Below are 144,179 nucleotides of genomic sequence, written 5' to 3' on the forward strand. Positions count from 1 at the left end.
ATAAAGGAGTGGTTCTACAGGTGGTGACCACAGATCACTTCTCAGTTCCTATGCTTCCTGGCTGATGTTTTGGTCACTTTTGAATGCTGGCGGTGCTTTCACTCTAGTGGTAGCATGAGACGGAGTCTACAACCCACACAAGTGGCTCAGGTAGTGCAGCTTATCCAGGATGGCACATCAATGCGAGCTGTGGCAAGAAGGTTTGCTGTGTCTGTCAGCGTAGTGTCCAGAGCATGGAGGCGCTACCAGGAGACAGGCCAGTACATCAGGAGACGTGGAGCAGGCCGTAGGAGGGCAACAACCCAGCAGCAGGACCGCTACCTCCGCCTTTGTGCAAGGAGGAACAGGAGGAGCACTGCCAGAGCCCTGCAAAATGACCTCCAGCAGGCCACAAATGTTCATGTGTCTGCTCAAACGGTAGGAAACAGACTCCATGAGGGTGATATGAGGGCCCGACGTCCACAGGTGGGGGTTGTGCTTACAGCCCAACACCATGCAGGACGTTTTGCATTTGCCAGAGAACACCAAGATTGGCATATTCGCCACTGGCGCCCTGTGCTCTTCACAGATGAAAGCAGGTTCACACTGAGCACATGTGACAGACGTGACAGAGTCTTGAGACGCCGTGGAGAACGTTCTGCTGCCTGCAACATCCTCCAGAATGACCGGTTTGGCATTGGGTCAGTAATGGTGTGGGGTGGCATTTCTTTGGAGGGCCGCACAGCCCTCCATGTGCTCGCCAGAGGTAGCCTGACTGCCATTAGGTACCGAGATGAGATCCTCAGACCCCTTGTGAGACCATATGCTGGTGCGGTTGGCCCTGGGTTCCTCCTAATGCAAGACAATGCTAGACCTCATGTGGCTGGAGTGTGTCAGCAGTTCCTGCAAGACAAAGGCATTGATGCTATGGACTGGCCCGCCCGTTCCCCAGACCTGAATCCAATTGAGCACATCTGGGACATCATGTCTCGCTCTATCCACCAACGTCACGCTGCACAACAGACTGTCCAGGAGTTGGCAGATGCTTTAGTCCAGGTCTGGGAGGAGATCCCTCAGGAGACCTTCCGCCACCTCATCAGGAGCATGCACAGGCGTTGTAGGGAGGTCATACAGGCCCGTGGAGGCCACACACACTACTGAGCCTCATTTTGACTTGTTTTAAGGACATTACATCAAAGTTGGATCAGCCTGTAGTGTGTTTTTCCACTTTCATTTTGAGTGTGACTCCAAATCCAGACCTCCATGGGTTGAAAAATTTGATTTCTATTTTTCATTTTTGTGTGATTTTGTTGTCAGCACATTCAACTATGCAAAGAACAAAGTATTTCAGAATAATATTTAATTAATTCAGATCTAGGATGTGTTATTTTTGTGTTCCCTTAATTTTTTTGAGCAGTGTATATATATATATATAGAAGGGCGTATGCATGTTCCGCGATCACTCAAAAACGCAACCATCGATTTCAACGAAACTAGGTATACACATCCCTGGCTACCTGGAAAGAAATCTTGTGGGGGGGGGGGTCACAGCTCTCTAGGACGTACCGTTCCTGAGATGGATGGATTTTTTGCAACTGTTGTGTTGCAACCGCAGCATGTCACATGTCACAGTGCAACACTATAGCCTATCATTATAAAAATTGTTGAGACAAAATGTCGCGCGACACGTCGTCATGTAGCCCTAGCATTAAAGGGGCAGAGCGCTGTGGAGGTCACTGTTAAAGGGGCGGGCACTGTGGAGGTCACTGTTAAAGAGGTGTTCACTGTGGAGGTCACTGTTAAGGGAGCAGGGTACTGTGAGGTCACTGTTAAGGCAGCGGGGTACTGTGGAAGTCACTGCTAAGGCAGCGGGGTGCTGTGAAACTCACGGTTAAAGGGGCGGGCTGCTGTGAAGGTCAAAGTTAAGGGGATGGGCTGCTGTGGAGGTCTCATTTTAAAGTGGAGGGGCACTGTGGGGGGGTCAGTGTTAAGGGATGGGGGACTGTGGAGTTAACTATTAAAGGGGCGGGGTGCTGTAAAGGTCACTGTTATGGGGGATACTGTCGATTTATTTGAACAACACACACAAACATTAAATGAAATAGATGAAATATACCCGTGCGAAGCTGGGTCCTCCTGCTAGTATTAAAAATATTTTAAAGGGGGTTATCCAACAGTAGAAATACCCCCCACAATACCTGGGCCCCTCCTATAGACGATACTTACCCGGTTCCCAGCACCAGGGCCGGCCTTTGGGGTGTGCGGGCTGTGCGGCCGCACAGGGCGCCATAGCAACAGGGGCGCCGGGCGGCCGACAGCTCGCAATGCAATATGCGGCAGGCGAGGCGGCACTTGTGTTCTCCCTCGGGGCGGGCCCCCCGCCCCCTCCATCTCCCCCTCCCCTGTATTTAGCAGGGGGCGCCCGGCGCCCGTTGCGGTTTAAAAAAAAAAAAGTTGCTTACCGTATATAAGTTCGGGCGGCCGGCGGCGCCCCTCATGCGGCGCCGCCTGAGCGGCTGAGGCTGAGCGCTTGCCGCTCTAAAGAATCCTGCTGTGTGCTGTTAATTTAGCGTGGCCGATCTCTGTTCGATCCGCGGTACAGGAGCTTTTGTTTCCTGTACCCGGCCGGACTGACAGGAAGTGCTCACTTAGTGTGCACTTCCTGTCAGTCCGGCCGGGTACAGGAAACAAATGCTCCTGTACCGCGGATCGAACAGAGCTCGGCCACGCTACACTAGAGGTGGAGGTGGGAGTAGAATGAGAGTGACAAGGGGGGAGGGGGGAGGAAATAATGAGAGTGACAAGGGGGGAGGGGGGGAGGAAATAATGAGAGTGACAAGGGGGGAGGGTGGAATAATGAGTGACAAGGGAGGGGGGGTGGAATAATGAGAGTGACAAGGGAGAGGGGGGGGGGAATAATGAGAGTGACAAGGGAGGGGGGGAATAATGAGAGTGACAAGGGAGGGGGGGTGGAATAATTAGAGTGACAAGGGAGAGGGGGGGGGAATAATGAGAGTGACAAGGGAGGGGGGTGGAATAATGAGAGTGACAAGGGAGGGGGGGTGGAATAATGAGAGTGACAAGGGAGGGGGGGGATAATGAGAGTGACAAGGGAGAGGGGGGGGGAATAATGAGAGTGACAAGGGAGAGGGGGGGGGAATAATGAGAGTGACAAGGGAGGGGGGGGGTGGAATAATGAGAGCGACAAGGGAGAGGGGGGGGAATAATAAGAGTGACAAGGGGGGGGGTGGAATAATGAGAGTGACAAGGGAGAGGGGGGGGGAATAATGAGAGTGACAAGAAAGGGGGGGTGGAATAATGAGAGTGACAAGGGAGGGGGGGGAAGAGAGTGACAAGGGAGGGAGGGAGGGGGGGAGAAGAGAGTGACAAGGGAGTCCCCAGAGCCAGACTGCAGCCAGAGTCCAGATCATCTTATTGTCCTGGTGGTAAGTAGACAATGCAATATGTTTATTATTTAATTGTTTAGTTATTAATACTACATTGGAAACAAATTTTCTCAGCTGGACACCGGTCACCAGCGGATAGGGTAGGGAAAAAGCACTGGCCCGTATGTAATTTTTCCCTTCCCTAACCGCTGGTGAGGCTCCCGGTGCATGCGCAGTGTCGGCCGGTGTTCAGCTGAGAACATCCATCCGATCACTGCGCCTGCGCATTGGCCCATAGTTTTTCCCTACCCTAACCGCCGGCGAGGCTCCTGGCGCTGTCACGGATGGTGTACAGGAAACAAGACAATGCAATATAATCAATGACTCACTGGATCCACAACTAAGGAACAAAAGGGAGAGCCCTGCATGGACCTGACAGACTCTCCCTGACTGCTCAGCCTATGCGAACACCCAAAAGGTGAATGGTCGCATATCCACGTACCTCGACTATCTAACACCTGAAGACCCTACAATAGTGAGGGGACACGACCACCGGCTCCCTACACAGACACGGAGGGAGACAGGGTCACCTGGATCCAGCAAACAGAAAATCACAAATACATATACAGCACTTATCTTGCAGACGACTGGGAACTAGGAACAGCAAGCACACACACTCCAGGAAGTTGTATAAGCCGCACACTACTGCATTATGGGGAGGAATTTAAAGGGAAGCAATCAGTCCAACTGCATGACAGCTGAGATAGGCTAACGAGATGAGGAACTGAAACCAAAATAAGGAAAACTCAAGGAGGAGGTTCTGAACGGTTTCTGTCAGAGCTTCTCAGCTGTCTGGTTGTGACAGTACCCCTCTCTCTACGAGTGGACTCCGGACACTCAGAGCCCACCTTCTCAGGATGGGACCTATGGAAAGCTCTGATGAGACGAGTGGCCTTAATGTCCGTCACTGGGACCCACATCCTCTCCTCAGGACCATAACCTTCCCAATGAACGAGGTACTGGAGAGAACCGCGGACAAGACGAGAATCCACAATCCTAGAGACCTGAAATTCAAGATTCCCATCAACCATAATCGGAGGAGGAGGCAAAGGCGAGGGTACAATGGGTTGAACATAAGGTTTCAATAAGGACTTATGAAAAACATTATGTATCTTCCAAGTCTGAGGAAGATCAAGACGGTAGGCAACAGGATTGATGACAGACAGGATCTTGTAAGGCCCAATAAACCTAGGACCCAACTTCCAGGAGGGAACCTTCAATTTGATATTCTTGGTAGACAACCACACAAGATCACCAACATTCAGGTCCGGACCAGGCACACGTCTCCTATCTGCCACACGCTTATATCTCTCACTCATGCTCTTTAGATTATCCTGAATCTTTTGCCAAATAGATGACAAAGACGAGGAGAATCTGTCCTCATCAGGTAAACCAGAAGACCCCTCTCCCGAGAAAGTCCCAAACTGCGGATAAAACCCATATGCACCAAAAAATGGTGACTTATCAGAGGACTCCTGACGACGGTTATTTAAAGCAAACTCAGCAAGGGACAAAAAAGAACACCAATCCTCCTGATTCTCCGCCACAAAACAGCGCAGATATGTCTCCAGATTCTGATTGACGCGCTCTGTCTGGCCATTCGACTGCGGGTGGAAAGCAGAAGAGAATGACAACCGAACCCCCAAGCGAGAACAGAAAGCCTTCCAGAATCTGGAAACAAACTGCGTGCCCCTATCCGAGACTATGTCTGAAGGAATACCATGCAATTTGACAATGTGGTCAATAAATGCCTGCGCCAGCGTCTTAGCATTGGGCAAACCAGGAAAAGGGATGAAATGCACCATTTTGCTAAAACGGTCCACCACCACCAGAATCACAGTCTTCCCCGAGGAATGAGGCAGGTCCGTTATAAAGTCCATGGACAGATGTGTCCAAGGATGGGAAGGAATGGGTAAGGGAAGGAGAGGACCTGATGGCCGTGAATGAGGGACTTTGGCACGAGCGCAAGTCTCGCAGGCTGCCACAAAACCCTCAACCGACTTACGAAGCGCAGGCCACCAGAATCTCCGAGCGATGAGATCCAGTGTGGCTCTTGCCCCCGGGTGCCCAGCAAGGACCGTATCGTGGTGTTCCTTAAAAATCTTGTGTCTCAAAGCGAGAGGCACAAACAACCTCCCAGGAGGACAAAGATCAGGAGCCTCTGACTGGGCTGCCTGCACCTCTGCCTCCAATTCAGGAAAAAGAGCAGAGACCACCACACCTTCAGCCAAAATGGGACACGGGTCTTCAAAATTCCCACCTCCCGGAAAACAACATGACAGGGCATCTGCCTTCACATTCTTAACCCCAGGGCGGAACGTGACAACAAAATTAAACCTTGAAAAGAACAAAGACCATCTGGCCTGTCTCGGGTTCAGACGCTTGGCTGACTCCAAGTAGGCCAGATTTTTATGGTCAGTAAACACGGTAATAGGGTGTCTGGCTCCCTCTAGCCAATGGCGCCATTCCTCAAAAGCCAACTTGATGGCCAACAATTCCCTATCTCCCACATCATAATTTCTCTCTGCGGAGGAGAGTTTCTTCGAGAAAAAGGCACACGGTTGCCATTTGGCAGGAGAGGAACCCTGAGACAAGACCGCACCCACCCCTGCCTCAGAAGCATCAACCTCAACTATGAAGGGTAAAGAAATATCAGGTTGTACCAGGATGGGAGCGGAAGCAAAACTCTCCTTGATATTAGAAAAGGCCTTACGCGCCTCTACCGACCAGGAAGAAAAATCTACCCCCTTTCTGGTCATATCAGTGAGTGGTTTAACAACAGAGGAATAATTCAAAATAAACTTCCTGTAATAATTGGCAAAGCCCAAAAAACGCATCAGCACCTTCTGATTCTCAGGAAGCTCCCACTCAAGCACAGCGCGGACCTTCTCGGGGTCCATGCGAAAACCAGAAGCGGAGAGAAGAAACCCCAGAAATTGAATTTCTGGAACCGCAAACACACATTTTTCCAGTTTCGCGTATAATTTATTCTCCCGCAGGATGAGCAAGACCTGACGTAGGTGTTCCTTATGAGTTTTGAAATCAGGAGAAAAAATCAAAATGTCATCCAAATACACTAATACAAATTTTCCCATTAAATGATAAAAAATGCTGTTCACGAAATGCTGAAAAACAGCTGGGGCATTCATCAAACCAAAAGGCATAACCAAATTCTCAAAATGGCCCTCAGGGGTATTAAAGGCCGTCTTCCATTCGTCTCCTTCTCTGACCCTGACCAGGTTGTATGCCCCTCTTAGATCTAATTTGGAAAATACTTTAGCCCCAACAACCTGGTTAAACAGGTCCGGGATCAGAGGAAGTGGATAAGGGTCACGAATAGTGATACTGTTCAGCTCCCTGAAATCCAGACAAGGTCTTAAAGAACCATCTTTTTTCTTAACAAAGAAAAAACCAGCGGCAACAGGTGACTTCGAGGGTCGTATGTGTCCTTTTCTCAGACTCTCAGAGATATAAGCACGCATAGCGACCCTCTCAGGTTGGGAAAGATTGTATAAACAAGATTTAGGCAGCTTGGCACCTGGGATGAGATTAATAGGGCAATCGTACTCCCTGTGCGGGGGCAAATCCTGAACTCCACTCTCAGATAAGACATCCGAAAATTCAGAGAGGAAAGGTGGTACAGTCTTAGTAGAAACCTCTGAAACAGATGTCGTGAGGCAATTCTCTCTGCAAAAGTCACTCCAACCATTTATTTGCCTCGCTTGCCAATCAATGGTGGGGTTATGTTTAGTGAGCCAGGGTAGCCCCAACACTAGAGGAGTAGGCAAACCGCTAAGGACGAAACATGACACATCCTCAACATGAGCATCACTCACAATTAAACGGATATTGTGAACTATGCCCTTTAATGATTTCTGAGAAAGTGGAGCGGAATCAATAGCAAAAACAGGAATATCCTTTCCCAAAGTGCATACCTGGAAACCATGAGTTATTGCAAATTGATTATCAATGAGATTGACAGCTGCTCCACTATCCACAAAAATCTCACAAAAAATGCTCTTGCTCTCTAGCGCCACCCTAGCAGGCAGGACAAAACGGGAACTACAAGCAAACGGAAAACCTTCAATTTCCGCCTCAACCCTGCCAATAGTAACAGACGGAACATTTTTAAAAGATTTTTTCCTTTTTGTTTCTTTTTTACTCCCAGAAAACTGCCTGTATCTCCTAGAGGGACAAACATTTGCCAAATGATTTATACCTCCACAACAAAAACAAACCCTCCCATGCGAGCTCAATCTTCAATTGTCAGAGGCAATCAACCCCAGCTGCATGGGCTCCTGCTCAGAAGGGGCTGACAGCGACTGAGACCCCTGCGCACAGAATAAGACCGCTGCACTGTCCCGGGACTGAGTATGACAGGAAGGAGAGATCTCTCCTCTCTCTCTAAGATGCCTATCAATACGAACGGACTGAGACATAGCAGAGTCCAAGGAGATAGGCCTCTCATGAAAGGAAAATGCATCTTTCAATCCCTCTGAAAGACCATGGCAAAATTGACTTCGGAGTGCAGCATCATTCCAACCAGTATCAGCTGCCCATCTCCGAAATTCTGAGCAGTATATCTCTGCGGATTGTTTACCCTGGCATAACAGACGTATTCTAGACTCAGCCAGAGCAATACGATCCAGATCATCATATATCTGACCCAGGGCTAAAAAGAATTCATCCACTGAACGGAGGGGCCGTGCCCCCTCCGGCAGCGAAAAGGCCCAGGACTGAGCGTTACCCCTGAGCAGCGATATAATGATCCCCACCCTCCGTTCCTCATCACCAGAGGAATGGGGAAGAAGGCGAAAATGGAGTTTGCAAGCCTCTCTAAAACGCACAAAATTCTCACTACCCCCGGAGAGCGTATCCGGGAGCGAGATCTTAGGCTCAGAACAAATTCCATGAACGCAAGCTGAACTGGTCACTTGAAACTGAGAAAAAGTCTTACGGAGATCAGCTACCTCCAATAAAAGACCCTGTAAGCGTTCAGCCAAAAGTGAAACCGGATCCATGCTTGAGACGGTTTTGGCGGCTTATAATGTCACGGATGGTGTACAGGAAACAAGACAATGCAATATAATCAATGACTCACTGGATCCACAACTAAGGAACAAAAGGGAGAGCCCTGCATGGACCTGACAGACTCTCCCTGACTGCTCAGCCTATGCGAACACCCCAAAGGTGAATGGTCGCATATCCACGTACCTCGACTATCTAACACCTGAAGACCCTACAATAGTGAGGGGACACGACCACCGGCTCCCTACACAGACACGGAGGGAGACAGGGTCACCTGGATCCAGCAAACAGAAAATCACAAATACATATACAGCACTTATCTTGCAGACGACTGGGAACTAGGAACAGCAAGCACACACACTCCAGGAAGTTGTATAAGCCGCACACTACTGCATTATGGGGAGGAATTTAAAGGGAAGCAATCAGTCCAACTGCATGACAGCTGAGATAGGCTAACGAGATGAGGAACTGAAACCAAAATAAGGAAAACTCAAGGAGGAGGTTCTGAACGGTTTCTGTCAGAGCTTCTCAGCTGTCTGGTTGTGACAGGCGCATGCGCACTCTGCTGTGAAATTTCCCTAACCTGTCGTTGTGCGCCTGTCGTTGTCTGGTGCGACCGGAAGTGACGAGGGTAGGGAAATCTCACGAAGTAGGGAAGTATAACATTACACCGGCATTTGGGGTGTGTGGGCTGGTAACTACTTGGTTGGATAGTCAGCCAGCCTATGCCATGATGCCAGCAACAAGCAGTGTTTTTTTTTTTTTTGGGGGGGCACCACAAGGTTAGCTCGCACAGGGCGCCTGAACACCTAAGGCCGGCCCTGCCCAGCACTTGAGTTAATCAAAACATCTGACGACGGGGACAGCAGCCAATAGCAGGCCGTGAATGTGACCAGCCTCCCAAACGTCACCTGAGAGATGAGCGAATCGAAGCTGACGAAGTGGAATTCGATCCGAATTTCAGGAAAAATTCAATTTGCACAGAAGCCGAATTTTCTCAAGCTTCGTGGTAACGAATCACATTTTTTTCCTAAAATGGCTGCTGGACGTTTAATAGAACAGGTTCTGTAGACATCTATGTGGAATCAGCTGACAACGATGTAAAAGGAGTGCGCTTCTTCTTGGCGCTAACATCGACCTGGAAGGCTGAGTTCACACTTGAGTTATTTGGTCAGTTTTGGCCCTGTGACTGCCCAAATAAGTGAAGTGTACAGTGATTCTAGAAGCGACACCTGTCATCTGCATGTCATACTGACTCACATTATTATTTCATTACCATAGCAGACTCCCTATGCGTGTTACTGCAAGGCACAGTGTTCTACACCACTATAAAGGCTCTCTGCAGCCAGGAAATATAATTTTTTTTAACTAAATTCGCTGCAAATATATGCAGATTGAACAGAATTTTTCCCCAAAAAATTGGCGAACCGGCGATTCGAATTTTTGAAAAATTCACTCATCTCTAGTCACCTGCAATGCAAGGGAGGCAGGTCACCATTGCGGCCTGCTATTGGCTTCTCCACCCGTCGTCGGATATTTTGATTGTTCTGGGCGACGGGGAGATGCACCGGCGGCCGTGCAGTGATCTGGAGGGATGCGGGTGCCGCGGACTGGTAAGTATCATCTATAGGAGGGGCCCGTGCATTGTGGGGGGTATTTCTACTATTGGATAACCCCTTTAACTGCTAATACTATTGAAATGATATTTTTCCTTTCAATAATATTAGAACCCCAATAGTAACATTTTATTATTATAACATTATTACTATTATAACTGTTAAGCTACCCTTATTATTATTCTGCATTTGGTATGAATAGGATCCATATATCTAAACTTGTGGATACAGGAGAAGGCAAAAAAGCCCTGGACACAATCAGCCAATCTGTGACTCAGGGAAACATAATAATAATTAATAACTTATTAACAGTCGTCTAATATTAGAGTACACATTTAATTACTACCACTAATTCACAATATGTATTAGTATTTAGTTTTTTGTCCTTTTTCACTGTTTTTATTGTATTATAACTATTTTATCACTGCACCTATTATAGGAATTATACTGTTACAATACTATAGTTACTTTTAAGCTCTAACTTTTAATACTGTACTATACCTACGGTGTTTATCCAGAAGAAGGAGAAAAACCCTGAATACATTAAGCCTATTTGTATCACAGGGTAAAAAACTCCTTCTTGACCCCGGAAAAAGCCGATCAGTCCTAAAAACCTGAATAAAACTAAATTATGGTATTAAAAGTCATCTAATATTAGTGTTGACATTTAATTACTGCTACAGTAATTCTAAATATTTATCAAGATTTAGATTTTTGTCTTTTTTTTTTTTTTACTATATTTATAACTATTCCACCACTGCAACTATTATAGCTATCATTAGAGATGACTGAAGTTATCAAAAATTCGATTCGGCTGCGTCACTGAAATTCACAAAGAAATTCGATCACGAATTACTTTGTTACGTATCACATTACACTGTATGTAGTGTGCAAAATGACCCGTCATTGAACCACTCAGATGCCATGTTCCTCGCTGATCGCGGCATCTGACATTAAAATTAAAGCCTTTCGGGGGTTAATCAGGGTTAAAAAAAATATAAAATACTCACTTTATCCATTTGCTCACAGAGAGGCTGTCACGGCCATTTTGATTGAAGAAACCACGCCTGGCTTGTGGAACCACAATCAGAGTAGAACCACAATCTGTCTCAATAACAATCCTCAATGATAAGCAATAAATGCGTTTATAAACTATGGCACCATCACTACGGGATTATTTCCCCCTATCTATTCATACTAAAGTTAACATATTCATAACTCAAACCACCTGTTCATGTAGCTAAATTCCAGCTTACACCAGGGTTGTGGAAGTTATATGTAACAATAATGTCAAAGAAAAATGCCATACCGAGTAGATACAGTATTAGTGGTCCCAGTGGTGTATCTTCGTTTTGTGCTGCCCTAGGCGAGACTAAACTCGGGCACCCCCTTATATGAATTTGACCCACCCCTTCCTGTCAAGACCACACCCCTTCCTCTGTAAACCACACCTCTTCCTCTTTAGGCTCCACCCTTTCCTGTTAGAGCTTTACATCTTCCTTTCTGTATTTAAAAGTGAATAACAAAGGCCAATATTTAGTGTTTTCTGTACCAAATGTTGCATCTATTATTTTAAGAGAATCTTTACATATAATAATATAAAGTGTAAATTCAACCACTTTACAAAGATCAGTCATCCAGGTCAACTATACTATATTGATCACAGACACTCAAATTGTTTGAATTAGCACGTGGTCAGTCCATATGAGCAGTAACAGCACCAAGGCTTCAACAGCTGTTACTGGACATGCATACACAATTTGTGTCATTCATACAAGACAATGCCACTGTACATATCAACACATCCAGTCCATTACATTACTTTAGCCATAGCACAGACTTTCACACACCATCTACTTACATAAATTAATTCATCCTGAAACTGACACGATGAGGTTTTTAATAACTTAGATAACTTTATGTTTCAAAAGGTGTTTATTGAGTTTAAGCATAGGTAGGTATGCATGTACATAAGTAAATAATAGAATAAAAACAAAATATAAACATTAACAATTCTTGGAGTAATGTATATTACATTGTACGTAATTTTATCATACTATGGTGTACAATAGGGGTTTTGACATAAGGAGAATGTATCAAAGTTCAGAGGCGTAATTCTGACAAGCATAGACAATAATATCAAAGAGAAATACTGTACTGTAAGTCTGGGGCAAGGGAGGAAGCTAGCCATGGTTCCCAAACCTTCTCGAAAGTGGTGAATGTGTCAGCTCGGATAGCTGAAAGTTTCTCAAAAACCATTATTCTATTGATCCTATCAACAACACACTGGAAGGAGAGTGAATCAGTTCGCCATTTGAAGGCTATATGGATTCTCGCCGCCAGTAATATATATTGGGAGAGTTTAAATCTCGCATAGGTCATCCAATGAGGTCTATCTCCCAGTATACATAGAGGTAATGTTAGTGGATAGTTACAATCTAGTACAGAAGAAATCAAACTTGCTATTTTGACCCAAAAGCTTTTAACCACAGGACAAGACCACCATGTATGAAGCATGGATCCCTCCTCATTACATCCTCTAAAACATAGGGGGGATACCTCAGGGTATATAGCATGAAGTCTCGTTGGCACCATATAAGTTCTATGTAGAACCTTTATGGAAGTTTCCGCCAGGGTAACCTGCCATGAACCTTTCGTGAGGGTTAACTTAGATAACTTTAATTAAATATATAAATATATTAAACTGAAATGCAACTTGTTGAATATAACAAATAAAACTGTAAACATTTCTGACTTAAGTGCAAACTGTTGAATATTAGACTATTAGATCTAAATCATACTTGGAAACTAAAGTGGCTTTCGCTGAACTCTCTGTGTGGCAAAGCTGTTGATGAGCTCTTCATAGTCCAAAGATTTTGTGAGTTCAGACTCTATTGCCAACACTGCCAGGGAGTTCAATCTTTCCTCTCCCATTCTGGATCGCAAGTAGTTCTTCACTCGCTTCAAAGTCGAGAAAGAACGCTCAGCTGAGCAGTTTGTTGCTGCAGTACACAAAAACATTCTGAGAGCAATGTCCACATTTAAATAAATACTTTGCAATCCTCTCTCTCTTATCATTTGGGACATCACCAGAACAGAGGTATCTTCTGCAGAAGAACTTATTAAGTATGAACGAAAGTGGAGGCACTCATCAACAAAACACTCCTGTTCCAAGTCTTTGCTGTAAGAAGAACAAAGGTTATTTGCATGCTGTGAAATTGCTGATGGCTCAGTTTTTGATAGATCAGTAATGAATTTTAACTTTCCAAAAAAAGAGTCATATGCCGTTTTTCTTCTCATAAGTTCAGCAACTAAGTTGTCACAAATAACATAAAAGGTGTTAATGCGAAAGTTTTCTTGGGCTACCTCTGCCTGTGTCTTGCTGGACCTTTCCTTGCTTGTACACCTTTCCTCTTAGCCTCATAATTCTTCACAACTGATTGTTCCATTGCAGCAGCTTCGAAAGTCGGGAATATGCCTTTGGTTTCTCGAACAAACTGGATCAGTGACTCATACAGCTCCCCTACAATTCCAACATCAATGCCAATGCTTTGGAGTTTTTTGCTAACTGCACCAATTCTATCCAGGATACTACCCCACAAACCACTCATAAGTGCAGTCTCCAGACGTATTTTATTCAGAAGACCTTCAGCTTCCTTGCATGTTCCTGGTGCCTCTGCGGTATTTTCCTTAATTTTTGTTAAGTCTTCGATGACTTGAGTCCAATTTCGATTTAAGCTTCGACAGGCATCTTCCCTGGCTGACCACCATGTGTCAGATAATCTCTTTACCGCTAGAGTGTTTGGCACAGATGATAAATGTTCTTGTAAAATCTCCCATCTGTGAGTGGAAGCAGTAATTGTAGGAGACCAAAGAATGAACAGGCTTCAGGACAACTTTCAGCAGCATGCTTCCCTACTAGAGCGTGCAGAGCATGGAATATACACAGCAAGTGGGTTTTTTTTCCAGAATTCTGGCTTGCAATCCTCTATAATGGCCAGACATATTGCTTTGTCATATGATTGACCACGACAGTTGGCAATATCAAGATCATATGACTTAAGAATGGTGAGGACCACTTGAGCCAGTTGTTCTGATTTATGTCCAGGATTTGGAATAAAACGTAGAAAGCGCTCAACCGGTAAGCCATCTTCCTTGACATACCTTAATATGAAGGCCAGCTGATCCGTGTGGGAGCTATCAGTGTTGAATCAACACTGATAGAGTAATATTTAGCAGCATTTGCCTCCTTAACTATCTGCTTTGTAACAGAATCTGCCATAAGCTGAATAAACTGCTCACAGGTAGTGAATGAGAGGTAAGATGTGACTCCTTTTCCTGCATTGCCGTAACGGGCAATGTGTTCTGCTATAAATGGGTCAAATTCTGACAGAAATTTGAACATCATCATATAGTTTCCGTTGTGTGTGGAACCAAAACGGTCATCTTTCCCTCTGAAAGCAAGTCCTCGAGTGCCAAGTGCCTTATAACTGCAGCAACAACTCCTTTTAAAACATTTCTCCAATATTGAATTTCATCAGAACGCTGCTTGGTAAGACTTTCATCAATTCTCCCCAGTGTACATGCTCTTGATTTTAAAGATAGAACGCAGGATTTGTGTTCAGCTGAACGCTCGTGTTCATTTAATCGAGCCGTGCCATTTTTACAGTCATTGAAGCCACTTTCTGCCAACTGGGATTTGCCACCAAACAAACGACATGGAGCACACAACACTACTCCTTTGCTTTTGGAGTAAACCAAATAGCTCCTTTTTTGTTTCTCTCCATTAAAGTTTTCTTTTTCAAAAAGGTGTTTAGTTAGCAACCTAAAATGGTCAGCATACAGCCTTCTCGACTGTGTAAAGTCTAGATTCTAATTTTGAATTATTCCATGTTTAGCCACATGGTCTCTGGTGCAATCATTTAAAACCCATTCAGCAGGGTCAGAGCTCACTCCTATTTGTACAACAGGATCATCAAATTCTACTGAACTCGAAGGACCTGATTCAGAAGTCTCAGTTTCTCAGGCAATACTAGTACTACTGGTAGATACTTGAAGTATCATAACTGCATGTAGCAAGATCAGTTTCACAGATGTCAGCAGTTAAATCTTCAACTACCTCCTCACCCTGCTCAGTATTAGAAGAAGCCACAGCTTTCGCGAAAAATATTTCAATTTTTCCTGTCTGTTCAGGCTCCCTGGCCTAATTTTTTAATTTTTTCGGTAACCTGCTCCACTTAGCCTTTTTTGCCCGTCACTCATGGCTGCTAAGAATAGTACCAATGCTGTGAAAATCAACCGACAGAGGATCAGTGAATATCAACCGACATAGCGTCAATAAAAAATTAACAGGCATAGCGTCAGTTAAAATCAACAGGCATAGCATTAGTGAAAAATCAACAGGCATAGCATCAATAAAAATCAACAGGCATAGCGTCAGTGAAAATCAACAGGCATAGCGTCATTGAAAATCAACAGACGTAGCTCGTGCTGCCCGGCTATAATGGAAGGAGACTCTGAAGGAGCATGCTGCTTCTCGTGGGAGGTCGGCTTGCTGTCTGCTGTCCATGGCAAAAGTCAGACATTAATCAAGAAGCAGGAACATAGCAGAGAGAGAGCTGCAAGTGTGAGGGGCAGGGCCGTCTTTAATATTGATTGAACCCTGGGCAAGAATTTACTTAGGCCCCCTGGATCCCGCCTTCCCACACAAAAATGTGCAGTGTCTGAGTATATATCAGCCTAGGAAAGCATTGGGAGGCTATTGCGCATGCGTGGCAAAACACTGCACTGCACCAATCAGCATCTCCTCAATGCATTTCTATGAGGAGTGTTCAGCGTGAATGCCAGTGCTGCACGTTGTGCAACACTGGACTAGGAAGCACCTCTGATGAGTGGCCACTAGAGGTATTCATAGACAGTAATGTAAATACTGCCTTTTTTCTGAAAAAGTAGTGTATACATTAAAAAGTCAGCAGAGACGTGATATAGACACCAGAACTACTACGTTTAGCTGTTGTGGTTCTGGTGATTATAGTGTACCTTGAATATAGAGAAGAAAAAGAATCATCACAAATGTATGTATGAAATAAACTAAAATGTCTATCATCTAAAAGTTATTTAAAAAAAATAAACTATGCACATTCCTAGTTTGACACAAATATTTTGTATTTTGCAGATGTATAAAAAATATATAAAAATCTGTAAAATACAAAGTATGTGTGTCAGAAGTTGCGCTTTTTAAATTTTTAGAATAATGATACAGGCAGCCATTTTATTTAATAAATTTGTGCTAATTTCTGTGTTGGTTGGGGGGGGGGGGTGAGGGGCAGTATTACACTATCTGTATATGTATAAAAAAAATATATAAAGATTGTGTAATACTGCCCCTCATCCCTCCTCCAACAGCACAGAAATTAGCACAAATACATTAAATAAAATGGCTGTATCATTATTCTAAAAATTAAAAAAGCACAACTTCTAACAAATGTATTTTACAGATTACTTTTTTTTTTTTTTTTAAACAATGTGCAGCTAGAGATAGTACAGTATTAACCCCTCCCTAATTCTCCCCCCTCTAACCACACAACGGGTCCCAACCCCCTTACCCCATAAAACAACTAAGTAATAGATTTTTTGTGAATTACTGTAATTTAAGTACTTACAGTTTTTGAAGACAGCAGGCTCAGGGATCAGTGCATTGGTGGCCGGGGCCTGGCCTCAGTGTTCACGGTGACCATGTGCAGGATCCGTTCTGCACTTGGAGGAGATAAGGCTCACCTTAGCGTTGCTGGCCCGTGACTCCACCTCCGTGTGACATCACGACGCGACGGACGCAAAAGGCAGGGGAGGTCGGGAGGAAGTCAGGAGGAGGAGGAAGTAAGTCTTTCAACTCCTTCACTATGCGGCGCCGGCGATGCCGCTTGCATAGTGAAGGATCGGATCGGACAAGGGGCAAAAAAAATATTTAGCATATTGTGTTACTATCACTAAGCAAACAAGGCATTTTGCCGCCCCATTGGCAAGTGCTGCCCTAGGCAAATGCCTTGTTTGCCTCGTGATAGATACACCCCTGAGTGGTCCTGCCCCAGTACCTCGATGCGCATTTCACGTATTATCGCTTCGTCAGGAGGAAGGGGCTAGACTTCAAGCTGCTCTTAAAAAGGGGAAGTTGGCCAATCCACATTGTATATTAAAGTCATGTGATAGTAACAGATTATACCTGGATCACAATGGTGGCGCATGGCCAATCCACCCATGCCACGTAATGGACTCTCCTCGCTTTAGCTGGTCCGCCCCGCTGACGAGGAAGGCACATGATCCCCGCCCATGTGCCCCCGTCATCGCGACGCTGGAAATAGCTCTCGCGCTGAGACTCCCGTGGCCATGTGACCAGCCATGCGCACTACAAACCAGGTATCCACTACTGGAAAGGGCAACTAACTTAATAGAGAATAATAATAGATAAGAAAGAGTATCCTTTTCTGTAAAATGACCTGGTGGGAACAATTAAAATACAATACTAATGTGATTACCGTCAAGTGACGCAACAACTAATACATGCTATATTCACCGTGCAAAAAAGTGCTTTGCATAAAAAATGTGACTGAATGGATGGGATATCATATTCAAATCCTAAAACAATTGTGAAAAAACTACTGCAAAAAATTGCCGACATTGTGAAAAATACTTAATAGAGCAATTACTAATAAAGTGCAATAGTGCTATAAATATACTACATCTAAAAACGTGAATTCATTTTTCGATGAAATGATTTAACGTTTTTAGATAATATATTATTTTTATAGCACTATTGCACTTTATTAGGAATTGCTTTATTAAGTGTGTCTGCAATTTATTGCAGTAGTTTTTTCACAATTGTTTTAGGATTTGAATATGATATCCCATCCATTCATCCATTTCTGGAGAGGTTCTGGCAGGATTGTCCAAATGTTTTTCTTCCCTCTCAAATACTGATTGACATAATGGCTAATGTTATGCTGCCTGGTCCTGCTTCTTCTTGTGTTGGCCTTAATTTGCATTCTTCTTTTGTTTAATTATCATTTTGGTCTTCTCTGTCACCTTTTTTCTTCTTTCATGCCTTCTTCATCCAGGTCTTTACACAGTTCTTCTACTAGCATAGCTCTTGCTTTCTGTTTCACTTCTTCCATGGATGGTTGAGGTTGCCTAGGCTGCTCAGACAAATCTTGTTAAATATGGTTGCTGAGCTCTTGGATTGGTGAGCATGAGGCGCTAAGAGGTCCAGAGATTAAAGGGAACCTGTCACCGGGATTTTGTGTATAGAGCTGAGGACTGGGGTGCTAGATGGCCTCTAGCACATCTGCAATACCCAGTCCCCATAGCTCTGTGTGCTTTTATTGTGTAAAAAAAACCTGATTTGATACATATGCAAATTAATCTGAGACGAGTCCTGTCCCTGACTCATCTCACGTACAGGACTCATCTCAGGTTAATTTGCATGTGTATAAAATCGTTTTTTTTACACAATAAAAGAACGCAGAGCTATGGGGACTGGGTATTGCGGATGTGCTAGCGTCCATCTAGCAACCCATGTCCTCAGCTCTATACACAAAATCCCGGTGACAGGTTCCCTTTAAGTTATTAGCATTTTTAGACATTCACATAAATCCTTGTATGGATATAACTCTTTAAAAAGACAGTAGAATAAGGAACATGCTCTCTAACCTGCATCTTGTAGAGGGGTGAAGGGAGAAGTTTTGCATAATAATCTAGTCTTCTCAGTTGTTCCTCCAGCGTGACGTAAACTGAAGAGAATACAACCATATAATGGCATCAGTTATATAAAAACCTTATAAAGCCTGACAACGCAGCAGTCAGAAGCAACCAGAGCAGCGCTGTCTCTGAACTGGTGGCAGATTAAATGGGTATCAGTTATTCCATTATTTTTCAGCATGCCCAACCTTTGTGGAAAAACAAAATATATAAATTGGACAAGCCCTTTAAGCAGTCTGTAGTGTTGATGGACTTTAGCGAAAATGCAATACATTTCATTTCTCTTCCTATAGACCAAGCTTAGGCTGTGTTCACACTGGTTCTGTGGGGTTCTGTCAAGCTAACTGGTATTTTGGATGGCCAGAAAACTATAGTCCCTAGTGCAAACCTGACAGAACCCATTAAAGCCAAGTTCAAGTACAGCCATAGAGCACAGTGTGAGAAATAATACCTGATCTAACGCTGGCCAAACGCTCCACATGGTCTCACTGCAGTCATCACTGAATATGACAAAATGTATCCAAATCCTATAAAACAATCAGCAGGAACAGCTCAGCAGAGGTTTTGGCCAGTTGGTTCAAATGACTTTAGCTAGGATGTACTGTTCACAGAAAAATTGGGAAACACTGGCCTATATACTCAGGGGCATAATGTCACGGCGGACGTGCACTTAGACTAACAGTTAAACCACCAACCAGGCTCTAGGCGAGAGGCAGGGCAGGGGAAGGGTCACCTCCTAACTTATCCCTGGCCTCTCTCCCTGCACTGCTCAGCCCACATGCATACCTTTGTGGTAGGTATGAAGTGTCCCCGTGCGTGGACTGAAACACCCTAAATTCCCTAAGATGGTGAAGAGGGGAAATAGGAGCAGCCTGCTCGCACAGAACCTGGATGGGGAAGGTGACACCAAACAATCAAACAAGAAACCACACTTATCTCTCTGCGCTGGAACAGACAACCTTCCTTTCCAGTTTCCAAGACCAAAGTGAATAATATAATCCGCTCAGAGCACTGGGGTGGAGTGCTATTTAAACACATAACCCCACCCAGTGCACCTGATGAGAGGCGGATCCAGCACGGCTCCAAAACAAACACTAAACTCGTGCTGCTATCCTGGCCGACCTCCGCACATCATCAGAGCGGGGCATGACACATGGACAAAGTTGGGAAACCTTATAGGATATTGACTGTAAGGCTAGTGTCAAATATGCGTTATAGTATCCAACAGGCTGTTCCTGGCAGAGTTTCCATTATCCGGTATAGCCAGAAAAAATAAAATTGAAAGACATGTTGCAAAAATCATATTGTTAGCGCAACTGATAAAACATTTATAGTCAGTAAACAGACACGTGTGAAGAACGGCTAAGGCTGTGTTCACATGATGTTTTTGTCCCATGTTTGACATATACACTTGACATATATGTTAAATGGATGCCTCAGACGGATGCCAGATAGTGTCATCCATCTCAATAAGGTTCTATTGGAAAAACAACACACAAAAAAAGTCTCCATATAACATATACCGTGTTTCTTTTGCTAGACTCTGCAGGATGGAAAGGTATAATGATAATGAACTGCAATCTCTTTGCATTCTTCCCCCCCACCATGCATATGTTAAAGGTGTGGCAAAAACATGATGTGAACAGCCCCTAATATGTGTCTGGTAATGAAAACCAAAATGACCCAGGTCCAAGTAATTGGTTCCCATCATTGGATTCATGTGACAAATGCATTATGATTTAAAGTTGGCCATACACAGTAGATAGATGTTAGTTGATGGTTGAACAGCAGTTGAACAGACGATCATCTGGTGAACGTTCCTTTCTCAGACACGGCCACATACATTTTAGTCCATATTAGTTGTTCATTCTGCCCATACACATTCAGTGAGACCAGACAATGGATGAAAGATCTTTTTGAGAACCTTCTTTCGAAGAAATATCTTTCGTTCATGATCGCTCTTTCGATGAACTAAAGATCTTTCATCTGGCTATCAGACAAAAATATTAAACATGGCCGACTTCTTTTCAAACAATAATGCTCATCGATTGGCTAAAAACGATAATTCGTTGTTGAATTTCAACCAATGAACGTTTATTTTGGTTGAAATTGTCCATTCTGATCCACTTTAGACTAATTTGCATGGCCACCTTAAGACCTCTTTTGAACTCAGAATCTGACAGAGTAGCTGAGTATATGGAAATTTGGATGTAGCTTTTAACTTTTGGTCTATTTACACCTCTTTCCCAAGTCTGGCTACATTCGCAAGTATTCCAGCTCTTCTGATGTTTAAGGATTACGACTATTTCACTGAAAACAAAAGGATTAGGCAGTTGAAATCCAACATGCCTGATGAGATTAGCTGAAATTTTCTGGTTTGGCCAACTATGTATCTAAAGTGTATGGACAGTTTAAGAGAAAGATGTAGAGTGCATTTGTTACAAAACTATACATTGCACACGTGGCAGCGCCATATGGGGAGTAAAAGTACAACATAAACAGAGCCATATTGAAAATAGTCAAACAGGGCGATAGTGGAAACAAATACCAGGACCTTTTAGAGCACAAATGACAGGGACGTACAGATAGTACATAAAAGAGAGAGCCATACATTACACAAATAACAAACCATAAAAAGTGCAATTAACCCTTTCAGTACCGGAGGTTTTTGCATTTTCATTTTTCTTCCCTATCTTACTCGAGCCATAACTTTTTTAAATTTCCGTTCATATAGCTGTATGAGGGCTTATTTTTTGCGGGACAAGTTGTACTTTTTAATGCCACCATTAATTATGGCATAAAATGTAGTGGGAAGCGGTAACAAAAAATCCAAGTGGGGTGGAATTGGAAAAAAACTGCAATTCCTCCACCGTTTTATTTTTTTCCCACGGCGTTTCGTTTGCGACAAAACTGTCCCATGCCCTTCATTCTCTGGGTCAGTACGATTACAACAATACCCCATATGTATAGGTTTTATATGTCTAAATAGTGTAAAAATCAATTTAAACTTTGATACTTTTTTTTTTACATCACCATATTCTAACCCCCATAACGTTTTTATACTTATGTCTTCTATCTTCATTCAGCAGGACCTGCGCTGACGTCACCGCGCTCACCACGTCATTACGTCATCAAAGGTCCTTTTGCAGGTCCTGAAAGATGAAGAAAGAAGACTATGCCGGCTGCGCGAACAAGAGGATGAGGTGAGTTAATTTTTATTTCTTTTTTTAACCCCTCAAGCAACATTTTAGTAAGCATTCTGTATTAAGAATGCTATTATTTTCCTTTATAATCATGTTATAAGGGAAAATAATAAAATGAATAGAACACATAACCCAAATCCGAACTTCAGTGAAGAAGTCTGGGTTCGGGTCTGGGTACCACGTTGCACTCGCGCGGAAAAAACTGAACATCGGAACGCAATTCCAGTCAAGTCTGATTGCAATTGCGTGCCTACTTGCGCAGTTTTCCCGCAATGCACACGCGACGCATCCGGAGCAAATCTGGGACTCCCGTGTGAAAGAGGCCTTAGACCTTTTGCCGCCCTTTCACCTGCACCTCACACAAATGCCATCGGTGGAAAGTGGCTAACTTTTCAGTTCTGTTACAGTAGAGAGAACAGTTTTTCAAAGCTGAACCCAAGAATCCTGGTAGGGTGAGAAAAATCTTGGCTGCTGATAAGCTTATACTTGGCTGACAGATAGCGATCTCTTCTCAAAGATCCTCCCAAATGCCCTTTTCTTTTTTTCTTTTTTTAAAGGCTTTATTTTTCCATTTTCACAGAAAAGTAAACAATACATTGAATAGGGGAACAACCCCCTCAACACAATGTAACCTCAAACATCACATTCAATTGACAGGCAAAATGATAGGATTACATATAGACGATGCAACTTCATTTATAGAGGACATTAACATAATTCACATCCATCATAAAACATATATGTTGTCATAAAGCAGAGTTATCTCATCAGAACCTGTCCCCATTCACACACCCATTCATAACGGCAGTGAGCTAGACCTCTCTTAACTCCTCCAGCCCAATTACACTGTAACCAAATTTGCACTCAACCAAATATCCTAAATCTTCTCTAATTTTTCCAGTACACCCCTAGCTTCATAAGTTAGCTTATATACTGAAAGCATAGCGTTAATAAGCTTATTCCAATGAGACAGTGTTGGTTTTTTAGGGGGCTTCCAATTCAGCAGGATTGACTTCCTCGCATAAAACATTAGTAACCTATGGAGAATTTTAGCATGTTTAGATGGAACAATATCGTTGACAAGACCCAACAGGCTAACCTCAGGTGTCACCACTGCTGGGAGCCCCAGACGAGCATTAAGATACCCATGCACCTCCTCCCAGAATCCAGAAATGACCGGACACTCCCATACCATGTGCAGAAAAGTCCCCTTGTCATTATTACACCTTGTACATACAGTAAATCTGAAGTAAATTTATGCATGCAAACCAATCTCACTGGGGTATAGTAGACTCTGTGTAACCATTTAGTCTGAATCAGCTGATCCCGTGCACAAATCACCGTCCCCTTCCAGGAGGCCGACAACTCTTTCTCATGATAATCTTCCGAAGTGGGAATATCAGCCTTCCACTTAAGAAAGGCCCTTGCCATCGGCGAGGGTCGGGAGGATAGAAGGAAACCGTAAAAAGATGACACCATTTTGGTATGGACTCCCCGTCTGGCAATTTTCTCTACTGCACTGTATTCTAGCCTCAAAGGGCCTGACCCAAACTGGGATTCGCAAGCATGTCTCAGTTGAAAAAATCTAAAGAGAGACGCTTGTGGTAAGTTGTATTCCGCCTGTAGGGCTGAGAACGTTTTTAAAAAAAAACCCTCGTAGACTTGAGTGAGATACTTAATTCCTCTCCGCGGCCAGAATTCAAAGTCAAGCAGAGTTCCGCCAGTTTGTGATTACCCCACAAAGGTATCACTGGGGATAGTATATTACTTTCCTCTCCATCCTCCTTCACCACCGCAAAGGCATTCTATGCATTGATCACCCCCACCATTAGTATAGTGAGATGCTTCACCGGATATTACCCTGCTCTATACACTAAGTTTGTTATAGCCTCATAAGAGCCCATGAGGGCCGCCTCCAATACCACCGCCGGGTTATAAGGGTCTGCCTTAATCCACCAGGCCGCATAGTTTAGTTGTGTCGCCACGTAATATAAATACATATCCGGAAGTGCCAGGCCACCTCTCTCATTCGTCGCTTTCAGAGTATCCCTAGCTATGCGGGGAATGGACTTATTCCATAAAAAGGGAGTTAGTAAGCGATCTAGGGTTTGAAAATGCGATTTCAGCAGAGGCAAGGGGGCCGCCCTATATATGTATAATAACTTAGGAAGAAGGATCATTTTAAATATATTGATGCGTCCTATTAGAGATAGCGGTAACATCTCCCAAGCTTTCAGTTTTTGCGAGATGTATTTAACTACCGGATCTACCGTATATTCAAAGCAACATATTGAGTGACATCATTATGTATCACTATCCCCAGGTACGTGAAGTTATTCACCTCCTGAAGTGATGACCTGGATGAAACACTCTGAGGGGGAAACTCATCAACCAAATACAGTACCGATTTGGCCCAATTGACCCGTAATCCCGAAAACGTTCCATACAGGTCCACAATTTCTAGCAAAGCATCCAGGGAATGGCCTACATCTCCTAAGTATATCAGCATGTCGTCTGCATAAAGCGAGATCTTTTCGGTTATACCTGCAACATCCCACCCTTGTATTCTATTATTACCTGCTATATACAGTTGCAAGAAAAAGTATGTGAACCCTTTGGAATTATATGGATTTCTGCACAAATTGGTCATAAAATGTGATCTGATCTTCATCTAAGTCACAACAATAGACAATCACAGTCTGCTTAAACTAATAACACAACGAATTAAATGTTACCATGTTTTTATTGAACACACCATGTAAGCATTCACAGTGTAGGTGGAAAAAGTATGTGAACCCTTGGATTTAATAACTAGTTGAACCTCCTTTGGCAGCAATAACTTCAAACAAACGTTTCCTGTAGTTGCAGATCAGACGTGCACAACGGTCAGGAGTAATTCTTGACCATTCCTCTTTACACAACTGTTTCAGTTCAGCAATATTCTTGGGATGTCTGGTGTGAATCGCTTTCTTGAGGTCATGCCACAGCATCTCAATCGGGTTGAGGTCAGTACTCTGACTGGGCCACTCCAGAAGGCGTATTTTCTTCTGTTTAAGCCATTCTGTTGTTGATTTACTTCTATGCTTTGGGTCGTTGTCCTGTTGCAACACCCATCTTCTGTTGAGCTTCAGCTGGTGGACAGATGGCCTTAAGTTCTTCTGCAAAATGTCTTGATGAACTTGGGAATTCATTTTTCCTTCGATGATAGCAATCCGTCCAGGCCCTGACGCAGCAAAGCAGCCCCAAACCATGATGCCCCCACCACCATACTTCACAGTTGGGATGAGGTTTTGATGTTGGTGTGCTGTGCATCTTTTTCTCCACACATAGTGTTTTGTGTTTCTTCCAAACAACTCAACTTTGGTTTCATCTGTCCACATAATATTTTGCCAGTACTGCTGTGAAACATCCAGGTGCTCTTGTGCAAACTGTAAACATGCAGCAGTGTTTTTTTGGACAGCATTGGCTTCCTCTGTGGTATTCCCCCATGAAATCCATTCTTGTTTAGTATTTTACATATCGTATTTTCGCTAACATGGATGTTAGAATCTGCCAGAGACTTTTGTAAGTCTTTAGCTGACATTTTAGGATTCTTCTTCACCTCATTGAGCAGTCTGCGCTGTTCTCTTGCAGTCATCTTTACAGGACGGCCACTCCTAGGGAGAGTAGCAGCAGTGCTGAACTTTCTCAATTTATAGACAATTTGTCTTACCGTGGACTAATGAACAGCAAGGCTTTTGGAGATACTTTTATAACCCTTTCCAGCTTTATGCAAGTCAGCAATTCTTAATCGTAGGTCTTCTGAGAGCTCTTTTGTGCAAGGCATCATTCACATCAGGCAATGCTTCTTGTGAAAAGCAAACCCAGAACTGGTGTGTGTTTTTTATAGGGCAGGGCAGCTGTAACCAACACCTCCAATCTCATCTCATCGATTGGACTCCAGTTGGCTGACACCTCACTCCAATTAGTTCTTGGAGATGTCATTAGTCTAGGGGTTCACATACTTTTTCCACCTGCACTGCGAATGTTTACATGGTGTGTTCAGTAAAAACATGGTAACATTTAATTCTTTGTGTGTTATTAGTTTAAGCAGACTGTGATTGTCTATTGTTGTGACTTAGATGAAGATCAGATCACATTTTATGACCAATTTGTGCAGAAATCCATATCCTTCCAAAGGGTTCACATACTTTTTCTTGCAACTGTACATCGATAGTGGTTCCATCACTAAAGCAAACAGAAGGAGTGACAGAGGACACCCCTGTCTGGTGCCTCTTTTCAGCGTGAACGACTTGGACAAATACCCATTGACTCTTACCCTAGCCGTCGGTTGTAAATATAGCAGATGTATCCACTGGAGGAAGTTTTCAGGAATCCCTATTTTTTTTAGGACTTCCCACATAAACCCCCACTCCACCGAATCAAAAGCCTTCTCGTTGTCCAGCGAGGCAATTGCTCTGTTACCAGCATTGTCATGCGTGATTTGTAAGTTTGTAAAAAGACATCTCAGATTTATCTCCGTCGTTTTCCCAGGCATGAAGCCGGATTGATCCATGCCCACTACAGATGAAATGACGGATGACAATCTGCTAGCTAGCACTTTAGCCAATAACTTAGCGTCTGAGTTTATCAACGATATGGGCCTATATGAGCCACATTGATCCGGAGGCTTCCCCGCTTTCTGTATGACCACTATAGTAGCTTCATGAAAGGATGCTGGCAGGGCCCCACCCTCCAGAGCATACATAAACAGTTTGCTGAGCCTCTGACTCACTTCCTCAATCTGAAAGTTGTACCACTCCACAGGGAAACCATCCGGACCAGGAGTCTTTCCTTTTGCCATCCTGAATCTCCTGTGGGACTATGGGGCTATCCAGTAATTGCTTCTCCGAATTTGCTAGCTTAGTCACAGGGATTGCATCCAGAAAAAGCGCTATTTCCTCTGCAGAGTTGGGAGCTTTAGAAGAATATAAGGAGGAGTAGTAACAAGCAAACTGATCACAAATCTCCTCTGGCACAGTGTAAAGTACACCCTGTTCGTCCCTAATGACTGGTACTACTGTTTGTGGGGCTTCTATTTTAGCTAGATACGCCAAAGTTCTCCCACTCCTATCCCCCTCAGCAAATATGCTCTGCTTCTGAACCAGGGGACGTTTCTGCGTGAATTCTGTCAAATACAGAGTGTATTGCCTTTGAGCTGCAAGCCAAAGTGATTGATGCTCCGGTGTGGGGTCATCTATATATACTCTTTCCGCAAGATCTAGCTTTCCCTCTAACTTCACCCGTGAGGAGAGCAGTTCCGCTCTATGTGTTGCTATTGCCGCTATTAGTACACCTCTTAAGACAGCCTTACTTGCGTCCCATACCACCAGTGGATTGGAGGAGCCCTCATTAACTTCCCAATATGCTGAGGTAGCTTCCTTACACGCCACCCCCACAGGAAGAGCAGCCAACCATTTCGGGTTCAACCGCCAAGTGGAGCGCGGCCTATCGCTTGGTACCGTAAGGATTATCTGCAGAGGGGCATGATCTGAGATACCCCTCGGCAGATACTCAGCAGCTTTTACCCACATAAGCCCCGCCTGATTTGTAAAGGCCAAATCAATACGGGACAATGAGGCCGAGTGACACGAGTATTGCTTGGTATTAGGGTGCAAATCCCTCCATATCTCTGTCAACAGATGTGCTTGCGCCCACTGTAATAGTGCGGGATTATGCCTGGGAGAAGGCCTACGTCTATCAAGAGTACTATCTAGCGTGGCATTAAAATCTCCCAGTATAAACAAGGGAGCCGCAGGAAGAATTACCACTCTAGCCATAATTTGGTCAACTACTTCCCTCTCAAATGGCGGGGGCACATAAATACCTACTATTAGGACCTCACAGCCTCTAATATTGGCCTGCAGGAGTACATATTTCCCCGCCGGATCAATGTGCACAGACATCAGCTGAAACGGAAGAGTCTTACTGACCAGTATAGAAACTCCTCTAGCGTAGTTAGAGTAGGTCGCATGATACACATATCCCACCCACGGTCTTCTAACCGCCAGCACCTTTTGGCCCCTAAGATGAGTTTCCGGAAAAATAAGAACATCCGGGTTAAATTTCTTAATGTAATTAAACACTAATGCTCTTTTGACTTTGTCATTCAGCCTCCGGACATTCCAGGAAATTAACTTGCATACAGCCATTGTTGGTCAAGAGATATAACCTTTCCTCCTCCGGCTCCTTCAGCGCCACTGCCCCATTCACACACACATTCCAACCTGTAATTAGAGTAGAACTTTCCCGATCTCTGTAGTTTAATATCTTCATTATGAAAGGCCTGGGAGCCGCTCCCGCTGGTAGTGGTCTCGTAGGAATCCTGTGGGCTCTCTCCACTACAAAACTAGATGACAGTTCAACCGGACATTATATAGTGCGAATCAAGTGCTCAGCATATGCCTCTGGAGCGGAACCTTCCACCCTTTCGGGTAGTCCCAGGATTCTGACATTATTTCTCCTATTACTGTTTTCAGCATCCTCTACTCTGGCGAGCAAGATCTTCACCTGTTGTTGCAGGTTTCTGGTTGTCTCCGACGTAGTATGAGCAGAGTCCTCCACATCTCCCAAACGACGTTCCACCTCTTTAGTGCGGTCTCTCATTTTATCCATATCATGGCGTAAACAATTAATGTCACTCTGTAAGTGATCAATCTTAGTTGTCAGAGCTGCCTGACATGCAGCAATGGCAGTCATTATCTTGTCAGTTTGAAGCTCAGCACTCGCAGCACCACTCTGGTTCAGATCCATCTCAGTCTGGCTCATGTTGTCTACCACTCCTTTCGCTGGTGTAGAACACACAGATGCCACAGTTTTGCGGCCCATAAGTGAGGATAATAAGCAACTTCTGGGGTCCGCAGTTGCAGGAGAGGGGATATATACTGTAACCCTTAAAACTTCAGATGAAGTATTGCAGCAGTCACTAGTGGCAATCACACCACAGAAGGGGGTATGGGCAACAATGTAGAGCGTCCTCACAGATGGACGACTGTTGCGGCTTCTCAGCCTGTTACAGAGCCCAATATGCTGGCTGGGCTCCAAGCCCTTCACTGCACCAGCCTCAACCAGTAATTATGTCGAGCCTCCTCTCCCTCGTACCTCTTCAGGGGTTAATTTCCGCCCCCCCTCCGTGTATGCCGCCACTTGCTATGCCGCGGTTCAGGGAGAGATATGTCTTCCCCCACAGGTGACTCTCCTGATCTGCAGCAGAAGCGTTTGCCTCCTGCCACCGCCGAGTGCCTCCGGCTCCAGCACCTGTGATTTACTCCACCGCTGGTAAGATGTCGGCTCCCCGTGTCAGCGCCGGCAGCTGCGCTTCTCAGGCTGCCCTCTCTCTTTCCAAGATGGCCACCCTCCGCACAAGGTAAGTGGCTGTCATCCTCCCCTCAGGACACTACACTTCGGGACCACCACCACACGGCCGGATTACCGCACCGGATTATTCTTCAGTGCCCCACACCTCTAATACACCCTTTCAGGGTTCTCCAAGGCCAGTTAAACTGCAGGATTCTGTCAGGATGGCAGGGGAGCTCAAGCAGCGAGCGTCTTCACTCCATGCCGGCAGACCACGCCCCCCCAAATGCCCTTTTCAGCTATATGCGGCACACGGTATATAGCAGTGATGGTGAAGCTTTAGAGACCGAGTGCCCAAATACTTTATCATTTATCTATAACAGCCTGCCTAAATTCAGTGCACTGCCTGTGCCGTTCATAGTGCGCACTGCGCTGATGAATGGCAGGAGAAGTCTAAGGATACATGCACACAACAGTGAAAAATTGCTGTGTGATGGCCGTCTAAGTAACGGCCATCACACGACCATTTTTAGCACCAGTGAAAGTCTATGGGGCTATTCACACGGCCAGTGAATAGCCTCCGTCCAAAAATAGGACATTTTCACAGACGGACCCTATTGAAATCAATGGGACAGTTTTTAACTTCCGATTGACAGGAGTGCACCTGTCTAACGGCCGTTAAAAACGGGTACACAGGCCATTTAGGGGTTAAAAAAACCCTCACCTCATCTCTTCATTGAGCAGGACCCGCCGAAGGATCTGCGTGGTGACGTAACCATGTGGGAGCGCGCAGGTCCCGTTCTGTAAAGAGAGAAGAGACTGCTGCAGCACAAGCAAGTGGATAAGGTGAGTTTTTTTTTTTTGGGACTCTATGGGGGCATTATAAACACACACTATGGGGGACATTATTTAAGATGGGGCCCTACATTGGGGGCATTATTAAAGCTAGGGGTGGTTAAAAACATTATATACACCGTGGGGGACATTTATTTAGCTGGGGACCTACATGGGGGACATTATTTTAGCTGGGGGCCCACCATCCTGTGGGTGTTCTCAGAAGGGTGGGTCTAGAAATAGCTGCCAATCAAATTCATCCACTTTTCATGTCCGTTTTTATGGGACATGAAAAACTGATCCAAAACGGACATTAAAAACGGACACACGGCCAGAAAATGGATGCACACACTGATGCAAAATGGCCATGAAAAACTGACAGTGTGTCCGTTTTTAACGGATGTTTTTTTTCACTGTCGTGTGCATGAGGCCTAGGGCAAATTGGTACACCAGAGACTTTATCCAGGGTGCGGGTGCCCACAGAGAGGCCATAGGTTCGCCACCACTGGTATATAGCATACCTCAAACCTAGTAGATGTTTAAGGGCCCTCTGTGCACCCACTAGTCCAGTCCAACATGAGCATCTTATATGAGCCCTTGTTTGAAATATATCATTTTTACAATTCTGGTGCTTTGACCTGACCAAAGAATAGTCCAGCCACATGAGGCGGACATGCTGCAGATCTTCCACAATGGAATTGCATTCAGAAATGCTGCAACTTATTAAAGTAGCAGCAAAGTGGATGAGAGTTGAAAAAAAAAACCTCCATGCTGATGAAAACTTCTGCAATGCTACCCATAAAAGGCTTGACCTGATTTTTTTAACCTTTGCAATGCTTAACTCATGCCGAGGATCCAGGGAAAAATCCACAGCGCAGTTCTGCATTCAAATGCATCCGGTGTAGATGTAGACTTATGGCTTGGCTACATGGTCACAGATGAAAGAGCGTAGTGTCTTCTTGTCTCTGCAGATTGAAGCGGACTGCGTTTGATCTATTATTTTCGAGTGTCGTATGATACATTATGTAAAAGATATGTAACGTGGTATGTCCAATACAGTTTGTCTAGAGATGTGTGACGTCAATGATTGTCCAGAATCACTGGTCACCCTGGCGTTTAGATTGCCACTTGAAATGAGTCTGGTATTACTGCCTGTACAGGATGAAGAGAAGAGGGCTGCTTAATATGTAAGGCAGAATGTTCATTAGTCGCTGAAGATAGGAAATGGAAACGGGTAAAGGACACGAGGGAAGTTCTGTAAGTCATAAATCTTCACTGTACACTGAAGAAAAGCTGACAGGAGTTTTCCAGTAGGTGGAAAGGACGTATACTCATGAATATTTGATAGCCGCACAGGAAGACTTTTTTCTAACCTAATGATTTTTTACTAAAGTTGCGTCTCTCAAACGGAGCTACAGAATACACGATGCAGCTGCTACTGAATGCATCACTAAGAAGCTAAGACTACTTACCTGCTGGTAAATGATATAGGGCCAGATGTATCATTACACTTACATCTCACTCCACTTTCACATATGTCCAAAGTCACTTTTGGCTAAGTCAGATTTATTAATGGTCTTTTATTACTGTGATAAATGTGGTTTGACGGTAGCAGTTTATCCTTCAGTCAGCGGCTTTACAAAAGTCGCATGTTCTATTAAAAAGTCGCATAAGATAAGCATGGTCCTCACTGGAGTGGACTTTTTAAATTGTCGCAATAGTAAATCTGTCTAGAGATTCATTTACATAAGAAAACTGACGAGCATAGCGCTGAGCCAATAAAAGTCGCAAATTTTTAGTTTTAGCGATTGCGCAAAAATTTGCAACTTTTTCACTCCATTATTTTGACTTGAGCTAATGATAAATCTGGCCCATGCGTATGTGACCATTTCATTAAAACGGGGATCACAGGACACCCATTCTCGTGATGGGCAGGGGCCCCAGTGGTCGGACCCGCCGATCAGATATTCTTTAAAGGATAACTGTCATGTTTTCATCCAAAAAAAAAATCAATTTTAGCATATGTTACTGCTGCAGCAGCATTATGCATAAAGCCATCTTTAGTTTCTTCACATACCACTGTTTTTCTTCAGTTTTTCTTAGTTACGGCTGATCACTTTTTATAAAAAAAAAATTGGGGAGCTGAAGTGACAAAAAATGGTGAATTGTGCATTTTAATTTTTTTTTTCCACTACGCCATTTGCCGTATGGGATTAATATTGTTATATTTTAATATTAAAGGCGTTCACATGTGGCGATGGCTATGATGTATTTTTTTTATTGGTTATGTACTTTTATTTTGATTTTGGGGAAATGGGGTGATTTGAACTTTTAAAAACTTTTTTTTAAAGTCACCCTAGGTGACTATAACTAGCAATCATTAGATTGCCCATTGTATTCTGTGATGGCTATATAGAAGAAACGTCCTGTGCATGGCTGGGGTCAGTGATTGGCTGCAGCGGTGACCTGTGCACGGAATGTTACTGTGGCAGCCAAGAAGATAATGTCAGCAGTGGGAGGACCAGAGCGCAGCACTTAAAGAAACAGGGAAGAAAACAGGTGAGTATCCATTAATTTGTAATTTTAGGCCTGAGTTTTGGTATAACTTTTTTTTTTATTCTGACACTCATAACTTTTTAATGTTTTAATCTACTGACCTGTGTACATAAGACTTTTTGATCACTTTTTATTCAATTCATTTGGGCAGGCAAGGTGACAAAAACGACAAATCTCTTATTATTGTTTTCTGTTTCGGCATTCACTGCGCAGGGAAAATATTTTTAGATTGTAATAGTTCAGGCATCCTCGAACGGGGTAACACCATTTATTTTTACTTTTTTATTGTTTATATGCATGTATTTTTATATATAGTATATACAGCACGCGCTCCTTGAGGCCTCTTTCACACGAGCAAGTTTTCCGTCGGGGTGGGATGTGTGAAGCAAACGCGTAGCATTCAGACTGAATCCTGACCCATTCATTTCAAAGAGTCTGTGCACATGGGCGTCGTTTTTCACGTATCATTTCTGCATTCGGGAAAAATAGCTGCATGTTTTAATATTCTGTGTTTTTCCCGCAGCTCTAGTTCCATAGAAGTGAATGAGGCATGCGGAATTTGGCACACCAGCACAGCGCCTGATTGAGGGCTTCAGTGCTTCACGTCTGTGTGCTGTCTGGATCAACCATGATGAAACACGGATACATTTGCGGTTTCGAAACAGTAAGAGTTTTTGCACCCGGAAAATGGACATGGATGTGTGACTATGGCGTAAATGATTGCAACATCCACTGCACACAGCATTGTTAAGACATTTCTGTCTGACAAGTGTAATGCAGTCAGGAAGAAGGTCTAAATTAGATACAGACGGGATTACAATGCTGAGGACACGTAAGCACATATCTGTTTGCACTGCATTGGATTGAGTGGTATTCTGTTACCATGGACAGCAGCCAGCCATGCAGAAACAGGCACAATGTTTCTCCTTCTCCTCATTACTTTTCAAAGACATTAACTTGACATTTGGCCTTGTTAAACATCCGTTGTCGTAACAATGATGAAAGCAACAGTAATTAATTTATTGCAAAACTGTGTTGATCACCGATGAGAACAGCATCAGTTCTGCCCTCTGATTAGTCAAGGACTTTATGGGACACAGCCTGTAACTTGAAGTTAACCCATTATCTGAATTGTGCTCCCCGTATCTACTACACAAAAAAGTACCAAAGTTTTATCTCGATTCTATTTTCTGATGGTTTCGTGGTTTGACACTTTGCAGAGGCTGAACTTCGAGTTCAAGTTGTATATGCAAAGTCTGTATACTGGTACTAAGTGACCATTGCAATTTTACAAAGCAAGTACAAGACAGTACTGAGATTTTAGTATTCCCTTACGTCCTACCAGCAGCACAGATGGGGTTAACTGCCCTCCGTGGACTGGTAGGACCGGCGGAATTTTTAATGAGCCCAAAGAATAACCAATAGAAGAACTCCAGCTCCCTTAAAGGTTGGGGTTCGCCCCCCAGCCCACCGTGTTTTTTTCTGTCCTTTGGACATTCGGCCTTTGGGCAGACAGTTCTTACTTCTGCCGGGCATGAGGACCCTCCCTAGGGGATTCTTCTTGCTATCTCCCTATCTGTGCTGCTGGTAGGACTTAAGAAAATCGTTAATTTCTAACGTTTTCCCTTAGTCCTAACAGCAGCACACAAATTTTCCCGCCCTAAAGTACTTTCTTGTTATAGACACGGTGGGCTGGGGGCGAACCCCTCTCTTTAAGGGAGCTGGAGTTCTTCTATTGGTTATTCTTTGGGCTCATTAAAAATTCCGCCGGTCCTACCAGTCCACGGGGGGCAGTTAACCCCATCTGTGCTGCTGTTAGGACTAAGGGAAAACAAATTATCATTAGAAATCAACGAGTGTGTATTTCCTCATTGACTTCTATAGTAAAAATACAAGCCAGGAAAACAAATGTATATCATGTCATTTTTATCACATAGAAGTGGAAAATGATATACAAGTAGCTACAACAGGAAAAAAAAGTGGTACCAGATACAGCAACAGAACATGCATGTGTTATTAAATGGGGAGGGCAAAACGACCCTTTTCATACTGCATGTCCTATAGAGAAAATGGTGTCGGAGAAGCAGATCCCACTCTAAGAGTCAGAGCTGCACATCCATTTATTGCAGCCATCAATATATGACTGGTGCAGTTTCCCTCTGAAATGGGTATGTTCTGATGAGACAACTCATTTAAAAGGGTTCTCCTGGAATGGTTTAAAATGGCCACCAGCACTGGCACTTGCATGTACTACATATTGGTGAGTTTTCCTGTCAGGCTGCTCAGCCATGATGGCATATTGTAGGTAAGATGACATCATTACCATCTATTGTAGAGCAGTGTAGTGAGGTCCCGCCACCTCACCTTTCTAGACAGTTCTGCAAGTGGTGGCAACCAGTCATGCTCACATTCTAGGACAGGTGGTTGCTGGCATCATTTTAAGGCCTTAAAGGGATTCTGTCACCAGGATTTACCCTACAGAGATATTCATATGTGCCCATCAGTCTCCTTGTTTTGTATTAAATGATCCCACTCTTACTGCTCTATGTGTCTTTTTTTCGTCAAAAAATCGATTTTATTGCTATGTAAATTACCTTGATAAGGAGCCCAAGGGGTTGTACCACGATCCGTTGGAGCCTGGCCGCGCCCATGGTTCCGGAGCCCAGCACCGCCTAACAGTTAATTTATTCACTGCACTTGCCCTGACGTCATTCCTTCCAAGCGCCGTAATCTCGCGCAGGCGCAGTGTACACAGTAGTCTGCGCCGGTGCGGACTACTGGCACAGGCTTCGTCGATCCAACTGCGCATGTCGCTCCCTGCGCATGTCGCTGGCACCGGAAAAGACCTTAGGATTCGGCGCAAATCGGTCAGAGGAGGAGGAACCTTCTGTCTGTAAGTAGTCCCACTTTTCTTCAAACTGTCAGCCCTTTTTGCCTTCTCAGTATTTAACAAGGTATATTATAATGACTTCTACACATTCAAGGGCAGCAATTATTGGTTCCATGGCATAAATATAAGCCATGAAGGGGGTTCAGTGAAAAAAACTACTGTGTACATTGCGCCTGCGCAAGATTACGGCGCTTGGAAGGAATGACGTCAGGGCAAGTGCAGTAAATAAATTAACTGTTAGGCGGTGCTGGGCTCTGGAATGATGGGCGCGGCCGGGCTCCAACGGATTGTGGTACAACCCCTTGGGCTCCTTATCAAGGTAATTTACATAGCAATAAAATCACTTTTTTGACGAATAAAAGACACATAGAGCAGTAAGAGTGGGATCATTTAATACAAAACAAGGAGACTGATGGGCACATATGAATATCTCTGTAGGGTAAATCCTGGTGACAGAATCCCTTTAAGTAGAATCATTGTTTCTGGGCAGCAGATCCCTTTTTACACAGACGATTTGCTCCCCAGAAATGATGACTTAGGTGTTCGCATCATTGATGTTTTCGCCACATGAATGAGCATTTGCTCATTCATTGGGTGATGGGCTGCACTGTTATATTGGCAGTTTATCAGCAATAAGCATTTGTATGAATGTTTGTTCAGTGCCCCAGACCTGTGGGTATCTGCAAGTTTATTGTATGTATTTATGTACCATAATATTGTTGTTATTTGGCAGCATCTACAAGTGAGGTTAACCACCCTGTTCCTCTCCTCTTGGTAGGTGTGGGATGGTCCTGCTTCTTGCCAGGAGAGGGAGTTCCTGTCCAGAGGCAGAGAGGAGTGGAAGAGAACTGCAGGTTCTCCAGAGAGATCAACTTGATTGTGCCTCAAGTACATCTTTGAAAAGACAGATAGCAGAGTGAACAGCTACAACCAGCATTAAAGACACTGCTGCGATGTGAGGGACTACAGCTAAGACACCTATCACCCAGAAAACTGCTAGGCCAGTACAATACAAGTGCTAAAGTCCATCTAATCAACCTGCCTCCATACTTCCTTACTGGTGCCTGAGAGTACACTGTGACAAAACATCTGATCAGGGGCACTACCACTCCCATCCTCTGCACTGGTTCCTCAGGGGCTTGTTGCATTAGTTCTGGATAACTGACATGTGTAAAGGGACCTGCATGTTGCTTGTAATGTCTTGCAGGTTTAAGGTCCTTTATGACAATCATTGACACTATGACACATTGAGACATCTTCCTATCCTCAGACCATTCCGCATTAGGAGATTAAATTCATATTCATATAATAGAAATGGTTCTTCATGCCCCCCCCCCCTTTATGGCAAGATTTAAAGGGGTTTTCCAAGATTTTGATAGTGATGACCTATCCTCAGGATAGCTTATCATTATCTGATCGGTGGGGGTCAGACACCTGGAACCACTGCCGATCAGCTGTTCGAGAAAGCAGTGGCACTTGCAGTAGTGCTGTGGCTTTCTTGCAGTTTTCCTTAGGCCATGTGAAATCACGTTCATCTGTCACGTGGCCTAGGCTCTCACAAGCGGCCCAAAAAGAATCAGTTCAGCCCTAATGCATTCTGAATGGATAAGGATCCGTTCAGAATGCATCAGTTTGGCTGCGTTGGTCTCCGATGCGTTTTTTAGGCGGTCACTAAAACGCAGCTTTTAGCTTTTTGGTGTCCGGCTGACTATGCGGAGCCAAACGGATCTGTCCTGACTTACAATGTAAGTCAATGGGGACGGATCCGTTTTTCACTGACACAATATGGTGTCAGTGAAAACGGATCCGTCCCCCATTGACTTCCAATGTAAGTCAAGACGGATCCGTTTTGACTTAGACTTTTTTTTGAATGAATAATGCAAATGGATCCGTTATGAACGGATACAAGTGTTTGCATTATCCGTGCGGATCCGTCTGTGCAGATACCAGACGGATCCGCACCAAACGCAGGTGTGAAAGTAGCGTTAGTCGATCAGCACTTGTTTTAAAGACCTTTAAACAGGAAGAGCAATTGTGCATGGGGGATGAATGAACGTTACTACTTTTTACATTATGTTGGCAGCACATCCACTGGGTGATTTTAATGTTATTATAACAGTTTTTAGGAATAACTATCCGTACGAACATCCATTCTCGATCTGTTCCAACAAATGCCAACTCTATGCTCTGAATAATTCCCTTATTTGTCTTTATTAACTATGATAATGTCCAACGTTCTGAGAGAACGGCACCTATTATTTTAGTAGTATCTTGTTATTTAAATGCCAAGGTTGGCAAGATGAAGTGATAGCTTGTGTCCAACAGGAAAGCTGATGGTATAATCACACTGTATCATTTAGTCTACAGATATGTATAGTGGTGAATGGTGACATTTCCATATCTGCTGAGCATGGAAAAAGTTTGGTCACCGATCAAATGGCAGTACTGAGAAAAATGATGATAGCTATCTATTGCAAATAGTTGGAGACAACGTGGCTATTGTGTGCACCGTGATTAGCCCCATTACTGCTTGTAAGACGTAAGCTCCTGCCAACACTTTTGGACATTTAGAGATTGGATGTTCATACAGGCATTTGTCCAAGAGGTACATTTTATATCTTTCTTTTACACCATGTGATCCAGGAAAAACACATTTCACTTGAAATCAATGCCTGCAGATGCAATAAGACACATCTTGGATTTCAACTCCGAACCTGTACAAGGCACCTGTAGAAAACTAGTCATACATGTGTAATGTAATGTAATTTGAAGTGTGAGCTGGATTTAAACCCTCTAAACTATAGGGGAAATCTGCAATATAGTTCAATACTATCTGTATTACCTTTCTGATCTCGGCGGCCTTTCGCTTGTATGGCTGCTGCCCCTATAATATGAGAACATGCACTGATTTTTATCATTTAAAGGGGGTTTCCCACTATACACTTTTATCAAACTGTGGGGATCATCATAATTAAAAAAAGCAAAAGGGTTCTAGTGCTCATCCGAGTAATCCGCTTCTTCTGCCAGCCATGCTCGGAAGACAAAAGGTTGACAGGTTGCCTGTGAACAAAAAACCTCATGTCTCCTCAGTATGTAACACAGTGGAAATAAAAAAAAGGCACAGTGATACTGCACAATATCATGAACTGCACCGTTGGCGCTGCTGCAGACCTCTCCACTTCTGGCGAGATACCATTAGACCCAGGAGGTCTATTCAAGTCTGCTCCTACTCTGCTATTCTGGTTATAAGGTTCTGATAGGATGTCACAGGTATCTGGAGTTGTGCTGACTGCTGGAGGGTATAAGGGGGAGGATCCATAGAGCGAATACAATGATCGAGGTGGTCTCACAGATGCTCAATAGGCTCCAAGTCTGGGGAATTAGGGTGCCAGAGTAGCACTTGGAAGTCTTAGGCCTCTTTCACACGGGCGTCATGGTTTTGGGCTGGATAAGATGCGGGTGCATCGCGGGAAAATGCGCGATTTTTCCGCTCGAGTGCAAAACATTTTAATGCGTTTTGCACGCGCGTGAGAAAAATCGCCATTTTTGGTACCCAGACCCGAACTTCTTCACAGAAGTTCGGGTTTGGGTTAGGTGTTGTGTAGATTGTATTATTTTCCCTTATAACATGGTTGTAAGGGAAAATAATAGCATTCTTCATACAGAATGCTTAGTAAAATAGGGCTGGAGGGGTTAAAAAAAATAAAAAAAATAATTTAACTCACCTTAATCCACTTGTTCGAGCAGCCCGGCTTCTCTTCCTTCTTCAGGACCAGGGTAAAGGACCTTTGAAGACATCACTGCGCTCATCACATGGTCCATCACCACGGTGCTAGATCATGTGACGGACCATGTGATGAGCACAGTGACATCACCACAGGTCCTTTTCCTACTGCACAGCAAAGATGAAGACAGAAGAGAAGCCGGGCTGCGCGAACAAGTGGATTAAGGCGAGTTAAATTATTATTTTTATTTTTTTTAACCCCTCCAGCCCTATTTTACTAAGCATTCTGTATTAAGAATGCTCTTATTTTCCCTTATAACCATGTTATAAGGGAAAATAATAATGATCGGGTCTCCATCCCGATCGTCTCCTAGCAACCGTGCGTGAAAATCGCACCGCATCCACACTTGCTTGCGGATGCTTGCGATTTTCACGCCGCCACAATCACTTCTATGGGGCTTGCGTTGCGTTAAAAAACGCACAAAGTAGAGCATGCTGCGATTTTCACGCAAAGCACAAGTGATGCGTGAAAATCACCGCTCATGTGCACAGCCCCATAGAAATGAATGGGTCCGGATTCAGTGCGGGTGCAATGCGTTCACCTCACGCATTGCACCCGCGTGGAAATCTCGCCCGTGTAAAAGAGGCCTTAGTCCTCCATGCAGATGTTGTCCTTGGTCATATTTGAACCTAGGACCCCAGCACTGTGAGGCACTAATACTAACCACAGAGCCTGTGTTCGCTACACATTTCTGTTTGTTTCATCACTGCTGCATCCACCATAGGATCCACATAGTAGCACAAGCCCCAGTAATAAATAACAATAAATATGATAAAAAATAATCAGGAGATGCCTAGGTAAGGCTAGTTTCACACTAGTGTTTTGAGATCCAGCAGGCTGTTCTGGCAGGGAACAGCCTTCCAGATCTCTCTGCATTCTGGCATTGCCGGAAGCAATTGCATCATCGTCTGGCCCCTTTCGCTAAAATGAGGATCGGCAGTGATCAGGATGCAACCCAGCAAATATGCAGAGAATCGGCTGGACAAATACCACGCAGCGGTTTTTGTCTGGTCCTTTTCTCGCTATGTTTGCCGGATTGTGGCCAGATCTCCGCCGGTCCCCATTATAGTGAATGGAGCTGGCGGGTGTCAGTTAATGTCCAGCAGTGACGGATCCGGACATCTCTGGCAGGCTGCTCCCTGCCGGAGATGCCTGACGCTAGTGTGAAACTAAGTCTACTTAGTGACTGAAGCTTCTAGAATCGGCTGGTACCGAAGGCTAGCTTACCACAGGGGACACCTTTACCAGACAGGGACCACTGAAACCAGACTTTCTTGGAGAATCTGGAGTCCACAGAAGTTCTAGTTTTATCAATTTCTTAAATATCTCTATTAACAAAGTTACTGTCACTGCATTATTCTTAAAAGAGACCTGTCAGAAGATATTGACTAGCTTTCTCTTTACTAGTGATGAGCGGCATGGGCAATATTCGAATTTGCAATATTTTGCAAATATTTGGGTGAATATTCGTCATAAATTCGCGAATTTGAGAATTCGCCATTATTTTCTTGATTGCGAAAATCGGCAATGTAATATGAGTGTATTGCGCGCGCAGTACAGGCGTAGGTCACTGTTGCTACATTTTCCAAGCTTCTAGAAGTTTCCTGAGACTGGAGAAAATGGTTGGCACGGCAGAACATTACTATAGCTTTATATACAGATAGCGTGCTCCAATATATTCGCGATTGTGCAAATCGGCAATTAATGATGCGCATATTTTGGCGCAATACGTGCAACGTCACATTTTAGCAGGTCTGACTACATATTACTGATTGGTGCATTATGTATTGTTGTGACATCACAGCACTAAGTCTGTAGCATGTATGTATGGACAGCAGAACCTATCACACTACCTAACACCCTGCACTGGAACCTATCAGCTACACTATATCAGGATCTAACCTACACGGACTATCTCCCACTAACTATCTGTATTATATATAAGCTATCTAACTATCTATCTAATGTAATGTAGTGTGGAAAGCACAGAGCACAGCAATGACACTGCTCTCTCTCTCAGAACTGCAGAAAATGGCTGCTGGGGAGGTTCTTATATAGTAAGGGGTAGGCAACTTTCCTATTGGTTGCTAGGGATGTTGCTAAGCTCAGACAAAGACATTGCAGCCTTCTCATTGGCCCACAAGCAAGAAGCAGGGAGGGATCATGGGTTCAGATGAAAACAAAATCTAGAATATTTGCGAATACGAATATATAGCACTATATTCTAAATCTTCGCAAATTCTCGAAGTGGCGATATTCGCGATTAAAATTAGCGATTCGAATATTGGCGCCCAACACTACTCTTTACAAAGAACTATGCAACGGCAGAGAAAACATAGTTGACAGCTGGGTACTGTGTCCACTGGGCGGTTCCTCTCTGGCTTCTCCAGGCCTAGCTCCCTATACAGAGTCAGCCTAGTTCTTTGTAATAAAGGAGCCTGTCGCTATTTCGTGCTGCCCATGTTTAGGGCAATGTTAATCCAGCCTATCGAAATACACTTTTTGATAGCTAAAACCACAAGACAGACTGTAGGTTCCCCTGAGACCCTCTGATCACCCTACTAGAAACCAGTGTAACCAGTGATCATGCTTGATATTTAACTAGGTAATCCAGTAAATAGGCTTCCTGACATATTGCCAAGTTTGACTGTTCTCAGAAGCAATGAATAATGTTTGCTTTAGATTGTCCCACGAAAAATATTCTACCTTTATCAAACCAGCGCCTGGATATGAATACTTTTGTAATAAACAATTTAGTATAGCATAGTCAGGCCTCTTGCACACGAAAGGTTTTTTTTCCATTCCATTTGCGGCCTGTTCATTTCAATGGTTCCGGAAAAAACAAAACGGAATGTACTCCGTATGCATTCCTTTTCCGTATATCCGTTGGGCTAAAAGATAGAACTTGTCCTATTATTGCCCGCAAATAACGATCAATGGCTCCATTCAAGTCAATGGGTCAGCAAAAAATACTGAACATTCCGTATTTTTTTGGGCGGATCCATGCCCACTTTGCACATGTGTTTACTGTTTACAAACATTACTGTACATTACAGTAATGATTACAAATTTTATGTTTCCGTTTGCGATCCGCAAACAACGGATCCCATACGGAAACCATACGGAGATTTTACGGAATGGAAACGGAAACAAAAAACTGAACAACGGATCTGTGAAAAACGGATCAAAATACAGAAAAAGACATATGGTCCTGTGCAAGAGGCCTCATTCGATAAAATGTATCTGTATAGCGCCACCTGCAGTTTGTTCTTTTCCAAATTTCTCTCAACTGTAACCAGCTATATCTACTGTTAGAAATTCAGACTGTTACAGGGAGAGAGCTGCGGCAGAAAGGACATGCCACTTAAGAAAGGATGCGCCCCCCCCTGAGAAAGGACACATCCCCTGGGCTACCAGCTTGAAATAAATCTTACAAAGCGCTTTCAGAGGTCTGGTTCCATGTGCTTGTTAGAGAGAGAATGTCATGTCCTATATTATTTCTGATTTTTAATTTTTTCCATTAATCATGAGATAACCCATTTAACAACAAACTATGCCCTATTGGCGTACTATTAAGCATGCAAGCAATTTCTCTTCATTATTCTTCAGACCTTAGAAATGACTAGGGCAGACATCTGTAAGTCCGAACGTATATCGTATATCTCACTGTACAGTATTTCAATGAAGGAGACTGCATGATGTGTTTAGTCCAGGGCCGTCTTTAATATTGATTGGACCCTGGGCAAAAATTTACTTGGGCCCCCTGGATCACACCTTAGCAGGCAATCACGCCCTCCACCACAACACACAAAAAATCCACACATCTGGTAGAGTACAGTGAATGACTGTAAATACTTCCAGTTCTGAAGACTCCAGCAGCTCAGGATCAGTGCTCTGGGCAGCTGGGCTCAGGCTGGAAGTGGGCACCGCTCTGCAGGAAGGAGACCGGGGCTCGGCTCACCCTAGTGTTACAGTGCACCCCAGCACCCCACAGTATGCAGTATAGCACGCTATAGTATACAGCAACCCACAGTATGCAGTATAGCACCCTATAGTATACAGCACCACACAGTATACAGTATAGCACCCCACACTATACAGTACCCCATAGTATATAGTAGAGCAGTATAGCAGCCCACAGTATACAGCACCCCACAGTATACAACACCTCACAGTATACAGTAGAGCAGTATAGCACCACAAACTATACACGATACAGCACCCCACACTATACAGCCCCCCACACTATACAGTACAGCAGTATAGCACTCCACAATATACAGCACCCACAGTATACAGCCCCCCACAGTATACAGTACAGCAGTATAGCACTCCACAATATACAGCACCCACAGTATACAGCCCCCCACAGTATGCAGTATAGCGCTCCACAATATACAGCACCCACAGTATACAGCCCTCCACACTATACAGTACAGCAGTATAGCACTCCACAATATACAGCACCCACAGTATACAGCCCCCCACAGTATACAGGCCCCCACTATACAGTAGTTTACAGTATATTAGCATAACAGCCCCTGTCACCTTTTTCTGATGTAATCTTCACACAAAAAAGCTCCACAGTTAAGGCAAACTTCTACAGCAACACTCCTGGTAGGACCTTGATGACCTCATAGCCATGTGACCAGTAATATTGCTAGGTTACTGGTCACATGGTGATGATGTCATCTAAGGTCCTAGAGAATTACAGCTCTCACAGTACGCTGCCTGGAGTGCCGGCAGGCATGGCAGCACCCCCTGTGTAGCTGACAGCCTGACACCCAGGGCAGTGGCTAGCAGGGCTCAAGAGGCAGCTGCCTTGGGCCCCCCAGAAGCAACTGGGCCCGGGGCAGATGCCCCTTTTGCCCCTTGTTAAAGACGGTCCTGTTTAGTCACATGCCCCTTCATTTGCAGCCGTCTTATGGACACTATCACAGTGTGGACTGGAGGAAGTGTGGCCAACTATTTTAAGTTGGGTGAGGATACAGTTCCTGGGTTCAAGGAACAGCAGTACCCATTCTGTACCTCTGATAAGGGTGATCCCACTCAGGAAACTAACTAGCTGACCCTGGGTGGTCCGTGCAGGTTGTAAGAAATGCTAACTTGCGTTCACCAGGTAGCTGCTGGCCCGTGTACAGGTGAAATAGATTTACTATCATGCCAAGCTCTTTCTGCACCATGCTGTACAACAGGTGAACACATCAGGGTACACCCTCTCCTACCTCTTTGCCTGGCTTCTGGAGCAGAGATTGTTACATTGTGTTTGAACCATCAACAGTTGAATATGACATTTAACATTATACCTGTTATGAGAGTCACATGTTGATAACATGAGTGTCTTCTCTAGTGAAAAGCAAAGTAGCACTGACAGAGCAGACTGCTTAGGCTACATTCACACTAGCGTTTCTATTTTCCAGTATTGAGATCCGTCATAGGGTCTCAATACCGGAAAAAAACGCTTCAGTTTTGTTCCCATTCATTGTCAATGGGAACAAAACATAACTAAACAGAACGGAATGCTCCAAAATGCATTCCATTCTGTTTGTTTGAGTTCCCGTACCGGAAAGCAAACCGCAGCATGCTGCGGTTTTCTTTCTGTCATGGGATGCGGAGCAAGACGGATCCGTCATGACCTACAATGCAAGTCAATGGGGACGGATCTGTTTAACTCTGACACTGTCTGACCCGATAGAAAACGGATCCGTCCTCCATTGACTTTCAATGGAGTTCATGACGGATCCGTCTTGGCAATGTTAAAGATAATACAACCAGATCCGTATATAACAGATGCAGATGGTTGTATTATCAGTAACGGAAGTGTGAAAGTACCTTAGGCAGCAAGTCTATTTTAAAGGGATGTGGCATCAGAAAATGAGCTATTTTTTAAATCAAAGGGCACATTTATTAAGACCGGCATTCTAGACGCCAGTCTTAGGAAGCCCTATACCTGGCGGTGGATCCACCGAAGATATCTACACAACTTTGGTGGATCCACCGCAGTTTCTAAATTATCTCAATGAGTCTGTGTACATGAACATTGTTTACCACTGACCATCTCAGAATTCAGGAAAAATTGCAGCATGTTCCATATTCTGGGTTTTTCACGCAGCTCTTGTTCCATAGAAGTGAATGGGGCTTGTATGAAAAATGGAAGGCATCCAGATGCAGTTGTTTTTCAATGATAGTTGCCAGGAGATGTAGATTGTATTCAGTTTTTCTTCATGCGTGTGAATAACGCAACAAAACTGATTGCATCCCCATGGGAAACAAATGAAGCATTGAACACAATAAAAGAAATAAAACTTATTTAACTTGTGTGCAAAACCATCAGTTTTTTCCTTAACAGATCCTGTCACAATCCATGTCATTCGTGTGAAAGAGGCCTTAGGGTCAATTTACCAGGGCTGATATAAAAGGCAAATATCAGGAACAAAGTGTTTGTTGCCGATCATTGCCTGCTCATTCAGCTGTATTTGTGTATGCAACAATCCAGGGCCGTTTCTTGGACCGGGCGGGCCGGGTGGCGCCCGGGGTGCTGTCAGAAGGAAGGGGGGGGCGGCATGGCACAGCAGGAGATAAGCGCAGGCACAATACTGGCACATAAGGGGGGCTGCTGCCGCAGACATAAGGGGGCTGCTGGCACATAAGGGGGACTACTGGCACATAAGGGGGGGCTACTGGCACATGATAGGGGGGCTACTGGCACATAAGGGGAAGGGGGACTACTGGCACATAAGGAAGGCTACTGGCACATAAGGGGGACTACTGGCACATAAGGGGGACTACTGGCACATAAGGGGGGCTACTGGCACATGATAGGAGGCTACTGGCACATAAGGGGGGCTACTGGCACTTGATAGGGGGGCTACTGGCACATGATAGGGGAGGCGACTGGCACATAAGGGGGCTACTGGCACATGATAGGGGGGCACTCTGGCTACTGGCACATGATGGTGGGGGGGCTCTTATTACTGGCACATGATTGGGGGGCATCTACGGGGGCTCTTATTACTGGTACATGATTAGGGGGCATCTATGGGGCACATCTTACTGGCACATGATTGGGGGCATCTATTGGGGCACTTATTACTGGCACATTATTGGGTGGCACTATAGGGGCATCTACTGAGGCTAAAAAGAAGGGGTATTTTATATGGGGTGCTCTGTATAAGGGCATTTTATACTGGGACACATTATAGTGGGTACTATGGAGAAGGGGGAGAGTAGCACTATGGGGTCATCTACGGGGGCACTGAGAAGGGGTATTTTATATTGGCACATTATGGGAACATTAGTTCAACTGGGGGCATTACAAGGGGGTATGTTTTGCACATTATAAGGAGAATTATTTCTACTGGGGGTGGGCATTATGGTGGGTTTTATTACTCCCTCATGGTATGACCCCCCTAGTGGCAGCACCAGCCTCTCCCTGCTCTGCTATCCCTCTGCCCCTTCCCCAAATCCTTATTATGAAATCTTTCTCATTAGGATAAAGCACAACATCAGCTCCACCGAGCCCCCGGCCAAGTGTTGAAGTGGCGTCCGAGATCCCCAAGGGCCAAGCCAAGTAACTGTAAGTTTTCATGTGGAGTATGTTTATGTTATACACATATAGCATACACTGTGCCACACAATATACAGTATACCTCTACACCAGAGGTGCACAACCTTTTTTGGTCTGGGGGCCGCATTGTCACATCGCTCTATTTCAAGGGGCCGCAAATAAAAAAATGTTGATCAGCGCTCATCTGCCTATTACACAAGCCAGTGCAAAGTGACTGGGGAGGAGTGATCACTGCCAGTCGTGCTGCAGATAATCGGACATCTTTCATCCTGATAAAATATGCAAATCAGCCGACAAATGAGCAATTCCTTGTTTATCGACTGATCAGCTGCACGATTATACTGGCCAGATATAAGCGCTCCTATGAACACTTGTTCCCAGTAATTGTCCCTAATATCGTGCTGCAGCATAGCCCCTGAAACCGAAGAGTTATACTTACCTGCTCCCCGCCTCTCCGGTTCTTCGAACTGCCCCCGCTGTTTACACCTGGCAGTGCATTGACATGGTCATACACCACTCCAGACAATGACTGGCTTAGGCGGTGATGTGGCCACAAGCAACGTGTCACTGCTGAAGCCAGTCATTGACTGGAGCCGTGCAAGTGACCATGGCCATGCACTGCCAGGTGTAAACAGAGCAGGAACCGGAAGATGGAGGCAGCGCAGAGGACCAGAGCGGAGTGGAGCAGGTAATTATGAATTTTCTATTTCAGAGGCCATGCTCCAGGCCTCATTTTTACCAGAAAAGTGATGACATTTCCTTCCATCCTGCCTCCTATTTATAAATCAGCGTTTTCCTTCACTGCAGAGGACGGAGCTTACTGGTTATCACATCTCCTGCCAATCCAGTTATAGGCGTCCTGCAGTAACCAGTAACCACATTACCTTGCTAGAGGGGAAGGCGCCTATTGGTTAACGCTTGAATGACCAGGCCCGAAAAGGCCTTAATGACCAGACACTTTTTTGTGATTTAGCACGCGTGGTGGTTCAAATGGTTGCAACTATCATATTTGTTGGACTACCAAGATAATTTTTGCAACAATTGTTATTTGGGGGAAACTATACAAAACGTTTTTAAAAAGTATATATTTTTTCAAACTATGGCTCCTTATTCTTTAAATGCAAACTGCAAACTGACACCAAAATAAATTATTATAATTAGTTCTCTATTTTGTGTATTTTGCGATATAATATGAAAAGTTTCACGTGAATGGGGCGGTAATGGTGACGGTTTTGATTGGTGTGGGTGTCTTTTCTTTTATGTATGATTTTTTTTTTTTTACTTAATATATTTATGCTACATAATATGTCCCCCAAGAGGTCATAAAAAGACCTTGGGGGACACTCACTTTTTTAAATTTTGCACTTTTTCATAAAAAGACTGTGGTGGGACAGTGAACACTCTTTTATTAAGCACTTTTTCCTTTTTATTTTATTTTTTAATTTATTTAGTTTTCAGATTTTTTTTGTCATTTTTTTACTTTTTTTTTAAATATATTTTTACCACATATTTTGTCCCCAAGAGGTCACTGAAAGACCTTTGGGAGACAATAAGTGACTTTTTTTTGTACTATTTCCACTGTAACTGGAGCATCCAAAGGAGCCCCAGTTACAGGGAAACCAGCCTGCTGCGGAGGCTTTGTACCAGGGCAGCGCTCCTCTGTTCCCGAGACACCCAGAGATCACGTGATCGCTGGGTCTACACTACAGAGCGCTCATAGAGGAGAAGGCAGAAGCGCTAATAAAGCGCTTCTGTCTTCTCCTCGGCTTCCCTGCTCTCACTAATAGCCGGGGACCCTTTTCGCTCCTGCTACAGTGCACGAGCAAAACCTGTGATCCATCCGCTGTGCGGCGCTCCGGGCAGAAACACAGCTGATTGCAGGATCAGCTGTGTTTCTGCCCAGCAGGGCGGGGGCCGCAAACCATGGCTCTGGGGGCCGCATGCGGCCCGCGGGCCGCAGGTTGTGCACCCCTGCTCTACACTGTGTAGGAGTTATACTGTTTATTGTACAGCATGGCACAGAGGTTATATTGTCCGGCATGGTGGAACCTCCATACATTTTATGTTCAGTATACAGTAATCCGCCTTGCCATCTATGCTTTGAATCTGGTTTTATATGTTACTTGGTTTTTGTACATTTACTTGCGTGTGCTAGTTGAGACCTGCTGTGATTGGGTTTTAGTTAGTTATTAAATGCTAACATGACAATTTTTTGGTTTTGCACATTATTGATGATTGTATTTCATGACTACTCTTTTAAGGGTATTGCCTTCCTTTATAGTGTAGTTCTCCTGTACCACTCTGCCTGCGACTTTTAGCCGTTTAAGCAGTAATTTACGATTTTCTTTTGCTCAAAATAAATCTTGTGTTAAGCATAAAAAAAAAATATATATATATACACTGCTCAAAAAAATAAAGGGAACACTTTAAAAACACATTGTAACTCCAAGTCAATCACACTTCTGTGAAATCAAACTGTCCACTTAGGAAGCAACACTGAGTGACAATCAATTTCACATGCTGTTGTGCAAATGGGATGGACAACAGGTGGAAATTATAGGCTATTAGCAAGACACCCCCAATAAAGGAGTGGTTCTGCAGGTGGTGACCACCTCAGTTCCAATGCTTCCTGGCTGATGTTTTGGTCACTTTTGAATGCTGGCGGTGCTTTCACTCTAGTGGTAGCATGAGACGGAGTCTACAACCCACACAAGTGGCTCAGGTAGTGCAGCTTATCCAGGATGGCACATCAATGCGAGCTGTGGCAAGAAGGTTTGCTGTGTCTGTCAGCGTAGTGTCCAGAGCATGGAGGCGCTACCAAGAGACAGGCCAGTACATCAGGAGACGTGGAGGAGGCCAACAACCCAGCAGCTGGACCGCTACCTCCGCCTTTGTGCAAGGAGGAACAGGAGGAGCACTGCCAGAGCCCTGCAAAATGACCTCCAGCAGGCCACAAATGTGCATGTGTCTGCTCAAACGGTCAGAAACAGACTCCATGAGGGCCCGACGTCCACAGGTGGGGGTTGTGCTTACAGCCCAACACCGTGCAGGACGTTTGGCATTTGCCAGAGAACACCAAGATTGGCAAATTCGCCACTGGCACCCTGTGCTCTTCACAGATGAAAGCAGGTTCACACTGAGCACATGTGACAGACGTGACAGAGTCTGGAGACTCCGTGGAGAACGTTCTGCTGCCTGCAACATCCTCCAGCATGACCGGTTTGGCATTGGGTCAGTAATGGTGTGGGGTGGCATTTCTTTGGAGGGCCGCACAGCCCTCCATGTGCTCGCCAGAGGTAGCTTGACTGCCATTAGGTACCGAGATGAGATCCTCAGACCCCTTGTGAGACCATATGCTGGTGTGGTTGGCCCTGGGTTCCTCCTAATGCAAGACAATGCTAGACCTCATGTGGCTGGAGTGTGTCAGCAGTTCCTGCAAGACGAAGGCATTGATGCTATGGACTGGCCCGCCTGTTCCCCAGACCTGAATCCAATTGAGCACATCTGGGACATCATGTCTCGCTCTATCCACCAACGTCATGTTGCACCACAGACTGTCCAGGAGTTGGCAGATGCTTTAGTCCAGGTCTGGGAGGAGATCCCTCAGGAGACCGTCCGCCACCTCATCAGGAGCATGCACAGGCGTTGTAGGGAGGTCATACAGGCACGTGGAGGCCACACACACTACTGAGCCTCATTTTGACTTGTTTTAAGGACATCAAAGTTGGATCAGCCTGTAGTGTTTTTTTCCACTTTAATTTTGAGTGTGACTCCAAATCCAGACCTCCATGGGTTGAAAAATTTGATTTCCATTTTTTTTATTTTTGTGTGATTTTGTTGTCAGCACATTCAACTATGTAAAGAACAAAGTATTTCAGAAGAATATTTAATTAACTCAGATCTAGGATGTGTTATTTTTGTGTTCCCTTTATTTTTTTGAGCAGTGTATATATATATATATATATATATATATATATATATATATGGTGAGACGGTTGCAAGTACTCTTCTGATATGATTACATCGAGCAGTTTTGATGGGGAGGGGGGGAGTTTTTTTGACACTCGCCCTGAGAGAAATTTTACCTAGAAACTGCACTGCAGCAATCATTCCCTCTGTATAAGGATGAGTGATCGCCACTATGATCATTCATTCCCATACATTTTTCTAGTTTGTTGGGTACACAGGGAAAGGAGCTGCCGAGTCACTGGGGAAGATTTACCAAAACTGGTGCAAAAGAAAACTGGCTCAGTTGCTCATAGCAACCAGTCCGGACCAGTCTTTTGTTTTCTACAGGAGGTCTGAAAAATGAAAGGTGGAATCCGATTGGTTGCTATGTTCAACTAAGCCAGTTTTCCTTTGCACCAGTTTTGATAGCCCCTCCCCCACCTATGATTTTCTATGTAATATCAAAAAAATTATCAGTTGCTTCTCAGGTTGTCGGTGACACATTTACATGAGCATGCAATAATTTGGCTATGTAAATGCCACCTTTTACATGGGCCGAGGATCAGGAGAATTATTGAGAATGCTTGTTCTCGATAATTTCGCCATGTAAAAGTGCTGTTGACCATCTGACGAACAAGCTAATGCGGCACCTGAAATCGCTTCTGGGCAGCAGGACTGTGTTACCAGGGTAGTGCTGCTGACAATGAATCTGTGTGGGGATGAAAGACTGCAGTTCATTCCCTAACATTGGAATGAGTTCAGGGGTTTTCTGGGCTGAAGATATTGATGACTTAGACCTCATCCACACGACCGTGGTTTGGGTCCGCATCCGAGCCGCGTTTTTGCGGTCGGATGCGGGCCCATTCACGTCATTGGGCCGCAAAAGATGTCCGCATCTGCAAGTCCGTTCCCCGATGCAAATAGAACATGTCCTATGCTTGTCCGTATCATGAACAAGGATAGGACTGCTCGATTGAGGGCTGGACGATCCGTTCCGCAAAATGCGCAATGCACCTGGCGGGTATCTGCAATTTGTGGACCGTAAAATGGACATGGTAGGGTGCATGAGACCTTATCCTCAGGATATGTCATTGATATCAGATCGGTGGGGATCTGACTCCTGACACCCCCGCAGGTGAAGATTTACTTGCATGCAGTGTAGTTGCAGTGCAGTGTAATTACAGCTTCCTCTCATTCATTTGAATGGGACAAACAGCTGTAATTACAGGTAAATACTGGAAAGGATGCAGTGCTCGCACACCACAGCGGCCCCTTCAAACAGCTGATCTGTGGGGGTGCCAAGAGTCAGACCCCTGCCGATCTGATATTGACTACCTTTAGGCTCCATTCACACGTCCGCAAAATGGGTCCGCATCCGTTCCGCAATTTTGCGGAACGGGTGTGGACCCATTCATTCTCTATGGGGACGGAATGGATGCGGACAGCACAGTGTGCTGTCCGCATCCGCATTTGCGGTGCGCAGCCCCGATTTTTGGTCCGCAGCTCCGCAAAAAGATAGAGCACGTCCTATTCTTGTCCGCAGCTTGCGGACAAGAATAGGCATTTAAATGGGGGTGCCGGGCTGGTGTGTTGCGGACCCGCAATTTGCGGGTCCGCAACACACCACGGACGTGTGAATGGAGCCTTAATGGGGTTGTCCAGCCTTTATTAAGTAATAACCTATCCTCAGGATTGGCCTCCTCTAGCTAATCAGCAGGGGTCCAAAACGACACTGATCAGAAGCCCCATCAGCCTCCTAGTGGAGGGAGCTGGTTACTACAGCACTGCTCCCACTGCAGTGGTAATCTCTGTCCACTACACAGGTCCAAAGAAAATAACTGGATGGAGACAGCAAGTCCCTTAGAACAAAACCTACAATGCAACAGCTCTCTGCAAACCAAATAAAGTACAAAAATGCATTATAATTGCTAATGCTATGCTTATAAATTAGAGATGCTTGGCAAACACATTTTGTACAAAATTATTTGAGCCCGTCTGCCACACGTCAAGGCGATCTCTGTAAGACGGGTTCCTAACACTAAATTCTACCTGTTATGTGCCATGACGGCTACCATGCAATTCAGGGAGCGGTGGCCATTTGGCACCAGGTAAGGTGTGGAGTGGGCCCGGCATGCATGTTGGTACCTGCATTCCTTGGATATAATGGAGGCCATTTTGGCACCAAAGATGATAAATATTTAAGTGGGCCCAGCATGCATGTGGAACCTACACTCCCTGAATTATATGGTAGCCGTCATGGCGCATAACAGGTAGAATTTTGTGTTAGGAACCCGTCTTACAGAGATCGCCTTGACGTGTGGCAGACGGGCTCAAATAATTTTGTACAAAATGTATTTGCCAAGCATCTCTAATTTATAAGCATAGCATTAGTAATTATAATGCATTTTTGCACTTTATTTGATTTGCAGAGTGCTGTTGCATTGTAGGTTTTGTTCTATGTTGTGTTTTCAGCCATAGCAACGTGCACCTGCGCACTGGGATGTGCTGACTGACCCCCTTGTACAGCAAGTCCCTTAGTATTGTTTTTTTCATTACAGGTGTGACTTTTGGGCTAAAAATCCTTTATCAAACATGTTTTAGGCTACTTTCACACTAGCATTAAAGTTTTCCGGTATTGAGGTCCGTCATAGGAGCTCAATACCGAAAAAAAAACGCTTCAGTTTTGTCCCCATTCATTGTCAATAGGGACAAAACTGAACTGAACAGAACGGAGTGCTCCAAAATGCATTCCGTTTAGTTGCGTTCCCAGACCGGAGAGCAAACCACAACATGCTGTATTTTGCTTTCCATCCAGGCATGCGGATGCAAGACGGATCCGCCTTTATCCCAATGCAAGTCAATGGGGACGGATCCGTTTTCTCTGCCACAATACAAAACGGATCCGTCCCCCATTGACTTTCAATGGAGTTCATGACGGATCCGTCTTGGCAATGTTAAAGATAATACAACCGGATCCGTTCATAACAGGTGCAGATTGTTGTATTATCAGTAACGGAAGCGTTTTTGCTGAACCCTGCCGGATCCAGTAAAAACACTAGTGTGAAAGTAGCCTTACTTTTTTCCACTACACAGCTTATCGGCCTGTAAAATTCTGGCACCAACAACAGCTGATTGGCATTGCAGGGTGTCGGACCCTGACAGCTAGCTCCTGAGAATAGGCCATCACTTAGTAAAAGCTGCACAACCTCTTTAAAGATTTTATGTGTTAGGGTGATCATTGGCACATTAAAATGGGGCAATTAAGGGTCCAGCAAAAAACGCTTCCGTTACTGATAATACAACCGTCTGCATCTGTTATTAACAGACCCGGTTGTATTATCTGTAACATTGCCAAGACGGATCCGTCATGAACTCCATTGAAAGTCAATAGAGGACGGATCCATTTTCTATTGTGGCCGTCTTGCTCCGCATTTCAGGACGGAAAGCAAACTGCAGCATGCTGCGGTTTGCTCTCCGGTATGAGAACGGAACACATTTTGGAGCACTCAGTTCTGTTCAGTTTTGTCCCCATTGACAATGAATGGGGACAAAACAGAAGCGTTTGTTTCTGGTATTGAGCCCCTATGATGGATCTCAATACCGGGAAACTTAAAGGGAACCTGTCACCCATAGCTCTGTGTGCTTTTATTGTGTTAAAAAAACGATTTTATAGATTTGTAAATGAACCTAAGATGAGTCCTGTCTCCTCCATGCTTCAGAGATGAGTCCAGCGTTCTCTGACTCTGGGCCCAGCCACACTCACTGTGAAGGAGCCCAGCACCGCCCCGCATCCTCCGATTCTCCTCCTTGCTCCCCGACGTCACAAAGCTAGAGAGCCATAATCTCGCAATGCACGAGCTAGCGCATGCGCAGTTCGCTACCTGAGGCTGATGCCAGCACAGGGAAGGAACACTATGCCAACACTGCGCATGTGCATCTCAAAATTACGGCGCTCTAGCTTTGTGGCGTTGGGGAGCAAGGAGATTCGGAGGATGCGGGGCGGTGCTGGGCTCCTTCACAGTGGGCGTGGCTGGGCTCCGGAAATGTTAGTAACAGCTCCTTGGGCTTCTTACTTGCCCCATTTACAAATATCTAAAATAGTTTTTTTACACAATAAAAGCACACAGAGCTATGGGGACTGGGTATTGCGGATGTGCTGGAGGCCATCTAGCAACCCATGTCCTCAGCTCTATACACACAATCCAAGTGACCGATTCCCTTTAAATGCTAGTGTGAAAGTAGCCTAAAGGGAACAAGTGTTCACATAAACATTTATGGTTCCCTCTCCTCAGCCCTGTAAAAGGGCCCGAAAGGAAGACTCTAGATGAGCGAGTTTCCGCTTATGAAATTCGTTCACACTTTAGGCTATGTTCACATCAGCGTTCAGCCTTTCCGTTCTCCTGCTCCGTTATAGGAGCAGGAGAACGGAAAGGACGGATTCGGCTCATAACTGAGCCGAGCGGAGCCTACGGACCTAATAGACCTCCATAGACTATAATGGGGTCCGTTAGGTTTCCGCTCAGAAGATGATTTTGGAGCGGAGACAAAAGTTGTGCATGCAGGACTTTTGTCTCCGCTCCAAAATCATCTTCTGAGCGGAAACCTAACGGACCCCATTATAGTCTATGGGGGTCTATTAGGTCCGTAGGCTCCGCTCAGTTATGAGCCGAATCCGTCCTTTCCGTTCTCCTGCTCCTATAACGGAGCAGGAGAACGGAAAGGCTGAACGCTGATGTGAACAAGGCCAAAGGTGAATTGCGTTATGGATTCCATTACCACGGACCATAACGCAATTCTATGACGGAATGCCTTTAGAGGCATTCCGTTATTCATTCCGTCATAATAGAAGTCTATGGGCTGCAAAACGGATCCGTCCCATTTCCGTTATGTGTGGAGAATCCATAACACAATTCACCTTTTACCAACAAACGAATTGTGAACGAATTTCTAAATCTGAAATTGGCTCATCTCTAGAAGCCTCATTCACACTGCCAGGATGCGGCTGTATTTCCGCTGACACGGACTGTAGGGTTCAATGATCTATGAAGGTGCCAGGACGCGGAAAGCCTCCCCCTACAGCAGCGCTCTTTCCGTCACCTACGTAAGCTTACGTGTAGTCACGTGGGATGCCGTCAGGTGACCGCAACAACTCCTCCATCACGTGACTGGAGTGGAGGGGAACATGGCGGTGGAAGACGAGCAGGAAGCTTTGCTCCCCGAGAGTGATGATGGCTCCTCCAGCAGTGTACCCCGGCGGCGGATGCCGGCCATCTGTGACCCCAGCAGGTTCGCTCACCGGATCGTGGTGCTGATGCTGATGTGTTTCCTGGGCTTCGGTGAGTGAGCAGCCTGCGGAAGTGTGTACTGCTGGAAGGCGCTGGGCTCAGTGCTTGTCCTAGGACTGACTTATGGACATATCATGTGTCTGCCAGCTGGAGCCCCGCTGACCCTGAGAATGGGGGGTGTCTGCCAGCTGGAGCCCCACTGATCCTGAGAATGGGGGGTGTCTGCCAGCTGGAGCCCCACTGATCCTGAGAATGGGGGTGTCTGCCAGCTGGAGCCCCACTGACCCTGAGAATGAGGGGTGTCTGCCAGCTGGAGCCCCGCTGACCCTGAGAATGGGGGTGTCTGCCAGCTGGAGCCCCACTGACCCTGAGAATGAGGGGTGTCTGCCAGCTGGAGCCCCGCTGACCCTGAGAATGGGGGTGTCTGCCAGCTGGAGCCCCACTGACCGTGAGAATGGGGGTGTCTGCCAGCTGGAGCCCCGCTGACCGTGAGAATGGGGGTGTCTGCCAGCTGGAGCCCCGCTGACCCTGAGAATGGGGGTGTCTGCCAGCTGGAGCCCCACTGACCCTGAGAATGAGGGGTGTCTGCCAGCTGGAGCCCCGCTGACCCTGAGAATGGGGGTGTCTGCCAGCTGGAGCCCCACTGACCCTGAGAATGAGGGGTGTCTGCCAGCTGGAGCCCCACTGACCGTGAGAATGGGGGTGTCTGCCAGCTGGAGCCCCGCTGACCGTGAGAATGGGGGTGTCTGCCAGCTGGAGCCCCGCTGACCCTGAGAATGGGGGTGTCTGCCAGCTGGAGCCCCGCTGACCCTGAGAATGGGGGTGTCTGCCAGCTGGAGCCCCGCTGACCGTGAGAATGGGGGTGTCTGCCAGCTGGAGCCCCGCTGACCCTGAGAATGGGGGTGTCTGCCAGCTGGAGCCCCGCTGACCCTGAGACTGGGGGTGTCTGCCAGCTGGAGCCCCGCTGACCCTGAGACTGGGGGTGTCTGCCAGCTGGAGCCCCGCTGACCCTGAGACTGGGGGTGTCTGCCAGCTGGAGCCCCGCTGACCCTGAGACTGGGGGTGTCTGCCAGCTGGAGCCCCGCTGACCCTGAGACTGGGGGTGTCTGCCAGCTGGAGCCCCGCTGACCCTGAGACTGGGGGTGTCTGCCAGCTGGAGCCCCGCTGACCCTGAGACTGGGGGTGTCTGCCAGCTGGAGCCCCGCTGACCCTGAGACTGGGGGTGTCTGCCAGCTGGAGCCCCGCTGACCCTGAGACTGGGGGTGTCTGCCAGCTGGAGCCCCGCTGACCCTGAGACTGGGGGTGTCTGCCAGCTGGAGCCCCGCTGACCCTGAGACTGGGGGTGTCTGCCAGCTGGAGCCCCGCTGACCCTGAGACTGGGGGTGTCTGCCAGCTGGAGCCCCGCTGACCCTGAGACTGGGGGTGTCTGCCAGCTGGAGCCCCGCTGACCCTGAGAATGGGGGTGTCTGCCAGCTGGAGCCCCGCTGACCCTGAGAATGGGGGTGTCTGCCAGCTGGAGCCCCGCTGACCCTGAGAATGGGGGTGTCTGCCAGGCCCTCACTGATCCTGAGAATGGGGGTGTTCCCAGCAGAGTGCAGTCACTTTCCATAACAGCCAGGCACTTGCTTATTACTGTAACCTCCGACATGCATGGCCACGTGGTCAGTGAGGGGCACTGCTGTCGTGCCCCCCACATCACACTTATATGGCACATCCAGTTTACAGCAACCAGTCCTGTTATTTGCTGCAGTGTGTCATGGAGTGTGATCAGGGTGCTCAGCGCGTTCTTCTCTTCTAACCACCGCCACAAACTCAATGTTAAGTGGTCTCCCCACAATGGACGTTTATCACCCATCTACAATAATGGCGGTATGTCTGATCGGACATTGATCTCTAGAATGGGGGTCCTAAGCCTCCTATTCCATCGCTGTGTGACTGTAGTGAGGAAGAGCTTGGTTGGAGCATCCAATGTCTATGGGCCCCACAGACGGCCCCACAGACACTGGATGTAGTGGCAGGGTGCGTATTAGAGCTCCTCTCACTGCACTGAAAGGGCCAGCCAGTGAACATGTCCTAATGCTTGGACCTGTCAATCAAAGTGCAGAGGGCTGTGTCATTCCAAGCTCCTTCAGTAGTGTAAATATGCGGCACACGGAATATTCTTTGCAATTTCAAGGTAATTTTATTTAGTGGTTTTCACAATAAAAGGTTCATGATCCAGTTTATAGGAAATTAAATGTTGCGTAACCAATATCCATATGTGAGCCGGACGTTTCGGTCCATAGGGACCTTCTTCAGCGGCTTGGAGTTTCTATGGTCAGAGATGAAGGGATCCAGATATCCTCAGCCACCCCCGCCCATCAGCTGGTTGAAGAGAAGGGGGCCCTCTTGCCAGCGCAGCCTTCCCTTCATTGTTTGCTCGCCGTCGATATCGCAGCGTCAAGCAGGTGTAATTACAGGAAGCGTCCCATTCACGTCTACGGGACAGCTTGTTTCCATTCATGCCTATAGGACGGCTTGTAACTACACCTGCTCTGTGATGTCGGCGACGGGCAGGTAAACAATGAAGAAAAGGCTGCTCGGCAGGGGTGCCGCGTGTCAGACCCCCACGATCAGGTATTGATGAGGTCAACAATATTAAAATCCTGGAAAAACCCTTTAATACACAGAAATAGACCCTAGTGGCTCGTGATTGGCTCCAAAGGCAGGGTTTGTCTCCTGGATCTTTGGGGCCCATTATGGTCTCAGAACCTGGGCTCTCTGGTGGGCTCTCTGGTGGGCTAGTCTGGCTGCTAGGATTTTCCCTGTCGGGAGCCACGGTAAATGGGAAGTCTGGCCGCTTTCTGGGTGTAGTCATTTGGTAATTTTATTTTTTTTACTTTCTGAAGAAATCTTTTTTTATTTAGCAGGATTTCCCAGGAGTTAGGAATGTCTTTATGTTCTCAGGGACATCAGACTGGATTACCCGGGAGCAAGCTGATGCAAGTTACTAATGCTGTTAGCGGGATTAGCCGCGTGCTTTCTTTATGGAGATGTACGCGTCACCCCAGAGTACTTTCAGGCCGCACACACTTTATTATAATTTTTTAGTTTGTTTTTACATATAATATGGTTTGTGTAATCCAGCTGCGTATCATCCGTGCATGTAGCTCATTGATGTTCCCCAATTATACACACTATAACTTAAACATATTTTTTATTAATTATCCATTAAAATATAGAAAAGTGAACCAAAAAATAGAGTAGAAATATAAACCCCTTCCCCCTTTTTATTAACCGGTGGTGTGCACGAGGCCTTATCTGTATATGGATGTTGCCTCTGGCAGTGTTTGCCTCGTCCAGAATGGATGTTCTGCTTTTACTGTTCTGTTCTGCTTTTACTGTTCTGCTCTAAGAGTTTTCTGTTTCTTTTCTTTAGGGAGTTACTTTTGCTATGACAACCCGGCGGCTCTGCAGACTCAGGTTCAGCTGGTAAGTGCTCGCTTTCTACAAGAGGGAAGTGAAACAAGTTGAGGACATGCTGGTTATCTTCTTCTCATTTGAGACGTCTTCTATGTGGCATTTGGAGCAAGTCCTGCTGACAGAACAGACATGCTTATTCGGGAGACTTCCTTCCCCCTGCGTGTTCTTAATTACCAGAAATTGAACCCAGATTTGGGGAAAAAAGGAATCGATTCCAAAACAAATCTTCTCAACTTGTTTCATTTCCCACTAAAGTGCGGTTCCAATGCTTTTTTGGGCAATTAGAGAGGAGCTGTCACCTCTCCTGACATAAATACAACAATCCTGCAGCCTGTGCGCCATTACTTTATTATTCCTGCTAGAAGTTAGGAATAAATTGCTGACAATTTGCAGTGAAGATCCAAATGGTGAAACCAATTAGTTACTGACATCATTGATTGGATAATGTCGACCTGTGCTGGGACCCCCCCCCCCCCCCCCCCCAAACTGGTACTTCATTGTTAATTCCCAGTAGGAATAATAAAGGGATGGCACATCATAGTCATAAGAATAGATGCTCCAGAACTGTTATTAAATGGGGAATGCAAGTAGTTACAAAAACAGACATGTCGGGAGAGGCGACAGGTCCTCTTTAACCCCTTCAGGGCAGTCGTTGTACTTGTATGGCAGATGCCTGGACTTTAAAGATGACACACAAGACAGATAACGAGATGTTTAACCCTTCAGATGCCGGGGTCAGTTTCGACATGGCATCTGAGAGATTTTTTTCCAGGAGCGCTGTGCTCCTGGGGTCCGAACGGCTTCCCCGTGCTGAGTTTGGTTGGTATGACCGCTTTGGGCCTTCTGAAGGCTCCGTGGCTTTTAATAGCACACTTCCTATGGCGCACAACATCATATGCAATATTAAATGGTGCCGTTAGAAAGTACAACCTGTCCCGCACAGCCTCATATGCTATATGAACAGGAGAATAAATATCAAGTTATGGCTCCAGGAAGGCAGGGATTTAAAAATGGAACCAAAAAGGAAAATTGCTGCGTCTCAAGGGGTTACAGAGGACCTGTCCCCGCGCCTGATGGGTCTGTGTTACTACTGAATTCTATTCCTCATGCATTAATGATTCCGCATCCTCTTTTCTTCTAACTCTATATTGTGTTGATCCTCTGCTATTGCTACTAGACGTTTCTGAATAGTATTCTACTGGGTGTTACCAAGTGAGTGTGTGCTCCTGCCCATCAGTGCTGCCAGTGTGAGACCGTAAAAGGGAAGCCATAACGCCCAGGAGCAATAGCTGGGGAACGGAACCACATAGAGCTTTATGTAAAGATGCTACAGTATCGTTATTCCATGGGCAATAAATCAACAGTTTGCTATATTTACCATGTTTGCTTTTACAATTTTTGAAATGTATTTTCTTTTCTTTCCGTAGGACATGAAGGTGAACACAGCGAATTTCATGCAGTTGTATGCCTTTTATTCCTGGCCCAATGTCGTACTTTGCTTCTTTGGAGGGTTTCTCATTGACCGAGTGTTTGGAATTCGGTATGTTATTTTTAAGAACTCTTACACAATGTTTCTTCTTTTCTTATTCTTTGGTATTGTACTTAAGGAGGTGAGGTTTAGCTTCTTAAATGGGATTTAGAAGCAATACATCGGAGTTAATACTTTATTCCATCCATCCTCAAGAAGCTACATGGTATGCATGTTTATGGTGACTGTAACTCCTATTCCTAGAGTGCACATTCATTTTAAAGGGGTTTTCTGGGAGTTTTTTTTTTACTGATGACCTATATTCTGGATAGTGCCACGTGTCTGATCGGTGGGGGTCTGACAAATGGGGACCCCGCTGATCAGCTGTTTCAGGAGGCATCGGCACGCGCAGTATCGTGCGGCCATCTTCAGCTTTCCCTAGACCAAGTGATGCCAAGTTCATTGGTCTAGGTCAGGGATGCTCAACCTGCGGCCCTCCCACCATGCCCTGCCATAGGCTAATAGCTGTAAGCTGTCCAGGCATGCTGGGAGTTGTAGTTTTGTAACATCTAGAGGGCCGCAGGTTGAGCATCTCTGGTCTATGTGCAGCCCAGCCCCATTGAGGTGAATGCAGCTGAGATGCAATACCAAAAACAGCTGCTGGTCAGTGTACAGCGCTGTGCTTGGTGAGCTGATAGAAGGCAGCGGCGTTACTGCAAGCACCGATGCCTTCTCAAACAGCTGATCTGTGGGGTTGCCGGGTGTCGGACCCCCACTGGTCAGATACTGATCTATCCTGAGGATACATCATCAGTATAAAAAAAAACTCTCGGAAAACCCCTTTAACTGACTCTTAGAAACACTCACAGATAGGTAATATTGAAGCATTATGGGGTCATTTATCAAACTGGTGTAAAGTAGAACTGGCTTAGTTGCCCATAGCAACCAGTCGGATTCATTTTGGACAGCTCCTTTGGAAAATGTAAGGAGGAATCTGATTGCTATGGGTAACTAAGCCAGTTCCACTTTACCCCAGTTTGATAAATGACCCCCTATATATTTAAATATGCAGAAATGATCATTTGAAATATTTTGTTTTCTATTTACAGGTTAGGAACTATTATATTCAGCCTGTTTGTCTGTGCAGGGCAGGTAAGTAGTAGTAGTAATAATAATAATAATAATGTTTTCCCTCACGGATCATGAGAACGGGAGTCCTGCATCCCCTATTTTGAATGATGTGTCAGTCACTCATGTACACTGCTGCTCCTTGCAGCCTCTATGGTACGCATAGCGATGGCTACACGCATATGGCTGATGTCGGTTCTTTAAATGTGTTCCCCAGGAATTAAAAAAATTAAGAAATTTCTGAAAATACTTAAATATTACGTTATTATAAATATATTGCCAAATACTTTTTATTAGTTATAATGGCTTGTTGTGTCTGGGGAGCAATCATAAGAAGAAATAAAATGGCCGCTGTCCTATTAGTACACACAAAACCTGTCCTAATCGCACATGATGACAAGTTACTTCACAGCACTAAGGTAAAGAGCTGCCTCTTCTCCTCTCTGCTCTACTTGTCAGGGATTATGATACGGAATACAGCTGATAAGATCTTCAGCTGAATCTCTGTAGGAATGGAGTTTATGAGGAGGTGAGCTTGTGACTAATGGGCAGCAGCACTTGTCTGCAGTCCTCTCTGTACTTCATGTCTCCTCATGAACTAAATTCCCCAGAGATTCAGCTGTATTCAGTATCATATGGATATGTAAAAAAATTTCTAGTATTAAAACACAAGAAAAACTATGAAAATGTGGTATTGCTGTAATCATATTGACCCAGAGCGTGAAGGTCACAGATCAGTTTTACCACAAAGGGAATGCCATAAAAACGAAACCCATAAAACTAAGTTGGAATCAAATTTTTATTTCCAATTCCACACCACTTGCCACTACATTGTTTGCAATATTACAGGGTTCCTTTAGAAAGTACGACTTTCTAATATAATCCCACATAAAACAATCCCTTATACGGCTATGTGAACAGAAAATGAAAATAGAGAATTGCTTCATCAGGCCAGAGTCAAACATGGCTCCATTGAAGAACATCACAAAAATCCAGACTCCGTATACCGTATAAGCATGAGCCTCTGTGCCGTATATGGTACACAGGATTTTCTACAATGCAGTTCGCTGCCATGTAACAGCTGGCTTCTGACCATGTACAGTCACGCCACGTGACATATGAGACAAATTATAATCTTAATATCCTTTATATTTAAGCAGTCAGAAAAGGATGCTCACTGTTTCTTTAAAAGGGTTCTGCAGTTTGTTTAAACTGATGATCTATCCTCTGGATAGATCATCAGCATCTGATCGATGGGGATCTGACATCTGGGACTCCCGCCGATCAGCTGTTTGAGAAGCCAGCGGCGCTCTAGCAGCGCCGCGGCCTTCTCGCTGTTTACTGCTGGCCCAGTGACGTCACGACTAGTATCACTGGCCTGGGCGGGGCTTAGCTCCGTTCACTTGAATGGAGCTTAGCCCCGCCCAGGCCAGTTAATACAAGTCGTGACGTCACTGGGCCAGCGGTAAACAGTGGGAAGCTAGAGCGCCGCTGCCTTCTCAAACAGCTGATCGGCGGGGGTCCCAGATGTCGGATCCCCATCGATCAGATGCTGATGATCTATCCAGAGGATAGATCATCAGTTTAAACAAACTGCAGAATCCCTTTAATACTGTATGTATACATCTTCATAGCACTTCTGAATTCTACCTTTCAGGTCATATTTGCGGCAGGTGCCCTCTTCAATGCTTTCTGGCTAATGGAAGCTGGTCGACTAGTATTTGGGTGAGCAGATATCAATTTCAAAATTGTGTGTTTTTAGCACAACCCATTGGGGCAGATTTATTGATGAACAGGTGTGGTTTAGTGTTAAAGGGTGTAGCTTACTGGAAAGGGGCATCTGTCCCCCCGATGTTGGACTGTTATCTGCAGTAATACATGAGTACTGCAGATAAGGACTCCAGATCACAATTTTTTATTTTCCTACCACTTTCAACACTCAACCGCTACACTGAATTACAGGACTGCTGTGCTATGCTAACACAATGGAGAGCACTCATGTGCGCATGCACAGCAGTCCTGACGGTGTGTTTCAGTACAGCTTAGAGCACTGATGGACACTGGGTAACCAGGGGCGGTAGGGAAATAAAACAATAGTGATCTGCAGTATGTTGTATTACTGTAGATAATGGTCTAATATCGGGGTGATAGATTCCCTTTAAGATGCTACAATGTGTGCCACAATTCCAAAGCAAAGTAAACTAACTAATAGGTGATATAGGTTCGCACTAGACCGTCTTGGGGCCCATGTGTTGTCAGCCTCCCATTGTTTATAAAGGAAGTAGGGCTCATCTCAGGCCATTTACATATAGGGTAGGCAGATTTTGGCAATGAATTACACAGTAAGGGGGCAACTGGCAAGGTCAATTTGAGGCTCACCAAGTAGATAATAAGTATAAGCAGAATTGGCTTTTGGTTGTGGGGAGTTAAAGTGGGTGACGGGTTCCCTTTAACAACTCCCGGACCACTCATTTAATGGGCTAATTGTCGTAATGGGACCCTACCTCTTTGAGTTAGATTTGAGAGCAGCGGACAGCAGCGGCCACGTGTTACACGGATTCACACTGCATTGCCGCTGCAGCATAAAAAGTGTTGTAAAGTAGGAACGGTTTAATGGTATAAATTCTAGTAATATGTTTTCTCCATCGTATGTTGGAATCGTAATGTAGTGGAATTTATTTCAGTTTTTTGAGTGAAAGGCATAAGAAGATACAAAAGAGAAGTGTCGATCTCTCCTGTATACTTCTTCTTAGTTTTGGATCCATACCTGGCTTTGGCTCACAATCTGCCTGTGTGATTCCAGCTGTACTATACCTGCACTGGGTAGAAGAAGAATATTCCTCTTTAGGCTCCATTCACACGTCCGCAAAATGGGTCCGCATCCGAGCCGCAATTCTGTGGAAAGGTTGCGGACCCATTCATTCTCTATGGGGACGGAATGGATGCGGACAGCACACAGTGTACTGTCCGCATTTGCGGTGCGCGGCCCCGATCTTTGGGTCCGCAGCTCCGCAAAAAGATAGAGCATGTCCTATTCTTGTCCGCAGCTTGCGGACAAGAATAGGCATTTCTATGGAGGTGCCGGGCTGGTGTGTTGCGGACCCGCAATTTGCGGGTCCGCAGCACACCACGGACGTGTGAATGCAGCCTTAGTATGAAAAGCTCCACAACTGTAGTGTTCACGTCCAATGTTTCTTTCAGGATTGGTGGGGAATCGCTTGCTGTTGCGCAGAATACATATGCTGTAAGCTGGTTCAAAGGAAAGGAGCTGAACCTGGTGTTCGGATTGCAGCTCAGCATGGCCCGAGTGGTGAGTTCAGTGAATCAGACCATCACTAGCTTATTGATCAGCGTACACACTATAATCAGTATACCTGTGATTAAAGGGGTCGTCCCGCTTATCAGGTAGAGAAACTGAATACAAGCCACTTACTAATGTACTGTGATTGTCCATATTGCCTCCTTTGCTGGCTGGATTCATTTTTCATCACATTATACACTGCTCGTTTCCATGGTTACAGACCACCCTGCAATCCAGGAACGGTGGCCGTACTTGCACAATATAGGTAAAAGCGTTGGCTGAGACAATGGGAGAGCACATAGGGATGCATATGCAGCAGCTTCCATCCCAACCACCTCGTATCTGCTCTACAGCAGTGGTCATGCAGGACAGCCACCATTCTGTCTGGTGGTTCTTCTGAATATGACTGCCCAAAGCATTATATTGGTCAGCACAGCAACATATAATACCTAAGAAATTCCCTTATTAATGTTACAGCAATTGCAACTACTTGAAAGTACATTTCTAGACCTTTACTAATGCAGGTACCTCAATTACCCTGAGCGCCTATTCATTAAAGGCCAGCAGCAAGAGCTCTCAGCAAATTACCATCTTAGACCACCATACAATGGGATCAACCATTTGACTTCAGTCTCATTTAGGCTACTTTCACACTCGTTTGTAATATCTTTAACATAGCCAAACGGATCAGTCTTGAACGCCATTGAAAGTCAATGGGGGACGGATCCGTTTTCTCTTGTGCCATATTGTGTCAGTGAAAGCATTGTCAGGCGGACACCAAAACGCTGCAAGCAGCGTTTTGGTGTCCGCCTCCAGAGCGGAATGGAGACGGAACAGAGACAAACTGATGCATTCTGAACGGATCCTTTTCCATTCAGAATGCATTAGGGCAAAACTGATCCGTTTTGGACGCTTGTGAGAGCCCTGAATGGAGCTTACAAACGGAAAGCCAAAACGCCAGTGTGAAAGTAGCCTTACCCGAAGGCCAGTGCTGCAAGCAGAATTCTTCTTTTTTATATGGAACACTGAAGTCTTCAGTTGTCACTGCCACTTTACACACACAAATATCTTTTGTAAAGGCTCATGCACACGACAGTATTTTGCGTTCAGTATACTGTCCGTTTTTTGAGTTCAGTATGCGGTACATATACTGAACCATTCATTTCAATGGTTCAGCAAAAAAAACTGAAGTGTCTCCGTGTGCATTCCGTTTCAGTATTTCCGTACCGTGAAAAGATAGAACATGTCCTATTCTTGTCTGCAAATCACGGTGCTTGGCTCTTTTCAAGTCAATGGGTCCGCAAAACGGAACACATACGGAAATGCATCCGTATGTCTTCCGTATCCGTTCCGTTTTTGCGGAACCATCTATTGAAAATGTTATGCCCAGCCCAATTTTTTCTATGTAATTACTGTATACTGTATATGGCATACGGAAAAGAAATGGAAACACAACGAAAACAAAAAATGAAACAACGGATCCATAGAAAAAGGACCGCAAAACACTGAAAAAGCTATACTGTCGTGTGCATGAGCCCTTAAAGGAACTTTGCTTTCTAGTTGCGAATATGGTATATATGAAGGAGTTGGCCAGAAATTGAAACTTATCACCTATCTTGCAGATAGGTAATAAGTGTCTGATCAATGAGGACCCCACTGCTGGAATCCACACCAGAGTGCTGGTCTAGCACACCGTCACTCCAGTCACACTCTATGGGGCTGATCTGCGATACAAAGCACAGCCGCTATACAATGTACAGAGCTGTGCTTGTTAAGCTGTGAGGAGCTCCGGTGAGTGCAGCGGCTTCCTCAAACGGCTGATCGGCAGGACCCCAACCAATCTATCTGTGATGATAAAGAGATAACTGCAGTAAAGTGATCTGTACAGTTCAAGACGTGGCCACTGTAAAAACTGCAGGATTTAAAGGGATTCTGTCACCAGATTTAACCCTATTAAGCTAGCTGACATTAGTGATGTGCTAATGTCAGCTAAACCTAACTAGCCTATTCCTACTTTCATCTATGCCCCCGTTACGCCAGAAATCTAACTTTTATAATATGCTAATTAGCCTATAGGAGCAGGGGGGCGTTGTTCCTGCTCCTAGAGGCTCCGTTCTCCCACCCTTGTCACCTCCCTCCAAGTCCTGATTGACAGGACCAGGCAGCGCTCGCATCTGTCTGTCAGCCCTCTGCTCTGGTGAAATCTCGCGCCGTTCAGTTTTCGGCGCAGGCGCGGTGAGGAAGCTGGCAGCCTGCTCCTAGAGGCTAATTAGCATATTATAAAAGTTAGATTTCTGGCGTAAAGGGGGCATAGATAAAAGTAGGAATAGGCTAGTTAGGTTTAGCTGATATTAGCACATCACTGTCAGCCAGCTAAATAGGGTTAAAGGGATATTCCCATCTTGCTAAATCAGCCTGAGCTGCAGTTACAGCAGAATTCACTTCCTGGTTTCCTGCAGCTAAGGCTGGGCGGGCTTAGGCAGCTAGAGTGAAGGCCGGCCACACCTCCTTATGACATCACTCTGAGAGCTGAGTCCTGCTGCTAGTTCATGTGAAGAGTATGACTCATCAGTCTGGCAGCCTGCAGTGTGTATGAGGGGAATGATCAACAGAGAGCCATGTGAAGTGAGCTCAGTGTACAGTAACACGTGGCTGTTCTGCAGTTTTACACACAAAATCTAAGTCTGATCTTTTACAAACCCATTCTGTGCATCAAAAACTATAATTCCATATTATACATTAGCTCAAAAGCTTGACCAACCCCCACCCCCCAGCACTGATGCAGATTTGTTTCCCTTACTGCTGTACTCCAGTTGTGTATAAACCTTACACTATGTATCTTTATAGATGCATATACAGCTCAGCTACATGTGTCTTCTCCAGTCCCCTAACATCACTTAGGCTGAATGGCTTCCTATACAGCCCTGCTACATCTTTATTCTACTCCTCCGCTAGCACTGGGTCTGAAAAGTTACATATACAGCTCTGCTACATCTTTCTGTTTATCTCTCCAACCAGCACTGTGTCAGAACAGCCGCATATTAAGCTTTGCTACATGTTTCTTTCTTCCACCAGCATTGATGCTGACCCGCAACATATACAGCTCTGCTACATCAGTTTCTCGCTTCCACCTGCATTGATGCTGACCCGCAACATATACAGCTCTGCTACATCTGTCTATTCCCTTCCCCACTAGAACTATGGCTGAACAGCAGCATATTCAGCTCTGCCACATCCATCAGCCCCCATATGCCTCAAACAGCCCCACCCATATGCCTCAAACAGCCCCACCCATATGCCTCAAACAGCCCCGATCAGCCCCCAATATGCATCAAACAGCCCCCAATATGCATCAAACAGCCCCCAATATGCATCAAACCGCCTCATACAGCCCCCATATGCCTCAAATAGCCCCCCATCAGCCCCCATATGCCTCAAATAGCCCCCCATATGCCTCAAATAGCCCCCCCATCAGCCCCCATATGCCTCAAATAGCCCCCCATCAGCCCCCATATGCCTCAAATAGCCCCCCATCAGCCCCCATATGCCTCAAATAGCCCCCCATCAGCCCCCATATGCCTCAAATAGCCCCCCATCAGCCCCCATATGCCTCAAATAGCCCCCCATCAGCCCCCATATGCCTCAAATAGCCCCCCATATGCCTCAAATAGCCCCCCCATCAGCCCCCATATGCCTCAAATAGCCCCCCATCAGCCCCCATATGCCTCAAATAGCCCCCATATGCCTCAAATAGCCCCCATCAGCCTCAAATAGCCCCCATCAGCCTCAAATATTCCCCCCCATCAGCCTCAAATATTCCCCCGCATCAGCCTCAAATATTCCCCCGCATCAGCCTCAAATATTCCCCCCCATCAGCCTCAAATATTCCCCCCCATCAGCCTCAAATATTCCCCCCCATCAGCCTCAAATATTCCCCCCCATCAGCCTCAAATATTCCCCCCCATCAGCCTCAAATATCCCCCCCCCCCCATCAGCCTCAAATACCCCCCCCCATCAGCCTCAAATATCCCCCCCCCATCAGCCTCAAATATTCCCCCCATCAGCCTGAAATAGCCCCCCATCAGCCTGAAATAGCCCCCCCATCAGCCTGAAATAGCCCCCCCCCCATCAGCCTGAAATAGCCCCCCCCCCATCAGCCTGAAATAGCCCCCCCCCATCAGCCTGAAAAAGCCCCCCCCCATCAGCCTGAAATAGCCCCCCCCCATCAGCCTGAAATAGCCCCCCCCCCATCAGCCTGAAATAGCCCCCCCCCCATCAGCCTGAAATAGCCCCCCCCCCATCAGCCTGAAATAGCCCCCCCCCCATCAGCCTGAAATAGCCCCCCCCATCAGCCTGAAATAGCCCCCCCCCATCAGCCTGAAATAGCCCCCCCCATCAGCCTGAAATAGCCCCCCCCATCAGCCTGAAATACCCCCCCCCCCATCAGCCTGAAATAGCCCCCCCCCATCAGCCTGAAATAGCCCCCCCCCATCAGCCTGAAATAGCCCCCCCCCATCAGCCTGAAATAGCCCCCCCCATCAGCCTGAAATAGCCCCCCCCATCAGCCTGAAATAGCCCCCCCCCCACCAGCCTGAAATAGCCCCCCCCCATCAGCCTGAAATAGCCCCCCCCCATCAGCCTGAAATAGCCCCCCCCCCCATCAGCCTGAAATAGCCCCCCCCCATCAGCCTGAAATAGCCCCCCCCATCAGCCTGAAATAGCCCCCCCCCCATCAGCCTGAAATAGCCCCCCCCCCCATCAGCCTGAAATAGCCCCCCCCCCCATCAGCCTGAAATAGCCCCCCCCCCCCATCAGCCTGAAATAGCCCCCCCCCCATCAGCCTGAAATAGCCCCCCCCCCCCATCAGCCTGAAATAGCCCCCCCCCCCCATCAGCCTGAAATAGCCCCCCCCCCCCATCAGCCTGAAATAGCCCCCCCCCCCCATCAGCCTGAAATAGCTGCCCCCCCCCCCATCAGCCTGAAATAGCTGCCCCCCCCCCCCATCAGCCTGAAATAGCTGCCCCCCCCCCCCCCCCCCATCAGCCTGAAATAGTTTTTTTTTTTTTTTTATTATATATATTTAGTAAAAATTTATTGGGGGACATTTAATAGAATAAATTGATTAAACAAATGGGAATACCCCTTTAAATCTGGTGACAGAATCCCTTTAATAGTTTTTGTTTAAATATAGATATTGACATGGAAAATTAAAAATAACCACCAAAAATTCTTTAAAATGTATTTACCATAAACAACATGATTTAAACAATAGGTCATTTTCTGATGACACATTCCCTTTAAGCTTTCTGCTACTTTCCTGTTGAGACACATTCCAGGTCTTCCGTAGCATTGACTGTATTCTCCAATAGGTATGTACTTAGTGGAGATACGTAAAGCACACTACTCGGTGTTCTTCCAGTCTTAATAAATCAACCTTTTAAATGGTGTCCTTTTTGTTTCAGGGCAGTACTGTAAACATGAACATCATGGGACTGGTGTATGAGCGGATAAAGGATGCTATGGGCTCTGCTGGTCATACAACACTTGGCATAACCCTCATGATTGGTAAATCTTTTCTTTTATAAAATACACAGCATATGGTCGTCTTTGTTTGGGACTTAAGGGGAACCTGTCATCAACTTTCTGCTGACCGTACTGAGGGCAGTATGAAGTAGTGACAGAAATGCTGATTTCAGCGTGTGTCACTCATGAGCTAATAGTAAGTGGTTGCTGAGAACCAGCATCATAATGATTGCAGCCCAGGCCTTGAAAAGAGTCAAATCTACCTGAGAAGAGTCCTGGTTATTATAGTCTCCTGCTCTCTCACCCATCTGCTGATGATTGGCAGTTCTCTTCTAGAGAGAAAGGGAGAAAACTAGGTAGAAGTCAGGCATCAGCAGGTGAGCAAGAAGTCATGAATAACCAGGACTCTTCTCAGGTGGCCGGGACTCTTTTCCAGGCCCAGTCTGCAATGATTGTGATGTTGGTTCTTGGCAACCACTTACTTTTAACTTATAAATGACAGAATGCTGAAATCAACTCACCTGTCTCTACTTTATTCTGCCATTAGTATGGGCAGCATAAAGGTGATGACAGGTTCACTTTAAAGGGGTTCTCCAAGAGTATAAAATGTCCCATCATGTGCCGGGCACCCCACATGGAATATACTTACCCCGGTCCCAGCGCCGCCGCTGCTCCCTGCACACTTGTCGCCGCCTGCCATTGGCTGCTCTCCCCGACACCGGATGTTTTCATCCGTGCACAGGGAGAAGCAGCAGCGGCTCTGGCCTCTACATACCTTTGGCGGATCCACCACCGCTTCGAAGGCCTCATGCACACGGCCGTTGTGCGGCCGTTCCGTGCATTGGGGACCGCAATTGCGGCCCCCAATTCACGGGCAGCATCCGTGCAGCGGGCTGGACCCATTCAACTTGAATGGGTCCGTGGTCAGTCCGCACCGCAAAAAAAATATGACATGTCACTTTTTTATACCTGGCGTGAGCAGGGAAAAATCGCAGATTGCGGCACAAAAGACCTTTGCTCCACAATCTGCACCATAAATATGCCTGATACCCCCAAGCTCTCACTGCTGAACTAGGGAGCCTACATCTTGCTTTGTGCTGAGCAATGTGGTTATCAAAGTAAGAACACCGGCCTCACCAAGTCTAAGATATCTGTCTAATATTGTATTCAGTTTGAAATGTGAAATATGGTGATAATTTGAGAAGTATTGTGCTATTCATTTTTTTTTTTTTTTTTTTTTTTTTTTTTTAATAATGGATATATTCTTTATTGAGTAATAATTTTTAAACAAGCAGTCTGGGCAAAAGTTAGACTCTGCAGTGCAAAGGTTAAAAGCAGCAGCAGACCTGCGGCAATCCCAGCAGCAATGTTGGTTTATGCAGCAGCGGTTTTCGTCCTGAGCTGCTGTGGATAGCATTCTGGCAGAAGTCTACAAAAAACTGGTGTGGATGCCCTCTAAGAGTGAGCCCAAAAAATGCAGTCTCAAATATAATTCTAAACCTGTGACTGATGGGATTTTTACTCAGTTTTCTGCTTCTGGTCTTCCGAAATCTACGCTCATTATGTAGTTTTCTCCTGGAAGCTAGTTATCAGATTGACCACATTTCTGGATTCTGAAATGTCAGAAGTTTTTCAGGATCACGGTGGATCATTTGTAAGCAGCATTACACATGAAGCGCTTGTGTGATGTTAGGTTTGAACTGGGGTCCTTACATTTTGTGTTTCTGTTGCAGGCGGACTAACGTGTTTTTTTTCACTGATGTGCGCATTAATACTTGGTTATCTGGATAGGCGAGCAGAAAGAATACTCAACAAAGAACAAGGAGAAACTGGTAAGTCATGTTTTGCCATATTTGCAAATTTTTCAGTTTCTCAACACTTTTCCAAAAGGGCTTAGTGGGAGGGGGATGAGCCTCCAGCTGCCCACCAGATTTCCTATAATAATGCCAGAAACTGCAAAGTTTTAGGCTCCATTCACACGACCGCAAAATGGGTCCGCATCCGTTCCGCAATTTTGCGGAACGAGTACGGACCCATTCATTCTCTATGAGGACGGAATGGATGCGGACAGCACACAGTGTGCTGTCCGCATCCGCATTTTGCGGTGCGCGTCCCCGATTTTGGGTCCGCAGCTCCGCAAAAAGATAGAGCATGTCCTATTCTTAAAAAAAACGTGAAGCGTACAGCGGCTCACCCCCGTTGCGTATGGATAGGTGCTCACCCTCCGGTCCTACCCTCAGGACCCAAGAGAGAAAATGGAAAAATAGAGAAATGAGGGGGCACTCTCAAAAGGGATCACTAGATATAATGCAGATATTTATTAATATTTTAAGAACATACCCTTAAAAATCATTAAAACATACATAAAACAATATGTGAACCGTCACTGGTGATGATCCTGACACCAACTCTAAATGTAAATAAGGGAATGCCAACAATATAAAACAATATAGTAGCAAGATGGATATCCCAATAAGAGTTCTGTTCCACAGAAGGGTAGGAATGGCACTAAAGCCAATGACGTTCAAGCAGTAGTGATACAGTCAGTACCGGCCCTGTGGCGCAGTCCTAATAGAGCGATGATAGTGTCAATGTCCCTTTATCCGATATTCTGGACATACAGAGGTGTGTGATAAGTTGGAGACTGAACTCCAGTACTTACAGTCTCTTGTCGCTTGCGATGTTCCGGTCTTACCCTTCCTGGCTGACTCTCCGCAGCGCTGATTTTCCAGGCGGCCGTACACTCACAGCGTCCCGCGTAGTGTGCTCGGCCAAGACGTGGCGTCCCACGTGACCTGGTAGTCTAGGGTGCCGGCTGGACGCTGAGCTGACGTCACTGGTATGCGACTTGAGCTCCGGTTCAGTGCCGGAGAAGAATCTCGTATGTCAATATCTTTAGAGTGAAGAGCTTTCTTATTCTTTTCCGGAATCCACGCTCACTCTGTCTTTGCCAGACGCTTTTCAGGGTCATACACCCCTTCCTCAGTGGCCAACTGAGTGAGTGGATTCTCACTCCTTATATATGAGTTTTTACCTTTCCCACAATCCCACTTTTCTGGGCTTCTCCTAATAAGTGGGATGGATTACATTGTTGCTTGCTTGTATCACTATTCGTAGCATAAAACATATTTAAATGAAGGTTATAACCATAAATAACATCCCATACATTTATTAACAATAAAAACAGGTTCATGGAGAAGACTCACGGTCAGAATGACATTTTGGAGAAAACCGCATCAAAAACGCATCTAAAACGCAATCAGTGTGAACTGCGTTTTATGTGCGGTTCCAATATTTTGATGCTATACAGGGTCTTAAGATGAAGCCTATCCATGTGTATTATTTTGGCATGTATCAATTAGTGGTTTTCTTGCCATATTCATTGATTGTATTTGGGAGGAGCCTTCCAGTGGGGAGGGGAGATCACAGCGCCGATAGTCGGCAAACTGCGATGTCCCATCCCCACCGGACGACCCCCCAATATTCACAGAAACCCAAACACCTCCATCTCGGCATTGAGGCCTCTGGGAACAATAGTGTCATATTCGAAGATTCTGCGGGATTCTTGTCTAGACATGTGTGCAGAATTCCCGCAGAATCTTCGAATATGACACTATTGTTCCCAGAGGCCTCAATGCCGAGATGGAGGTGTTTGGGTTTCTGTGAATATTGGGGGGTCGTCCGGTGGGGATGGGACATCGCAGTTTGCCGACTATCGGCGCTGTGATCTCCCCTCCCCACTGGAAGGCTCCTCCCAAATACAATCAATGAATATGGCAAGAAAACCACCAATTGATACATGCCAAAATAATACACATGGATAGGCTTCATCTTAAGACCCTGTATAGCATCAAAATATTGGAACCGCACATAAAACGCAGTTCACACTGATTGCGTTTTAGATGCGTTTTTTATGCGGTTTTCTCCAAAATGTCATTCTGACCGTGAGTCTTCTCCATGAACCTGTTTTTATTGTTAATAAATGTATGGGATGTTATTTATGGTTATAACCTTCATTTAAATATGTTTTATGCTACGAATAGTGATACAAGCAAGCAACAATGTAATCCATCCCACTTATTAGGAGAAGCCCAGAAAAGTGGGATTGTGGGAAAGGTAAAAACTCATATATAAGGAGTGAGAATCCACTCACTCAGTTGGCCACTGAGGAAGGGGTGTATGACCCTGAAACGCGTCTGGCAAAGACAGAGTGAGCGTGGATTCCGGAAAAGAATAAGAAAGCTCTTCACTCTAAAGATATTGACATACGAGATTCTTCTCCGGCACTGAACCGGAGCTCAAGTCGCATACCAGTGACGTCAGCTCAGCGTCCAGCCGGCACCCTAGACTACCAGGTCACGTGGGACGCCACGTCTTGGCCGAGCACACTACGCGGGACGCTGTGAGTGTACGGCCACCTGGAAAATCAGCGCTGCGGAGAGTCAGCCAGGAAGGGTAAGACCGGAACATCGCAAGCGACAAGAGACTGTAAGTACTGGAGTTCAGTCTCCAACTTATCACACACCTCTGTATGTCGAGAATATCGGATAAAGGGACATTGACACTATCATCGCTCCATTAGGACTGCGCCACAGGGCCGGTACTGACTGTATCACTACTGCTTGAACGTCATTGGCTTTAGTGCCATTCCTACACTTCTGTGGAACAGAACTCTTATTGGGATATCCATCTTGCTACTATATTGTTTTATATTGTTGGCATTCCCTTATTTACATTTAGAGTTGGTGTCAGGATCATCACCAGTGACGGTTCACATATTGTTTTATGTATGTTTTAATGATTTTTAAGGGTATGTTCTTAAAATATTAATAAATATCTGCATTATATCTAGTGATCCCTTTTGAGAGTGCCCCCTCATTTCTCTATTTTTCCATGTCCTATTCTTCTTCGCAGCTTGCGGACAAGAATAGGCATTTCAATGGGGGTGCCGGGCTGGTGTGTTGCGGACCCGCAATTTGCGGACCGCAAAACACATACGGTCGTGTGAATGTAGCCTTATAGTTCAAGGGCCAGAGCTGTGCCTGATTTATTAAATCAATTGCACCTGGCAACATGATCAGGGTTGATCCTGCTGATCAAAAAGGGGCCTATTTTATGAAAATAGTTTGTGGAATTCCTGAGAGAATTTTTTTTATGCAAATGAAGGCTTCAATGCACTTGGGAGCAGGGCCTGGCTCCTTGGTGCACCCCAAGTCCTCAGCTTCTCGGTGCGGGCCATAAAAAAAATTATTCATTATTTTATTTTTTTTTCTCATTAATGCCGCAACAGATTTTCACAAGGCATGTGTCATGTAATCAGCAGGATCAACTCTGCCAGCTAGTATGTCTGGTTTAATACTGTTGAACCTGCTGACATGTACTCTTTAGGAGCCACCTGCCTCTTAATAACTCAGGTGCAATTCACTCCAGGACACAATAGATCAAGACTGGCGTAAGAAATGCCAGTCTTCATAAGTCTCCCCCTAACTTTTTCTGTTAAATTATATGGAACCTTTACAGTGTCGCTCTAAGTTGCAGCGCCCCTCTGCCGTCGCTCTAAGTTGCAGCGCCCCTCTGCCGTCGCTCTAAGTTGCAGCGCCCCTCTGCCGTCGCTCTAAGTTGCAGCGCCCCTCTGCCGTCGCTCTAAGTTGCAGCGCCCCTCTGCCATCGCTCTAAGTTGCAGCGCCCCTCTGCCGTCGCTCTAAGTTGCAGCGCCCCTCTGCCGTCGCTCTAAGTTGCAGCGCCCCTCTGCCGTCGCTCTAAGTTGCAGCGCCCCTCTGCCGTCGCTCTAAGTTGCAGCGCCCCTCTGCCGTCGCTCTAAGTTGCAGCGCCCCTCTGCCGTCAAAGCCCGGTCTAAACTTTTGAGTATTGCAGCCCAGACATGACTGGGAAGCTAAGTGTAGTTCTACTATGGCTGTCAGTCTTATAGGATATCTCCGGTGAAGGACAGATGATATATGATCCTGAAGTCCTCACTATTTTATTAGCACTTTCTAAAGATGTTGTTTCTTTTTCCCAGGGGAAGTCATTAAGCTGACTGATGTCAAGGACTTTTCTCTCAGCCTTTGGTTGATATTTTTAGTGTGCGTTTGCTATTATGTTGCGGTATTCCCTTTCATTGGCCTTGGAAAGTAAGTATACCTTATGTATTTACTTAGTTCCCTTCTATTTGAGCATGGGTCAGATCATTGGAAGTCCATGTTAGATTTTTAATTTTTTTTATTTGTTTTACACTTATTGGGAACCTATACTATTTGAGATGGTGTCTTCTATGCTTTTAACTTGGGGATTGCTGCCAACTTTCTATTAGCTTTGAATGCATCGCCGCCCCTCGCTGTAGATGCAGCCTCAATTCGATGTTGATAGCCATCCATGTACAGAAAGGTGCAAAAGTGTAAGAGCTTGGGTAAAACAGACTAGAATATCCTGTATTTATTAATAATCTGTGCTCCTTAACCCTCACCCGTATAGACGTCTGTCCAATATACAGATTGTCACAAGGGCATTTCATACAATACATGATTCTGACCAGTATCACATGTATGAAAGCTCTTACACACTACATCCTTCTTAGGCCTCATGCACACGACCGTTGTTGTGTTCCGGTCTGCAAAATGGGGTTCCGTTGTTCCGTGATCCGTTCCCGTTTTTGTTTCCGTGTGTCTTCCTTTATTTTTGGAGGATCACCAGACATAAAGGAAAGCAAATAAAACAATCTAAGACAGGTTTGCCATGCAAATGATAGGAAAAAAATGGACGTGGGTGACAATCTTGTGTGCCTCCGTGTTTTTTTAGCGGTCCCATTGACTTGAATTTTCCGCGAAAATAATAGGACAGGTAATATTTTTTTTGACGGACTGGAACCACGGATCACTGACGCGGATGGCAAACTGTGCATTAGCCAAGTTTTCAACGGACCCATTGAAAGTCAATGGGTCCGCAGAAAATCACGAAAAACTGAACAACAGACACGGAATAAAACAACGGTCGTGTGAATGAGGCCTTAATCACAGCAATTCTGGCAGTTAAGACATGGGGAGTTCTCCTCGCTTCTGTTTTGGGGACATTTTGTCTACTTCTTGTTACGAATGTCACACCTAATACATATTCAGGGATTTGAGAGTATTCGTTTGACATTATTAATGTGGCCCATTGTGTGTTTTTTTTTTTTCCTATAGGGTCTTCTTCATTGAAAAATTTCAATTTTCACCTGTTCAAGCAGGAGCCATAAACAGGTATGCCTTTACTTACATAGAGGGGGTATGTGCAGAATGGAAATGGTAGCGTTGAGCATTGGCAACTTATCAGATAACCTTAACAGATTTGGTTTGATTTTAACCAATTTCACACGAGCGTATCCAGGAGATACGCTCGGTGTGACGACTGTATTTCCCGAACTGAACACTGGTCCTCTGATGTGAACTCGCAGTATCCTGATGATTTATGACACTGTGTGTTCCTGCCTGACCACAGTCTTCTGTAATCACATATGGGGGGGAATTTATCATAAGGGGAATATTTGAAGTCCGTTTTGCTTGAGTAGTTTATGCCACATTTATCAAATGTCACTGGTTGTTTGATAAATTTTGCTTGTCCTTAAACTTAACACTTCTGTCTACAGAAGCTACTCCACTTTTCCTACTCCATCCTCCTGCTGGAGTGAGGTTGCGACTTATTTGCGACTTTTAAAAAAAGTGGCAATGATAAATCTGGAGTGAAACTCATTAACATAGCTAACCACACCCACTTTCCCACCGATATTCCAAAACTGGAGTGAGTGGTGTAAAAATACAAAAAGTCGCATGTTGCACATTTTTGCGCAAGCACTTAAAAATGTTGCACAACAGAGTGCAAAAAAAGTCGCAAAAGACCTATTTTGCGACTTTTTAATGCCAGAATTCTGGAGTGAAGATATGATAAATCAGGACCATAATGTCTGGAGTACAGTTCAGTAGACCTGCAGTCAGGGAGGAACACACAGCATCATAAATCATTAAGGTACTTTGAGTTGAGTCAGAGGAGCTGTGCTCAGTCCACAATACAGCGGTCACACGGAGCGTGTTTCCTGGGCCGAATAGGCTCGTGTGAAATTGGCCTTTCACTAGTTTTACGTTCTTAATGTTCTTCCCTTTTTCTTACTAACTTTTAGTGTGGTTTATATCATCTCTGCACCGCTCTCGCCTGTATTTGGTTTCATGGTTGACCGAGTTGGGAAGAATATTATCTGGGTTATGTGTGCTGTGGTGACTACTCTTGCTGCTCATCTCATGCTGGCCTTTACTTTGTGGAATCCCTGGATCGCTATGGTAAGTATGGATTATAGTTGTTGTGTGTTGTTGTTTTTTTTTTTTTTTAGCTAAAAACACCTGCCAATTTTTTTATTTTATTGCAGTGTACTTCAGGTGTTGCCTTTTTTGGGGTGTTTTACCATAAAATTCCCTATAGGCCAAAACAGATGTCTGAAAAAAAGCAGTAACATTTTGTGTAACAAAAATAATTCACTCCCCACTTAAAAAATCTCTTGTAAAAACTCATAAAAATAAAGGAGTATTCCCATCACAGACATCGGGGGCATATTGCTAGGATATGCCCCCATTGTCTGATAGGTGCGGGTCCCACCTCTGGGACCCACACATCGTAAACGCAGCCGAAAACAAAGCCAAAATGGTGGCCAACAGTGCAGGGCCACCACCAAGCGTTCCGAATAGGGATTGACTGATATAGATTTTTTTTTTTAGAGCCGTTACCAATAAGCTGTGAACTTTCAGGCCTATAGCCGATAATTTATATCGATATTCTGTGCATTTTCATTTTTGAAAAAAAATATTTCCTACACAAATCTGCTGAAAATGAACATGTTTATTGTTAACGGTTAGCTTTTTTTTTTTTGTAAATCTTTCTTTTTCATTTATACTTAATATTTTGGTGTTTGTGTTTTTTTTTTTTGTTTTGTTTTACTAACTTTTAGCCCCCTTAGGGGCTAGAGCCCTTGTCCTATTCACCCTGATAGATCTCTATTAGGATGAATAGGACTTCACACTCTCCATGCTTCTCTGTGCTTTGTGCACACAGCATCAGGGATGTTACCGTGGCAGCCAGGGCTTCAGTAGCGTCCTGGCTGCCATGGTAACCGATCGGAGCCCCAGGATTACACTGCTGGTGCTCCGATCAGAAGCTGCCACTGCCACCAATGAGGAGGATAGGACCCTGTGGCCACTGCCACCAATGATTAATACAGGGGAACTTGGGTGGGGGGGCGCACTGCGCCACCAATGTCTTCAATACTGGGGTTGGGGGGGGGGTGCACTGTGCCACCAATGAAGATAACTCGCCCATTAATTCAAATACAGGAGGCGGGAGCTGGCTGCAGAATCATATAGCCGCAGCCGACCTCTATGAGCGGTAGCAGTTAACCCCTCAGGTGCGGCAGGGGTTAACTGCCTCGGATGGAAGCTACTTGTCATAGAGGTCGGGTGCGGCTTTATGATTCTGCAGCCAGCTCCCGCCTCCTGTTGAATTTGAATGAATGAGTGAGTTAACATCATTGGTAGCGCAGTGACCACAGCCCATCCCCTCCTCTTCTCCTCTCTCCTTACATTGGTGGCAGCAGCGGCACACGGGGGATGAAGACACTGCTTCCTTCTCCCCTGTGCTGTAGAGGGAACACAGATCGAGCTGACAGCAGCGCGATCCATGTTCCCGATTTATCGGTATATCGGCAAAATAGATGCCGATACCAATAACTTTAAAAAACCAGAATATCGGCCGATAATGGCCCGCCGAAAAAAGCCGATCAACGCGATTGGCTATTTTCGGAATCCTCATAGAAATTAATGGCAGCGCACCGCTCTTGCGCAGCCACCGCTTCAATTCACTCTGCTATTTTTGGCGGTCCCATAGAAATGAATGGAGGGCAGCCACACATGCATGATGGGCCCTCCTTCACTTTGCCAGCTGCTTCCTTGTGATATGTCCTCATTGTCTGAGATGGGAAAACCCCTTTAAGAACAAGTCAGGCAAGTTGGCCGCCTCCATAATCGTGTTCAGGAAATAAAATTATAAACAAATCTGTAATTAAAAACAGGTTAGTAAAAAAGGAGATGGGTTACTATCTGGTTTTAACTGGCAGATACAATTTTATAAGACACATTTCCTTCAATGACTATCTATGACCAAATCGTTTGAGAAAGAAACTGTTGGCTAGTGAAAATTTAAATCTTTAACTTTAATTAAAAATAAAATCACCAGTGGAAAAAGACCTTATCTGAGGGCATGCGGTGCATGTAAATAACTCCACACCTCTGGGAACCGCTCCGATCTGAAGAATTGAACATGGAGAATGTGCTGCAGAATGCCCAGGTTATGGGGCTTCAACCCTAGCAGAGTATGCAGGCCTGAGTGAAATGATAGAGCTGGGCATTTGTAGCCATCTCTCCATTCTCTGCAGTGCGCGACAGTGTCCCGTTCTTGAGCTATGAGGTGGGACCCACACCTATCTGACATTTATGGGAAATCCTGTGGATATGCCATGAATATCGGATGGGGCAACAAAACCGAGTACCTACTACAGCTGGAATAGGCCTATAGAAATAATGTCCAAGTTGTTACAGAAAATAAATCTAAATGATCCTCCGTTCCTCCAACCACTGTCGGATACTTTTTCTCGATAGCAAGTCCCTTAGGTGTCTTATCTTGCTACCCTACTGTCTCTCTACCCTTGGGAATTGGCAACTTATCAGATAACCTCAACAGATTGGTTTGATTTTAACCAATTTCACACGAGCATATCCAGGAGATACGCTCGGTGTGACGACTGTATTTCCCGAACTGAACACTGGTCCTCTGATGTGAACTCGCAGTATCCTGAAGATTTATGACACTGTGTGTTCCTGCCTGACCACAGTCTTCTGTAATCACATTTGGGGGAATTTATCGTAAGGGGAATATTTGAAGTCAGTTTTGCTTGAGTAGTTTATGCCACATTTATCAAATGCCACTGGTTGTTTGATACATTTGGCTTGTCCTTAAACTTAACACTTCTGTCTACAGAAGCTACTCCACTTTTCCTACTCCATCCTCCTGCTGGAGTGAGGTTGCGACTTATTTGCGACTTTTTAAAAAAGTGGCAATGATAAATCTGGAGTGAAACTCATTAACATAGCTAACCACACCCACTTTCCCACCAATATTCCAAAACTGGAGCGAGTGGTGTAAAAATACAAAAAGTCGCATGTTGCACATTTTTGCGCAAGCACTTAAAAATGTTGCACAATCGAGTTAAAAAAATTTTGAGACTTTTTGATGCCAGAATTCTGGAGTGAAGATATGATAAATCAGGGCCATAATGTCTGGAGTACAGTTCAGTAGACCTGCAGTCAGGGAGGAACACACAGCATCATAAACCATTAAGGTACTTTGAGTTCGGTCAGAGGAGCTGTGCTCAGTCTACAATACAGCGGTCACACTTCTGTCAGCATACAGTGAATGGAAGGGGCGAATCCTTTCCTGACAGACAGATGCAGGACCTGCAGTGTGCGCTCGGCACCATCAGCTCTATGGCCACACCAATGGGCGCGCATGTGGAGCGCATTTATATTTAGTATGTTGTTGAACCTAAAATAAAATGAAGGTTTGTTCCCTGACTGCTTAAAGGGAACCTGTCACCGGGATTTTGGGTATAGAGCTGAGGACAGGGGTTGCTAGATGGCCGCTAGCACATCCGCAATACCCAGTCCCCATAGCTCTGTGTGCTTTTATTGTGTATAAAAACGATTTGACACATATGCAAATTAACCTGAGATGAGTCAGAGATTGAAAATATGACTCTTCTCTGGTCACATAAGTAAGATATGACTCTTTTATGTAAATTTGCATATGTATCAAATCGTTTTTTTTACACAATAAAAGCACACAGAGCTATGGGGACTGGGTATTGCGGATGTGCTAGCGGACATCTAGCAACCCATGTCCTCAGCTCTATGCACAAAATCCCGGTGACAGGTTCCCTTTAAGGCTATGTTCACTCCACGGAATGTCATACAGGTTTCCCCATGAAATCCACATACAATCCACACCCCCTGCCTCGGAATGACTGTTACACAACCCCATTCACATGCATAGGTAAATCTTTCCAGCGTTTTTTATCCGCCACTGAAATAAGTGATAGATCACTTACATCAGGTGGAAAATGCAAGGATTATTCCCATTAAATTACAAGAGGGGCCAATCACAGTAGAAATCAGAAGGTCAGCATTGAATTTCTGTCGGTGTCATCAGTGTACCCTTGGTAACTTTTTAGATCTTTTTATATATTTTATTTTTTATTATAAAGTAAACTATGAGCCAGAAAACACTGGGCCTCATTTCTCAAAACCATGCAATAGACAAAATATATACGGTAAGTTGCCTTAAGCAACAAGACCAATCTTTCTTTCAATTTAGATGTATAGTGTATAGTAAAATTTGCAATATCAAGGTTAAATGGTTTGGAGGAGAGGAAGCACATTACAATCCATTTCTTTTCAGTTATAAAGTTCATACATTATGGATTCTGCATTGATAAAATCTGTGCCTGCTGCTATAACCCAGCCTGCCACAAGAGGCTGCAAGATGCCCTTAAAGGGCTTCTGTCACTCCACTAAACTCATATTATTATTTTTTGTCTCCTTAAAATCCTTATGCTGCGATTTCTCAATATATAGGGCTATTACTCAGTTTGGTTCAGTAGTTATATAAAAAAACTGACTTTTATAATATGCAAATTACCTCTCTAGTAGCAGGTAGGGCGGCTACTGCTAGCAGCCGCATCCATCCTCAGTGAGCCTGCGCCGGGCGTCATCGGCGCAGGCGCACTGAGAATGGAGCAGCCGAGCGAGCGTCCTCCACTCAGTGCGCCTGCACCAACTGAAGACCGGCGCGAGATTTAAAACGCAGACAGGGCCAGCAGAGAATGAGCGCGTCCGCTGGCCCTGTCAATCAACATGAGGAGGGGGCGTCATTATGAATGGAGGATGCGGCTGCTAGCAGCAGGTAGCCGCCCTACCTGCTACTAGAGAGGTAATTTGCATATTATAAGGGCTCATTCAGACGGCCGTATGCTGTCCGCAAAAATACTGAATGCTATCCGTTTTTTTGCGGATCCGCAAAAAAACGGATCTGCAAAAAAACGGATAGCATTCAGTATTTTTGCAGACCCATAGACTTCAATGGCGCCATGTCCTGATTTTCACGGACAAGTATAGGACATGTTTCATTTTTTTTGCGGATCCGCAAAAAAACGGATAGCATTCAGTATTTTTGCGGACAGCATACGGCCGTCTGAATGAGCCCTAAAAGTCAGTTTTTTTATATAACTACTGAACCAAACTGAGTAATAGCCCTATATATTGAGAAATCGCAGCATAAGGATTTTAAGGAGACAAAAAATAATATGAGTTTAGTGGAGTGACAGAAGCCCTTTAATAAATGGCTATTGTCTGCGGAGATATATATATACAGGGAGTGCAGAATTATTAGGCAAGTTGTATTTTTGAGGATTAATTTTATTATTGAACAACAACCATGTTCTCAATGAACCCAAAAAACTCATTAATATCAAAGCTGAATATTTTTGGAAGTAGTTTTTAGTTTGTTTTTAGTTTTAGCTATTTTAGGGGGATATCTGTGTGTGCAGGTGACTATTACTGTGCATAATTATTAGGCAACTTAACAAAAAACAAATATATACCCATTTCAATTATTTATTTTTACCAGTGAAACCAATATAACATCTCAACATTCACAAATATACATTTCTGACATTCAAAAACAAAACAAAAACAAATCAGTGACCAATATAGCCACCTTTCTTTGCAAGGACACTCAAAAGCCTGCCATCCATGGATTCTGTCAGTGTTTTGATCTGTTCACCATCAACATTGCGTGCAGCAGCAGCCACAGCCTCCCAGACACTGTTCAGAGAGGTGTACTGTTTTCCCTCCTTGTAAATCTCACATTTGATGATGGACCACAGGTTCTCAATGGGGTTCAGATCAGGTGAACAAGGAGGCCATGTCATTAGATTTTCTTCTTTTATACCCTTTCTTGCCAGCCACGCTGTGGAGTACTTGGACGCGTGTGATGGAGCATTGTCCTGCATGAAAATCATGTTTTTCTTGAAGGATGCAGACTTCTTCCTGTACCACTGCTTGAAGAAGGTGTCTTCCAGAAACTGGCAGTAGGACTGGGAGTTGAGCTTGACTCCATCCTCAACCCGAAAAGGCCCCACAAGCTCATCTTTGATGATACCAGCCCAAACCAGTACTCCACCTCCACCTTGCTGGCGTCTGAGTCGGACTGGAGCTCTCTGCCCTTTACCAATCCAGCCACGGGCCCATCCATCTGGCCCATCAAGACTCACTCTCTCATTTCATCAGTCCATAAAACCTTAGAAAAATCAGTCTTGAGATATTTCTTGGCCCAGTCTTGACGTTTCAGCTTGTGTGTCTTGTTCAGTGGTGGTCGTCTTTCAGCCTTTCTTACCTTGGCCATGTCTCTGAGTATTGCACACCTTGTGCTTTTGGGCACTCCAGTGTGATGTTGCAGCTCTGAAATATGGCCAAACTGGTGGCAAGTGGCATCTTGGCAGCTGCACGCTTGACTTTTCTCAGTTCATGGGCAGTTATTTTGCGCCTTGGTTTTTCCACATGCTTCTTGCGACCCTGTTGACTATTTTGAATGAAACGCTTGATTGTTCGATGATCACGCTTCAGAAGCTTTGCAATTTTAAGAGTGCTGCATCCCTCTGCAAGATATCTCACTATTTTTGACTTTTCTGAGCCTGTCAAGTCCTTCTTTTGACCCATTTTGCCAAAGGAAAGGAAGTTGCCTAATAATTATGCACACCTAATATAGGGTGTTGATGTCATTAGACCACACCCCTTCTCATTACAGAGATGCACATCACCTAATATGCTTAATAGGTAGTAGGCTTTCGAGCCTATACAGCTTGGAGTAAGACAACATGCATAAAGAGGATGATGTGGTCAAAATACTCATTTGCCTGATAATTCTGCACGCAGTGTATATATATATATATATATATATATATATATATATATATATATATATATATATATATATATATATATACACATACATACATACATACATACACTTGTCTCTTTAGTTATGTTGCTTGTCTTTATTCCACAGAGCTTCTTAGGTGTCTCCTATTCTCTCCTGGCTTGTGCGCTGTGGCCTATGGTTGCGTTTGTGGTCCCTGAGCATCAGCTAGGCACTGCATATGGATTGTAAGTTGAATTTCTGCCAGTAGATAACTGCAGGGCTTTCAGATGGAAGTAGTGAACGTTTAATGTGTTCTGATATTAGATGTGTGCTTTTTCTTCCCCTTGCAGTATGCAGTCCATCCAGAACCTGGGTCTTGCTATTATTGCCATTGCTGCTGGTGTCATATTGGATTCTCGAGGATATCTGTTTTTAGAAGTCTTCTTCAGTGCTTGCATCTGCAGTAAGGATTTTATTCAATCTATTGCATCATTTTATCAGACAAGTCCCCTTGTACCTGCAAATTTAGGCTTTAAAGGGTCACTGAGTTTTTATAAAACCTTTGCTTTGAGACACATCAAAAATTTGATCCCCGGGGGTCTGAGTCCTAAGACCCCCACCGATCTTTAGGAGAGAGGGGATGGAATTGAGACGGACCCTTAAACTTTATATGGAGTCCATCTCATCTCTCCTTCTACAGTAAGGAGAGACAACGTGATATGATAGCTTTACTGTCCTTGTTTTAGTGATCAGTGGGGGTCTTGGCACTCAGACCCCCACTAATCAAAACTTTTCATGTGTCTCAATCACATATCAAAAGTTTTATGAAAACTCAATGACTTTTTAAGTATGGCTAAATACAATCTTCCACTTTCCTGCCAAAAGGCAGCTAATGCTTCCCTCTGTGTCACAGGCAGACATGGACAGCTAAAGTATCAGTTAAAGAGGTTGTGCCAAAATTGTAAGTTCTCTTATCAGTGGGGGTCTGAGTGGACCCTCGGACGAATGAAATGTTAGGTTGAGCCTGTGCACTGCTGCTGCATTCACTCTCTATGGCACTGCCATAAATAGCAAAGTGCTTTACTCGAATATCTTCGGCAAGTGCAACTCTATTCATGCAGGGGACTGGGCTCTGAGCGATCGGACCCCCACAGATCAGATACTTATCCCCTATACTGTCCTGCTTTGGAACTTGAAATTTCAGGTATTCAGTGACAATAAAGGGGTTTTGTCACTTTATCAAATAGCATTTATTATGTAAAGAAAGTTACTACAAGCCATTTACCAGTGTATTGTTGTTATCCGATTTGCTTCCTTTGCTGGCTGGATTTACTTTCCCATCACATTATACACTGCTCGTTTTCCATGGTTACGACCACCCTGAAGTCGTGGTCGTGCTCGCACACTATGATTAAAGGCACCAGCCTATGTGCACTCCCACGGTCTCAGCCACCAGAGAGGCTGGCACTTTTTCCTATAGTGTGAACGCACGAGCACCACTGATGGATTGCAGGGTGGTCGTAACCATGGAAATGAGCAGTGTATAATGTGATGGAAAAATGGATCCAGCCAGCAAAGGAGGTAATATGGAGAATCACAGTACATTAGTGCCTTGTATTAACCTTCTCTACGTGATAAATGCCACTTGCTGAAGTGACAAAACCCCTTTAAGCTCTACATTAGTTAATGACTACTGACTAAAAACTGGTTACAATAAACCTAAACATGGGCATTCTGCCCACTGAAGGTATGTACTATGACAAGTAATAACCTATTGTGCCACCCATTAGGAACAGGGAGAAAATAAAGTGTTGTACTTCACTCTTTACCGTCCTGTCATTGAGGTTTTTTGGTTCGGCAGATGATTATTGATGTAACAGTTTCTGTTTTTTTTTTTCATGATTTTTCCCTTTTTCTTTTTGCAGTGGCCATTATAGCTGTTGTCATGTTGTATTTTGTAAACCACCTTAGAGGTAAGTAGACTTCATATCTATCCAAGAAAAATATTCTGTTTGTAGGTGACTTTCCAACCAGAAAGGACAAAAATGTTCCCTTAAGGGTCCATTCACACGTCCGTTGAATGGGTCCGGATCCGTTCTGCAATTATGCGTAACAGGTGCGGACCCATTCATTTTCAATGGGGTCGGAAAAGATGCGGACAGCACACTGTGCTGTCCGCATCCGCATTTCCGGTGCGCGGCCCCGAACTTCCGGTCCGCAGCTCCGGAAAAAAATAGAACATGTCCTATTCTTGTCCGCAGCTGCAGACAAGACTAGACATTTCTATTGGGGTGCCGGCCATGTGAATGGGCCCTAACTGTATTCCTTTGGTCTTTTTTGTTTTATGACTGCTATATAAAGGCAGGTTGGCAGAAGCCTAGGGTCATTTTAACCCCCCCTTCCCCTCCAAGTGCTGCATGCCTTCTTCATTGGCATTTATGTGCCATTTTGCATACCACAGCCATTTTGCATACCACATTGAAAGTCACATTTTCGCCTATGACGGCACCCTTGGAGAGACCGCCTCCTCCTCCAAACAGGAACCAGAACCGCCTTTTAAAAGAGGGCTCCTCCCCTCTATCTCCAGTTCTGTTTCCTGTCCTAAGGCAGGAGAAAATCGGAACCGCCGTATGGAGTTGTTCTAGAGCTGCGGGGGCCCTGGAAATTGATGCGGTGAGGAGGGTTACCCAGGGCTGCGTAAGTCTCCATGGGGAGCCGCTGTTAAAGTCTAGGCTCCAGTCTCTGTCCCTCACCTTCCGCTCCCCTTCCTGGAGCCTGGGGAGTTTTGACCTCTCTGGGGTTCCTACGAACCTCTGCGGGCGTGTTCGCAAGTTCTGCCGCCGGCCCGCGTGTACATCTACTTCCGGTTTCAAGCGGTCGTAGGAAGCCGTCGCTGCGGACCGGAAGGGGAGGGAGCCGGCAGTGCGCACCCAGGAGAAAAATCCCAGCCAGCTGACTGCCATGCCGACTGAAGAGCTGGCAGTTTCCCATTCTGGCTGATTGTGCTGTGTGAAAGAATAGAGCAGGTTCAGCTGAGACCAACCACCAATGATACATCGGTACCAGGGTGGGGTAAGAGGGGTCATTCCCCAGCAGATTTTATTTTTATTATTGCTCATGGTGTCATGTTTGTTTGTGCCTAGGTGTCTAAGGAGTCTTCCAGGAAGACCTCCAGAGCTAAAGGAAGGGGGTGTGCTGTCTGTAAAAAGAAGCTACCCTCTGCGTGGGCTAAACCACTTTGTCAAGGATCTGTCAGCAAGTTAATGGATCTTTGATGAGCAGCATTAAGCAGATGATCCAGGATGAGGTCAGAGAGTCGGTTAGCGGATTGATTAAATGCCGCCCCGGTACTTCTGATGCTGCATCTAAAAATTCCCCCTCCAGTGACAGCGATATCCTTTCTGGTTTGGTGCAAGAAGGAGAGTGTTTGTTTGTCAACTGACGATTCTTCTGAGGAGGAGGCCGAAGTACCGCTGTTTCATGCTGAGAACACCAACTCCCTAGTCAAGGCGGTTAGAGCTACTATGGGGTTGGATGATCAAAGACCTCAGCAATCGGTGCAAGACTCTGTTTGAGGGCCTAGGTCCTAGGAAGAGGAAAATGTTTGATATGCATAAGAACATTCAGTCGCCAGAGAATGGAAAAGACGTGATAGGAAGTTTTTCGTGCCTTCCTCTGTTAAACGGAAATATCAGTTTGATGAAGAAGTCTCTGCTCCCTGGGATAGGGCTCCAAAAATAGATGCTCCTGTGGCTGAGATTTCCAGGAAAAATGCACTCCCCTTTGAAGATATGGGTTCCCTTAAGGACCCAATGGACAGAAGGGCAGAGGTTTATTTAAAAATTGGGAGGCCTCTGCAGCAGCTTTTAAACCCGCTATTGCTTCTACATCTGTTGCTAGGTCCTTAAAGGTGTGGATGGGGGAGTTATAGGCCCACATTAAAGGAGGTACCCCTAGGGAACAGTTGCTTACCTCCTTCCCCATTATAAACAATGATCTAGATTTTTTGGGGCTTTCACAGGCTCAGAGAGTGTTCACGAAGATTGTTTCAGAAATGATGGCCCATGTGAGGGAGAAAGAGAGTCATTATGCCTTACCTGGACGACTTTTTCTGTCTGTCAGATCAGGCTCTTCAGAGACAGATTGCCTGGTTGGGGGTAGTTCTATAAAAAGCTAGGTTGGGAGATAAATCTAGAAAAGTCCAGTTTACATCCAAGCCAGAGGTGCAGCTTCCTAGGGATGATTTTAGACTCCAGATCCCACAAGTGTCTGTTATCCCTTCAGAAGGCCTTAGTAATCAAGTTCAGGGTCCAGCGGATTCACTCGCGCCCGTCTGTCGCCCTAAGAGAAGCCATGTCTGTGTTGGGTCTCATGCCTGCTGCGATTCCCGGGGTAGAATGGGCCCAATATCATTAAGGAATTCTAAAGCTTCAGATTCTACAGGAATAGGACAAATGTATTCTCTCTCTGGAATCGGAAATCTCTGTCACCTCGGACTCTGAGCTCCTTGAGGCGGTGGATGGATGGATTTAGAGAATCTACAAAGAGGAGTCCCGTGGATCAGAGAAGCGGTTCTTCCTTTAACGACGGATGCGAGTCCATCTGGTTGGGGAGCCCATGTGGAGTCCCTTCTGTTGCAGAGAAGCTGGGACAGCAGAGCTTTATGCCAGTCTCACAATTTCAGGGAGTTAAATGCGATCAGGTTAGCCCTGGTACAGAGTCTTCCCGTTATCAGGGGCAGAAATGTAAAGATCTACTCGGAAGGTTACTCAGCCTTGGAGGGCTTCCTCTCGTCTACTACTTTTATTTCAGGGAGCTAGGAAGGGTTCTGCTGCCTCTTCTCAGACTATTGCTAGGTGGATCAGGCAGACAATTTCCTTAGCTTACTCTTCTAAGGGAGTAGTTCCGCCCTTGGTGTTTGGGGATCACTCTACAAGATCCGTCTCCACATCATGACAGCACCCGGTTAATTCCCATCCCTCCCCCAAAAAAATACAAAACTTATATATACATAGATTGAGGATGATATTATTTGAGATGTTTTCTTAGTTCTTGAGAAAGGACTGGAGGTAGAGGGCAGGACCCCTCTTTTAAAAGGCAGTTCTGGTTCCTGTTTCCTGTCCGGAGGAGGAGGTGGTCTCTCCAGGGTTGCTGTCATAGGCTCAAATATAAATGATTACCGGTAATTGTAATCCAATATTTTTTTTCATTCAGTACAGCAGTGCGGTTCCCATGGTGTAATTTATTAATGAGAGGCGATATCTACCAAGTTACTACTTCTTGTGAATTGCTATCGGGTTTAAGTTCTCAAACATCGTTTTCGTTCTAGGTGGAGATCTTAATCTGTCTTCATGGGAAAGGGAAAAACTACAGAAACAAGCTGATATCGAGTAAGTACAGGCAGAATAATCACTTGTATGTTTAATACAGTATAAATTTACAGAGACCTCCAAAGTTAGGACAGCCACTCTTAATAGATCCTCCCCCTTCATCCACATTATGTAATATTCTGATACTCAATTGGTCTTTATAAAAAATATGGAGCCCTTTTTTCTGTACATAGCTGAGATGCTTCAGTAGCAGCCGCTGGATTTTCTCTTTTCCGTCACTTGGGGAGCTGACGGGCTCCTTATCTCTGCTCTCTGACATTACAAACACTCATTATCAGTTTTTACCTTACTGATAAGAAGGGTTTATGACCTCTTAGTAGTTCAGAGATGGGGTTTATTAGATGACTGGCACAAAGTGAAAGTACCAGTCACACAGTTAGAAAAAACTATTAACCCTTTGTGACAGTACGGCTCAATATTTTTTTTAATAAAGGCCAATTGAAAAAAAAGATTTTTAGCAAAAAATGAGTAAAATGCAATAATAATACATTGCCTCCAAAGGTATACATAGCCTTTAAACCTTATTGAGACACCACAGTTCTCACCTTGATTGAAGAAAGGTACAAGTTTCATAAGAATTGGACTTGGTAGCTTCCCAAAATTGAACAACTCTTTAATGTTTTGTGTGCTTGTCTGTCCTTTTGCTGCTTAATGCTGCATCTTCTAATGATTCATGTTGCTTTATGTGCTTCTAACCTAGTTGCCACTGCTTATCTGCTATTAGGGTAAGTCACAACACAAAATAACAGAAAGGGCCATACTTATGGACATCAAGTATGGAGTCCGCACCAACAATCTTTGGTAATTGCACGTGTCTAAACATGGCCTTAGGGTGTGTTCAGACACTGCACATTTCAGACACTGCACAAACTCCATGCATATTTAATGGTAAAATCTTTTCAATTCATTCTGATGTAAAAACCTGGAGGATTTTCACTACATGTGATTAGCGCCTGCCTGTACCAGGATTTTGAAAATTTACAATGGAAAAAAATTGCACTAGATGTTTCCTTATGGGGCTAGTTTCGTAAAAAAAAAAAAATATATATATATATATATAAATGTATTTATTTTTTCCAGATAAGTATGTTTAAAATAAAGTTAGTGATTTCTATGCTGTCCAAATGGCTACAGAGTTGGTTGTTGAAGCTGAAACTGCAAAATATTGGTAGTGGTTTCTGCTCCACTGTGGTCTAGTGCTAATGTACTCAACCTTTAACATGGGGAGTACACTGTATAATATGCATTTAAATGTAATCATTGAAAACTACTCCCAGCGTACTGTAAATTAACTACCTGGCCTCCTGCCGTTGTTCAGAACCAGAGTTAGGGCATCATAACTCAGTTTCTGATGAACCACAGGAGATCCAAGTGTGACATCCTAAATACAGGTGCAAAAAAAGCACCTGTGTTACTTCTGTCCTAAACCAGGATTAGTTCTGCAGAAGTCCCATCTAGCTTAGAAGATGATTGAATTTGGTACTTTTTCAGAATTTCATGGTTTTGGATCAGGGCTTAGCCTGGATCCATGAAAACACTGGGACAGATTGATTAATTCTGTCTAAAATGTGAATAGTGTAAGCTTAGACAGGCAGTCTAAAGATAAGCCACATTTATCACATTGGTTCATGCTGGATGACAAGTTTGGTGCAGGGCTAGACAGTTTTTTTTTTTTTTTTTTGTCTACCTATAGGTTGGCTTTACATTGTGATGATTTTTATTTTTTGCCAAAATTGTGATGCAGTAATGGCACAAAATGTCCATCTTAGGATACGCTCTGTGCCAAGTCACACCCACTCATCACGGTGGGTAATTCTTTTTTGTTATTTACATCATAAATGTCTGAAGCCAGAATTCAGGCACAGCCACGGTAGTAAATATAGGCCAGTGTTTATTTTTATTTTTTGTTTTGGATTATATAGTTTAGAATGCTTTTAGAAGTATGTTGAAACCCAGCCTCAGACCTTCTGAATGTGCTATGGCCTCTTATAGCGAAGTTACTGTGAAGCCTGCCTATGGCTGAGATTCATCCATAGACTGCAATGGTAAATCATTGCAATCCATGGGAGAAGAGATCAGATGATAGAATGTTAGTCATATTGAATGGGTCTGGATCCATCTGCAGCAGCTACACAGATGGTGCCCGTGCATTCTGGACCACAAATTTTAGTCCCCAATGCACGGAATGGCCAGACAATGACCGTGTGCATGAAGCCTAAGGGAAAGGATGTCACACTCGCATTTGACACTGTACCACATAAAAGGTTAGTATATAAAATGAGAATGCTCGGACTGGGAGAAAACGTCTGTAAGTGGGTAAGTAACTGGCTCAATGATAGAAAACAGAGGGTGGTTATTAACGGTACATACTCAGATTGGGTCACTGTCACTAGTGGAGTACCTCAGGGGTCAGTCTTGGGCTCTATTCTCTTCAATATATTTATTAATGATCTTGTAGAAGGCTTGCATAGTAAAATATCAATTTTCTCAGATGACACTAAACTGTGTAAAGTAATTTACACTGATGAGGACAGTATACTACTACAGAGCGATCTGGATAGACTGGAGGCTTGGGCAGATAAGTGGCAGATGAGGTTTAACACTGACAAATGTAAAGTTATGCACATGGGAAGGAATAATGCAAGTCACCCGTACATACTAAATGGTAAAACACCGAGTAACACTGACATGGAAAAGGATCTAGGAATTTTAATAAACAGCAAACTAAGCTGCAAAAAACAGTGTCAGGCAGCTGCTGCCAAGGCCAATAAGATAATGGGTTGCATCAAAAGGGGCATAGATGCCCGTGATGAGAACATATTCCTACTACTTTACAAATCACTAGTCAGACCACACATGGAGTACTGTGTACAGTTCTGGGCTCCTGTGAACAAGGCAGACATAGCAGAGCTGGAGAAGGTCCAGAGGAGGGCAACTAAAGTAATAACTGGAATGGGGCAACTACAGTACCCTGAAAGATTATCAAAATTAGGGTTATTCACTTTAGAAAAAAGATGACTGAGGGGAGATCTAATTACTATGTATAAATATATCAGGGGTCAGTACAGAGATCTATCCCATCATCTATTTATCCTCAGGACTGTGACGAGGGGACATCCTCTGCGTCTGGAGGAAAGAAGGTTTGTACACAAACATAGAAGAGGATTCTTTACGGTAAGAGCAGTGAGACTATGGAACTCTCTGCCTGAGGAGGTGGTGATGGTGAGTACAATAAAGGAATTCAAGAGGGGCCTGGATGTATTTCTGGAGTGTAATAATATTACAGGCTATAGCTACTAGAGAGGGGTTGTTGATCCAGGGAGATATTCTGATTGCCTGATTGGAGTCGGGAATGGATTTTTTATTCCCCTAAAGTGAGGAAAATTGGCTTCTACCTCACAGTTTTTTTTTTTTGCCTTCCTCTGGATCAACTTGCAGGATGACAGGCCGAACTGGATGGACAAATGTCTTTTTTCGGCCTTATGTACTATGTTACTATGTTACAGCAGTACAGTGCTGGGAGAAGGGAGACACCCTGCTTACGAGTGAAATGCATCCAGCTATGCAGCTGAAACAAGGAATACTATGGCTGAAAAAAACATTAGGGAAGCCCAAACATAACTGTACCTTCACAATTATGACTGTACAATGAAGCACAGCCATTGTGCAAAGTTTTTTTTTGAAAACTCAGGTACAATTTAAAGCAATCTAGCAGTCCACTGCCAATTGTCAGGCAAGATCCATGCCTAGTAACTGGAATACAGAAGACAGCAGAGAGAAAGTGGGGGGATGTTAGAGCTAGGTGAGATCTTGAGTTTGAAAAAAGAACAGCTTCTACTCTGCTTCTGAACATCACAGGAGCCTCTGGCCTTTCTGTAACTGTGATTTATCTCTCATTATCTGTTCTGTGAGCTTCAGAGCTGAAAACCTAGTGAAAAGTAAGGGAAAGGATGTCACAGCAGTGCAGTGCTGGGAGAAGGGAGACACCCCCTCCTGAGTGAAATGCATCTAGCTATGCAGCTGAAATAAGGAATACTGTGGCTGAAAAAAACATTAGGGAAGCCCAAACATAACTGTTCCTTCACAGTTATGACTGTACAAAGATGCACAGCCATTGTGCAAAGTTTTTTGAAAACTCAGGTACGCTTTAAAGCAATCCAGCAGGCTGTTCTAACAGAGGAACAGCCTGCCAGAGTTCTCTGGATCCGGTATAGCCTGATAGTGGTGCATGCCTGCCAGACCCCATCGACTATAATGTTATCTGCAGGGGATCTGGCCGCACCCTGGCATTTATGCTGGGATTTGACTGGACAAATATCTCTGCGAGCAACAGTGTTTGTCTGGCCGACTCCTGATCGGTTCTCTGCAGGAACAACCAGCTGGATTGCATCAGTCTGCGCCAAAATTACAAGCCATCTAGTGTGGGCCAAATGTATCATATATACCAATGTCAGTATTCACTCCATAAAGAAGGATTCACGGCAAAATAGAAATCTACTGAGAAATGTAGCTGTGATTGATAGTGGCATTAGGACCATCACATTTATTGGTAGAAAGGGGGTAAATATAGGCGATTGTTATAAGCCTACCCCAGACAGGCAAAAACTCATGAAAAATGGCACGCTGTAAGGGAAATTGCGATTTGCCATGAGTGTCTGAGATGGGAATATCTATTTTAGGTTTTCGTAACTTAAATTTCTGTGTTCTTCAGTTGTGGAGTCACTGAGGATCACAGTAGTGTACTAGTCATTAATCCTGCAGCTTCAGAATGCTTTGCCAGTCTGACAAGCTAATCATATTTAATCCACGCTGTGCATTTACGTGCTTTGCTTGCTTGCTCGCTCGCACTTTCTTGTATGCTTTGTATATTGGGTGTGACTTTACTAAATGTCTTACAATACCAGCAGTACTCTGGGATGGTTGCCTTTTTCTAATCTGGTGGCAGTGGGTATCACACAAGCAGTATGTACCTGGTTTGAAGGTTTGTCTGGTTTGCTTAATCCTCTTTTGGATTGTGGCTGCTCCTGTAACAATCTATTTGTGGGAGCTCCATGACAAGTGGTTGGAGAACCACTTTATTACTTGTTTTCCTGTTGATCAGGTTGATCCCACAAACTGTGACTGTCTGGTGACTGCCCAGAGCACTGTTGGGCCATGTTCAGATGACACATTACAATGCTGGTGTGACAGATGGATCCTGTTTCCATTAACTTCCATTAGCGATTATGTTCACATTACATTTTTCCTAAGCTTGTCAATAGCTTCTCATGAATTAATTGTTATATGGATGCAGTTGTAGTCTATGAGTGATCGATGCCACCGTTGGGCTGTTTTCACACTCTGTATGTTTAACGTATGCAACAGGAAAGCTCTCGCCGCATACGTTAAATGGATGCATAAGCCCCCATTATTCTGCCAAAAGCGTTACTTGGCTTTTGTTGGGCAGGTATTTTTACTGCATGGAATGGCACAGCAGCCGCTGCACTATTTCATACAGAGCTATCCAGTACGGTATACTGTATTTAAGCATGGTCGCTTATGGGGGACAGATACCATTATATGGCATGTGCTTAATGTATGCACCAGGGGTTTCCATCAGGTAATCTTCAGACCCTGTAAGCTCAGTGTGAAAGGAGCCTAAAGTTCCCCATACACATTTTCGTTGAGAATGGCGCATTTGGCTGACAGTTTGTGTGTAGGGAACTTCCAACTATCAGATGATTTCGGAGGAGAGAAGGATCGGGCAAGTTGAATATTTTCCCTCTATCCTTATGTTCTCCCATGAGATAAGCCACCGCCAAAGGTGTCTTACTGTAGTCTCCCCATTGAATACACATACATACTCAGCTGAGCCGAACGTTTGTGTGTATGAGAAAGTCAGGAGAGATGGCTGAATCTGTATGGCAACCTTAAGGCTCCATTCACACGTCCGCAATGTGTTTTGCGGCTACACGGATCCGCAAAACACGGAAAGCGGCAATGTGCGTTCCGCATTTTGCGGACATAATAGAATATGCCTGTTCTTGTCTGCAATTGCGGACAAGAATAGGACATGTTCTATTTTTTTGCGGAAACGGAAGCACGGATGCGGAAGTGCGGATCCGCAAATGTGGATGCGGACAGCACATTCCGTCCCCATAGAGAATGAATGGGTCCGCACCCTTTCCGCAAAATTGCGGAAAGGATGCGGACCCATTTTGCGGACGTGTGAATGGAGCCTAAACAGGTATTCCCATCTGAGACAATGGGGACAGGTCGTTGGGCGACCGAATAGAAATGAATGGAGAACGGTTGTGCATGCAGAGTGCACCCTCCACCACTTTCGGGGCTCAGTTCTCGGTGTGGGTGCGGGTGCCAGAGGTGGTGCCCACACCTATCAGACAATGGGGACATATCGCTAGGACTGAGATGGGAACACCCCTTTTAAGGCATTCTTTTCATTCATTCATCACCCATAGGTTATAAAGGCAGCCATTTGACTGATATGTCTAAAGAAGCTCATGACATACGTTTGATTCCTGTGACAGATGCCGTATAGTTTCAGAAAAATTCACCTTTTCCTGGTGCAAGGAACCATAACAACCGGCATAAGAGAGTCATCTTCTTTTATTTTCTCAGTTGTAAATACATCAATAAAATAATATAGTATACAATTGCAAATAAAAAATAAAGATGGGAGACCACGCGTTTCGGGGATCATCAGGTCAAGGTTGTATAGTGACACCCATAGACTACCGTGTTGAACAAATATATATACGTTTAACATCATGCACGTTGTGGTATGGAATAGCACAGTTGACTATGCTATTTCATGCTCTCTTTTACTGACCATGGGTAGAGCAGTTCTAAATGGTACACGCTCCAGGACTGTTTGTTTCTGGTGTTCAGTGTATTTCCATACAATATGTCATTGGTTCTGTAATCCAGCGTTGCACTTTGTTCTCATTTTAATGTAACATTTTATAATAATCTTTTGCAGAAAAGAAACTGAATAGCAAAATGTCATCTTCCTGTATGCTGAAAGCGGTCAGCAAGCTGTCAACTGGAAGAGCCTTAGTGTCTTCTGAGCTTGCTGCAGATAGTCAAATCAACATTACTATACCCTAACCACCTTCTAGGATGCCAGTGCTAATGAAGGCATTCTTATAGGCGGTAATGGTTGTCATGGACTGTTTACACACTTACTGGTTACGTGGCATAGCCACGTGGCACTTGGTACTCAGTATGGTTTGATCTCATCATTCTTGTTTTAATTGTTTAACGAGGCTTATGTCCTTAACATGAGGCACTTCATCTTGTAAGGAATCTAATTTCTCTCTCTTTAGCACTTTGTGTCTAGCTGCATGGTACTGTTTACGGTAGTATTTCCTGACATGCATGGAACCAGTTCCAGTAATGAGGATTTTATGATAATGATTCCCAGGCTATTGGGTCTGCCGTAGGGATGTAAATCCGCTGCTGACTGACTTGTACAATATGGAAATCCTATAGAGACTACATGTTATCTGTGCTCCACTGCAATCTTCATAAGACTGTAATTGGAAATTCCTTAAACATCCACTCCCTATGTGTTCCTGCACTTTAAATCTGGCCCGTCGCCTCCTCCATGTCTGTCTTAGTAACCACGTGTATTCCTCATGTAATAACAATTCTGGAGCATCTTTTCTTACGACTCTATTTTGTGCTCCTGCAAGAAGTTTGTGAATGAATTGCCTACCAATAAAGGTAGGTCCAGCTGGGTGTTACTATTAGGGAGTGTGTCCCTGCACAGTCTTACACTGACACCACTGATTGGATAGTGCAGGGAGGGACACACCCCATTGAACCTTGATTGTAAACTGTTGGCAATTCACTTATAAACTTCTAGTTGGAATAATAGAAGAATTACCCAATCTTGTTATATGGAAAGATGCCCAAGATTTAGCGTTACATAGGGAGTGCATGTAGTTACTAAAACAGACCTGTCAGGAGAAGAGACAGGTCCTCTTTAAGTTTAAATTGTTTTATATGTACAAAAATATGTTTAAATCCACAGTTCAGTCACTTTGTATATTATATGATAGCTGAATAGTTAGAAAGTCACACTTGAAATCCCTTCTTCTGTACACTAGCAGACAGAGTGGGAAGGCATAGCTAGTGACCAAAGCCCACCAGCGTCTGCAGGCCCACTCCGTTCTGAAGTGACCAGCTGGAAGAGGAGAGGCTAGGTGAGTATTGTTATCTTTTGATAAACATTTTTTAAGCACTATGAACCCGGTATGTGAAATAGTTTACATCTGGATGTGTGGGGGAGGGGGGAAAGCCAGCATCCATGGTCATGTTGCATTACCCTATGTTTGGCCAGTTAAACGGATAGAAAGGGTCAATGATCTTTTTATTTTGCAAATAAGTCCAGTGAGCAAATATTGGTCTAACTGGGTCTCCATATTTTAGTTATATTTCACAAGTAAATTATGCTTCTGAGTCGTCCTGTATTATGGCAGGGCAGATCCAAAGGTCCAGGTAACTGGGGTGCCCATACATTACTTCTGGCACATCTTTTGGCTATGGAGTTCATACTGGCGTGCCAATAAGCTCCTGGTCTGACTGGTTCCTGAATATCTGTTTGTTCATCTCTGCCCTGTGGGTTGGTTCACTTCAGCTCTGTCATTGGCGGTTTTTGAAGAACGCAAATCCGTTGATAACAGTGTAAATAGTGGCTAACCAAACCAGACAACTCCTTGCCTTTATTGGTGTGAATTAAGAAAATCCGTAACCTAACCAATTTAATATTCTTTTTAAACACACAAACTATTAGCAATTTGTTTGGAGTTTTCTGCACTTTTAGTGACTGTCTTCCTGCAATGGTTGACATTTTTAACTCCCATTGTCAGTGTGTATGAAACTGCAGATATATATTAGAGAATTGCATAAGCAACAATGCCTTAAAGCGTCACTGAGCTTTCATCAAACTTTATATTAACCACTGTTACAGGGTGTGTACTTGAGGAATAATACTATATATTTCTGGCCATTATATCACTTTTATCTGACATTTTATAGCCGTTTTCCTCTGTGCATGCTGAATATCTAGATTGCAGTTCTCCCTGACATAGGGGGTAGATCTCCCATCCACTGCACAGAAAGTAGAGGAGAATCTCCTTCCTGATCTTCTGTTACTCACTTAGAAGCATCCACAGGATAAGGGCAGACATTACAGAGAAGTACTTACCTGTGTGGTTGTGAATAAAGCACTTGTGCTGACCTATAACCTTTCTATGTAGCTGAGCGGTCTGTGTCTCCTCAGCTCCTGCTCATCCTCTGTCCTCCCCTCTCCATAGACTTAAATTGACAGATTAATTAATGGAGTAGATAGGCACACTTCATCTGGAATAACCCAGAGACCTCAATATTCTCAAATTATTTATTAGATATTCAATGTTGTAGATATGCACTTTCCGTTTAGAATGAGGGTTCTTCAAGAACATTAATCATATCTCAAATACACATTTATTAAAAATATATAAAATAGTATATATAAAACCCAAAAAGACATTTTATATATACTATTTTATATATTTTTAATAAATATGTATGTATTTGAGATATGATTAAAGTTCTTGAAGAAATTCTAAATGGAGAGTGCATATCTACAACATTGAATATCTAATAAATAATTTGAGAATATTGAGGTCTCTGGGTTATTCCAGGTGAAGTGTGCCTATCTCCCCAATTAATTAATTTATTATATTGTGACGGGGTGAAGTCATTTAGATAGAGCACCTTATCCAGAGTAATCAGAGGGGCAGCCGCTATTTTATATATATTGCACTTAAATAGACATATGTAATATGATCCTCCTGCAGAAATGATCTGTCCTAGATGGGAATAAAGTACTTTGCGAAAGTGAAAAGCAATTGGCATGGAGGGGCTGGTAGACAGCTGATAACAGGAGAACTAGACATTTCTCATTGATTAAACATATTACAGAGTTTCTTGTGGTCCCTTGTACAATTGATGTATGCAAAATTGTGTGAAAAGTTATTCACCATTTAATGTATTATTAGCCAAGAGGCGATCCTATAATGTCACATTGTAGCGTAATATTAAAATTTCCCCTAGTTGCTCTTTCATACTTTTAGCACTGTATAGATTGTTATTAAAGGGGTTGGCCCACCATCCTAGACAATGGGGCATATCGCTAGGATATCGATATCGCATCTCTGGGACCCTCAAAAATAGCAGAGTGCTGCTTTGGCTATTTCCGTCGGCCCCATAGAAATGAATAAGAGCGGTGGCCGCGCAAGCGCGGTGCGCTCCCATTCACTTGTATGGGGAATCCCAGGTCCTCCACCCACCGCTGCTCTCCCCGCTCCCTTCTTACTTGTTTTATGTCCTGCATGTAAATAGCCATTTCAAATATGGACAGACTTCTAACTATACCAGTATCATATCAGATATGACATATCTAGGAATCTTGGGACAGTCGGGTAGTTCAGTGTGTCTGACCATTGCTGCAGTGGAGCATGCAGTCATCTTGTTACCTTTGGCCATCCGAAAAATTGTTTCTTTTGTTACATGATTTATTTCCCCATATTCCTCTGTAGCTTATTGCCATTCTTGTCCTTCGTTATCATTTATTTTATTTTTTTATGCTTCTTATTTTTATTTAATGCTTAATGTTGCACACTGCTTAAAGGTTTGAGGTACGTAGAATACGGTATATAGTTGATGTGCGGTCCTGAATAGATGTTGGCAGCAGGAGTAACTGAAAAGTGACGTGCGCTCATTTTAAAGGGAACATGTGGGAAGATTCACGCTGCTCTAACCACAGGAAATACTGAGCGGCTCCCATAGTACAAACAGCTCTGAGACACTGCAGTATTTCATAGGGGAGGGATTTATCAATTTTGGCGCTATTTTCACCACAACTAACTTTTATAGCGGGGGATAAAAGTGGAGACCAAATTCATAAAATGTGGTACAGAGCATAATAAATGAGACATCGTGCAGATTTGCATCATTTTAATTGAAATTGCAACATTTTCACTCCAGTTTATGGAAAAGGGCAGGAAGTACTGAATATGGCCTTTTCATCAGGAATCTTGAGACTTTTAACAAAAAGTAGACTTTCGCCCATAGCATGTGACTTTTCCTGAGTTTACGCTCGTCTGGGGTATGCTTACAACATCTATAGTTGCGCCTTTTCTCTGATAACACATTTACAAATGTGACAGTCCCGAGGTCTTTGTCCGGCCGCCTCTCGGCATATTTGCCATGCTGCGGCCGGATCTACGCCACTCCACATTATAGTTAATGGGGGCGGACTTCCAGCAGCACACGTGTGCACTCTGTAGTACGGAACCAGCAAGCTGTTCCCCGGAAAAGATAAACGCCAGTGTGAAACTAGCCTTACGCCACCTTATTAGCCATGCCCAATTTTTTCAGTAGATTTCAATTTTGGAGTGGATATTAACGTAGGCATGTGATAAATTTGGCACAATTTTGTTTACATGTAATTTTGGTGCATTTAGCGTTGCCTTTTTTGCGCAGATTTATTGATAAATCTTCCCCATAGTTTTAAAAGGAGCTCAGTGCAGGGGGAAGTTTACACTGGGCAGCTCACCTCCAACACTACCCCCCCCCCCTGCACACAATCCATTATCCTTGTCCATTTTGCGGTCCGGAAATCTCAGATCTGCAAAATACAGACGCGGTCCATGTGCATCTGGCAATTTTTGCTGGACCCGCTGTAAAAAACAAAAACAAAACTTGTCTGCAAAACAGACAAGAATAGAATAGGCTCTATAATTTGTGGCCCGGCCGCATAGGACCCATATAAATGAATGGGTCCATGTGTGATCTGTTAAAAAAAATAAAAAAAAGCGGATTGGACACAGACCAAGTATGCGGTTGTGTGCATGAGGTCTAAAAGCACAAAGGCTTTTTAGGGCAGCATGAATCTACTGCAAGTAAACCTTACATTTCTGTTGTACCGCATGCTGGTGTATAAAAGCTTGGCATACTATAAACTGCTGTAAAAGCCTGTCTATAGCTCGTTAGTACTGGGAGCAATGCAATAAATATCCCTTGTTTTGTGGAATTGCTACTTAATTTTTTGTTGTTGCGAGCATCGCCATGTAAGCAGTTTCCAACTGTATTCTTTACTGCACCTCAAAAGCAGAGGTATCTTTAATGCTTCATTAGCTGGTACTCAAGCAGTAGGGTTTTCTGCTTCATAGATTGCCCCTTCCCCAAAGTGCAGACTGCTTGATCTGTGGAAACTCGGCGGTCCTCACTTGTGTTACTCAGGGAATAGATCTATTCTGAAAGGCCTACTTACAGATGATTGGTAGAATTTGATTATTTACATGTTTTATATTTTGTATCTTCATGTTTTAAATTTGTTTCACTAATAAGTCTTTATTTTTCATAATGAAAATGCACTTTCTTAAAAAATAATTTTACTAAAATACTGTTAAAATAAACCTCTTATAAAAGACCGTTGTCTGTGCTGTTATTTCTATTTGAAATGTTAAACCATTACCTTACGTAGACATCATATGCGTGTCCTTTTAAAAGGGCTTTAGGGGGCATTAGATATTAAGTACATAATGAAATGAGGAATAAATTAAAAATACACACCATGCCCAGGCCCCTCATACAGACAATACTTACCTGGTCCCTGACACCTGTGTCCTCCCACCACTGCTGTGCAGATCACAACATCCGGCGACGGGGGGGGGCAGTCAATAGCTCACGGGCGACGTCACATGTGGACATAGGCGTCGGGGACCAGGTAAGTATTGTCTGTATGAAGGGACCGGACATTGTAGGGGAAGCGGGGTTGCAGCTTTGGATAACCCCTTTAATGCAGTGTTAACTGGAACCAGTCACTTTACACCTGGTGTCTGATCTACAGGACAGTATGCTCTAGAGCCGAAGGAGCTCAGCAGATTTCTACATCATTTCTTGGGAAAAGCCTCATGCACACGATCGTATGTATTTTTGCAGTCCGCAAATACTGAAGTGGTCTGTTGACTATAATGGGTCTATGGTCCATATTTTTTGGACAGCTATAGGACATGTCCTATCTTTTTTCGGAATGGACAAGTGGATGCGGAAAGTACATGGATGAAGCACAAGGAGCACTTGTGCTTTCTGCATCCGTTTATGTCCGTTCTGCAAAAAGACAGAACATGTCCTATACTACAAAGACCGCTTCTGTATTTTGCGGATCCACAATTTGCGGATGGCAAAACGGACACCGTTGTATGCTTGAGGCTTAACTTTTTAATTTATTAATTTGAATCTTTCAGAACTTAGTAGTCCAGTCGGCAGTCTCATTAGTGATTGACCACATTTCCTTTATGGGTGTGCGTACACACAGCTGTCAATCACTGATAAGACCGCCCACTGGACTCCTAAGCTCTGAATGAGCAGGAATTAAAATACATTTTGAACTTTGCCAAATTTCTTCCCACAAAACTACATATTAACATGACGGCTCCCTTTGAAACTCAGTAGATTGGCAGTGGCACGTGGAAGAACTTATTCTGGGAGCTGTTACAAAAGTTGACAAGTAGGGGGGCATTGAATGAGGCTCTGTTCACACTAAATTTTCTAACATTTTCTGATATATTTTTCTTTACAAATTATTCTGTTAATGTCCTTGTTGACTTGTGGCCCTCACTTTCTCCTGAATTATGCCAATGACTTTTTCTATAAAATTACTTAATTATGGTTAAAACAAAGTATTCACAAATTCACAAATTTCCTCAACTTTATTTTGTGGATTTAAACTATACATTGTAGTTGAAAGCAGAATGATGCGTTAGTGTGTGGCTAGCCTGCTTGGGACTTTACTGCATAAATCACATTGCTTCATCAATTTACTATATGTTATCGTATGATTTATAGGGCTGAAAAAGCACGATTACGAAGGCAGAATTCAGAAAGTAGGATCCGTCCGCTGAGTGCGTTTGCAGTAAGGGTTAGATATCTCTCCAGGCTGGGAGCACAGGTACGTGTGATGATCACCGCAGGTAGTAAACGTGTACTGCTTCTTGTTTGATCCCCGCCAATCTCATGTTGATGGTCTATCTTGAGGATAGATCATCAATATAAAAAATCTTGGAGAACCCTTTAATGATTTAATTTAAATAATAATGAAAAATAATCGAAATACAGTCTAAACTAAAAAATATATAAAAAAATGGCTACAACATGATCCACCATAAATTTCATAATGGTTTGATAAGATTAAAGGGGTTGTCCCCCTTTTTCTATCAATGACCTTTCCTCAGGATAGGTCATCAATATGAGATTGGCAGGGGGCTGACTCCCAGCACCCCCACCAATCAGCTGTTCTAAGAGAACGCAGTGCTCGTACGCTCACGGTCTTCTCTGTTTTTCTACTCGCAACTGCAATTTGTACGATCAGGAATTTTTAAAATGACTTTATTATTGTGAATTGCTGATAACAAAAAGAACAACTATCGGTAGCCACATTGGTCGCAGGGGGTGTCGCTAGGAAGCATTTTTGCGCATTTAGATGCCGTGATCTCACTTGATCACTGCGTCTAAAGCCTTTAATTACCGCATCCCAACCCCTGCAGTGCCCCCAGTATCTATAATGGGCCCTTCTGTAGTGCCCCCAGTGTCTATAATGCCCCAGTATATATAAGCTCCCCACAAAAAAAACAATAGTGCCACTCTGTATATAAAATACCTCCCAATAGTGCCCCCTGTATATAATACCCCCGGTAGTGTTCCCTTAGTATAAAAAGGCCCCCCAATACTGCCCCCAGTATAAATAAGGGCCCTCCTATAGCCTCAACTTGAATGCACTTGCTTTACACTGGAGGGAACTGGATGTACCTGACGCTCCTAGTGGCATGACGACACATGTGATGCATGCTAGTGGAGTTTTTATTTTATTTTTTATTTTAACCCCTGAAAGTCATGTTAACCTATTTAATTCTGTTAGACAGGGGCATTCCTGTCTAACGGACGTTAAAAACTATCCCATTTTTTACAGTGAAAAGGCACAATAATAGGTCATGTCCTATTTTTAGACGGCCGCTATTCACTGCCTGTTAAAAACAAAACAAAATACAAAAACACGTGAATAGCCCCATAGATAGCCATCACACTTTTCAGCTGAGGCACTTCATCGTATACACCTGCTACTTCCCTGATGGTCGTCTTCTTTCTTCTTCCGCACAAAAAAAGTACAAGATGCTGAGATTTATTATATGTTCCACATTGACGCCGCTGTTTCTTCGTATCTGTTCCTACAGAGATATAATTTGGTGTGCCTGCATTCTTTCTTGCCGTTTATGTATTATCTTTGAAACTTTCAATGAAAACTGACTTGACGAAAAATATTTTTTTGTGTGGATGATTAACAAATATGCACAGTGTATGTGAACGATCGGCAGCCACATTTTCACGTATTGCTTCTCTTTTCCCTTCCAGCTGCCGGACCACTACTGCAGCCACTTGTCGTCTTTGGCCCACAGAAGTGTCCTGAAATAAAATCCCGTGAATTGGTTGTCTTTCAGTGCGGTAAAATGTGCCAAATGATTTCTGAAGCTGCTTTTAGGGAATCTACATAACCGTTACGGTGTATCAGAGATTTCAGTCTATGCAAACTGGGGAATGTGGTCATGAACTTACCTTATAAATGGTGCCCGCCTTCCAGAAATGATCTGCGGTCATCAGGAAAACAGTCACTGTTGTACACGCCATGCCCACATCTCCTGAGCCATGTTGTAGGCTGTTTTTTTTTTTTTTTTTTACATTGATAAATGGTATGAGATATAGGAAGAGGGGGAGCTGATCAGAGATGTTGCGGTATAAATTGGAAAACCTGCTTTTGTGTGAGGAAGTCCACCTGACTCCATCACTCAGGCTTGGCTTTGGGAATGACCAGCAGGGACTCTCTAAGTGTCATGTACTATTCTGTTCAGTGTGGGAGCCGGACTAACTCTCCTCCATTTACATCATTACTATCCTCCAGACCTATTGGTTAAAACCTGTCATGAAGTTTTTAGCCTGGAAACTGATTTAAAAACTATTTTTGTTTATTATAGACTCTTCTTTTTTACGTAGATTTTCCTACATTACACTAAGTTACCAGCACACAAGACCGCAGTCTGATACTTTTTAATGGACCTTTGTTAACTGTGCAATTTTGTGTCACAAAGATTATATTTTGTAAGAATAAGCCGCGATATATACCTCTTGATTCTGTTCAAATCTGCAAACCAAGCGCTAGATTTTGTCTTGTGTACTGATGCAAATGTATAGACAATATGCTGGGGATAGGCTTTAGGAAATAGATTTTATGGCAGCCTTCTATTAAAGGGGGTTTTCCAGGAGTATAATTGTTATTGACCTGTCCTCTGCCAGTGATGTCATGTACAACGGTCCCATGGCCTAGGCACAACGTGGGCCCAGGCTGCAGTACCAAACGGCGCTGTGCCTGGTATGCTCTGAGGAGGCCAAAGTGCCCACCGCAGCCTCTTCAACCAGCTGATCAGTGTTGGTTCTGGGTGTCTAAATCCCACCGATCAGATATTCATGACATATCCTGAAGATAGGTGGGTCATCAATATTATAACCCCTCGAAAACCCCTTTAAAGTGTTTTATTTAGTTTTTTGTTTTGTGTTTTAGTAAATTGCTAGAATTTATCAATATTTAAGAAAACATGGAAAATTCCCGATGTGGTCTGCTTACACACTAGGCTTATGGTGCATCCATCTTTGGGGATGAAATCTGTGAACAGACCATATTGGTAACTTTAATATTTCCATCTCATTTATGACAAAAATCTGTAAAATGAAACTGTAATTTCCACACCGCCTGTGGAGCTCTATTTCAGTAAGGCTATATCCACATCTCCAGCACATAACTGCTAGAGTCTGTTCTCACAGCCGGATCCTACCAGGTACCACTGGATCCCCACTGACTATAATGCTTTCCGGCATAAATGCTGGCTTTCGGCCAAAGAGTTACTGCTGCATGCAACTACCGGTATGTTTGTCCAGTTGAAAGCCAGCATTTATGCCGGAAATCTGCCCGTTCCCCATCAAATCCCATCATAGTCGATGAGAATGCGGTGGTGTGCGGCAATATTCAGCTATGCCAGGTTCAGTAACTCCAGTAGTCTGTTCTGGAGATGTTCAGCTTCCCTAATTCAGCATCCCCACAGCTGCCAGATGCTGTCTGTAGCTGATGCCCCATTGGTGAAGGATAGGCAACCACTGGAATTACATTGCTGTGACTGACCAGCACTGCCGTGTACCTAAACGAAAAATAAAAGGCTAGTAAAACAATTCCACTACAAATCATTGAGAAGCGTAACTCACACATTATGCAAGACTCCCCTTTTCCTGTATGAATACTACTGTCCCGTTATATTAAACTAATGGCCTATATATATATTACAGTAAACTTCCAACCATATTTTCAGCCTGCCCTCAGATATGCTGCAATCACGAATGTTGGGCCTCAGAACTTGAGCCTAGAGCAAAGAGCACATTGTGCTATATTTAGTTTACATTATTATTTTCTTTACGATTTGTAATAAATCTACTATATTCATAATCTTTAGAAAGTATATTGTTTTTTGTATTTTTTTCGATGTAAAATTAAAACCGTTTTCTTGATATTGTGTCATAGTGTCATTTTTCATCTTCTCCTGCTATAGCTTGGTTATTTGTGGGTTAGATATCACGGAACAAGGTTTTTGCAGTGCAGCACTTGCTGGCTCAAGCTATCCATGTATCACATAGACAGCGACTCACCTGAATGATGATCGGCAGACGAAGGATTACTTTGCAAAATCAGCTGTTTTTCAGGGGTCTCAGAAGCTCCATAAGGGTCCATTCACACGTCCGTTGTTTCTTTCCTGATCTGTTCCGTTTTTTGCGGAACAGATCTGGACCCATTCATTTTCAATGGGTCCTGAAAAAAATCGGACAGCTCAATGTCTGATTTTTTTTTTTTTTCAGGACCCATTGAAAATGAATGGGTCCAGATCTGTTCCGCAAAAAACGGAACAGATCAGGAAAGAAACAACGGACGTGTGAATGGACCCTAAGGGTGGGTTCACACATGGGTTTTTGCATTTTTAGTGGTCTTTTTTTGAACCTGCGTTTTATAAATTGCAGCTGTAGATGTAATCTGAATCAAGTTCTTTGGGAAATATGAAATGCAGGCCATGCAATTGTTTTTGCAACTGACATCCTTGTTAATTAGCTGGCCTTTTATGTCTATCTGACTTTTCTTTTTTTTATGCACCATGCTGGAGCACTTGTTGTTGTTTTTTTTTTTTTTTTCAGGCGTTTTCACATCACTTCTATAGGAAAGAAGCCATGAAGAAAATGCTAGTGGGCCAACACATGATTAACAAAAAAAATGCCCCTAAAAATTGCAAATTTGTGTGTATGATTTAACCCGTGTTCTAATTATGAACACATACAGACTATACACTTGCAATAAATGTATTTCCATTACATGTGCAAATGACTCATTTAGAACCTAATACTAGTTAGTAAACAAGTATAATTATATGTATTCTCGTTTCATTACAAGTGTTAGATCTGTGATACTATAAATTTGTCCAGCAGATGTCACTAGAGCCACATTCTACTGCTCATACTGATTCTAAGGAGGCAGCATCAAGAGCAACTATTTCAAGGTAATGCAGACAGGTATGCACATAGATTATGCATATTTCTATGTAAAATGAATGAAAGAAGTACGGTTGGTCAAGTTTTTTTTTTTTTCTTTTGTTATTTTGTTTTTTCTATTTCAATCTGGCATACCTTTTAGGATAATGCTTATCAAGAAATATTCTAAATCCGTAAACTAACCAGAGTAATTTAACTTATCTAGCTCTAAAGCAGTAGTATTTAACCCCTTCAAGACCGGGTTTTTTTTTTTTTTTTACTCCAAGCCTTCCCAAAGCCATGACTTTTTTTTATTTTTCCATTCACTTATGTTCTGGGGACTCTAGTGAGAGGCAGACAGACTAAGGGTGGCAACAGCGAGAGTAGTCATCATAATAGCCCATTCAAAGAGTGGTGAGGTGGGGGCCAACAGCCGTAGGAGAAGATGGCGGCAGCAGGTAGGTGGCAACAGCAGAATAGTGAAGCACATGGCCAGGAGTAATGGGCCATTTTTCACAATGTTCTGGTGTGGCAGCACACTGCGGTCAGAACATTACTGCCAGAATGATCTAGTCTGATGCATCAGACACCGGTGTCTGGAAATCCTGGCTGATCTATGTCTGATTCATATTTACAAAGGTTAGTCTCTCAACATTTTGTGTTGAAAGGAGAGTTCTCTTTGGGGTAACTACACGCCCTGCCGCACTAAACACCTGCTCTGACACCTGGGCGATGGCGCACATAGGCAGCGACCAACTGACTACAAAGAATGTCTCTGTAGTAGTTGAGTTTATCCTTCCTCTCAGCAGGTGTAATAAAAAAAAAGCCCCCATTTTGGTCTGGTAGCAAGGTTCTAACATGGTGAAGAGGGAGTAGTCATCCCTCTGCCGAATGGTGGTGATGAAGCTGTCACTACGCAAGCAACTCAGAATGTATCTGGCCATTTGTGCAAGGGACTCCCTGCCTCCATCTTCACTGCATACTTCCATGGTGTGTAGGGGTCATCTGCCTTGTTTAAATCATCGCCCTCCAGTTCCTCCTTCTCTCCTATCACTTGTGCATGTAAACCACCTATTTCTGTATACATTGCTTGTGTGTAAATGTCTTCGTTCTCATACTCCTCCACCAGTTCAGCCCCCACAGGTCTCAGGTGGCCGTGAGATGTAGGTTCCGTATCTCCTGTCCCCTGGCCAGACAGATTTATCGGCATCTGCTCCAGAACGTGAAGGAGTGAGCTCGGCAGCGGCTGCCGACTGCCCTCAATAAGCTTGTCCTCGCTGAAAAGTATAGCAGAGTCAGCAGCATACAATACTTCCCTGAGCAGAAAAAGAAAGCGGCAGATTCAGGACAGGTGGAGGCGCAGCGTTTGTTCCTGGGCCATGCCAACTAAGGGTGGTGTCAGAGGTACCGACCGACGTGTGGCTGTGAGTGTCTGATGTCAGTTGAGATGAAGTTGAAGACCGAGTCAATAATTTAAAGACAGCTGGGTTGCTGGAGAACATTGGTAGATCTGGCTTGTTGATGCGACTGCTGCGAGCTCCAGAACATTTTTGCCACGGCCAGTTCCCTTGGAAGGCCCTGGCACCTGTCTGACGGACATACTACCTGTCTGTAGTTACTTACAGTAAGTGTAAAATAGCAGTAGTGTTAGACTGTTTTTTTCACCCCAATTAGAGAATCAAGGTGTTAAAGAATTTCTGATCTATAAAACAATGTGGAAAACAAAATAACTAAAAATAGAGCGCTTTTTCACCCCTATTAGAGATTCAGGGCGTTATAGAATGACTTTGTGACGAATACCGTTGAATTACGTTGAACGTAGAACCAGCGAGATACGGTATAGTCACTGGTTACCAAGGCGTGACGTTACGCCGTCCGTGAGGAACAGGTAAGGTCAGTTTGGTACAGTGTTCCCCGACTACTCCTGTCCACACGGACACAGAGAGGCAACAGCTGAGGGAGCCTTTTAACTGCCCCAGTGAAACAGCGCTTCCTCAGCCCGGGTATTCTGCCACCAGTTTCTAGTTTGATATACAGTCATGTGAAAAAATTAGGACACCCTTTGAAAGCATGTGGTTTTTTGTAACATTTTTAATAAATGGTTATTTCATCTCCGTTTCAACAATACAGAGAGATTAAAGTAATCCAACTAAACAAAGAAAACTGAAGAAAAGTCTTTTCAAGATCTTCTGTAAATGTCATTCTACAAAAATGCCTATTCTAACTGAGGAAAAAGATAGGACACCCTCACATGTATTCCCTCTTAAATTGGCTCAGATCTCACACAGGTATATCACACCAGGTGCACATAATTAGTAGATCGTTACTCTGCATGTTGAATGAGGCTTGCCCTATTTAAACCTCAGACATTTAGTTTGGTGTGCTCCTGACTGTTGAAGTGAGAGTGAGCACCATGGTGAGAGCAAAAGAGCTGTCAGAGGACTTCAGAAAAAAGATTGTAGCAGCCTATGAGTCTGGGAAGGGATTTAAAAAGATCTCAAAAGATTTTGAAATCAGCCATTCCACTGTCCGGAAGATAGTCTACAAGTGGAGGGCTTTCAAAACAACTGCCAACATGCCCAGGACTGGTCGCCCCAGCAAGTTCACCCCAAGAGCAGACCGCAAGATGCTAAAAGAGGTATCCAAAAACCCTAAAGTGTCATCTCGAGAACTACAGCAGGCTCTGGCTACTGTTGATGTAGAAGTACATGCCTCTACAATCAGAAAGAGACTGTACAAGTTTAACTTGCATGGGAGGTGTGCAAGGAGGAAACCTTTGCTTTCCAAGAGAAACATCGAGGCCAGACTGACATTTGCCAGCGATAAAGTTGACAAAGACCAGGACTTCTGGAATAATGTTCTTTGGACAGATGAGTCCAAAATTGAATTATTTGGACACAACAGCAGAGGACATGTTTGGCGTAAACCAAACACAGCATTCCAAGAAAAGAACCTCATACCAACTGTGAAGCATGGAGGTGGAAGTGTCATGGTTTGGGGCTGCTTTGCTGCAGCAGGACCTGGTCAGCTCACCATCATAGAATCCACGATGAATTCTACTGTGTATCAGAAGGTGCTTGAAGAACATGTGAGACCATCAGTTAGAAAATTAAAGCTGAAGCGGAACTGGACCATGCAACATGACAATGACCCAAAACATACTAGTAAATCAACCAAAGATTGGCTGAAAAAGAAGAAATGGAGAGTCCTGGAATGGCCAAGTCAAAGTCCAGATTTGAATCCCATTGAGATGCTGTGGGGTGACTTGAAAAGGGCTGTACGTGCAAGAAACCCCTCAAACATCTCACAGCTGAAAAAGTTCTGCATTGAGGAGTGGGGTAAAATTTCCTCAGACCGATGTCGAAGACTGGTAGATGGCTACAAGAACCGTCTCACTGCAGTTATTTCAGCCAAAGGAGGTAACACTCGCTATTAGGGGCAAGGGTGTCCTATCTTTTTCCTCAGTTAGAATAGGCATTTTTGTAGAATGACATTTACAGAAGATCTTGAAAAGACTTTTCTTCAGTTTTCTTTGTTTAGTCGGATTACTTTAATCTCTCTGTATTGTTGAAACGGAGATGAAATAACCATTTATTAAAAATGTTACAAAAAACCACATGCTTTCAAAGGGTGTCCTAATTTTTTCACATGACTGTAAGCCCGGTCCGCTAACGGGATTATATAGGATAAGAAACCAACCCGCGGTAGCTTCTAACTAGGCTGAAACACGGATGTGGGGATTCGTGATCGAGATACAAGGACAGCACAAGATTAAATTTTATATATTGAATTGCCTTAAGGGCGCACTAGACTTAACACAATATACACAGAAAATATATACAGTGGTCTGAGTGGTGAATACAGATGGCGTATAAACAGGGTTAAGCAGAACAAAAAGGTCAGTTTACCATGTATATGAGTCCTTTGAGTTGGGATGAGTTCTTAGTTGTAGTCACATGGGAAGCAGTGATGTCAGGTGGTTGCAGGTCCCTCTTCACACATGGCACAATGTGACCTCCCTTCAGAGAAAAGACACGCCCGCTTGCTGGCACAAGCCTTTTAACCTGTAGCTGGCCCCTCCCCCCCGGCCTCTGGGAAGGGTCCACTCCCCCTCTGCTGGGGCTGGCAGCAAATGAGCAACAAAACCGTTTAGTGTTCATGGCTCCAGACCAGAATGTCGCAGAGAGGTGGTTCTGGGACCAATCGGTCAGCCGCAAGTTTTCCACATGGGTGCAATGCGTGATGTGAAATCGTAGCACCCGCACTGAATCCTAACCCATTCATTTCAATGGGTCTGTGTACATGAGCGTTTTTTTTTCACGCATCAGTTCTGCGTTGCGTGAAAAACGCAGAATGTTCTATATTCTGTGTTTTTCACGCAGCCCTGGCCTGATAGAAGTGAATGGGGCTTCAGAGAAAAACGCATTGCATCGGGAAGCAAGTGTGGATGCAGTGCGTTTTTCACTAATGGTTGCTAAGAGATGTTGTTTCTAAACCTTCCGTTTTTTATCACGTGCGTGAAAAACGCTTCAAAACGCATTGCACCCACGCGGAAAAAACTGAACGCAATCGCAGACCAAACTGACTGAACTTGCGTGCAAAATGGTGCGAGTTTCACTGAACACATCTGGACCTAATCCGTCACGCTCATGTGAAAGAGGCCTTAGGGTAGGCACATCCACATGGATGGAAAATTATCCTGCGACTTTTGCAGTGGTTCCGCAACAAAAACCACAACAAAAAATGCATGTATGACAATTCTTGCCACGGAAATGGCTTTGGATTTCACCCTCCATTGCAAAGGATGAAATGCTTGGCAAAGATCGACAGCATAAGGCTACATGCACACAACAGTGAAAAATGGCAGTGTGACTGCCGTCTAATTAACATCCGTCACACGGCCATTTTTAGCACCAGTGAAAGTCTATGGGGCTATTCACATGGCCGTTCTTTTAACGGCCAGTGAATAGCGTCCCTCCAAAAATAGGACATGTCCTATTTTTGGCTGTTTTCACGGACGGGCGGACCCCATTGAAATCAATGGGACCATTTTTAACTGCCGATTGACAGGAGTCAATCGGCACCTCATCCACTTGCTCGCGGAGCGGCAGTCTCTTCTCTCTTTATTGAGCAGGACCTGCTGAAGGACCTGCGATCTGCGTGGTGATAAGTAACCACGTGGGAGCGCGCAGTGACATCATCGCGCACCTTCAGCAGGTCCCGTTCTGTAAAGAGAGAAGAGACTGCTGCAGCGCAAGCAAGTGGATAAGGTGAGAGCTTGTTTATTTTTTATTTTTGGCTGTGGGACTCTATGGGGGCAATATATAAACCATGGGGGGCATTATAAAGCTGGGGGCACTATAAAAAAAAAAGATATACACCGTGGGGGACATTTATTTAGCTGGGGTCCTACATGGGGGCATTATAAAAGCTGGGGACATTATAAAAAAAAATGATATACCTTGTGGGGGACATTTATTTAGCTGGGGGCCTACATGGGGGCATTATTAAAGCTGGGGGCACTATAAAAAAATGATATACACTGTGGGGGACATTTATTTAGCTGGGGTCCTACATTGGGGCATTATAAAAGCTGGGGACACTATAATAAAATGATATACACCGTGGGGGACATTTATTTAGCTGGGGCCCTACATGGGGGCATTGTTAAAGCTGGGGGCACAAAAAAAAATTATATACATTGTGGGGGACATTTATTTAGCTGGGGGCCTACATGGGAGACATTATTTTAGCTAGGGGCCTACCATCCTGTGGGTGTTCTCAGAAGGCTGGGTCTAGAAATAACTGCCAAACAAATTCATCCATTTTTCATATCCGTTTTTAACAGGCATGCAAAACGGACATTAAAAGCGGACACGGCCAGAAAATGGATGCACACACTGATGCAAAATGGCCATCAAAAACTGACAGTGTGTCCGTTTTTAACGGACGTTTTTTTCACTGTCGTGTGCATGAGGCCTAACTTGACATCCTGTAGATTTCAAATTTGAACTGCAGGTCAATTTACACTGCAGATTTTTTTACGCAGCATGTCGATGAGATTTCTTAAAATCTCATCTACTTTGCTGGCACTGAGCAACACTGCACTAAAATCTGCATGTGTGAACCTGCCCATAAGAGAGACCTTTTGGTTCCTTAGCTCCTTAATGACCACCAATATTTCTTTTTACGGCAGTCACTAATACCTTAGCGTCTATGCACACAAATGCATTTTTGTGGGTCAGATGCGGACCCTTTCATTTCAATAGGGCTGCAAAAGATGCGGACAGCACACCATATGTTGTCCGCATTCATATGTGCGTTCCGCGGCGCCCACCAAAAAAATAGAACATGTCCTATTCTTGTCCATATTACGGACAAGGATAAGACTGTTCTATTATGCGCCAGACATTCTGTTCTGCAAAATGCAGAACACACATGGCCGGTATCTGTGGTTTGCGGACCGCAAAAACGGCTATTGTCGTGCGCATGAGCCCTTTCTCCTATGTCAGTGATTGTGAGCCAAAACCAGGATTGGAGCTTCCACAGACATAAGGTATAAGGATCTGCACCTGTTCTGCGTTTAGAGCCGCACCTGGTTTTGGCTCAAAATCACTGATGGAAATCACTGACCGAACACTGACTGTGTGAATGGGGCTTTAGGCTGGCTCGCTACTTTTTTACGGTGCCACAGTATAAGGGCTCTTCCACACAAACGTGTGAAGCCCGTGCCATGGACCGCAAGTTGTGGTCCACAATGCACGGGCACCGTCCGTGGGGCAGGCGCATGTGGATCGCAGACCCATTTACTTGAATGGGTCCGCGATCCTTCCGTTCCGCAAAAAGATAGAGCAAGTTCTATCTTTTTGCGGTGCGGAAGCACGGAACGGAACCCCAGAAAGCACCCCGTAGTGTTCCGTTCTTCCGTTCCGCACCGTTTTGCATCTCTGGATCTCGTGTGAACGAGCCCTAAGTGCTGCACGGGTCTTCTGTGCAGCGGAAATAGGGGCTTCACTCTCACATAAAAGCTGGGCTCTCTGCCCCGGTTGGCAGAAACAATGCATTATAGAAGCGATCAAAAGATCCCTTGTGGGACTAGTAAATGTTTAAGTAGTTTAAAAGGTTTATTAAATAGAAAAATCTCCAAGTAAAAAAAAATAGATAATTCCATTGAAAAAAAAAAAAAGCTTTTGAATGGAACAAACTGTAGTTTTTATTGGTACTATTTTAAGGGTGTAAAACTGAAGAAAAGAGAGAAAATCCAGCTCTTGATAGCAGGGAATCCTTAATTCACAGCGGTATAAAAACTTCCACATAAGCAGGGCAGTCAAATCTGGAAGGAGAGAGCCGCCTTTTTCCTTCAATTATCTATTGTAAGGGTGTGTATGATGACTAAAATGGCAAATTTCAAGTTCAAGTTTTTTTTCTGTTACAGCGTACACCACTCAGGAAAAATATTTTTATATTTCAATAGTTCAAACATTCTCACGATACCTGTTATGTTTTATTTTTATATGTAAAATTGAGAAAGGGGGGTTATTTGAATATATATTTATTTATATATTTTATTTTTTTACTTTTTACATAGCTTTTATTCTCCTTAGGGGGCTAGAACCTGCGATCTTCTGATCCCTTGTCCCATAGATCACAGAACTTGTACACAGCTTTACAGGCAGCTTACCATGACAGGCCTGGGAACCTTCATTGGGCCTGGAGCTGTCCTGTTAACCGATCAGAGCACCGACTGCAGGGGCTCCGTTTGGAAGGCAGAGGGAGCCCCCTTCCTTTGCCTAACTCCACAGATGCTGCGCTTGCTATTGACTGCGTCATCTGAGGGGTTAAATGCATTGCGGTTGGGTGCCTGCTGTATTATACAGCCTGCAACTGCCTTGTATGGAGTGGGCTCTTTGCTTTGGCCTCCTGATCCAGCAGAGCTGAAGGTGCTCTGGCTGGCTTGCGCACAGCCTTCCCCTAGCAGGGGGTACTCTATTCTGCTCCTCACTAACTAGTCTCCTCCCTCAACTAGAGAGAGCTAGAATGGACAGAAGGGTTCCATTCCAGGCAAGGTATCTCTGCCATATATGCCGCCATCTGCTGGTGAACCAGGTATACAATACTTAAACATAACCATTGCAATGAAATGGAAATACACATTTTGCAGGCCCTGGGAATTAATACAGGGGATGACATTAGGTTAACTGTGGAAGATAGTAGAGGAGTGCGAAGGTGGTAATGCACCTCTGGGGCGTTACAGTTCTATATGTAGAAAAGTACTATCTGCCTCTTCTACAAAAAATCACTATGTCCTAAATGCATTAGTAAAGTCTTGTCTCCTGACAGTTTTATTAACAGATGATCAGAGACCACCATTTAGCAGGAGATAAATATTTAATATCTTCATATTTACAGAGCGTATGATGCTTTCAGGTCTTAGCTTATGTGATATGAATCTTTGCTGAGGCAATATTTTCTAATTTACATAATACTTTGCACTACTATTGATATATTAACTATAGTATAAGGGCTCATGCACACAACCTTATGTTTGTTCCGCATTTTTTTTGCAGATCGGATGCAGACCCATTAATTTCAAGGGGGCTGCAAAAGATGTGGACAGCACATAGTCTAGCTAATGCCTAATGGGTTACAGTTTAGACCACCTCCTGGTACATGTTGATAATTCCCTTTTAAACCCCAGTCCATGTCCCCTCAGTACTGGGAATCAGTGGGTGTCATATTAGAAGGTAACAAAAGGTTTGAGCATAACTAAAGGTGGAATTCCCTTTTAATGTTCCCTAAAGGTGGCCACACGCATTAGATAGAAGTTGGTTAATGATCTCACCATCGCACAGGTGTTTGTCCATATATATGTGTCTGTCCCTGTGTTTGTGTTTGTCCCTGTGTGTGTGTGTCCGTACCTGTATTTGTCTGTCCCTGTGTGTGTCTGTGTCTGTCCCTGTGTGTGTGTGTGTGTGTGTGTATGTCTGTGTCTGTATATATGTCTGTGTGTGTCGGTCCCTGTGTGTGTGTGTGTGTCGGTCCCTGTGTGTATGTGTGTGTGTATGTGTGTGTGTGTGTGTGTGTCGGTCCCTGTGTGTATGTGTGTGTGTGTCGGTCCCTGTGTGTGTGTGTGTGTGTGTCGGTCCCTGTGTGTGTGTGTGTCGGTCCCTGTGTGTGTGTGTGTGTGTGTGTCGGTCCGTGTGTGTGTGTCGGTCCGTGTGTGTGTGTCGGTCCGTGTGTGTGTGTCGGTCCGTGTGTGTGTGTCGGTCCGTGTGTGTGTCGGTCCCTGTGTGTGTGTGTGTCGGTCCCTGTGTGTGTGTGTGCGTGTCGGCGGTCCCTGTGTGTGTGTGTGTGCGTGTCGGCGGTCCCTGTGTGTGTGTGTGTGTCGGTCCCTGTGTGTGTGTGTGTGTGTGTGTGTCGGTCCCTGTGTGTGTGTGTGTGTCGGTCCCTGTGTGTGTGTGTGTGTGTCGGTCCCTGTGTGTGTGTGTGTGTGTGTGTCGGTCCGTGTGTGTGTGTGTGTGTCGGTCCGTGTGTGTGTGTCGGTCCGTGTGTGTGTGTGTGTGTGTGGGTCCGTGTGTGTGTGTGTGTGTGTGTGTGTGTCGGTCCCTGTGTGTGTGTGTCGGTCCCTGTGTGTGTGTGTGTGTCGGTCCCTGTGTGTGTGTGTGTGTCGGTCCCTGTGTGTGTCTGTCCCTGTGTGTGTGTGTGTGTGTGTGTGTGTGTGTCGGTCCCTGTGTGTGTGTGTGTGTGTCGGTCCCTGTGTGTGTGTGTGTGTGTCGGTCCCTGTGTGTGTGTGTGTGTGTCGGTCCCTGTGTGTGTGTGTGTGTGTGTGTCGGTCCCTGTGTGTGTGTGTGTGTGTCGGTCCCTGTGTGTGTGTGTGTGTGTCTGTCCCTGTGTGTGTGTGTGTGTCTGTCCCTGTGTGTGTGTGTGTGTCGGTCCCTGTGTGTGTGTGTGTGTCGGTCCCTGTGTGTGTGTGTGTGTCGGTCCCTGTGTGTGTGTGTGTGTGTCGGTCCCTGTGTGTGTGTGTGTCGGTCCCTGTGTGTGTGTGTGTGTGTGTGTGTGTCGGTCCCTGTGTGTGTGTGTGTGTGTGTCGGTCCCTGTGTGTGTGTGTGTGTGTCGGTCCCTGTGTGTGTGTGTGTGTGTGTCGGTCCCTGTGTGTGTGTGTGTGTGTGTCGGTCCCTGTGTGTGTGTGTGTGTGTGTGTGTCGGTCCCTGTGTGTGTGTGTGTGTGTGTGTCGGTCCCTGTGTGTGTGTCGGTCCCTGTGTGTGTGTGTGTGTCGGTCCCTGTGTGTGTGTCGGTCCGTGTGTGTGTGTGTGTGTGTCGGTCCGTGTGTGTGTGTGTGTGTGTCGGTCCCTGTGTGTGTGTGTGTGTGTGTGTGTGTGTGTCGGTCCCTGTGTGTGTGTGTGTGTGTGTGTCGGTCCCTGTGTGTGTGTGTGTGTGTGTCGGTCCCTGTGTGTGTGTGTGTGTGTGTCGGTCCCTGTGTGTGTGTGTGTGTGTGTCGATCCCTGTGTGTGTGTGTGTCGATCCCTGTGTGTGTGTGTGTGTGTGTGTCGATCCCTGTGTGTGTGTGTGTGTGTGTGTGTGTCGGTCCCTGTGTGTGTGTGTGTGTGTGTCGGTCCCTGTGTGTGTGTGTGTGTGTGTGTGTCGGTCCCTGTGTGTGTGTGTGTGTGTGTGTCGGTCCCTGTGTGTGTGTCGGTCCCTGTGTGTGTGTGTGTGTCGGTCCCTGTGTGTGTGTCGGTCCGTGTGTGTGTGTGTGTGTGTCGGTCCGTGTGTGTGTGTGTGTGTGTCGGTCCCTGTGTGTGTGTGTGTGTGTGTGTGTGTCGGTCCCTGTGTGTGTGTGTGTGTGTGTGTCGGTCCCTGTGTGTGTGTGTGTGTGTGTCGGTCCCTGTGTGTGTGTGTGTCGGTCCCTGTGTGTGTGTGTGTGTGTGTCGATCCCTGTGTGTGTGTGTGTCGATCCCTGTGTGTGTGTGTGTGTGTGTGTCGATCCCTGTGTGTGTGTGTGTGTGTGTGTGTGTCGGTCCCTGTGTGTGTGTGTGTGTGTCGGTCCCTGTGTGTGTGTGTGTGTGTGTGTGTGTCGGTCCCTGTGTGTGTGTGTGTGTGTGTGTGTGTCGGTCCCTGTGTGTGTGTGTGTGTGTGTGTGTCGGTCCCTGTGTGTGTGTGTGTGTGTGTCGATCCCTGTGTGTGTGTGTGTGTCGATCCCTGTGTGTGTGTGTGTGTGTCGGTCCCTGTGTGTGTGTGTGTGTGTGTGTCGGTCCCTGTGTGTGTGTGTGTGTGTCGGTCCCTGTGTGTGTGTGTGTCGGTCCCTGTGTGTGTGTGTGTGTGTCGGTCCCTGTGTGTGTGTGTGTGTGTCGGTCCCTGTGTGTGTGTGTGTGTCGGTCCCTGTGTGTGTGTGTGTGTCGGTCCCTGTGTGTGTGTGTGTGTCGGTCCCTGTGTGTGTGTGTGTGTCGGTCCCTGTGTGTGTGTGTGTGTGTGTGTCGGTCCCTGTGTGTGTGTGTGTCGGTCCCTGTGTGTGTGTGTGTCGGTCCCTGTGTGTGTGTGTGTGTGTGTGTCGGTCCCTGTGTGTGTGTGTGTGTGTCGGTCCCTGTGTGTGTGTGTGTGTGTGTGTCGGTCCGTGTGTGTGTGTGTGTGTGTGTGTCGGTCCCTGTGTGTGTGTGTGTGTGTGTGTCGGTCCCTGTGTGTGTGTGTGTGTGTGTGTCGGTCCCTGTGTGTGTGTGTGTGTGTGTGTGTCGGTCCCTGTGTGTGTGTCGGTCCGTGTGTGTGTGTGTGTGTGTCGGTCCCTGTGTGTGTGTGTGTGTGTGTGTGTCGGTCCCTGTGTGTGTGTGTGTGTGTGTGTGTCGGTCCCTGTGTGTGTGTGTGTGTGTGTGTCGGTCCCTGTGTGTGTGTGTGTGTGTGTGTGTCGGTCCCTGTGTGTGTGTGTGTGTGTGTCGATCCCTGTGTGTGTGTGTGTCGATCCCTGTGTGTGTGTGTGTGTGTGTCGATCCCTGTGTGTGTGTGTGTGTGTGTGTGTGTCGATCCCTGTGTGTGTGTGTGTCGGTCCCTGTGTGTGTGTGTGTGTGTGTGTGTGTGTCGGTCCCTGTGTGTGTGTGTCGGTCCCTGTGTGTGTTTGACTGTCTCACTAGTGTTATCTGTGGTTTTACATAGGACTACAGGTAACACTACTACATTTTCTGTACTCAGATAGCCATGACTGTGTTATCTGTGCTGTTACATAGGACTGCAGGTGATATCTACTATATTCTCTGTACTCAGAGAGTTATCACTGTGTAAGGGGGCCCACTGAGACTTTATCGCCCAAGGGCCCACATGAACCTGGAGCCGGCCCTGCTTACGCGTCAATATCCATTTAAATATCAGCACATAAATCATCAGATTATAGATATCTTAAGGTCCAAATTGCACAAAATAATGAAGTTCTGGTCTAATATACAGTTAGAAACCATACGAACAATGTAGTACAGAGCAATTTAGTAAATTTATTAATGCACATTTATGCATTAATTCTCCAGGTCAAAAAGAGGGACATTTAAGGATCAAAGAGGGACAGAGGGACTTAGATCAAAAAGAGGGACTGTCCCTCCAAAAAAGGGACATTTGTTTGGGAGGCATGCTTTCTATCTGGATGTGACAACTAGTGTTGGGCGAGCATGCTCGGCCGAATATCGCGTGTGCTCGAGTACGATGCTCGAGTCAGTGTATTTAAATCAAATTTAGCCTCTATTTCTGAAAAGTTACTGGTGGGATTCGAACTCACAACCTTCTACATTACAGCCAAGAATATTAACCACTACACTATAGAGCTGCATGGCCAGTTACTTAAAAAAACAAAAAAAAAAAAAACAAACTTCTGCTGTGTAGGAATACTTATTAGTAATAAGTATTCCTATAGAGCAGAAGTAGTCTCCTTTTTTTTTTTTTTTTTAATAAAGTCACTGGCCATGCAGCTCTATAGTGTAGTGGTTAACATTCTGGGCTGTAATGTAGAAGATTGTGAGTTCGAATCCCTTCAGAAATAGAGGCTAAATTTAATTTATATATTTTATATTTTTTTTAACTGTAAAAAATGTGTAATTACAAAAAAATAAAAAATAAATAAAATATATATTCACCTAAAGAATTATTAGGAACACCTGTTCTATTTCTCATTAATGCAATTCTCTAGTCAACCAATCACATGGCAGTTGCTTCAATGCATTTAGGGATGTGGTCCTGGTCAAGACAATCTCCTAACTGAATGTCAGAATGTGAAAGAAAGGTGATTTAAGCAATTTTGAGCGTGGCATGGTTGTTGGTGCCAGACGGGCCGTTCTGAGTATTTCACAATCTGCTCAGTTACTGGGATTTTCACGCACAACCATTTCTAGGGTTTACAAAGAATGGTGTGAAAAGGGAAAAACATCCAGTATGCGGCAGTCCTGTGGGCAAAAATGCCTTGTGGATGCTAGAGGTCAGAGGAGAATGGGCCGACTGATTCAAGCTGATAGAAGAGCAACGTTGACTGAAATAACCACTCGTTACAACCGAGGTATGCAGCAAAGCATTTGTGAAGCCACAATACGCACAACCTTGAGGCGGATGGGCTACAACAGCAGAAGACCCCACCGGGTACCACTCATCTCCACTACAAATAGGAAAAAGAGGCTACAATTTGCACGAGCTCACCAAAATTGGACTGTTGAAGACTGGAAAAATGTTGCCTGGTCTGATGAGTCTCGATTTCTGTTGAGACATTCAAATGGTAGAGTCCAAATTTGGCGTAAACAGAATGAGAACATGTATCCATCATGCCTTGTTACCACTGTGCAGGCTGGTGGTAGTGGTGTAATGGTGTGGGGGATGTTTTCTGGGCACACTTTAGGCCCCTTAGTGCCAATTGGGCATCGTTTAAATGCCACGGGCTACCTGAGCATTGTTTCTGACCATGTCCATCCCTTCATGACCACCATGTACCCATCCTCTGATGGCTACTTCCAGCAGGATAATGCACCATGTCACAAAGCTCGAATCATTTCAAATCGGTTTCTTGAACATGACAATGAGTTTACTGTACTAAAATGGCCCCCACAGTCACCAGATCTCAACCCAATAGAGCATCTTTGGGATGTGGTGGAATGGGAGCTTCGTGCCCTGGATGTGCATCCCTCAAATCTCCATCAACTGCAAGATGCTATCCTATCAATATGGGCCAACATTTCTAAAGAATGCTATCAGCACCTTGTGGAATCAATGCCACATAGAATTAAGGCAGTTCTGAAGGCAAAAGGGGGTCCAACACCGTATTGGTATGGTGTTCCTAATAATTCTTTAGGTGAGTGTGTATGTGTGTGTATATATATATATATATATATATATATACTGCTCAAAAAAATAAAGGGAACACAAAAATAACACATCCTAGATCTGAGTTAATTGAATATTCTTCTGAAATACTTTGTTCTTTACATAGTTGAATGTGCTGACAACAAAATCACACAAAAATAAAAAAATGGAAATCAAAATTTTCAACCCATGGAGGTCTGGATTTGGAGTCGCACTCAAAATTAAAGTGGAAAAACACACTACAGGCTGATCCAACTTTTATGGAATGTCTTTAAAACAAGTCAAAATGAGGCTCAGTAGTGTGTGTGGCCTCCACGTGCCTGTATGACCTCCCTACAACGCCTGTGCATGCTCCTGATGAGGTGGCGGATGGTCTCCTGAGGGATCTCCTCCCAGACCTGGACTAAAGCATCTGCTAACTCCTGGACAGTCTGTGGTGCAACGTGACGTTGGTGGATAGAGCGAGACATGATGTCCCAGATGTGCTCAATTGGATTCAGGTCTGGGGAACGGGCGGGCCAGTCCATAGCATCAATGCCTTCGTCTTGCAGGAACTGCTGACACACTCCAGCCACATGAGGTCTAGCATTGTCTTGCATTAGGAGGAACCCAGGGTCAACCGCACCAGCAATATGGTCTCACAAGGGGTCTGAGGATCTCATATCAGTACCTAATGGCAGTCAGGCTACCTCTGGCGAGCACATGGAGGGCTGTGTGGCCCTCCAAAGAAATGCCACCCCACACCATTACTGACCGAATGCCAAACACGGTCATGCTGGAGGATGTTGCAGGCAGCAGAACGTTCTCCACGGCGTCTCCAGACTCTGTCACGTCTGTCACATGTGCTCAGTGTGAACCTGCTTTCATCTGTGAAGAGCACAGGGCGCCAGTGGCTAATTTGCCAATTTTGGTGTTCTCTGGCAAATGCCAAACGTCCTGCACGGTGTTGGGCTGTAAGCACAACCCCCACCTGTGGACGTCGGGCCCTCATATCACCCTCATGTAGTCTGTTTCTGACGGTTTGAGCAGACACATGCACATTTGTGGCCTGCTGGAGGTCATTTTGCAGGGCTCTGGCAGTGCTCCTCCTGTTTCTCCTTGCACAAAGGCGGAGGTAGCGGTCCTGCTGCTGGGTTGTTGCCCTCCTACGGCCTCCTCCACGTCTCCTGATGTACTGGCCTGTCTCCTGGTAGCGCCTCCATGCTCTGGACACTATGCTGACCGACACAGCAAACCTTCTTGCCACAGCTCGCATTGATGTGCCATCCTGGATAAGCTGCACTACCTGAGCCACTTGTGTGGGTAGTAGACTCAGTCTCATGCTACCACTAGAGTGAAAGCACCGCCAGCATTCAAAAGTGACCAAAACATCAGCCAGGAAGCATAGGAACTGAGAAGTGGTCTGTGGTCACCACCTGCAGAACCACTCCTTTATTGGGGGGGGGGGTCTTGCTAATTGCCTATAATTTCCACCTGTTGTCTATCCCATTTGCACAACAGCATGTGAAATTGATTGTCACTCAGTGTTGCTTCCTAAGTGGACAGTTTGATTTCACAGAAGTGACTTGGAGTTACATTGTGTTGTTTAAGTGTTCGCTTTATTTTTTTGAGCAGTGTATATATATATTCACACTGTATTTTTCGCCCCATAAGACGCACTCCCCCCCCGTCCTAAAATGCTCCTGCGTCTTATGAGGCGAATACTAATGAAGCGCTTCTATTATGGAAGCGCTTCATTAGTACCGGAGGACCGGGAAGCGATGAAAGCTCTGTACTCACCGCTTCCTGGTCCTCGGCTCGGCTATCAGCTGTGTACAGCGTGAGGGCGCTCTGTGACCTCACACTGTGCGCCGTGATACACAACCGACAGCAGGATGAAGAGGATCGCGATGGTGAGGAGCGGTGGCGTCCAGGAGCAGGAGAGGTAAGTGAGTTTTTTTTATATTTTATTTGCACTGGGGGCTGATGGCTGACATATAGAAGCTGATATATGGGGGCTGCTGGCTGACATATGGGGGCTGATAGATGGCTGACATATGGGGTCTGATAGATTGCTGAAGGTTGGAGGGTCGATCTGAGGCACTGGGGGGTCTGATCTGAGGTCTGATTGACATTGGGGGTCTGATTGGGGCTGTAAGATGAGGTCTGATTAATATTGGGGGTCTGATTGCTAGTCTGACCTGAGGTGTAATGGAAAATATTTTTTTCTTATTGTTCTTCTCTAAAACCTGCGTCTTATGGCCCGGTGTGTCTTATATGGGAAACTACTATTGATGTTTTAGCCATAATATATTTTCATATATGATATATTCTAAATATATTATATATTATAAATATATAATAATATATGTAAATATATTATGGCTAAAAACTTATATATATGTTTAAACGACTTCAGCCCCCCTAGCTTAAACACCCTTAATGACCAGGCCACTTTTTACACTTCTGACCTACCCTACTTTCACCATTTATTGCTCGGTCATGCAACTTACCACCCAAATGAATTTTACCTCCTTTTCTTCTCACTATAGAGCTTTCATTTGGTGGTATTTCATTGCTGCTGACATTTTTTGTTATTAATCGAAATTTAACAATTTTTTTGCAAAAAAATGACATTTTTCACTTTCAGTTGTAAAATTTAGCAAAAAAAATGACATCCATATATAATTTTTTCTCTAAATTTATTGTTCTACATGTCTATGATAAAAAAAAAATGTTTGGGTAAAAAAAAAATGGTTTGGGTAAAAGTTATAGCGTTTACAAACTATGGTACAAAAATGTGAATTTCCGCTTTTTGAAGCAGCTCTGACTTTCTGAGCACCTGTCATGTTTCCTGAGGTTCTACAATGGCCAGACAGTACAAACACCCCACAAATGACCCCATTTCGGAAAGTAGACACCCTAAGGTATTCGCTGATGGGCATAGTGAGTTCATAGAACTTTTTATTTTTTGTCACAAGTTAGCGGAAAATGATTGATTTTTTATTTATTTTTTTCTTACAAAGTCTCATATTCCACTAACTTGTGACAAAAAATAAAAACTTCTATGAACTCACTATGCCCATCAGCGAATACCTTGGGGTGTCTTCTTTCCAAAATGGGGTCACTTGTGGGGTAGTTATACTGCCCTGGCATTCTAGGGGCCCAAATGTGTGGTAAGTAGTTTGAAATCAAAATCTGTAAAAAATGGCCGGTGAAATCCGAAAGGTGCTCTTTGGAATGTGGGCCCCTTTGCCCACCTAGGCTGCAAAAAAGTGTCACACATGTGGTATCTCCGTACTTAGGAGAAGTTGGGCAATGTGTTTTGGGGTGTCATTTTACATATACCCATACTGGGTGAGATAAATATCTTGGTCAAATGCCAACTTTGTATAAAAAAAATGGGAAGAAAGTTGTCTTTTGCCAAGATATTTCTCTCACCCAGCATAGGTATATGTAAAATGACACCCCAAAACACATTGCCCAACTTCTCCTGAGTACGGAGATACCACATGTGTGACACTTTTTTGCAGCCTAGGTGGGCAAAGGGGCCCACATTCCAAAGAGCACCTTTCGGATTTCTCTGGCCATTTTTTACAGATTTTGATTTCAAACTACTTACCACGCATTTGGGCCCCTAGAATGCCAGGGCAGTATAACTACCCCACAAGTGACCCCATTTTGGAAAGAAGACACCCCAAGGTATTCCGTGAGGGGCATGGCGAGTTTCTAGAATTTTTTATTTTTTGTCACAAGTTAGCGGAAAATGATGATTTTTTTATTTATTTTTTTCTTACAAAGTCTCATATTCCACTAACTTGTGACAAAAAATAAAAACTTCCATGAACTCAGTATGCCCATCTGCGAATACTTTGGGGTGTCTTCTTTCCAAAATGGGGTCACTTGTGGGGTAGTTATACTGCCCTGGGATTCTAGGGGCCCTAATGTGTGGTAAGTAGTTTGAAATCAAAATCTGTAAAAAATGGCCAGTGAAATCCTAAAGGTGCTCTTTGGAATGTGGCCCCCTTTGCCCACCTAGGCTGCAAAAAAGTGTCACACATGTGGTATCTCCGTACTCAGGAGAAGTTGGGCAATGTGTTTTGGGGTGTCATTTTACATATACCCATGCTTGGTGAGATAAATATCTTGGTCTAATGCCAACTTTGTATAAAAAAATGGGAAAAGTTGTCTTTTGCCAAGATATTTCTCTCACCCAGCATGGGTATATGTAAAATGACACCCCAAAACACATTGCCCAACTTCTCCTGTGTACGGAGATACCACATGTGTGCCACTTTTTTGCAGCCTAGATGCGCAAAGGTGCCCAAATTCCTTTTTGGGGGGCATTTTTAGACATTTGGATCCCAGACTTCTTCTCACGCTTTAGGGCCCCTAAAAAGCCAGGGCAGTATAAATACCCCACATGTGACCCCATTTTGGAAAGAAAAAACCCCAAGGTATTCAATGAGGGGCATGGCGAGTTCATAGAAAAAAATAAAATTTGGCACAAGTTAGCGGAAATTGATTTTTTGGGGTTTTTTCTCACAAAGTCTCCCTTTCCGCTAACTTGAGACAAAAATTTAAATCTTTCATGGACTCAATATGCCCCTCAGCGAATACCTTGGGGTGTCTTCTTTCCAAAATGATGTTATTTGTGAGGTGTTTGTACTGCCCTGGCATTTGAGGGTCTCCGCAATCATTACATGTATGGCCAGCATTAGGAGTTTCTGCTATTCTCCTTATATTGAGCATACGGGTAATGAGATTTTTTTTTTCCGTTCAGCCTCTGAGCTCCGCCCAACATCCATACCCACTTAGCCCGTATGCCCTGGCAAACCAGATTTATCCATTCACATCAATCGATGTGGATGAATAAATCATTGCCGGGATTTTTTATTTTTTTTTATATATATACAAAGTGTTTGCCAAAGCATATGAACACCGCCGCCTCCTCAGCTCATATGCCTCGGCAAACGTATATTTTACTGCAGAGGAGAAATCTCGTCTTGCAGTGCCGCATACACCGACTTGTGTGTAATCTGACAGCAGCGCAATGCTTCTGTCAGAATGCACATCAGTGCTGCAGCTAGTCGATCGGTTGGTCCACCTGGAAGGTAAAAAAAACAAAACAAAAATGAAAAAAACAGGCCGCAACGCAATAAATTTTATTAACTTTATAATAACTTTTGAACAGAACATATAAACTTTTTTTAAAATTTTTGAACTGAAGTTAACTTTTTTGCTTACTGGTGTTTTTTTTTTTTTTTTACCTTTATAGGACAAACCTCTCCTTCCCCATGGGACAATGTGCAAAGCGCAAATCGCCCAAAGATGTGGCGAAGTACATTATGCACTTTATCCCAGGTGAAAGGAGAGGTTTGCAGTAGCTGTGAGTGTAAGGGCCCTAATAGCCCTGTGTGCCTGTCCTGTGAGATGCAATCCCTATGCTAAGTGCACCTGTGTGTGGTACTTCCGGAAACACTCTCCAAAGCATAGGGCAGGGTGGTCAGGACAGAAATAGCGGGTGTCACGCCTTATTCCACTCCTGCTACAGACACGACATCTTTTTCGGGGTGACGGTTGGGTTGAGGTACCAGGAACGACACTGGGGAAATGTCGCTCGTGTAGACGGCTAACTACACTGGTGGATGGGGCCACGGAACCTCCTGGATACAGGAGGTTCGCGATGATCTCTTCCTGAAATTTGAGCAAGGATCCCGTTCTCCCAGCCTTACTGTAGAGAACAAAACTATTGTACATCGCCAATTGAATCAAATATACAGACACCTTCTTATACCAGCGTCTGGTGCGTCGGGAAACTAAATAGGGAGCCAACATCTGGTCATTGAAGTCCACCCCTCCCATGAGCGCATTATAGTCGTGGACTGAGAGGGGCTTTTCAATGACATGGGTTGCCCTTTCAATTTGTACTGTCGTGTCTGCGTGAATGGAGGAGAGCATGTAAACGTCACGCTTGTCTCTCCATTTCACCGCGAGCAGTTCTTTGTTACACAAGGCAGCCCTCTCCCCCCTTGCAAGACGGGTGGTAACGAGCCGTTGGGGGAAGCCCACGCGACTAGGTCGCACGGTGCCACAGCAGCCAATCTGTTCTAGGAACAAATGCCTGAAGAGGGGCACACTTGTGTAAAAATTGTCCACATAAAGATGGTACCCCTTGCCAAATAAGGGTGACACCAAGTCCCAGACTGTCTTCCCACTGCTCCCCAGGTAGTCAGGGCAACCAACCAGCTCCAGGGTCTGATCTTTTCCCTCATAGATCCGAAATTTGTGGGTATAGCCTGTGGCCCTTTCGCAGAGCTTATACAATTTGACCCCATACCGGGCACGCTTGCTTGGGATGTATTGTTTGAAGGCAAGGCGCCCGGTAAAATGTATTAGGGACTCGTCTACGCAGATGTTTTGCTCGGGGGTATACAAATCTGCAAATTTCTGGTTGAAGTGGTCTATGAGGGGCCGAATTTTGTGGAGCCGGTCAAAAGCTGGGTGGCATCTGGGACGGGAGGTGCTGTTGTCGCTAAAGTGCAGGAAACGCAGGATGGTCTCAAAACGTGCCCTGGACATAGCAGCAGAGAACATGGGCATGTGATGAATCGGGTTTGTGGACCAATATGACCGCAATTCATGCTTTTTGGTTAGACCCATGTTCAGGAGAAGGCCCAGAAAAATTTTAATTTCGGAAACTTGGACTGGTTTCCACCGGAAAGGCTGGGCATAATAGCTTCCCGGGTTGGCGGATATAAATTGTGTGGCATACCGGTTTGTCTCTGCCACGACTAAGTCCAAGAGCTCCGTAGTCAAGAACAGCTCAAAAAATCCCAGGGCCGAACCGATCTGAGCTGTCTCAACCCGAACTCCAGACTGGGCGGTGAAAGGGGGAACTACAGGTGCGGCTGAAGTTGGTGGCTGCGACGGGGTATCTATTGCACGTGCCACCGTACCAGCTTCAACTGCCCTTCTGGTGCTCGCCACTTCACCATGTTGTACGGCAAAGCTGGTACTGGCTGCGCTGCTGGTGTATGCCTCACCACGTGATCCGACAGCGCCAGCCCCACTCTGCTGCTCTTGAAACGGATCCTGCACAACCTGTGGTCTAGCGACACGGGGCCGGGTACGCCTGGTGCTATCAGGGACCTCAACCTCCTCGTCCGAACTTTGGGTCAGACTGCCACTGCTCTCTACAGGTTCATATTCTGACCCGCTAGATTCGTCAGATGAGGGTTCCCATTCCTCATCCGACTGGGTCAGAAGCCTGTAGGCCTCTTCAGAAGAATACCCCCTGTTTGACATTTGGACTACTAAATTTAGGGGTATTCCCTGAGACTACCCAAGAAAAAAAGCAAGCCTGTCTTACAAAGGGGAGGCTAGCGAAGTACCGGAGGCCGCTGCGATTGATAAAAAATATCAAAACTGATTTTTTTATCGCCGCAGCGCTTGGAAAGTGATTGTGCAGTGATCAAAAAATATAATATTTTTTGTCACTGCGGCGGGGCGGCGTGGGTGAACGCACGTGTGGGCGACCGATCAGGCCTGATCGGTCAAACACTGCGTTTTGGGTGGAGGGCGAGCTAAGGTGACACTAATACAATTAAAGATCTGACTGTGATCAGTTTTGATCACTTACAGATACTATAAAAGTACAAATGCTGATTAGCGATACGCTAATCAGCGAATCAGTGACTGCGGTGGGCTGGGCGCTAACTGACGCTAAACTACCTAACCAAGGGGCCTAAACTATCCTAAAACCTATCAGTCAATACCAGTGAAAAAAAAAAAGTGACAGTTTACACTGATCACTTTTTTCCTTTCACTAGGTGATTGACAGGGGCGATCAAGGGGTGATCAAGGGGTTAATTCGGGTGATGGGGGTGATCTGGGGCTAAGGTGTAGTGTTTGGTGCTACTCACTGTGATGTCTGCTCCTCTGCTGGAACCAACCGACGAAAAGGACCAGCAGAGGAGCAGACAAGCCATTTAACACATCATATTTACAAATATGATGTGTTATCTGGCTTTTCATTAGATTTTTTAAAAATCATCAGCTTGCCAGCGACGATCATTGGCTGGCAAGCTGATGACCCGACCCCCCTCTAACTTTTGCCGGCCCGCGATGCGCATGCGCGGGCCGGCGTCTCGCGAGATGACGCGTATATGCGTGACTCTGCGCAGGGCTGCCGCCTCCGGAACGCGATCCTGCGTTAGGCGGTCCGGAGGCGGTTAAATTAAATTTAGCCTCTATTTCTGAAAAGTTTCTGACTGGATTCAAACTCCCAACCTTCTACATTACAGCCCAGAATGTTAACCACTACACTATAGAGCTGCATGGCCAGTAACTTAAAAAAAAAATAATAAAAAAATTAGACTTCTGCTCTATAGGAATACTTACGACTTTTGTTTAAGCATCCAGGATTGAGGGTGCACACCTTGTCTTATATCATGCAACCACAGGGCAGACCCTTACATCAGACTACGCTCTGCACCTTTTTTTTTTTGAAGAGGTTGCAGTACTCAGTTTACATTTTCCACAATGTGGTCAGCAGGATGTGGAACAGTGGGCATATCTGAAATTCTGCAATTTGTAAACTTGCCCAAGGCCTGAAGCCTTTACGCAACTTAACAATGTGGCTGTATAAGCTTTTCATAATGCATTTCACCTTTACAGAATTTCTGCTCTGCATCTCTCTCTCTCTCTCTCTCTCTCTCTCCCCCTCTCCCTCCCCCTCTCCCTCTCCCTCTCTCTCTTTCTCTTTCTTTCTCTCTCTTTCTTTTTCTCTTTCTTTCTCTCTCTTTCTCTCTCTTTCTCTCTTTCTCTCTCTTTCTCTCTCTTTCTCTCTCTCTCTTTCTCTCTCTCTTTCTCTCTCTCTTTTTCTCTTTTTCTCTTTCTCTTTCTCTCTCTTTCTCTTTCTCTTTTTATCTTTCTCTCTCTTTCTCTTTTTCTCTTCTCTCTCTCTCTCTCTCTCTCTCTCTCTTTCTTCTGGCCTGCTTTTCTAGTAAAGTTCTCGTCTGGCTTGGCCCTGGCTAACGTGTGTTCTAGGACTGGCTTCTCTGTCAGCTACCACATTTTTTGTTTCTGTTGTCTTCCCTGGCTCAGACTAGACTACTTGATTAGACTGACTTGTATGACTACAATGTTTTCACTCCTCCTCTCTATATAGAAAGGGTGACACCAGCCCCATCTAGTGATGGCTGTAAATATGGCCTATTAACAGCTTGTACATAAATATACAGAAATGCATGTGCCATAACATTTATATTTAACCCCTTTTTGCAGTGTATCGCTGGTCTGCTGTGGGACACTGCATATTGTTATTTTTTTGATATTGTCCCTTCTCACCAGTACATCAGATCAAATGGCACCTTGTATTTTGAAACAAGGAATTGGACATTAGCATACCCAAGTGTTATACTGAAGGTAGCATGGTAGGTGAAGATACATTATAATTAAATGAGGTCATTCTTCTGTTACAGATTTTTTTTTTTTTATATTTAGAACCTATTTATAACCAATCTATTATGGCCAGAAATGGCATGCATTATTCTTCTTGCTAAGCCTTCCGAGTTTTAATAAAACAAAGAGAATATGTTAATATTTTGCCCGTTGAATGAATAGTGATTTTATTTTGAACACCATCAGAGGCCTAGTTGTGGCTTTGGGGAAAAATAACAAATTAAATATTGGTAGCAGAACCCTCTCCATGATCTTTTGATGTGTTTTATCTCAGCATGATGACAAATCTCTGGTGCCTCAGACAGCTGTGCACAGAACTGGTCCTAGTCCAAAGAGCTGTAATAGGATTGATTACAGGATTAAACCAGCAAATGCACAGAGCTTCCATATAAAACATATGACTACAAAATAATTGAGCATGAGTTCTGTGCATATAGAGGTATAATGGAAAACAGTGACCCAGATTTACTAATATATCTGTACACAATTTGGTGCATTAAGGGTTTCTACACTTTTTTCTCACATGCTCGACGAGGGTGTGTGGTCTAAAAAGGGTGTAGCCGAAAATGCACTATTTTTTGTCAGAATTTTGGAGTTAAAAACTTAAAGCAAGCCAACTAGTAGTTGGTATACAGTCGTGGCCAAAAGTTTTGAGAATGACACAAATATTAGTTTTCACAAAATTTGCTGCTAAACTGCTTTTAGATCTTTGTTTCAGTTGTTTCCGTGATGTAGTGAAATATAATTACACGCACTTCATACGTTTCAAAGGCTTTTATCGACAATTACATGACATTTATGCAAAGAGTCAGTATTTGCAGTGTTGGCCCTTCTTTTTCGGGACCTCTGCAATTCGACTGGGCATGCTCTCAATCAACTTCTGGGCCAATTCCTGACTGATAGCAACCCATTCTTTCATAATCACTTCTTGGAGTTTGTCAGAATTAGTGGGTTTTTGTTTGTCCAACCGCCTCTTGAGGATTGACCACAAGTTCTCAATGGGATTAAGATCTGGGGAGTTTCCAGGCCATGGACCCAAAATGTCAACGTTTTGGTCCCCGAGCCACTTAGTTATCACTTTTGCCTTATGGCACGGTGCTCCATTGTGCTGGAAAATGCATTGTTCTTCACCAAACTGTTGTTGGATTGTTGGAAGAAGTTGCTGTTGGTTGTTTTGGTACCATTCTTTATTCATGGCTGTATTTTTGGGCAAAATTGTGAGTGAGCCCACTCCCTTGGATGAGAAGCAACCCCACACATGAATGGTCTCAGGATGCTTTACTGTTGGCATGACACAGGACTGATGGTAGCGCTCACCTTTTCTTCTCCGGACAAGCCTTTTTCCAGATGCCCCAAACAATCGGAAAGAGGCTTCATCTGAGAATATGACTTTGCCCCAGTCCTCAGCAGTCCATTCACCATACTTTCTGCAGAAGATCAATCTGTCCCTGATGTTTTTATTGGAGAGAAGTGGCTTCTTTGCTGCCCTTCTTGACACCAGGCCATCTTCCAAAAGTCTTCGCCTCACTGTGCGTGCAGATGCGCTCACACCTGCTGGACTTTCTTGGACGCCCTGAAGCCTTCTTAACAAGAATTGAACCTCTTTCCTTGAAGTTCTTGATGATACTATAAATTGTTGATTGAGGTGCAATCTTAGAAGCCACAATATCCTTGCCTGTGAAGCCATTTTTATGCAACGCAATGATGGCTGCACGCGTTTCTTTGCAGGTCACGATGGTTAACATTGGAAAAACAATGATTTCAAGCATCACCCTCCTTTTAACATGTCAAGTCTGCCATTTTAACCCAATCAGCCTGACATAATGATCTCCAGCCTTGTGCTCATCAACATTCTCACCTGAGTTAACAAGACGATTACTGAAATGATCTCAGCAGGTTTTTTAATGACAGCAATGAAATGCAGTGGAAAGGTTTTTTTTGGGATTAAGTTAATTTTCATGGCAAAGAAGGACTATGCAATTCATCTGATCACTCTTCATAACATTCTGGAGTATATGCAAATTGCTATTATAAAAACTTAAGCAGCAACTTTTCCAATTTCCAATATTTATGTAATTCTCAAAACTTTTGGCCACGACTGTACATTCAGAGAAAGGTGTCTGTCCCTCCACCAGATTTATCATCCAGTCTGAGCCCCTGTGATAAATCTGGTGCAGGTCTAGATAGCCTAAGCTTACTCCATTTTTAGGATTATTAAATCTGGGCCAATGTGCCTTGTGTTGCTGATGCTCATGGATAGATTTGCTCTTTACAGCAGATTATGGAGTTAGGCATGATGATACAAGTGATACCAGTAATCCCAAGTGGCTATTTTACCAGTGCAAACTCGCACAAAAAAAAACCTTAATCTTTTGCTGAATCTTTTTCCTTAACAGGTTGCCGACCTAGGACGAGAATGCTAGTCCTAGGGTTAACCGGCTGCCCACATGCGCTGCCGCGATCAGCAGCAGGGGCCCGGCTGATACTGACAGCCGGGCCCCTGCTGTATCTGACAGCCGGGCCCCTGCTGTATCTGCCAGCATCAGTGAAAACACTGATGCCGGCAGATTAACCCCCTTTATAACGCAGTCACCCCGGCATACAGGGGGTTTGCGGCAGCTTGTACATCCCAATTGGGTCCCCGTGCTGCGGTAGCGGGAACCCGATGGTTGCTATGGCAGCCCCGATGCCTTGCACAGGCATCGGGACTGCCAGCTACGGAAGCCCAAGAGATCCAGCCCCAGGGCTGGGTCTCCTAGGCAACTGTCAGCATCTTACAGTGTAAAGCATTGACAGTTCAATACAGCACAATACAGATGTATAATATAGATATATAAAAACCTTGCCAAAAATAAATTTTGTCACCATAAATCACTAAAAGTGTAATACCAAACGATCAAAAAGTAGTATGTACCCCAAAATAGTACCAATCAAACAGTCATCTCACCCCGCAAAAAAATGAGACCCTAACGAAGACAATCGCCCAAAAAATAAAAAATTATTTTGCTTTCTGAAAATGGAGAGCTAAAAACATGATTGTTTTTCTTTCAAAAATTGTGCGCTCTGCCGTGTTCCCGTACAGTAGTTTATGACCACATATGGGGTGTTTCTGTAAACTGCAGAATCAGGGAAATAGATATTGAGTTTTATTTGGCTGTTAACCCTTGATGTGTTACAGGAAAAAAAAATGAATTAAAATGGAGAATCTGCCAAAAAAGTGAAATTTAAAAATGTCATCTTCTTTTCCTTTAATTCTTGTGGAACACCTAAAGCAGGCATCCTTAAACTGTGGCCCTCCAGTTGTTGTAAAACTACAACTCCCAAAATGCCCTGCTGTAGGCTGATACCTGTTGGCTGTTCGGGCATACTGGGAGTTGTAGTTTTGCAACAGCTGGAGGGCCGCAGTTTGAGGATGCCTGACCTAAAGGGTTAAAAAAAAGTTTGTAAAATAAGTTTTGAATACCTTGAGAGGTGTAGTTTCTACAATGGGGTCATTTATGGGTGTTTTCCACTATGTAAGCCCTACAAAGTGACTTTAGAATTGAAGTGGTCCTTAAAGTGGGTTTTAAAAATTTTCATAAAAATTTGCTTCTAAAATTCTAAGCCTTATAAGATCCTAAAAAAAATAAAATGACATTTACAAAGTGATGCAGACATGAAAGTGGAGAATGTAAGGTAATAATTATCTTATGATGTATCACTATCTGCCTTAAAAGCAGAGAAATTCAAATTTTGAAAATTGCACATTTTTTTAACTTTTTTTCAGTAAATTTTGGATTTTTTAATAAATAAAGGTGAATTATATCGACTAACATTTTTCACTATCATGAAGTACAATGTGTTGCGAGAAAACAATCTCAGAATGGCTTGGATTAGTAAAAGCATTTCTAAGTTATCACCACATAAAGTGACACATGTCAAGTTTCCAAAAAACGGCTTGGTTCTTAGGGGGGGAAATGGCAGGGTCCTTAAAGTGTTAAAACCATGTATCAATCTGCTCAGCTCCTCCTGCTCTATAACATGCTTCATGCAGATTGCACTGCATATTAATTTCAGACCAGCACTCTTATATGCTGGCAAAACAACTATATCAATATATTGGAGGATAGGGTTTGGCATAACTCTATGATTATCTGGTACACATAAATTTCATCTTCCACAGGGACCTTGTGGTACAATAAAAAAATAAACTAAGAAAATATTAACAAAAGACATAAAAATTGATGAAAAAAATCCACATCCAAGAATATTAACATACATACATATACTGCTGCAGTACTACTACAGTATATTCAGAAATACATATACAGAAGTAGTATCTTAAAATATATGTATGTATCACTTATTTATAATAATGTCTTTTCTCATACTGCAGTTTTGTATTTGTGTCCACCAGTTCACACAGAGAAACTCAATGGCTTTGGCAATATTCTAAACGGCTATGTATAGTTCAATACCACAAATGAAATAGTGTAACAGATCTTAGATTTTATTGCCAACACGTTTCTGATTGTCACCTTTGCCACTCGCTTTATAAACAAAATATCTCTCTTGCAGAGTTATTCATTAAAATCACTTTCTGTGAACATTAGGGGGGGGGGGGGGGGGGGGGGGTCACTTAGCATCCGATATATACCAGTTTTCTGGCATATATCAGATTACGTCGCAAAGGTCATTTGCGCTGCAGTCTGTGACTTTTCCCTGCTCATGCAAGGTCTAAAAAAGGGGGTGTGGTGTGGGCGGGGAACGGGGTTGATTGCCTCTTAATAACTTTGGCGGATCCAATGCCAGCTATAGGGGTTATTAAGACCCGGCATCCAAAGCGTCAGTCTTAAAGGGTTTCTGTCACCCCATTAAACCGTTTATTTTTTTTTTCTTTACTAATAATCCCTATAGTGCGATCTCATGATACATAAGCAAATTAATCATTTTGGTTCAGTAGAATTTGCTAAAAATCGATTTTTAAAATATGCTAATTACCTTGCTACCAGCAAGTAGGGCGGCTACTTGCTGGTAGCAGCCGCATCCTCCGATGGTAATGACGCCCCCTCGGCATGCTGATTGACAGGGCCAGGGAAGGGAATCGTTCTCTGCTGGCGCTGTTAGAATTTGAAATCTCGCGCCTGCGCCGTACCTGTCTTCAATCGGCGCAGGCGCACTGAGAGGCGGTCGCTCTCTCGACCGCTCCATCCTCAATGCGCCTGCGTCAATGACGTCATCAAGTACACCCGGAAGAGATTTATTATTAATAATCGTTGGTGGTATAGTGTAATAACTGTCATTTTTATAAAATTATTTATTCCCATTTCGTTGGTGGTTTTTGTGGCAGCATGCTTATTATGTACATCGCATCCAGCACTCTGCCCTCCATGCTGGATGAGACATTGGTTTATATTTTGGCCAAAGCATAGTAAGCCACTCACCGCGTCAAGGTCGTCTCAATCGAGTGGTCCCTAACTCTTGTTCCTACCTGTTCATGGGCCATGACAGCCACATAAAATCCAGGGAATGCAGGTCAGCATGCAAGCCAAGTACACTTTGCTTGTAACCCCGTCCGGTGCCATTACAGCTTTCATCGGATCCAGGGATGCAAGTACCAACATGCATGCTGAACCCACCATATACTTCTCCTGGAGCCAGATGGCTAATGGTAGGTTCTATATAAGCAGACTCAGTTTTATACTGACTTTAAAACCAGCCTCCAGGACAGATTAACTGGTTAGGTGTGCTTGACTCAAAGGAGATCGCATTTGCATTTTCCGTTTGTGTATGTAGTTCGCCATAGTGATGTGCACCTGCAGGCAGGTTGTGCGGACTCAACCCCTTATATTTTTTTGCTTATTATGTACATACTTACCTGATTCGAGCATCCAGCGACGTCACCAGACTCTCCGCTTCCTTCCAGCGATGCCGGCGTCTTCTCTTCCGGGTGTACTTGATGACGTCATCGACGCAGGCGCATTGAGGATGGAGCGGTCGAGCGAGCGGCCGCCTCTCAGTGCGCCTGCGCCGATTGAAGACAGGTACGGCGCAGGCGCGAGATTTCAAATTCTAACAGCGCCAGCAGAGAACGATTCCCTTCCCTGGCCCGGTCAATCAGCATGCCGAGGGGGCGTCATTACCATCGGAGGATGCGGCTGCTACCAGCAAGTAGCCGCCCTACTTGCTGGTAGCAAGGTAATTAGCATATTTTAAAAATCGATTTTTAGCAAATTCTACTGAACCAAAATGATTCATTTGCTTATGTATCATGAGATCGCACTATAGGGATTATTAGTAAAGAAAAAAAAAAAAAAACGGTTTAATGGGGTGACAGAAACCCTTTAATAAATTTAAAATGACCCCCCAGGTTTATATCTCTGCAGTGTAGCTGGGTTGAGTCTCTTAGAGCCAATTTATATAGAGTGGTGACGTAATGCGCCTCTTACCAGCTCTTGGTGTATGGAGTCCTCGATCAGCTTTAGCATGCACATGCAGCCACTGTTCACTCACTGCATGCCGGCCCATCGATCCTCAAACAGCGCTCTCCTTCAGCTGGGGCATACAAGCCTGAATAGCTCAATAGTGGAGTTGAGGTACAAGTAGCTTGTGTGACTGGGGTCTTGGACAGACGTGTTTCAGGGCCTATTCAGCAAAATTTGCTGTTTGATGCTTGAAATCGGTTACGTTAGTTGATCTTAAAGGGGTTTTCCAGTTTGCAACCATGTCCTTTAAAATAATCATTTATGAAGGCAGCTGTAACTTTATAATGCATTTCTTTTTATCTTTCTTCTATTCTGAGCTGTGGTCACTTGACCATGTCCCTGCAGCTCTTTCTTAATTCCTGTGAAGTTATGTCCATGGGGAGTGTCTATGTTACTCGGTGGGAGGAGCTATAGTCTAGCTGGGTGTTGTTAGGGGCGGTGCTGGAGCTGTGGCAGAGATAAGAGAACAGCATCATGGGTTTGGTTGGATACAGCAACAGGAAGTGCTACATACAGGATGGAAACCAGAGTGCTTTGTTTACATAGTGAAAATGGGTTCAGAAGTGTCCAAACTGATAAAAAAATATATACATGAAATAAACAACTACATGAGCGTCCTTGTTTAAACCCATAGTAATTCTGGAACACCCCTTCCGTCGGATCCGTCCTGCCGCTAGTGACCGTGTGCCCCCGGACTGCGCTCTGTCCCCATTGACTATATAATGAGGCAGTGCGGAGTTCCGGTGGAGGCACGGCGAGAGGCTGCCGTAATAAATGTCGGACATGTCATAGTTTTATTCCGGCAGCCTCTCACTATGCCTCCGCCGGAACTCCGCCCCGCCCCCATTATAGTCACGGAACAGCCTGCCGGAGGTCCGTGCCGCTAGTGTAAAGTATCCTAAGGGTACTTTAACACTTGCGTTGTTTGATTCCGGAAGGCAGTTCCGTTGGCAAACTGTATGCAGGATCCTGATCAGTCTGAAAAATGCATTGCAATACCGGATCTGTTTATCCAGTGTCATCTGGTAAAACGGATCCAGTATTTATTTTTTACACATTTTTAAAGGTCTGCGCATGCGCAGACTGGAACACCGGATCCGTCAATGCGGCAATTTGAATCCTATGGGAAAAAAATGCCGGATCCGGTATACAGGCAAGTGTTCAGTTATTTGGGCTGGAGATAAAACTGCAGCATGCTGCGGTATGATCTCCGTTCTGAAAAGTCAAAAAGACAGAACTGAAGACATCCTGATGCATCCTGAACAAATTGCTCTCCATTCAGAATGCATGGGGATAAAACTGATCAGTTATTTTCCGGTATAGAGCCCCTAGGAGAAGTGTGAAAGTACCCTAAGTAGTACATTTTGGTGTATTGCATTCTGGGAGCATTGGTTCTTTCTACATCAGAAACTCTAGAGGGTTTGGTGTAATACTACATTTGCTATAATGTAAGTCACCATAGCATGTTCTCTGTATACACTGAGGTGGACGCTAGGTCATACACAGACATGTGCACAGTTGTAAATGTATACCTACACACGAATACATACATTTACACAAATGCAGAATGCACCCATAAAATACATTGTGACACACACAAACAGTATGTACAAGCTCACATATACAGTTGCAAGAAAAAGTATGTGAACCCTTTGGAATGATATGGATTTCTGACAAATTGGTCATAAAATGTGATCTGATCTTCATCTAAGTCACAACAATAGACAATCGCAGTCTGCTTAAACTAATAACACACAAAGAATTAAATGTTACGATGTTTTTATTGAACACATCATGTATATATTCACAGTGCAGGTGGAAAAAGAATGTGAACCCTTGGATTTAATAACTGGTTGAACCTCCTTTGGCAGCAGTAACTTCAACCAAACGTTTCCTGTAGTTGCAGATCAGACGTGCACAACGGTCAGGAGTAATTCTTGACCATTCCTCTTTACAGAACTGTTTCAGTTCTGCAATATTCTTGGGATGTCTGGTGTGAATCGCTTTCTTGAGGTCATGCCACAACATCTCAATCGGGTTGAGGTCAGGACTGTGACTGGGCCACTCCAGAAGTCGTATTTTCTTCTGTTTAAGCCATTCTGTTGTTGATTTACTTCGATGCTTTGGGTCGTTGTCCTGTTACAACACCCATCTTCTGTTGAGCTTCAGCTGGTGGACAGATGGCCTTAAGTTCTCCTGCAAAATGTCTTGATAAACTTGGCAATTTATTTTTCCTTCGATGATAGCAATCCGTCCAGGCCCTGACGCAGCAAAGCAGCCCCAAACCATGATGCCCCCACCACCATACTTCACAGTTGGGATGAGGTTTTTATGTTGGTGTGCTGTGCCTCTTTTTCTCCACACATAGTGTTGTGTGTTTCTTCCAAACAACTCAACTTTGGTTTCATCTGTCCACAGAATATTTTGCCAATACTGCTGTGGAACATCCAGGTGCTCTTTTGCAAACTGTAAACGTGCAGGAATGTTTTTTTTGGACAGCAGTGGCTTCCTCTGTAGTGTCTTCTCATGAAATCCATTCTTGTTTAGTGTTTTACATATCGTAGATTCGCTAACAGGGATGTTAGCATATGCCAGAGACTTTTGCAAGTCTTTAGCTGACACTCTAGGATTCTTCTTCATCTAATTGAGCTGTCTGCACTGTGCTCTTGCAGTCATCTTTACAGGACGGCCACTCCTAGGGAGAGTAGCAGCAGTGCTGAACTTTCTCCATTTCTAGACAATTTGTCTTACCGTGGACTGTTGAGCAGCAAGGCTTTTTTTTTTAAATCAGATAATTTTTTATTTGATTTTTTTGAAAATCACAAAAATACAAAGGAAAATAGTCTGTACAGCATACATGCAACAGTTGATGACAAAAATACCATAGCATTACACGGTCGGACAAATAAAGCAGCAAGGCTTTTGAAGATACTTTTATAACCCTTTCCAGCTTTATGCAAGTCAACAATTCTTAAGCGTAGGTCTTCTGAGAGCTCTTTTGTGCGAGGCATCATTCACATCAGGCAATCCTTCTTGTGAAAAGCAAACTCAGAACTGGTGTGTGTTATTTATTTTTTTTATAGCTGTAACCAACACCTCCAATCTCATCTCATTGATTGAACTCCAGTTGGCTGAAACCTCACTCCAATTAGTTCTTGGAGATGTAATTAGTCTAGGGGTTCACATACTTTTTCCACATGCACTGTGAATGTTTACATGGTGTGTTCAATAAAAACATGGTAACATTTAATTCTTTGTGTGTTATTAGTTTAAGCAGACTGTGATTGTCAATTGTTGTGACTTTGATGAAGATCAGATCACATTTTATGACCAATTTGTGCAAAAATCCATATAATTCCAAAGGGTTCACATACTTTTTCTTGCAACTTTTACATACTGTGAAACTCGCACACTCACGGCCTCTGCTGGGGGTGGGCACAGCCAGACATGGTTGTTCCAGCCAGCAGTGAGGTGCAGAGGCTGGGGCTGTGAAAAGCTGCCCCTTCTTCCTCCAGCTTCACCTGTCCCCGGCTGTCTCTATGTATTGATGCCTGCCATCTCCCATAATGTTTTGTCCTTCACCAGTAGATGGCATTAAATATAGTCTAACTTACAACATTGAGAGGAGAAGAAATGAACCAAGAGAAGCGAGGGCACAAGGGGGAGGTTTAACTCGATAACCCCTGTAGTGTCCCACTATGTAAGGGTGGGCACTACTCAAGGGTCAATTGGGTCACGTTGTTCTCCACCTCCTGTGG

General features: G+C 44.5%; 1 protein-coding gene, 2 long non-coding RNA genes and 1 pseudogene across 5 annotated transcripts; 2 read left to right on the forward strand and 2 right to left on the reverse strand.

Moving 5' to 3' along the window:
• Positions 1-12,877: 12,877 nt before the first annotated feature.
• Positions 12,878-15,331, reverse strand: LOC120999091 (annotated as a pseudogene).
• A 20,093-nt stretch (positions 15,332-35,424) lies between these two features.
• LOC121000029 lies at positions 35,425-49,856 on the forward strand. 2 transcript variants are annotated; one of them, XR_005778728.1, is made up of 3 exons: positions 35,425-35,557; positions 40,984-40,985; positions 49,846-49,856. It is a non-coding gene; the product is annotated as an uncharacterized LOC121000029 (long non-coding RNA). The 2 variants fall into 2 exon arrangements; XR_005778729.1 differs by lacking the exon at positions 40,984-40,985 and adding an exon at positions 44,341-44,342 and having other exon boundaries at positions 35,482-35,573.
• A 6,239-nt stretch (positions 49,857-56,095) lies between these two features.
• MFSD1 (major facilitator superfamily domain containing 1) lies at positions 56,096-109,195 on the forward strand. Of its 2 annotated transcripts, XM_040428156.1 has the most exons (17): positions 56,096-56,274; positions 59,642-59,694; positions 61,113-61,225; positions 62,263-62,305; positions 63,939-64,006; positions 65,483-65,591; positions 71,045-71,147; positions 72,839-72,937; positions 77,125-77,236; positions 78,284-78,340; positions 79,255-79,411; positions 86,298-86,395; positions 86,501-86,613; positions 88,076-88,123; positions 91,480-91,540; positions 105,440-105,542; positions 107,000-109,195. In XM_040428156.1, the coding sequence occupies exons 1-17, from the start codon at positions 56,121-56,123 to the stop codon at positions 107,057-107,059; spliced, it is 1,551 nt and encodes a 516-aa protein (XP_040284090.1). In that variant the 5' UTR covers positions 56,096-56,120; the 3' UTR covers positions 107,060-109,195. The 2 variants fall into 2 exon arrangements, with proteins under 2 accessions (XP_040284090.1, XP_040284091.1); XM_040428157.1 differs by lacking the exons at positions 105,440-105,542; positions 107,000-109,195 and adding an exon at positions 98,520-103,183.
• On the reverse strand, positions 95,682-97,794 carry LOC120997844. The gene is made up of 2 exons (XR_005778235.1): positions 97,765-97,794; positions 95,682-97,455 (listed from the first exon to the last, which is right to left on the reverse strand). It is a non-coding gene; the product is annotated as an uncharacterized LOC120997844 (long non-coding RNA).
• Positions 109,196-144,179: the final 34,984 nt, after the last annotated feature.

The sequence above is a fragment of the Bufo bufo genome, chromosome 4, assembly GCF_905171765.1.
Source record: "Bufo bufo chromosome 4, aBufBuf1.1, whole genome shotgun sequence".
Taxonomy (NCBI): Eukaryota; Metazoa; Chordata; class Amphibia; order Anura; family Bufonidae; genus Bufo; species Bufo bufo.

Excerpts from the sequence above, each read along its gene's own strand:
- MFSD1 (XM_040428156.1), top strand. The coding sequence starts at position 56,121 with ATGGCGGTGGAAGACGAGCAGGAAGCTTTGCTCCCCGAGAGTGATGAT. Across the intron at positions 59,695-61,112 it reads TGCAGACTCAGGTTCAGCTG|GACATGAAGGTGAACACAGC; the intron begins GTAAGTGCTCGC and ends TTCTTTCCGTAG. Across the intron at positions 72,938-77,124 it reads CAAAGAACAAGGAGAAACTG|GGGAAGTCATTAAGCTGACT; the intron begins GTAAGTCATGTT and ends TCTTTTTCCCAG.